Source organism: Falco biarmicus, chromosome 1 (assembly GCF_023638135.1).
Source record: "Falco biarmicus isolate bFalBia1 chromosome 1, bFalBia1.pri, whole genome shotgun sequence".
In the NCBI taxonomy this organism is placed as follows: domain Eukaryota; kingdom Metazoa; phylum Chordata; class Aves; order Falconiformes; family Falconidae; genus Falco; species Falco biarmicus.
The window spans coordinates 13,467,669-13,605,597 of record NC_079288.1 but is presented as its reverse complement, the minus strand read 5'-3'; the positions used below and the strand labels follow the sequence as shown (position 1 = coordinate 13,605,597).

The following is a 137,929-nucleotide window of genomic DNA, read 5'->3' as shown; positions in this document are numbered from 1 at the left end:
GCCTGTGGGGACGTGATTGTGCCCGTCCCCCGCCATGCTGGAGGGAGGGAGGGGTCGGCCCGCGCTAGGCCCCAGCGCTGCGGCCCCTCCCCGGGCAGGACTGCTTCTGGCCCCACGGCCTGGCCTGGGCAGCGCTCGGCTCACAGGTTTTTCCCTGCGCTTGTGCCGATGCCTCCCCGGTAGCGCCTGTAGGACGGTATTTAACATAGCAGCTGGCGTAGCTCCGCCTGAGCGCTGCCATTAGTACGGTACCTGGGGCTCGTCTCTGAGCAGCCCGCACGCAGCGAGGTTTCGCGGGCTCAACTCGCGTCACCCATCGCACTTGAGCGAATGCCCGGGAGGCCATTGAAGCAGGTTGTGCCCACTAGGCGTGGTTGCTGCCCGAGGTGAGGAGCATGCTACCACAAAGTCAAGAACAGGCTTGGAATTATTGGGGACAGCCCTGCACGGGCCGGGTTTTTAGCTGCTCTCGAAGCTGAGCTAGTGATGATAAAGTTATCCCTGTCTGAAATTGATCTTTCCTCTGTGGAAGCATAACCCTGAGGCTCAGCATTAAAGACACAAAGGCAAAAGAATGGTCTATTATGTGAACTAACTCACTGTCCCCTTCCTCAGTTTCAGAGCGTGGCATGGTGTCAAGCAACAGTAAAAACACTCACCTGCCTGGGAAGGCAATTCCGTCGCTGGACTGACAGCAAACCTGCACCAGGTGCACAATAGTGAGAAACACCAGCATCTATCTTGTCAGTCTAGTTTTCTCCTCTTGCTGAGCTGATGGAAGTAAGACTCATTCTGCTGTGTTAGATGATATCCTTCTGTGTCCCTAGGGCTACTGGGGGGAGATTAAAAAACCCAATGGCTTGATTAATGTAATTAAGCCAATCAAGGCTGTAGCTTTGTTGCAGCTGCCACCTGAGTGTGCAGCCCTTTGCTGCCATGGAGCACAAGTTGAAAGGCAGCACAGAATGAATGGGAATGTGGCTGTTGTTGGTGCTCAGTAAAGCACCTGCTTGTCAGCATGGTTGAAGATGAGCAAGAGTAGAAGGGATTAGAAACAGGAGGGATTAGATGACAGGCCATTATGGAGACACTTCAACACAGTTCATCTCATAACTATATATGTCACAGAAATAGACCTAGTGAAAGAATAATTGTTCTGTTTGGCTACCTGGAGGTGCACTGGGACAGTTTCAAACCTGCATCAGGTTGCTGGGGGCGGGGTGTGTGTGCAGTTCACATAGACCAAAGGGTCATCCTAGAAAGGACACACTCTTTCCCAGAAGCGATGTGACTGTCCTGGGTCTGCTTGAATGTATTTCTCAAGATGAAACCATAGACAGTTTACATCCTGGATGAATGGATTATTGTTGTGTGCAAGAAGGGAGTTGGATTAAGATGTTTCTGTGTGATGATGGGGAATGTGTCTCCTTGAAACAGCTCAAAAGGGTCTAAACCATCAAAGTCTCAGAGCTGGTGAGGTTTTTTTCTAAGGAAAGATTTAAATAGCATCCACCTCTCAAAAGTTTCTTGTCTCTGAGTGAGACAACTCACTGTCAGACAAGCTGCTTTGTCTCCAAGGAACAGGTTTCTGCTGTGCTAAGTTTGTGAGACAAAAATTGCCTGCCCCTGAACAGGAAACTTCTTGCCTTTAATTCTTGCTTCTGACCCAGTGCTGTTTTTTTCAGAAGTGGTGAAGAAGAAATGAGTGGAGGACAAACATAATTTGAAGTACTGTTGCTAACTGTTAAATGCAACTCTTATTTAAGAGGAAATCATGCTGCAGAATCTTGGGGTTGTACTGTTGCTCAAAGACATCTTTGGCAAGAGGGCAGCTGCTAAGCTGGGCTTCAGGCTGGTAAGAGAATGCTTAAGTATTGCATGCTGCTCATTTTCAATTTATTAATTATTTGTCATATCTTTAGGCAGCATTACTCATCTGCTGAGCATGATAACTAATCTTCAGATGCTTACTAGGAAAAATACTAATCATCAGGAAGAATATTGGTCATGTTGGCATCTGGGTGTCTTTGCTGTATGTAATGTTGTAGAACTTGAGGGGTTTGTATAGCCAAGGGCAGGAGAGAAACTGAGCCTGTGATGCACTGTTATCCCTGTCTGACAACTCAGCTGTGAAGGAGAAACAACTGTCCTCTGAGGCTTACATATTTCCCCTTGGCGGGTCTCCTACCCCTTGCAAAGATTCAGATGACACAAGTGGCACCAGTAGTGTAAAAGCAGCGTCTCCCTGTTCCCCCTGCTCTTGTGTGTCTGTCCCATACACGCTGGCTTTTCAGCAGACAGCTCTCCGGAGGCTAGATATGGCCAAGGCTCGGTATAGGGAGTATAACCGCTGGCTGCTGTTGTCCTGTAGCACAGTGTAGATCTTTTTAAGTTGTGTATCTGAACAGTGAGGCACAGCGGCAGGTTGAAGGGCAGATAAGAAATGTGTTGCCTCATCTGATGTACAGTCATTGAATACACATGCTGTAACAGCACTTTGTCTCTAGGTAGCTGACAGCTGCATTCTGCTAAATGATTTCATGCTTTATTTAACAGAGTTTGCATTTGTTTGCAGAAGATCAATAACATTCACTGACAGGCTGAACCAGACGACTTGACAGCAGCAGACTTCCTAAGAAATCAGGGTTAGTAGGCAGAAGGGGAAGGGATGGTAGTGCACACCAGCCTGAGTCAGAGTTTGCTCTGTCAGTACAGCGGTGTTCAAATAGGACCAGTCACTGGGAAGAGTATGTGGGGCTTTTGGCTTCCAAGGAGTAAAGGGGGAAAAAGGTGAAGAGGCAGCCTGATGATTAGGAAAAGTAAAATCTGCTCAGTGCTTGGAGAATAGAGAGGGGCAGGAATTCTTTCAGAACAAGCTTTTTTAGGAAGAGTTACGGCATTGTTTTGTGGTGTCTCCCAACTCTAGAAGCAGCAGAAGGAAGATGGTTCTGGAGTGGGTCTCACAAATGGCCCCCGATAGGTCATTTGAAACAGTGTAAAATGGCCACCTGTGCATAAGTGCAGGCCCCTCCGCGCTGCTCTGTGGTTGCTGCAACTGCATGAAGGGTAAGTTCCCAGCAAAGCCAAAGAATATTTGGGTACCAGTGCCATGGGGTGGGGGGGGGGGCACATTTTTGCCTCCAGAGACCTGTACTCTCAATTAAGTAGTGCAAATCAAGAACGCTTTTCAGCTGCAGTTGCTTTGGTCTGACACTGTTGTTTTTTCCACTAGGACCTGATCTATAGCTGGTTGGAAGAAAAAGTGGTTCTCTGCTGTCCTCTGTTCAAGAATAAAATAAGTTCTTGTAAGCTAAGTTGGGCTTTGTTTGTTTTTTTTGTAAAGGTTACCTACTTGAACATAAATGGTTTTGAGCAGGTAGAAAGGATTTGGAGTTAAAATACTTTCTGAAATTTAGGCAGCTGTGAGCTTGGCCTTCGTAGGAAAACCTGCTTCTCCCTGATACCTGAAGACTTCAGTGTCTGCAGACGCTGAAAGTTGAAATGGTAAGTGTGACAGAAACTACGTGTGGGTAAGCTAGGACTGGTGACAGAAATGGTTCTTGCGGTTGCTTGGAAGCTCAGAAAGGGAGAAGCGAGAGGCAGTAGCACAGCCATCTGGTTCCTTGTCTGGTAAGCCCTTAGAATGGAGCAAGTTTAACCCCCGTGCTAGGCTACAGCCTTAGCTAGGAAACCTGCCCTTCTGAAATGGGAAAAGACATGTGCGTAATAGTTCCTGATGTGTGCAGCTACCTCTGCCCATGAGCTGGATGACAGCACTCTTAAAACATGTTCCTTTTGCGTCAAGGTGCTGCTGATGGCCGTGTTCAAAGTCACCTGCATGAGCTGTGCTGCAGCTTGGCTGGAGCTGGTTTTGGTACTGCCTTGGCCAGGCTTGTTCTTGTGAAAGAGGTTTTGCAGAGTGCTTTCCTATAAAAAACTTGGTACCATTGTAAGGTGGCTCTGATGCAAACAGTGGTTAATTTGAGACCTGGGAACAAAAGATGGACTCCAAACTAGAGATTACATCTGAAACTGGCTTGCAGACTAAGCTGCTGTAATGCTTATTTGAACTGGCTGAAAGCAGCCTGCTGTGAGCTTGAGGGGTTTTTTTGAGTTCCCTGGCTCACAGCCAGGATATCTCTTGCCATCTCTGCAGTAAGTTGTTCCTCCCCAGCCGAGGTACAGCAGGTAGCATCCCAAGTGGAAAAAGGGTGTGCTCAGAGCTGCCTCCAGAGATCCAGCACAGCCCTCTGCGAGGGGCACCAGGCCCCCCTGCCAGCCTGGGTCTCCACAGTTCAACCCCATGCCTGTATCTGCTGTGGGAGGTAGTGGCGCTCGCCCCCACCCAGTTCATCCAAACAGCAGAAATGGGCATAAAAGAACAGACTCATTCAACATTTATGTAATTACACGAAATGGGAGAAGTGTCTCCTGCTCCCTCTGCTGAGCCATATCAGCCCTCCAGCCTCCCCAGTGGGTCTTCCCTTGGCAGCACTGGCTTACATGGGATGGCTGAAGGGTTCAAGACCTTCACCTCCCTCAGATTTTTTTGGGGAGGAAAAAAGAAAAAGTGACAACCACACGAATTGACCCAACGAGCTAGCAGGTTCTCCAGCCAGCCCGCCATGGGGCTGCCTTCTCAAATCACTCAGAGGGCACCTCATGGTCCCTGTGCAAGAAAAACTCAACAAACCTGCTATGCATGTGGGCTGTAGATCAGCTCATCTCCGGGATGCTCAAGGGCCGCGTTCGCCATGTCCCAGCTGAGCTGCAGTAACCCTGCTCTTAAGCTGATGGCTTATAAGTCCTGCCCTTGGAGACACCATGGCCCAGGGATGGGGAAAATGACAGACACACCATGCATCTGTCACAGGAGAGCGCAACCAAGCCACTCTTCCCTGCTGATGATGAAAGCACACAGATCCTTCTGGAAAGCAGCACACATCACCCCGCAGCTGGCTGGAGTTCAGGTTTTCTGCAGTCTGGGAGGGAGGTGTTCTCCAAACGCGCTGCCTTCCTGTTAGCTGGATGACCTAGTCTCCAGTCCGAGGATACATCGTGCCTGTTGTGGTCCCACCATGGTGTTTGAGTCAGTGTGATGGCAAGGTGAAGGGCGTTTTCCAGCCAGAGGCTGCCACATGTAGACATCCTCGGCATCCTTTTCCAGCATCATCCTGCCCCTCCTGGGCTTCGCAGGGGCCACTGCTGGCCCACAGCCACATTCGTGTGGCTAGGACATCACAGCCACGTGCCGTGGTGCTTACTGGTGGCCCAAAGGCCATGTTCAATCACACTGAGCCATGAAACATTGCCAGACATCTCTGAGGAAACACAACATTTCTCTACCAGCTTCAGCTTGCCCCTTACCATCACAAGCACCACCAGCTGTGGTGTGGTGGCTCTGCTCCTTGGGCTGGCCAGCCAGCTGGGGAGAGCCCTCAGGAGAAGGTGGCCTTCAGGAAAGAGGAGAAGAGCCACAGGAGTCCTCGGACTTGGCCCCATGGACAGCTGCCTGGCCTCACCGCTGGTAGAGGGTCATGATCCCTGCTCGGTGCAGGCTCCTCCACAGCGCTGCCTCCAGCATCATGTCATGGTTGGCATAAAACACCAGCGGTTTCTTCTCCACCTCGTAGTAGTGATCTGAGAACTGCTCATAGTTGGTGGTGATGAACCCGTAAGCACTAACCTGCAGGGAGGGAGGTGGGACACAAAGGATGGAGTCAGGGCTGACCTCAGGTGGTCCATGCACCACCACCCCCTGCTCCAGGAACAGGTGGTAACACACATAGGAAAGCCACCAAGACATGCTGCTCCCCACCTTACAGCAGCTATTCACAAGCCCCCAGCAGCCAAAGGGGGAATCCCCTTGTCCCCAGGGGAAGGTGGCCCCATGGCCTCTTACCTGGTCACAGGTGTGGAGCGCAGTGAGGAGCATGAGCGCGCCGGTGCTGGGCATGTAGAGCGAGCCGTACTGCGTGTTCAGGAGCTCCGATCGCAGGAACCTGCCAGTGGACACAGCAGGGCCGAGGGGCTCATGGCTGGCACAACACTGCAGCCCCCAGCACCAGACCCAGCAGCACCCAGCACCTGTCCAGCCCCCACCATTTGCTTGGTGACACCAGTAAGGCAGGAGCACAGAGTAAAACACAGGGCTTGTGTGGATTCTCTGATGGCTGCTACTAAGGTTCAGCCCATTTGCTGCAGGTTACTAAAAGGTACCTCTCTGCTGTCTGAAATCACCCCAACCCAGGCACCTGCTGTCACAAAAAGTAGGAAAAGATGATCCCTTTGGGCCCTGCCTCTGCTCCTGTTAGACTAGGTCAAAATTTATTTTGTTTTGGGAAATGGGAGGCAAGGCGAGCACAGCGAGGTGTAGGAAGGGATGTGAGCTGTGCTAGTGAACGGGAATGGCAGGGGAGAGATGCCCCTGCCTCGTCTGCAGAGAGCAGGGCAGGGGTGCTTCCAGAGCCGGGGGAGGACTGGGACTGTGCTTTGATGCTGAGCAGTCACTGGTCCGTGCTGGAGAGAGCAGTGGTGAGAGGCAGGTGGTCTGAGCACAGACCAGAGCAAAGCTGGGCAATAGCCACGGTCCTCATCATCCTCACCTCGCTGTCAGGTACTGCAGGAAATCAGGATGCAGCAGCTTGAACTTCTCTGCAGATGCCTCTGGTCCAAAATACTTCTGTGGCCTGCAGTGGGGTGAGGAGATGAGCGGAATTCACATCACGGGAGTCCTGGGGCTACTTGGGGTTCATCCCAGCAGGGACAGATGTGGGGTGAGGGCAGGCAAGTCACGCTCCCTCCAGTGTGTCACCAAGGGTGCTGGGGGGATCTTGGGGGGCTACTCACTTGTCCCCCTTGTCTGAGCCCTCGGGGACTGGGCTGCCCTGGATGGCCGACTTCAGCATGACATAGTCACGGACATCCGAAGGGATGAAGATGTACCTCAGGTCCTGCAGCGGGGACACAGACGTGGCACTTGGGGGGGCTTTGGGGCACTGCCCATGTCAGTGGGGTGAGGACTGAGGGCTCCCGAGATGGGGAGAATGTTTGGGGGGGTGAGCCCAGCCTGAAGGGACAATTTGGGGTCACCTCCCCAACAAGCCCTCAGTCTCACCTTGGCCTGGGGTATCTGGGTGAAGCCATACTCCTCATAGGTGATGAGGGAGTTCTTCATGGTGTTCACCGTGAAGCCATAGAAGGAGATCTTGGTCCCGACGTCCTCCTCAAAGCCTTTGATCACAGCACCGTTCAGCCTACAGGAAAAATGCAGGATGAGTCCAGGGCTGGCCTCGCCCCAGCACCCATGGCCCCTTCCTGCCTGGCACCCATCCGCACCTGAAGACCAGGTCGTGCGCATCGATTGCCTTGCCCTGCCGCGAGCCGTTGAGGATGCCACCATTGCCCACCACGGCGCAGCGGACACAGCCCCTGGGGAAGGTGTCCCTGTTGAAGAGGTGCCTGTTGGCAGAGGTGTTGAGGAGCCGGAGGGTGCTGCCCACCACTGCAACAGAGCAGGATGGGGCTGGTCAGTGGGGTGTATGGCAGCCCACGTGAGCACGTGCGTGCTTAAGCATGCACACAGACGGGCTTGTGCAAGAGCACACCCAGGAGCAGCACACAAGAATGCTCACAGCATCCTCAGGCAGGAGAGGGATCTACAGGTGAGATGGGGGGACACCAGCCAGTCCCTCCTCTCCTTGGCTTGGTGTCACCCCCTTGCAGCCCCCTACAATCCTGAGCCCGCTCCAAACAGCAGCCACCTGAGGCCATGCAAGGCACGGGGACGCATTCGGACATCTCCAGCCGCAGCCATGCAGGTGCTGCTGCCCACACCAGCCACGTCTCCTCCTAACAAAGTCTCTGCAACTGCCACTGGTTCGCTCCCCCACCCCCCACCCCACCATCCCCAGCACTTCCCAGCCCAGGGACTGAAGCTGGAGGCTGCCAGGGAGAGCAGGGAGTGGGTTTGGGGTAGGAAGGGAAACAATCTCCATCCACAACAATGAAGCGGGTTGTCCGAGCTCCTCCGGCCCCAGTTAATAATCACACACACACTGGAGCTTTTATTCGAGGAAAATGTCACAAGATGCAGCAAGTGGCATTTGCAAAGCCATCCCCTCTGCTCCACACCCTGGGAGGCAGAGTGGGAAGTGATGAAGGTCTCTGGCTCCTCTGCAGGGCTTCTCTGCCTGCCCCATGTCTTCAATCCCTTCTGCCGGGCTACCCAGGCCCCTCGAGCTGCCCCACTCCCTCCCATTGCCCCCTTGCCCCATCTGCTGCCACCCTCATCCTATTTGGGTCTCTACCTGTGTGGGACAAGCCTTGCCAGCCGTAGGGGACGTGTCGTGTCTTCAGCCTGTCCCAGGTCTCTGGGGTGAAGTGCTGGTCCCACATCAGCACAGGGGTGTTAAAGCGGAAGATCTCCCCAAACTTGCGGTCTGCCTTTGCTCTGGCCATCACCGAGTGGAGGCACATGCTTGGCTGGGAGGAAGGAGGACCTTGGTTCAGTCTCCAGCCTGGGTCTACCTTCCCCCTGGTATCTCCATCCCTCAGCAGGCACCGAAGAGAGGACAAACCCAGGGACAGAAATGCTCCTTGTCCATCACATGTTCTGCTGGGTCACCCAGGCAGGGCACTGCCTCATGCCTCAGTTTCCTGCTGCAAAACACCCTTCGGTAGCCAGCTCGGGGGGGGGGGGGGGGGGGGAGGGGCAGACCAGGGCTTACAGAGTCACCTGAGAACATGAGTCCTGTGAAAGATTCAGCACCTTCTAGTGTGGGCACCCTGTTAAAGGGCTTTGCTGTACAAGAACAGTCCCAAGTGCCCAGGACTGGTCCCTCCCCTCCCAGAGTCTGGGTCCATCCGCAGGAGTTTCCAGCCCAGGCTGGTGGCCCAGGTGTCACAGGGCTGGAGGGAGCAGGTGATGCTGGCTCCAACCTCCAGACCGGGGAATTGCTCAGGGAGGTGCTGCAACCGCAGCAGGGAGGCCTGAGGGGACCCACGTGCATGGACGGAGGAGGCTGCTCCTACACACACACGAAAAAAAAACCCTTCCAGGTGCTACTGCTCCTTCTCAGCTTCCCCACAGACCTTCAACCAACAACACCCAGCCAGGAGGGGCAGCGGGGACACTGACTGTGCTGTGCTGATGATTACCTGCTCTCTGCTGGGCTTGGGCTCCTCCAGCTCAGCAGAAGGCTTGAAGAACTTCCCACTGGAAAGGGGGAAACATACAGCAGAGTTAAAAATCCATCCCTCAGGCACTGGAAAACCCCACAGAGGGCAAGGGGCTCCCAGCTCATGGCAGGACCACTGCACACACCTTCCCCTCTTACCGCTCTATGCCGCCTTCAAGAGCCCATCTGCGGCTGCTGGCTCGGTGCGATGTCCCTGGCGGAGCCAGCGCCCGCGGGTCCTGCTGCAGCAGGCTGCAGGAGAAGAAGCCGGTAGGGGCTCAGCCAGGGAGGTGACACCAAACTGCTGCACCCCAACACCCCCAGCCTGTGAGAGCCACGGGGCAGGTCCACATCAGCTCCACTCAGCTCCCGCCACCACTGCCTGCACCCACTCACCCACCCACCCTGCCTGTGCATGTTCTTGCACGTGGAGAGCCAAGGATTTGCAAAATACTGGGTTTGTGCAGAAAGCAGCTGCTGTCTCCCAGTGGGTCCCACCTCCAGGACCCCCACATGTCAAATACCACACCCAGCCCAGCCTGCAGCCTTGGGGGGACCCTGCTGAAACCTCCCTGGCTCTTCTCACCATCCCACCCTTCCTGAGCCCAAGAGGGTCGGAGCAGGGACAAGCTGGGCAGGCCAGCAGGACGCATGTGGTTGCTACACTGAGAAGCATTGCCACCTGGGATCTGGAGGCTCTGCGGGTGTATGGGACACACACCCACACCGCAGGACAGCTGGGGCATGCCCCAATCCTTCGTTTAGTGCTGGGGGACAAAAGACATCTCGGAGTGCCCTGAGCTGCATGGGGCCAGGCAGAGCAGACCCAGCCTCCCAGGGGGGAGCGTGTTGGGCTGGGGGCCAGGGGCAGGCAGGGTCACAGCCTGGCAAGCAGGAGGTGGGAGCCCACCGGAGGGGAACAGGCTCCCATTCATCCACACACAGAAGGGCCCTTCAGAACCCCCCCAGTGCTGCCTCCAGCCCAGCCAGCAGGTGCTCAGGCCAGAAGGGGGGTATTGTGGAGGAGACAAGGGCCCCTTGTTACGGGATCTCCGCTTCAGAGCCCAGGGACAGGTAGAGGCAGGTGGGCAGCAGAGCTCTGCTTCCCCCCCCCCGGCCCCGCTGGCGCGACGCAGCCCAGCCAGTGGGCGTTGGGTTTCTGACCCCACCATGTCCTCTGTCAACACCAGCAGCACCCACAGTCCTGCCTGGGAGTAAATCCAGACCCATTTCCCACCCAAACTCTGCTTTGTGCCACCCTAGGAATATGGCATGACATGGGGGGCAGCCCAGCACTTTGCACGGGGGGCTGGAGTATCTCCCCAGGTACAGAAGGGGAGTCAGTGCCAAGCAGCTTTAGCCCCAGCACCCTCTTGCACCATCCCAGCACTGCTGGCTCTGGGCAGGGAGTGCCAAGGGCAAAGGCATCCCCACTGTGCAGGAGGCTGAGCACCACCAGCAGAGCAGGGCAGCATTTTAAAATCAAGCCCATGTGCCTTGCCTCAGCGTCCCATAAACAGGCAGCTCCCCAGCAAGAGCCCCCACCATTCAAAACACACACACGCTTCAGCCCAGGGGCAAGGTCCCCAGCTTAGCCCTGCCCCATGGCCGCATCCTGCTCTCCAAACACATGCAAAGAGCTGTCCCGCTGCCTCCAGTATGGGAGTGCTGACACCAGGGCTGGCACCAGAGCCGGGAGAAGGGTCAGGCCCGGCGCTGCTCCCACCTCCCCTTGCAGTCACCATCCCTGAGGCTTCTCCCAGGAGCACCCAAGCTGGTGGGAGAGGAGGGAGGGCAAATGCCCGGGAGAGTCTACCAAGGTGGGACTGAGCCATCCCAGGGAGATGCTAGAGCTGCAGCTTTCTGCAGGGCCTTTCTGGTGTTACCACTGCGAGTATCTAAATAAACCCAGCCTGACCAAACTTGCCTCTGTTCCCTCGGCTCGTGGCTGGGAGCAGAGCTGCCCTGGCAGGGCCTGTGCACAGCAAGCCACCGGCTGGGGAAAGCCATCCAAAGGCTGTATGAGAGAGACCTCGTTGTTACGCTGAAGGCTGCTCTGCCAGGCACAAGCAGCACACCCCGATGAGAGCAAAACTCACCCATGCAACAGTCTTGCAGCAGCTACAAGGAAAGCCCCGCATGCTGAGTTAGCTAAGCTGCAGCCAACTGCCGTGGGATCCCCAGGGAACCCACCATCAGCAAGCCACCCTGCTTGCTTCCTCCATCTCATGATGCAGAAGACCCCCACCCCACATGCCCCACCAGCACGAGCTTATCAACACTACCAGCACCTGAACGATGGACTAGGGACCGAAGAAACCTCCCTGCTCCAAACCCAGTGCCAGAGCCAGCTCCTGCAAAGCCCTGAACTCCCTGTAGCAGCAAAACCCTTGCATGCAAAAGCCCCCAGTCTGGCCACACACCCTTTTTCTGGCCACAGAGGCACAGCCCACCACCAAACCCCAAAAGCCATCACCCTCACACACCATGCCCAGGCTCCTCGTGCTGCCCAGCAGCCCCACACGAACAGCCTCTCCCAGCCCCACCGCCTCCCCAGCCTTTCCCCATCAGGCTCACGAGCCCCAGCTGCACATCTCTGCCCACCCAGCCCCTCCAAGTTCTCCCACTCTTGTTTCTTGGTATAGACCTTCCCTTCCCCAGCTCATCCCCGTGCCTACAAGCCAAGGCAAGGACTGCACTGCATTCTGAACTGCCAGGGATGCTGCGGGAGCACCGGGGGCAGCACCAGGGGCTCACACCCAGGCTGGCTGGGGGGAGGTGGGTGCAGCCAGCCTGGCAGGTTGGCTCCTGCTGACATTCAGTGGGAGCTGGGAGCCACCATGGCCAGACATGGGGCATGGCACTTGTTCATCACTTCTTCCAGGGCTTGTGCTGATCTGGTAAGTCCAGTCCCTGCGTCAGCACCTCCTTGGCACTTGCATCCCAGCTGTGGGTGCTGGAGCCAGCTCCCCAGCCATATGGGATGCCAGGGAGGGTGTGGGCTGGCTGGGCAACCCTGCCAGATGGCAGCTCAGCTGTGTGCTGGGGAGCCAAACGCTTTGACGTCACCCGCCAGGATGTGGCAAAGCACCTCGTAATGCCTGGTTGACTCGGAAGATGACAACCCTACCTGGGACCGACTGATGCACAATGGGGTTCTGGGGAAGGAGTGGCCCGTGGCTGCCTGGGCACCAGCCACAGCAGCAAGGGCCAGCCAAGCCTGGGTGTGCTCTTTCACTGCCGTGGCATTCACAAATATGACGTTTCTGGTCTGTGACCACCCCCCTTTTCCGGAAGATAACACCACCGTCTATGAGTGCTGTGAGCATACACTCCAGCCTTATCTTCAGCAAACACTTCCAGGGCTCCACAAAGCCACTTGACGGAGCTGAAGCAACAACGGGAACCCACTCTCAGAAGGCTTTTGCTCCATCCCACTGCAAAGGGCCATGCTCCAGAAAGCATCTTGTCCCAGCACAGAGCCAGAACAGCATGGCAAGGCTGGGCACAGCTCAATGCTCATCCCGTCTGCCCTAACAATAAAGCCACAAGTGGTGCCAGCAGCTCACCGGTGGGGTTTCAGAGAGATGGCCAGGCAGGGAGTGAGATGGGGCTGTGCCCAGCCAAACCCCAGGGGCTTCCAGGGATTTGGCTCTCCGCAGCCCCCTGACCGCAGGGTGGTCAGCTCTGCAGAGACAGGACCATTTTGCCCATATGCATAGGGGCCTCACTGCTGTCGCCAGCTTTGTGCTGAACTGGAGGGGGAGACGTCATTGCCACAGGTATCTGGCCCTCAGGTGATTTGGTGCTGGCAGCCGCCAACATCAGTGGGGGGGGTGTGTCTGTGTGTGCAGTTTCCTCCTGACTCTCCTCATCCTTCTGTAAGTCTGCGTGGAGATGCTGCTCACACAAACCTCCTTTGCCTCTGTCACCTGCACCGATGCGTGAGCACCCCTGCCTCTCCCTCTCTGCCCTGACAACAAGAAGAGGGAAGCACGTACTCCGTGATCGTGCATCTGCCATGCAAAGCACCCACCGTCCCGGTTTCGCCTCCAGCCTCAGCCTCGCATCCCTTGGCAGAACAGCACTGATCCCTCTGGGTGTGCAGCTCAGGCTGGACAAGCAGCCATCACAGGGCAGCGTGTTTGTAAACACAGGGAGTCGAAGCGAACAGGACTTGCTCTGGTTTGGGTCTAGCCATAGCGGTTGGATTAAAGCTAAGAGGAAAAGTCCAGGAGAGCTTTGGAGCACAGGTCAGCTCCCTGTTACCTCGCCCTGGGCTCCTTTCCGGGGCTGGACGAGCTGACCCTCAGTCCCATCAGTGGTGGGGCAGGAGCCCAGGCTGGCCCTGCAGCAGGGGGACCTGGGGCTGGGGCATGTCCAGGCAGCATTAGGCAGTGGCTGAGCTACCTGCAGCCTGCCATGTGGTGGGGGGACCCGCTCCTGGCTCCCATCCCACCGGTCTCCCCTACACCCTGCTCCTGGGATGGGTCATGGACCCTGTGCCAGCATATGGCTGGTTTCCATTCTCAGCTCCAGCATAGTCCTTGGCCACGTCCTGCTGCCCTCATGTGCCTCAGTTTCCCCTCTCATGGACACCATGGTCTTTGCAGGGAGTTGCTCCATACTCAGCCGCAACCTACCCCAAGCACCGTGCGGGATGGGCTCACGCTGCTGCCACTGGCACCAAGGCTCACCCAGCGCGTCCAAGGATGGAAACAGCCAACCTGTGCCTGGGCTGCTTGGGGCACTTCTGCTCCGCAAGCCTGGCACGAGAGGGGATCTCTGACCTGGGCAGGACAAGAAGGGGCAAGGAGAGCCCCCAGCTTGGAAAGAGAGAGTGTCTGGACCCCAGGACAGCCCAGCCAGCTGCATCCCCAGCAACTCCCAGCACAAATCCGGCTGCGCTCAGCTCACCCTGTGCAGGACCAGCTCTGTTCCACACAGCATCCTCAATTCCTGGGTAGCACCCAGGCAACTGGGCTCTGTCACACTGCTGGCACCAAAGAGCACCCAGCGTGGAGGTGAGGGACACCCATGGCACTCTCATTACCTGTTGCTTGCAGGAGAGGAGGGTGGCTGGTCCTGCAGGCTGGGTGCTGTGCGGGCTTCCTTACACCCTTCCCACTTAGCCATGCTCCCCAGGGCTCCCTGGAGGACCTCAGCACCCCTGTCCGCTTGGCACTGGAGGGACTAAGGGAAGGGGCTTGGAAAGGCTGGAGGGTGCAGAGGCGGTAGATGTGACCGCAAAGGGGGAGATGCAAATTGCTGGAGTTTGGGAAATGCTGCAGCCCCTGGGAGTTTGCAAGCAGTGTAGGGGCAGCCCCGGGGGTCCGAGTGCGCTGCAGTGGGGGAGGGAGGGGGGTCAGTGCAGCTCCATGGGGGCCAAACCTCCCCCCAGGACAATCGGCTGGCTCCGATTCTAAATCAGCCCAGCGGGGACACACGGGACTCGCAGCGGGTCTAGCTGGCTGCTGAAGGGAGCTTGATCCTGCCAGGGGCTGAGCACCCTCAGCCATACCCAGACACAGCCATGGTTTCTTTTGCACTGTGATGGGCTGAACCCCCGCACGGACCCCCACAGCCCTCCAGGGTCGGGCTCTGCGCACCCCTGGGCTCGGCTGGCCGCCGCGGGCAAGACCCGGTGCCGAGGACACCTCGGGGCAGGGCAGAGCCTGCTGCAAGCACATCTCCCAAACCAGCCGACGACGGGGGGCACAGCTAGGATAACCTGCGCTACGGGATCCCCACCGGCCCCCCACTTCCCCCTCCCCATCCCAGTACCTCACGGTACCTCATGCTGGATTTGCACATCCCTGCCGCCCCCCTGCCCGTACCTCGCTATGATCCTCTGGCTGGTGGGCGACTCCACCGTAGCGCGGTAGTGACCGTAGAGGAGCAGGGAGGACGTTAACCCCGCCAGGAGCAGAAGGCAGAGCCGTTTCCAGTGCGGGGACCCCATCTCGGGCACTTCAGCCGCTGGAGCAGCAGAGGGACGGGGGGAGCCCCACGCCGCCCGCAGCGGCCACACCGGGCCCCGCCGCCGGCCAGAGGCCCCGCAAACTTCCCGACCCCTCTGCTCTCCTGGCCCGCTGGCTACGGCCACTGCTCCGTCCTGCCCCGGGTGCCCAGCTGCACCTTGGAGCAGGCTGGGATATTCCTTCGGAGCGGTGGGAGGGAGGGTGTGAGCCGGAGGGAGGAGGCACCAGGCTGACTGGTTCAGACTTGCTGAGAAAAAGAGCACTTTTGAGCTGCTTTTTCTCCGAGCTGAGGATTAAACATTTACTCAGACCAGCGGGGAAATGTGCTTTTTTATGCCTCCTTTTCATGCCACCCACCTACGGTTCACAAAGCACGGCGGTTCCCCCTTTCTGTAACTTTCTTGTTCGGCTAAAACACGTGCTTTTCACAACCGGCAGCTCGCAGAGCCCACGCCAACACCTGGTCACCCCCCCCCACCGCCACCCCCCCGGCTGCAGCCACCGCTGAGCATGGCCGGAGGCAGCTGCTGTTTATCATAAGTTTATCAGAAATTCCAGGCTCCAACGTAAAGCCGCACATCAGCCCCTGAGGTGCCCGATAGCAGCACCACGGCATGGACCCGCACCCAGCTGCCTCACTGCCGGGGAAGCAAACGGGGTGCAAAAGTGGGGCGACACTGGTTGGGTGCTGGCTCCGCGTCCTCGGCAGCTTCCTGGCTGAACGGATCGCGCCCCCGTAACGTGGCTTTGCAGCAAACAAAACCGCTCGGGGCTTTGTGCAGAGTTCGACAAATAGTTTGGGCTGGCGGAAAGGAAAAACGGGTTTGTGGGGTTTGGGGGAAAATCTGAACAAAGCATTTTGACATTTTCAGAAGGGAGGTGCTTCAGTTTCTTTTTAGACTATTTCGATATTACTTAAATTCATGGAAACAAAGAAAACAGCCCTGCAGACTGAAGCATATGCATACCAAAAAGTTTGTTACAGCGGGGGAAGGGACTCAGCAAGGAAAACCTTTTTAGTTGATCTGCAGCAGTTTGCGGGGGTTGGATTTTTAGGAAGCCGCCAGCCTCAGGGAAGAGCAGGATGGTGAGCCCTGCTCCATCCCTTAGCACCATGTTGCCCCAGGGTGTCAACCACCTCCAGCCCCTCCCCAAATACCCGCTGTGGACCCTGTCCCTGCTCCGAGTCCCACCCGCGCACCCCTCCGCTGTGAATATTCACAGCTGCACCTTCCCCAGCACTTCTTATCCTCCCCCCGCCCCCCGAGATCCAAGCGCCCCCCACTTCCATTCCTGCCTGCGCAGACACGTTTCCATAGATGCTGCTCATTCAAAGGAAGATAAATGCAAAAATAATTTTATATGAGTTTACATCAGTCTCCATTTCCTCTAGGAATTTTGGCTGTGTGGGGATGGCACCGTGCCGGCACCCACAAAGTGCCCAGGCTGCATCAGCGCCAAGGCCCTGCTGCAAACACAGAAGCAGCTCAGCCACCCTGGTGGCACCGGTGGCAGCGCTGGCCTTGTCCCACCGGGAGAGTGGACATTGGACCTGGGTCACCACAGGGGGATGCCAGCCAGGCTGATTTTAAGGAGAACTTACAGGGAAGCAGCCCTGCTGTTGCGCAGGGGCTGGGGTGTGGTAGGCGCTGGGCTGGGCACGGGGCAGCTCAGGGAAGGAGAGAGCAGGCAAGAAGCAGGACAGACCGTCACTGCTTGGACACACGGGATGAAATCAGGTCTAAAGCCCAGCTGGAGCTAAAACTACAAAAGGAAGGGCAGGAAGAGGGACTCAACAGGTACCCTAGTAGCCAAGGGCAGCTCAGAGAAATGTGGGTGTGCTGATGGAAGAATGTGATGCTTTTTGCCTCTCCCAGCCCCTGGAGGTATCAGCATCATCTAGAAGAGTCAGGGCCAGCACAGGGGGGGACAGGAGTCTGGGGTGCTGCTCACGGGTCCCCCAGCCTGTAGCCCATCCCCACCTGGCGTGACTCAGGAGTTGCCCTTGTTCGCCCTGACCCAAGGGACTTGCTCCTCAGCTCATGTGCTCTTTGGTCCTTTGTTAATCGTGGCTAATTATTACCAGCTGTTCTAGTAAGTCACAAGGGACATAGAAATGCTTGGCCCTGGAGGTGGACAAGGGATGGCCTGGAGTGGGTGGCCTGCGGAAAGTCAGGAGTTTGCTGCCATTCAGACGTAACTATGCAAACCCTGGTGGAGCAGCAGCTTCGGTGCATTCGCCCAGGGGGATGGAGGAGCTGGTTTCTTCACATTGCTCTCCTGTCTCTGTTTCCATGATCTATGGTTTTCTACATTTGGTTGGGTTTTGTTTGTTTGTTGTTTTTTTTTTCCAAAGGGGTGAAAATGAGATGCACAGCTCTTCATCTGCTCTACTTGTTTTGTACTACAATGCATTTTGGCCCATGCCCCAAAACTAAGTGGTGCTTAAATTAGAAGTTAAGTAAGTGTGAAAACCTTTTAGGATGATAGTTGCCAAATAAAGATTAGGAAAAGAACACAAAAGAAATTACAATGTAAACCAGCAAGCATCATTTTTAGCCTCGGCTTTTTATTCCAATGATTACTTCTTGGAAACAAAACCCAAACCATCCACACAGCTAGAGAGAGCGAGAGGAAAATAAGCACATTTTGCACTAGCTGGCTGTTGGCCACAGGTTGGTGGAGGAAAGTCTTGTGGTCTTTTGCCATGATAACTGTCCAGGTGGGAGAAAAAGATCTCCAAACATCTCCTGGACGATTTATATATCCCGATTTGTTCAGCATAGGTCAGAGGTGCGTTTAAGAAAGCGCCAAAAATCTGCTAATAGAACATGTCCCTGAAATTCAAAGCCTGGACCTAGGAAAGCATTGCTGTGTCAGCCTCGCCGGAGAATGTGGGGCCATATGGCTGCTTGCGGAGGGAGGCAAGGCCATCGCATAATGACAAATTCATCAGCAGATGTCGGGAGACTGACGCACAGCCCCTTCACGACCAGGTGGGGAGAGCAGCAAGAGTGGGCCTCAGCCAAACCTCCTCTCACCAGGTTCCCTGCAGAAACGGGGTCAGCACCACCTCCCTGATAGTCTTAGCTTGGAATTTTAGGTATTGCTGCAACCAAAGCGAGGAGGTGAGCAGGGAAGTGACCACACAGAGGATGCTTGGATGTGGGGACACCAGCACCCATTGACAGCAGTGCAGTCCACAGTGGACATCCCACAGCTCATCCACTCAGCTGTGGGATGGGATGCTCAGGGCTGTCCTCAGCGTCACCCCATGGCAACTGCAGCTCCGAGCGATGCGCTCTGCCCTCCTGCCTTGAGCACAGCCCCACGCTACGGGCAGGGAAAGGGGCTCAGGGATGCAGCTGTGCAGTGAAACCAAGCAGATGTGCCCCATCTTTATGCCAATCTGGCAGGATGCCACCAGGGAAACACACCCTCCTGCTGCTCCTCCCAAGAGCAGTAAGGTTGCAGGGACAAGCACCACTAGCCGAGGTGGCAGGTTGGGACCTCACATGTGGTGGCAGTACATGACTTACGTTGGCTCGTTGCCCCTGGCACTGCTGGGGCCCAGCCCGGCTCTTATCACAGAGACGTCTGCACATGGCAGAGCTGTTGTCACAGCTGTTGTCACCCCTGGACCATTGGCCAGGGCTGAGATAAGCCAAACACACAGTCCAAAGGGCATCCCCTCTCCGCCAGGCAGGAGGCAAACCTGTCAGGCGCCGGGCTATGCCCTGGAGGGGTGCAGAGCTGGGAAACACCTTTGAGAAACTAGGGCGACAGCACAGACTGCTGCCTTCCCCTTTTCTTGCTGGCTCTGGACCAGGCAGAGCCACGTGGACTGATCCTGCGCTGTTCTTAGGAAGATAAACAATCCCTGAGCTCTGCTGAAACATGGGAGCCTCAAAGCCATGCAGCACAGCAGTCAGGCCAGGCTGTCCCCAAAGCACACAGCTGGGGAGATGGGACACCTTCTCAGAGTGCGGGTGGGCACCTCATCCACCTGTGCAGCCCCACCTGACACTACATGGCTGCCGGGGGAGGGAGCCTTGGGATCTCCTCAGGACTCAGTCTTTCCAGTATCTGCCGCCCTGAGGGCCCAGTCAGGCCAAGCTGGGAAAGACCTGCAGCACCCAGGGTCCTGCTGCTCAGCCTGGCAGAGGAACCCAGACTACCACAGGCCACTGGCCTGGGAAGCAGGAGCTGCTGCACCCCCAGGAGCTGTTTGCCTGCAGGGCCCTGCCCCAGCACCTGCAGATGAGGGCTCACTCACTGCAGGAGGGGTGCTTTAAGTCATCTAGTGCTTTTTGCACAACAAAGCCACGGGCTGCTCTTTTATCTTGTTCTCCCACCCCTATTATCAATAGTTTTTCTGGTCTGACTGGATTTCCCTGATGCCACATCCCCAGCAAAGGGAGAAGGGGAGAAGGTCCACACAGCAGAGGTGAGGAGGGTGAACACTCCACCCTGGCACACCAAGGACCTGCCCCAAACCTCCCTGCAATTGGGGAACATAAATTGCATCTGGTAAGTCATCAGCACAGGGGTTTTTGTGCTGACCTGGAGCAGGCACATACCTCTGCCACATTCCCACAGTGCCTAGTCAGCCACAGCTGCTTGAGAGCAACACGTCCAGAGGGAGCACCTGCCCCACGCTGGCAAGCCAGGCACTGGTGGCCAGCTCTGGCTGCTCCGTGCCTTGGTTTCTGGCCTGAGAAGGAGAGACAGGAGTGACAATCTGGATGTGCCACATGGCACAAGGCTGCCTTGAAGCCACGTGTGGCACATGCAGCGGCTCCCTCCAGCACCTGGCTGGGTTTGGTCTTGGCTGCCAGCGCTAGCAGGCACCCCAAGTCCTAGGACACAGTGCAGAGCCCATCTCATCCTCGATTCTGGTCAGCCCAACCCCGCTCTTTGGAGCCTGGCTCAGTGGGTTGGGCTGACCAGGAGTGGGGACGAGATGGGCTCTGCACAGCCCGCTCATCCCCAAGATGCATCCCTGTCCCCCAGCCCAGCAAGTCCCCATCTGCTTCCTCCTGTTTCAGACCCAGTCCCAGTCAACTACGTGCTGGCGGACATGGAGCAAGACACGGTCCCTGCTTCTGCCAGACAGACAAAGCAGTCACAGCACAAAAAGGAAAGAGGTAGAAACCAAACAAAAGATTCAAAGCCCTGCCAGGAAGGCAATACAGCAAGAGCTTCTGGGTGTTACGTGGATCTGTTTCCCACAACTTGGTGGGCAGTATTTAGAGGCTGTTAACTCCTGGGGAACCTAGGAGGAGTTAGACATGGCTGTAACAATGGCTCATGGTACTCACCAGCAGCTTCCCAGAAAAGCAGGGCTGCCACAACAGCAGCTTCCAGACATGCCAAAGCACAGTTGTGTATTTCTTCCCCAAATCAGATGTCTCTGTTTAAAACTGGCAGACCCTCGAGCTCCTGGCTGCCAGTGGGGAAAGATGCTGCTAGTGGTTGGCACTGGGTATTGTGCCATGCAGGAGTCACGGTGTCTGAGGCAACACGTAGGGTGTGACCTGATCTCATTGTCGGTCCTTCCGTTTGTGCTGCCTTCAGCACCATGCACATTGCACTGAGGTCACTCACACCTTTGCACACACTTGCAGCTGCAAGCGTGGCACTCACGGGTACCAAACCTCTTCTGTGCATGTCCCTACATACCCCCCCACCAAGGAGTTCCCGGGCCAGAAATCCTATGGGCAGGCAGGCCTTATAAAGCAGACACCGGGGGACAACAGTCTGATGCGGTGTGGGCAGCTGCAGTGTCACGCACAGCACTCCGACACCGCCAGTGCCAAACCTGCATGCGCCAGACGCTGCATGATGCTGACAGGTCCCTGAACAGGAGCTGCCACCTGGTGGCACGGGGACAATCCTGCTGGCCTGCCAGCTGCCAGGACCTGGATGGGGACATTGGGGTGGCCCTGCACCATGGCACTGGCTGTGTTCAGCTGTGCTGAGGAGGCTAGGGGTACTTTGGCACAGGCTGGTATTGCTGCTTTCACCCAGGGACACGTCCCCAGCTGGGGGAGTGCCCAAGCCCTGAATCCTGGCTCTCGCCAAGTGTTCCAGCTGTAGCTGCTCTCCACAGGTTTTGCTCCATTAGTTTGTGCCAGGCTAGAAGGTGGCTGGGAAACGCTGCCTCCGAATCCCCTTGACTTCCCGTGGCCACTCTAGACCTGATGCTGCAAGGTCAGGCAGCTCTGGAAAGACGCAGCTGGGTTTGTGCTGCAGGGGACATGTCTCCATGTGTGCCGCACCTCAGCCAGCGCATGGTGGGATGGGATGCCTTGGTGCAGTGGGCACAGCAGCAAAGTGAGGAGGTGAAGAGCACCACCAGATCAGAACTGCTTTTCTGGGACCAGAGAGGATGTGGGTTTGAGCTTGCTGGGAAACTCCAGACCACAGCAAAGGCCCTTTTCCAGCCAAGGTTATCCCTGAAAACATCAAACTGTTCCAGCTATATTGACAGGAAAGCCTGGAGGGAACAGGTTCTGCCAAAGGGAAAGCCCCCTAGGAAGTTGCCTTCCCTTGACTCTGGGAAGCCTCAGCAGCACAGAGGTGCTGGAGCAAAGCATGGGCTGGGGGCTGCCAGCCCATTCCCAAAGCCTCCTTGCCCACCACGATTCCCTTGCTCAACAGGACTCGGCCCCGTCTCACTTTCCAGAAGGAAACAAAAGAGCAGGAGGGGGAAGGGAAGGGCCTAAGAAAAACTTCTTCCAACTTCTTGGAAAGAGAAAATCCCTATTCAGGCAGGAAGAATACCCGTGCGGAGCTGGTCACTAAGCAACCTGCAGCAATTTGGTATGGCCACAAGGAACAAAGCTGCCTCACTGCCCACCGAGAGCCCAGCCGAGCAAGCGACTGGCTGGGAGAGCCTGCAGGGCCTGGGGACGGGGGACACCAGCCATAGACCACCGCTGTGAGGGGCTGAGACACCCAGCAGGGTCCAGAGCTCCTGGGTGCAGAAGTTTGTCCTCTGTCAGCTCTGGATGGTGACCAGCCTTTGTCAGGCTCCCACTTCACGGGGAGGCCATTTGCTGCTCAGGAAGGACTTCTGGTCTGCTCCAAAGCCTGTGGCTCCCCATGGGTCTGGTGCTCATGTGGGGCTACATACATCACCCCCAACAGAGGCATGGTGCATTTTGGATAATTCCCTGCTCCCACAGACACTGCATGGCTTGTATGGGCAAAGCAGCCAAATGCAGGCTACACCTTCCCCCAGATAAGCTGGATTCTTCATTTAGATTGTCAGTGTGGGGGGTTGTCCTTTGCAAACAAGCTTAGTGAGACATGAGAAACTGCTTGCCTCTCTGCACAAGGAAGAAAGGGACAAAGGAAATCAGGCCTGACAAACCCTGCTGACAATCTGCACTGAAATGCCTCCCTTGGAGCCTAAGGGTTCCTGGAGATTCTGTTGTCCTCAACAGAAATGCTGCACAAAAGGAGAACTGCTCACAGTCAGAGCAGGTCCACTGGGACCAGTCAGTGTGCAGCTGGGCCCCCAGTCTAGAGCCTGATGAGCTGCCTGGACACCCAAAGTGGCTTTTCACTTGCATGTTGTCATGGGGGACACATCCAGCCCTTCATGCATTTATCTCCAGCTTCCGATACACTTGGACAGCAGTTGCTGGGACAAGGACAAACTTTGCTGTTTACCCACTTCCTCAGGGAGGTGTTTGGCCAGGTGTGATCCCTGCCCTCTGACGGCAAGGTGAACAAGTGGGGGATGCTCAGGTAAGTCCACACAAGCAGAGCACTTGCAGATGGAGAGATTCTCATTAACACTCAGTCCTGCCCTTTACTCACTTCATTGTCTGCTATCTCAGCCTTTAAGCAACCACTTTGGACACATATTAAATAACCACAACTCGCAGGGCTGCAATGAAAGATCAGCTTGGCCAAAGTATGGCCATTTATTTTGCTTGCAAACCCCCTTTCAGAAGGCAAATAAGCTGCAGGCATGCTGGCTGCAACTGAGTTCCTCTCAGTGCAATGGGGTCAGGCACTCCAGCCAGCAGCAAGGACGACAAGCATCCAGCCCTGCACTTGGAGAGCTCCGACCTCCCCAGGCAAGAGGGAAAACACGGTGTTTCTGGCACAGCTAGGAGCCAAGCATGGCAAAGCCCAGCTAAGCAAGGACCTGGCACACCAGAACTGTGACACAAAATCCACATCTCCTGCCGTCAGGGGAGCCCCAGAGCAAGAGGTACCAAGTCTGGCATGCCTGCTGCGCCACAGAGAGCATTTACCTGCTCTTGAGCTGATTGTGGTGCTCCTTTGGAGGTGTCATGACGAGGCCACACTGGGAAGCAGAAATGAGACTCATTCTCTCTCAGATTAGCCACCTGGAAGTGTCCCGTCCATCCTCTTTATCTGCAGGGAGCAGAGGAAGAGCAGCACCTCCAGGAATTAAGTCAAACTGAGACAAGATCTGTGTGTCCACCTCCATCCAGTGCCTGCTGAGAAAGCTTGCTTAGACAATAGACCCAACTCCAAAATGGGCACCACTAACGGAGAGGATCCATCCGAAGTAGCCCCAGCCTGAAAAGCATGTCCTTGCAGAGAGAGAAAATCTGCATGAAGATGCAGGACACTGGACCATATGTTACCCAGATCCATCCTGGATTCTTCTCTCCCAATACCAGTGCCTACAACCATCAGCAACAGTCTTGCAGCATAACCAGATGGAAAATTTTTTTTGGTGTGCTGCATTTTCTTGCTGTTCCTCTGCTCTGCAGCATTTGCACATTTGTAAAAACATTGTAAGAAAATAAAGGTGCTGAAGAAGGGAAATATCTTTGTGAGAATGAAACGTGCCTGGAAGTCCAGAGTTAACCTTGGCTTTGGTGGTCCTCTTCTGTTCCCAGGGAGGTCTTGTTGAGATTTCCCAGGCAATGACCCCTGCCACACAGTCTCTGGATCTCAGGATCTCTGGTAAAGCTTCATTATATTCTCGTCATGAAGCCTTTTCCACACCTGCTTCTCCAGGCCGAAGTCATGGTTAGTGTAGAAAATCAGACGTTTCCAGTTCTTGTCATAGTAGTGATCTGAGTACTTCTCGTGACCCTCCGTGATGTAGCCATAGGCACTCACCTGGGAGACACAGATGGCTCACTGGGGAGAGGTACCAAGGACAGAAGGAGCCAAGTGAAATACAGGACACATTTTCCAAACTGTGTGGGAGGGAGCACAGGACAGGGGTGCCAGTCAGTGTGCCTCCGGGTGACCCTGCATGGGGGTCCAGAAGAACTAGATTATGAACACCGGCTCCAGAGAGCCTGCTGGCCTCCCATGGCCTCCCTGGGAAGTAAGATGGCTCTCAGGCCATAGCAAGCTTCACAACCTCTACGTGAACTAGAGGGCTGTTTCTCTTGTCTTCAGTCTACTTCTCCACAGCTGACAAGAACCTATACACTCTCAAGGCAGATGACAGGCAGAGTTGCAGCCACCCCTGCTCTTATTCTATCCCTGCTTCCAGACAGTGCTGTGTGCAAGAATCATTGTGCCCTTACCCGGTCACAGAGATGGAGGGCAGTCAGCAGCAGGAAGGCCCCTGTTGTGGGTCTGTACAGCCGCCAGTAGGGCTTTTCTAGACTTTTAGATTTTAAAAACCTGCAGCAAGAGAGAAGCAAGCACAGAAAGCTGGGTGTGGTGGCTCAGGTTGGGCACACCTTGTCCTCCTGTAGCCTGCACGGCATCTTCCCTCCCTGCAACAGTTTGTGGTCATACAAGGCATTTCAGACAAGCCACAGTGTGCTCACACGCGTGGGTACCGCTGTGTCCTCAGTAAAGCACAAGGCCAGCCCAGAATCACCTGCATCACCTGCACTGCAAGCTAAGCCCAGCTTTGCCCCAGCTTTATGGAAGTGGTAGGTCTTGAGGCAGTGGTGATAAAGAGGGGGTAGGTTAAAGGATCTAGTACATTAAAGCCCACTCAAATCTGTCCTTTGCCTTGCAGCGCAGAAGTAGCTTTGAAGCTCCCTGGTATATTCTGCTCCCCATCCGCATTTAGGAGTGAAACAAGACATAGGAAAGGTGCAGAGGAAGGTCACGACACCCGCTAGGAGTTGCAGCATTTTATGCCAGCAGTTGTTAGCAAGGCAGGAGTCCACACCAGGAAAAAATAGCATTCGAGTCCTCCTGGCCTTGGAAAGGACCCAAGTCAGAGGGGAGACAGCAGAACAAGCAGGAAGATACAAGCCATCTGGTACTGCATTTGCCTTCTCTCAGAGAAGGCGCAACTCGGAGATCAAAGGGTAAACACAGCCAAAGCCAGACACAACAGGAGCTCTTCTTCCTATGCCTCTTGGTCATGTCTGGCCCACAATTGGCAGATTTTACAATGACACTCACTGGCCAGCAAGCTTGTGAGAAGGATTAGAGAGGTGAAAAAAAGCAGCCAGGCCAGGCAAATGGGATACTGAAGAGGTGCCTATTACTGTGTTTGAGGGCACAAACAACTTCCCAAGTCAAGAAGGGATCTCAGGACAGAAGGGCTGTTACAGAGCCTGCCTCAAAGGTGCTAAGCAATAGGGAACATGAAAGGTTGCTCCTGAACTAGAATAGCTATTCTGGCACTTTAGCAGCACTCTTCCCAGCTCTAAAGTTGCCGTTTGCCCAGGACCTCTTCTGGATGCAGAAAGCCAAACTCTCTGACAGCTGTTCCTTCTCCAGCTCACAGATGCTGGACATCTACACTAACATCCCACTGCAGCACCACGGAGAATTTTAACTGGATGCACACTGATGAAGCTTACCCCCCAAATCTGGTGGTGTGGCTAAATTGTAGCTACAAGGGAGTGAGCTGTGAAGAGAGCGCCCAGAGACAGAGATGGTGCTGGCCAGAAAGCCCGTTAGAGCACATAAGTGCCAGCTCACCTGTTTTTCATGTATCTGAGGAAATCAGGGTGAACCACCAGGTATCTGTCCATCGTGAAATCTTCACTGAATCTCTCCCGGGGCCTCTGCCTAAGGACAAGAATGTGGAGGCTCAGGACAAGCTCCTATATTTCATCACAGCTGGAAAGCATCAGCCCTGATGCACTGGGTGATAAGAGGAGAACCATAAACACTGATAAGTTGTTCTGCAACACTTCCCAGATTATGACAAAGCCTCCATAACCTGCGTGCATTGCAGAGGAAGAGATCAGGAAGGAGAGGCAACAGGAGACAGGAAAAACAAAAGCACGTATGTGTATAGACAAGAATTGGTGAAATCAGGCCTTCATCCATGCGTAGGCCACCGTGTACAGACACCAGACCAGACAACAGCACGTGTTCACCCCAGAGGACCACAACGCTTTCTCCAAGCTCTGTCTGCATATCACTAAAATCAGCTATTTCTGGGAAGGTGGTATACTGGTTACAGCAGTGCTCAGAGCTGTGGAGGCAGTAAGCTATTTCTCCAGACAAATCTGCTGAGGAGGGATGCTTTAACCTAGCTTTACCCTGGCCTGCACCTCGGCAGGGCTGAGCACTGTGGAGAGAAAAAGGACAAAATACAGAGCTCCACACTGAAGGATGTAAAGGTGGGGCTAGTTTTGTTTACCCATAGTGGCTCAAGAATCCTTTCCTGATGTTCTTGTTCAGCAGAAGAGCCTTCAGCCACTCATAGTCTCTAGCTCCCTCCAGGAAGTGAATGTATCTGACATGCTACGGAAACAAGTGAGCATTAGTGAACAGCACAAGAGAGGTGCATCCTTTAAAAATGGAAAGCAAGTAGGCATTAGGCTCAGTGAGTTTCTCACACACACATCTTCGGTCTGCAGCATTTAACTATCCCACAGAAGCAGAATGGACATAACACCTGATGTGCAGCTACTTCTACACACCGAAAGGCCAGGGTAGGAGTGACACAGCTTACCACTGCAAATACTCACCCCGAGCCAAGCCAATGCAGGTTCCCTCACTAAGGGTAATGCTGAAGTGTTAGCTCAGCCCATTTGCTCCTCATGCACGGCAAGGTCAGAACTGAAGGCCACAGACTAACAGCATCCTGTCAAAGCTGTGCATGCATACAGCATGGACCTGACTTACTTTTCCCTGTGGGATGTTGCTGAACCCTCTGTGTCCCAAGATCTCAAGAGAGGACACCAGGGAGTAGGCTGTGAATCCATAAAAGGAGGTTTTTGTTCCCACATCTTTTTCGTAACCTTTGATTACAGCCCCGCTCACCCTGGCCAAGGAAATCAAAGAGAGGAGCAGAGTTAGAAGGTCACCCTTGAAAACCCTTGCATCCGTGTTCCCAACAGGAAAATACAATGGTAGTGTGGAGGAAGGGAGGATTAGGCCCATTTTGAGCTACATCTCTTGGTCCACAGGAGAGCCCCTGCTTTGGAGATGGCTCTTTACTGCTTATTTGTGAGAATCCAGGCTCTTCCTGTGTGCTTTGGAACTTTTTTCATCTCCTCCTGCCACCACTCATTTTGGCACTTGGGAGTCAGTGTAATACTAAAAGAGGTGAAGTTATCTAGCTGTAATCATCTGCTAGCCAGAATAAGCTATCTGTGTATCTTCTAAGAAGGAAGCCTGCCTTACCGGAAGATGTAGTCATGGGAGTCAATCTCCTGGCCCATCCCAGAGTTATTCAGTATTCCTCCATTTCCCACGACAGCACAGCTGATGCATGTTGGCATGCTGGTGTTGCTGTTGGCCAGGAGCAGCTGCTGGTGGGGATTCGGGGGCAGCAGGGACATGACTTCCTCCACCACTATGAAGCAAACACGGTGGAGAGTTAGCATCAAGAGCCTTTGGGATGGACACAGTGAAACCACCACAGTTTCCACCATGCAATCCACCTAGCCTGATGCCTTTGACAGGGAGATGCTGCAACCCCCCAGCTACTTGGCATAAGGCTCCTGTTGGGAGTTTGATGATCCCATCCTGACATGCCCTGAGGGACTCACGTGAGTAATTCAGCTCCATAAAGCCATAGGGAGGTGCAAAATGTTCCAGGCGGTCCCATTCACTGTCACTGAAGTATCTCTTGTCTGTGAAGAGCACAATGTTGGGCAGGAAAAGATCTCGCAGCCAGTCAGACTTGGCAGCTTTGGCCTTTACTGATTCAGAGCAGATCTTGAAAAACAAAAAGAAAACAATAAGGACTGATTAGCAGGGAGCTGATAAACCTGACTCCTGAAAGAGTACCAGTGCTTGTCTGCCTGTGTGTGAGATTATTGGAAAGAAGCATAGAAACTCCAGTGGCACATCAACCATTACCCTCAGTGTCCCTGTAACCATGAACATGAGGCATAATTTCAGCACTACATCAGTAATGAGCTGGTGAAAAGTCACCTACAAGGAAGCCAGAGTGAACCCAGGTCTCCGAGACTTTCCTCTTCAGAACAACAGGCCTGTGATGCTCAGGTTTTACTGGCTTTAAGCCTCACTAACTGATGCAAACTACTATCTGTAATAGGTCTAACCTAAACATACCAGGTAAGGCTAGCAGTCTCTGTTGGCAACACACCTCACAAGGTCCTGGCCTCAGAGTGCACATGAGCAAACACATTGAGGTATATGTGAGATCAGATCATCTTTATCACTCCCTTGAAAGATGAAAAAAAGCATGCAAACAACCTGTTCAGTGTCATAAATGAATCAGAGAAGTGTGCAGCTGAGAAGGGAATCCAAGCCAGCTTATCCTAACAAGAGGGGTCTCATTGTAGCTGACAAGAGTTAGGCTGTGTGTACAGATGGAGAGCAAGCAACTATGCTACACTGGTTTTTCCACCCGGTCAGTCTGGGCTCTACTTTCTTAGACATCTTCCCCAAATATCTACTGTAATACCCACTGAAAGACAAAACAGGAGACCAAGGGGACCCGCATGCCCAGCTCAAGTGGACCCCACATTGCCAAAGCCTCACTGGGTGCTCCACGGCTGAGCTGGGCTCTTTGCTATGGGTGAGGATGACAATCCAGTCACAGCCTCAGGAGACAGCCCTCATTCTGCCTGTCACAACAGGAGTTCAGTAAGAAAAACATTGTGGAGGGTTTCATGTTGGCATCATTCCACTTGTAGCACATTTCAGGGCCAAAGACAGGGACATTCCCTTCCTGTTCAAGCTGTGCTTTGTACTGTCCAGGGCCTGGTACTTTTTGTGCCTCCACAGCTAGACTGGATCGATACCAGAGGAACTAGAGAAAAGTCTGATTATGCAGGAAATGAAGGAGGTGGGAATGCTTCTAGTCACTCCCTCTCTCTGCAGAATTAGAGATCAGGTGTGGGAGTGAGACTCAACATGTGATGTCTGGATCAGCATCTTCACTGAAGACCCTTCTGTGTGCATTTTCACCCCTTTTACATACTGGGGAAGGGTCTTCCCCACTGTCTCAGATGTTATGCACACCCAGATGCTCTGCAGCCTCAGTTACAGTGGAGGATGTTCTCAGCTTCCTGCTGTGAACTGCTGTCTCATATTTCTCTGCCAGCTCCTGCTCTGCACTTCTGAGATGGCTACACATGCTCTGCAGCTCATCAGGTGAGAAGATGGGAGCATGTGACAGTAAATGAGCAGGATCACGGTGACCTAACCCCACTGCTAGAGGCAGTAACATTAGGCAGGTGGGGTGAGGTACTGTCTCAGGTGGCATACACGCTCTTGGCTATATAATTCACCTGCTTCCATCATATATTGGGTGCCTTGAGACCATGTGGAGCCCAGGAAGAAGGATGCACATCCTGCTCAAACCACAGACTGGATCATCTGCCAGGCCTTTCTGCTGTGACTCAGTAAGGCTGGGCCAGTGCATGAACTCAAGCGTTTAACAGCCAAGTTCCATATTTAATAGTCACAGATCTTTGGATAACAGAAGTATCTTTGGGGCCAGTTGCTCCTCTCGAGCGGCTCGATGCATACTAAAGAGCACATCACATCAGCAAAAGAATGCTGCCAAAAGGGGCAATGGGGAATAACATCAAAATACTAGAAGGGAGAGAGAACTTAAAAATAAAGCATCAAACAATAAAACTCATCTTAAGATTATTTTTTTTATCAGCCCAGCTCACCTACCTCTGCTTGCTGCATGTCTCCCAGGGCATCCTGGGAACCCTGGGGTTGGGGAATGGGATTAAATTTTTCAAGAGTAGCTCCTGCTCCAGTGGGAGATGTCTGAGCAGAACAACATGGTGCTTGCAGCCCTGACAGTCCACTGCAGCAATATCTACATTCCCCCCAATGCCACCAAAATGACACATGGCAGCAGTGGAAGACTGTGGCTCTGGGACTTTAAATGGGCAAACAGCTCATCTAAGACCACTGAGCCAGAGCAGGGGCACCCATCCTCTGCTCATCTGCCCATACCCTCTCTCCTCCCTAAACATGAGTAGCGTGTAAATGCCACTTAGACACATGTACAAAGACTCTCCTCACTCTAAAGAGGCTTACACACCTGCCCAAGCCTTCCAGCAATAGGAGTGCCAGGGAAAACTGCTCTGGCTAAGTTTTACAGAGTTACCAGCATAAGATGGGGGACAGAGACAGTACTGGGCACCACAATCAGCCCCATCTGCTTGTTGAGAACTTTACTACAGTTTACAACTTTCCTAAAGACCCTGTTCCTGGACCCAAGTAATTATGAGATACTCAAAGTTCACTTTAAATTAGTTCCAAACCCTCATAGCTACAAAATAAAGGTCAAAAATATGGTCAGAATGAGAGTTCAGTGCAAAACAGAAAAGAAAAAGCCAGGCGTTCAATTCCATGGCTGTTAAGACAACCTGACGGCAGGCACCAGATTTAGCATTTTGGAAGATCGCATCAGTAACATAACCTATTCAGGCTGAGGTGATCACCAAAACTAACCTACAGAACAACACTCCCAACAAACAGGATCTGTAAGAAAACTTTGAAGCTGTAGCTGTGCAAGTGCTACTGCCTTGACAGGTACAACTGTATCATTTGAGATTCCCATCTTCACCTCTACCAAAATACGTCACCTGCACTGACCAAGCCTACGGTTGTTTCTATTTAACAAAGAGGAACAAAGCAAGACTGTTGAATGCCACATCCGTTTATGAATTATTTGCTCTGCTGTGATGAAGGCTCAATGTATTGCAGGAAAATCCTAGACAGCAACCCAACATGCTGGGACCATCTGTGTCATGGAGCTCTGAATGGGTAAAGAATCAGCTTGCTCACTACAGGTGTCTACACACAGAGTGGAAAATGTGACTTGGCAGCACCTGGGAAAGACTCTCCTCTTGTTGATAATAAACCACAAGAACATAAAAAGAGTTACTTTTTAACCACCATTTCTCCAATGGGGAACACATACACATAGTTGAATTTTTGCCAATATTGACAGAAACCCTAAAAATGGGAAGAGTCCCCACCCTACTGTCTCCAAAGCAGGCAGGTACATGCTTATCAATCCTCATCAAACCCTTCTTCTTTGACCTTATTTTGACTTTAATAGAAGCAACTAACAAAGCCTCCGTTCCCATGCACTGAGACTCTCCTTACCATCATGGTCAGCATCATTCTTCACAGCCTAGCACAGCACAAGTGTCACTGCTGCCCCATTGCTGCCAAAGCTTTTGGTTTACTTTGGTACATGTGTGCTGGGGCACACAGAGGAATTCCTATTCCTGTTCCTCACCATGACCCTGCTTGTTTTCTTTAGCTGGGCTGTATAAAACTGAGATCAAGGCAAATCTGGGGTTGCAAACCTGAGTCTTCATAGGAATGTAAATGTTCAGTTTCCCAAGAGATCAGGTTAGAAATGAGATGCCTGTATGACCATTTAGTATCAGACATCTAATGCCTGCTCATACACATCACAAAGACTAGATGTGACCCACCTTACCTTAGGGTGCCATGTCACAGGGAACATACATGTCATATTGTGTGCTTAAGTCCCCTATGCAATATATCAAGGCACTTATGAGTGGGACCACCTGGTAGCACATGTAGAAAGACAGATATTTTCCCCAGCTTCTTATGCACCTGAACTCCAGAAAGGGCTTCTAGGGCTGACTTTCAAAGTAACCCATGGAAATATGTGCAGTTGCAGTAAGTTCCCATACTGGAGCATGGTGGAGGACTGGACAGGCTAATTGAGTCGTTACATATAGGTCTCCCTCTCTGGGTCCCAGCAGCATCTGCATATACCAGTGAGTTGACCTACCAGCTTGAAGATCATCCTTGACTGCAAAGAGCACACATGCCCAGGAGACAGCAGACAAGGAGGTCAACAAGGAGGCATCAATCTTGGTGAACACACAGGGCCATCTCACCTACCGATGGTGGAGATGAATTGTCCAGCAGGTACCTGTCCTCGAAATCCCACTGTGGCTCAGACTTGAAGTCAGCAGCCCTCAGTTTCTTCTTTTTTGTCACTGCTGCAGCCGGAAGAACAGGTCTTAAAATTTTCACTGATGCAGGAGGCTCTTCTGGCTTTATTTCGTCTTTTGATGCGTTCTTTTCATGAGCTCCCTTCACCCCAGAGGATGGTTTCACTGTTGCCTTCTCCTTCGCTCCCTCCACCATGGGACGTGGTTTCACTGTTGTCTTTTCCTTGGCTTCTTGCACCCCTGGGGCTGGTCTCACTGTTGTTTTCTCCTGGTTTCCCTGCACTTTAGGGGCCGTTTTCACTGTTGCATTCTTAATTCCCTCCAGTCCAGGAACTGGTTTCACAGTCATGTTCTCCTTGGCTTCCTCCACCCTGGTGATTGGTTTCACCATTTTCTTCTGGTCCTCCTTTCCTTCCCATTTTGATGACCTCTCAACCATATCTAGCTCGAGCCTGGAAATGTCTCTCCCCAAAGTCATCTTTAAAAATCTCCTTGAGTTCCCAGTGTCAGAAAAGTTTAAATCCTGTTGCTCTTGAGTGTCCACTTGTAGCATATCTGGGGCATCTTGGAAAATGGTGAGTTGCCTGAATGCAATTAAAGGAAAAGAAGACATATCACACACACTTCCCACATCTTCCAGCCCATTTCTAGTGCTCTTGATTCTGAGCACTGCTCTGTGCTTCAGAGCAACCACTGAACATGACAACCATACCCAGAGGGCATGCCTTGGCAGCTGCTGCTGAGTTTCTGTAGGATGCTGTATGCAGGGGTCCTCAAACTACGGCCCACGGGCTGGATACGGTCCCCCAGGGTCCTCAATCTGGCCCCCGGTATTTACAGACCTCCCCTGCCCCCCCCCCCCCCCCCCCGGGGGTTGGGGGGGAAACCAAGCAACTGCAGATGACTGCCTGCCACTTCATCCACGCACCGGCCCCCTGTTTAAAAAGTTTGAGGACCCCTGCTGTATGAATTCATTCTCAGCTTTGCCCCTGAAGTGTTATTCAGCTTCCCACACCATTCTGGCCTGTATACCACTTCTCTCCCCACTAAGCAAATCCCAGAGGCTACACAACGTTCTCAGCACTTGGCTCCTGAAACATCCACACTAGCAGTAACTACAAACCAGTACAGAACAGCTTTGCCCTGTGCTGGGCAGGATGTCTGGCAATGTCCCCAGAGCACCGCAGGACAGTTTTGGAGATCCTGAGCTAAGGACATGGTACACACCATGAAGGCAGCCATCTGGTTCTCTTCTTTGCCAGCAGAGCCACGTGCTTCAGCAACAAAGCATAAAGATCTCCCAGAATTCAGTAAGGGAAGTGTAATAAGAAGTGAAAGACTCCTTTACCATACGCCACTTCTTAAACATTTGGGGCCGGAAGGCACTTCTTCCTCTCCTCCTCCCACTCAGCCAGCTAATGCAATGGCCTCACCCAGCACTCATAAGGTACACACATCTTAAGACCAGCACTTTGAAGCTATTAAAATACAGTGTGAAGCTTAAAAACGTAAAGACCTCTGCATTTTCAGCAACTGCCTCTAATACTGCAGCTGCCCTGTTGCCTGATTCAGAGGCACAGGCAGGTACAAGGATATCGTAGGAGGATACAGCTGCCAACAGCAGAAGAGCCACCTGCAGCAAGACTGGGCTGAAACCCAGCAAAAAAATCAAGGCAGAAGCAGAGGATTTTTGTCCCAAACATTAATTCTTATCTGCACATGCCTGGAGGGTGGAACAGGAAAAAGGAAGGTGAAAAATTTCTGCAGCTGAGCTTTTATGTACAGCAAAGCTTTTCAGGATAAACCAGCACAGTTGTGGCAGTTTGATTTCACACTCATGTTCACCCTCTGCATGACACATTTGTTTTGGAGAGCTGTGGATTGCTTCCGAGGTGATAAATGAGAAGAAAAAGCACCTTTGCAGATAGCAGGCTGTAGATAACAGTTCAATTGCTGCTGAAGTTTCAGAGTGGTATGGCATTCATTAAAGTGCTCAGGAAATTATCAGCTAAGGAGGTTTTTAAAAATCATTTTGTACCAGATAAATATTTGAACGCTTCCAACGCTATTTCTAAGAAAAAAAGGTTGTAGTAAATGGCCTATCAGCTCTTCCTCTACTTCATTAACAGTTTCAACTAACTATGCAGCAGTTGCTCTCTACCATAGTGCTTCATGTATAAACTTGTGCTACTGTTTACTGCCTAATAAGAGGATACTTACTTATATATAAAAAAGTGTATTTTATATATACACTTTAAGTAAAAAGAAATTTGGTAAGGTAGCTCAGGCAGATCTTAAATCCCTGGATGATCTTCTGTTGTATTTTTAAGATGACATTTAAAATTTTGAAATTAAACAGCAGAGAAAAATGAAACAGGACAGTATGACAAACCACCCCCTACCCCAGACTTTCCGTATGTGCTGTCTTGTAGGGCACAGAGTCCACCCCAGCTTTAATTTCAAATACTGTCCCAAATATACAGAGACCAAAATGTAAAACTGAGGGCCCTTCACACCCAAAACCTTACTCCCTGCAGTCAGACCAACATGGCCAGGCACTCATGCCTACAGAGGACTCTGCTCTCCTGACCAGCACTTTAAATGCAGACAAATGGTCAAAGCAGCTCATCAAATTTCAGGCTCTAGAGTCCATCTGGCAAACAACTGCAGAAGCTCAATGACATTTACTGTCATTTTCCTCTCCATTTACAGACCCCTAGGACAAATAGAGGATAAAGCCATGAAAACGCTGCTTTGTGTATTTTATGTTACATATTAAGGTACATAAATAGAACTGACACACAGATAACCACATACAGCGTGTGCCTAGTTGTGTTTTACTTAAGTTGCAAAAACATGGACATTTCCATTACCTGAAACTACAGCAGAATGAAATGCCTTCAAGCAGCTGGGCATGGAGACCCAGTTCTTGTCCCAGCTCTGGTACTGATGGGCTTTGTGATCAAGGACAACTCACTTCATTTCTCTGCACCTCCTCCTCTCCTTCTCCCCTGCCTCCCTTGTGCAGATTCCGACCTCTCCAAACTGATCACTGTGCCTGTGGTCTCAAGTCGCTGGAGCTGAGCTAAACTCATGCCACCTCCAGAAGAGATGTAGGTGTTCCCAGCCTCTCCCCTCCTGCCTGCCCCCACAGCGTCAGCCCTGACAGGACAGAAAACTAATCCCACCAAGATCAGCCAGACAAGCTCACCAGGGCAGGTGGGGCTATATGAGGACTGGTGGGGAGGCTGAGGAGCAGTGCTTCCTATGCATAAGGTGCCATGCTTGTAGTAGGAAAGGCTCAGATACCTGCTGTGCTCATGCCAGGAACAGTGCTTCCTGCCAACAATGCTGGAGACATTTTACTGCATGGCAATTCCCTCCACACCCACTGTTGTAGTATTTACTTGACCATTTACATAAAAAATAATATATATATATGCATCATGTCTGCACGACATTGGTCTCCCAGTCTGCAGCATATCTGTGTTAGGAATCAAATGCTGAACTCACTATAAATTCAAAGCTATCCCACCAAATTCAATGCCCAGCAATGCAAACTGGACTAGGGCTGAATGAGGTCCTTCTGGAAGTCACCAGAAACAGCAAATACTATGTAGTGTCAAAGTACAAAAACAGCATCAAGAAAGCAAAAGCTGCTTTCTCAAACGGCTACACATGGAAACACTGGAAACTAGCAATCCAGCAGGTGCAAGTTTTTGACTGTGGAACTTCCAACACTGTGCTCCAATTGTACACGACATGGTCTGCTAAAGCAAAGTGGTAATCTAACTCAGATCAGAATTGCAAGTTTCAGGGTAAAAAGACACAAAGACAGAGAAAGAAAGCAAGCAAAAGCACCTGACAGTGCATATCACAAAGAAGCTGGTCTCCTACCTGAAAGTCCTCATCTTCAACAAGCCAAACAAGGAGCTGAAATTAGTAATGAAGACACAAAAGTGTATTAAAACAATGAGCCAAATGAGGGCTCTGGGAATTTTAGGAAGCCTTCTCCTGAAAAAACACATGGTGAGATGCCTGAGAGCTACAAAGGCTCAGCTACTGCTGCCCAGAGGTGCTCATCAGCAGTGCTTTTCCAAAGGTGTGTTTGAATGAGTGGGTTGGTCTTCTCTCTGGATTTCCGTACAAGAAAACAAACACCCTCTCTCCCAACATTCCCAGACTTTCTACACACAGGTCCAATTTCTGAAACAAAACAGCAGCTTTACATTGTTTCCATCTACCCCACTAAGCTTATTGCAACACAGAGTGGGAAAAGAAAACCTTTTACTGCAAACAATGGAAGTTTGCTACGTTTTCCTTAATGGGGTTAGCCCAGCCTAATCTGCTGGAAACATCATTGGGAACATTCATATGAATTAAGGAAGTAGCCATAGTTACAGCCAAAGAAATTAGCTTTTGTACTACCATCTGTCCAAGGGCCCAGGCAAGATTCTAGGCATAATCATAAACATATCTTTATTTTCTTCTTCATGCATTAGTTGCTTGTAGCTCCAATCTAGAAGCATCCCTGCCCCCAGAAACCAATGGCTACATACACATCCATTTTACCTTGTGATTGCTTTGAAGTAAGTCAAATAAAGAGTCCTTGCAAGTCCGCCATAGAACAGAGGAGTTTGTGTTTAAGGGCAGATGAGTGCTTGGGTAAAGCATCAGAGGACAGGGCTTAGAGTCAGACAGCCCCATCCCTCTCTAATAAAGCTGACCTGCCTTTAGGGCAACTGGAAAAACTTCAGTCCAGCATTTCACTTGTGTGAAAGGTGTCAACTCCATCACAATCTAACTGCATTATTTCTGACAAACTTGTTACACAGGCCTGCCTGCAGCTCAGGTTCCCAGGCTGAATCAAGTTTGCCACTTCAGCTCTGAGCTGCTTGTAGACAAAGCAGCAATACACATTCTTCAGCTGCTCCTCTTTTTGAGCTTTCAGTCAAGCTGCCTCCAGTACCAACACTAGGACTAGTCTTTTGACTTTTGAACGATCCCAGCATTTCAAAGGGATCACTGAGTGGGCGGGAAAGGATAGCTATGTCAGTTGACAACTAAAACAGGACCTGTATGGATTTGAGTCTGTGGCTAGCTGTAGAATTTAAAAGAACTAAATCACCCTGGAGACCCCCACAGTACCACTCCTTAAAATCCAGTTGGTTTCAATGGAGCATCTAATATATCTGAATTTTTATTCCACATGACACCAAGATAAATTTCATGTTTCTCATATCTGTGAACTATGCCATCATGGACAGACAGACAATCGCCTTCTGCATTACTGCCCTTAGTGGGACTCTGGTCATTTAGATTTTGTACAGTACAACCAGGCTTTGCCCATCAACAGTATCAGTTAAAACAAAGCTTCACTAATGCCACACGCAAATGAAATGCTCCAAGAGTAATGAATCCCTGCCACAACCCTAGGAGTTTGCACTACACTTGATTTGAGCTATAAGCATATTCAGACCTGGGATATGTTGCTTCTTATTGATAGGTAGCACCTGACAATCAATCTCCCCATCCCAAGTTCCACAATACATATCTCATACTCTTCATGAAAATCAGTGGTCTGTCTGGAGATTGATCTTTGGTAGTCCAGAATACATCTCCCCACCAGCAAAGGGAAGATTAGCAGAGATCAAGACCACAGCCAGAGAAACGATTACTTGTGCCAGAGATGCCGTTTTACATGCTACAGCAAAGGGCTATTTTAATTCATGGGGACCTGTTAAATATTAACCCTGACAGTTCAAGGTGAGATGGCTATATCGCTTCTTACAAGATAGACTGCTGTTGCACAGCTCTTCTTAAAAATTAAGCTCAGATATAAAAAAGCTTTTGTTGAAAATCTCAGAAGCTAGCACTCACACTGTTACTGAATACACAGAGAACTGAAAATGTTTGCTTTAAGTTACAGGAAAGCCAGTCAACAGGTTTCATACTTACCTTGTACCCCTCCATGCATCACAGCAAAAAGCTGCAAGGATTCCCTTGCTCAGTAGTAGCTGCATTTCTTTATTGTCCATACTTCCTGACAAGTTATTCTCTCTAGATTTAAGTGCAAGACATTGGTTATCAGAGGACCTAGGAGAGAAAAATGAAACAATAACACAGGTTTGAAAAGCCCTTGAAGAAACACAAGGGAGGTTGTTAGTCCAGGGTACAACCCTGCCGCCATCTACAGCAAAACATTTCACTATTGCTCAAACTGAGCATGGGATCAAAGGAAATCCACGGAACAATTACAGGCACTGAGAAAGGGATCAGCCAAGATTTTGCCATATTCCTAGGTGTCCATCACTAGCTCCAGGCAATTATAGAGAGGTGGGCTACAGGTCTGAGTGTGCAGCAGGCAAGTAGCAACTCTGTGCCCGCAAGATCTCCAACAGGACATTCTTACAGGAACAAGTACCGGAGGCCTGAAGCTCTGATATGCAGCATGCAACGTAACGGCTTCACTTTAGCCTTCCTCTTTCAAGCCCTACGCACCTTCAGGCATAATGCTTGGAAGAAGCCGCCTGTGTGCAACTACAAGACTTTTTTTGTTAATAGGGTCCCAAAGGGAAATTCTGGAGGCAGCAAACATTTTCCTTCAACCTCCCCCATGCAACATTACTGTGAAGTCAAGACCCACAAGGGATAGCAAGATTCCTACAACCAGAAAAAGACAGCTTTCTTTGCTTTTAAAGAACTGGGCTGGCAATTGTGGAGAGCATGTCTGTAGTACTCCGTGTTCAGGAAAGACTGCGCTTGGGGGAATATCCAAATCCGCAGCAAGCGCACTGGCCAAAAGCAGGCTTGCTATGCAAAACACAGAGCTTTTCACCTTCTTGGTATAGAGAAAAGAAAATCTGTACTGGCTTTCACTTGGCTTGGAATTTCATCCTCCTCCTTGCCCACTGCTGAAATTAGTCTGTCAGAGCTCAGGCTGCCAGGCTGGTTAGCTCAAACATGAGGTCACACTGGGAAATGCGGATGTATTGCAGCTCCTCAGGGATGGCCAGGTGAAAACTGGAACAAGTTGCCCAGAGAAGATGAACACTGCCAGGAATGGGGAATCCTCAAGGCCTGGCTGAATGTGACTTGGAACACCCTGGGCTAGTGGAAGGTGTCCCTGCCCATGGTAGGGGGGGTTGGAACTAGATGATCTTTAAGGTCCCCTACAACCCAAACCATTCTATAAAAAGTGAGGCCAAGAGCAGAGCTTCTCCCTTACAAAGCTCTGTAACCCTGGGGATACACAGGGGTCCCAGCCCACAGACAGGAAGATAATAAATAAAGACTGCACCTAACACAGGGGCTGGAAACCTCTCAAGGGTCACAGGCCAGATGCCAGCCTCCTCTTTCAAACAAGGTTTTTAATGTTCTCTGGTAGTCCTACTGGCAATCCCAGGAGATGCTGCTTCTCTCATGGTGTAGAGATTCTGAGCTCAACACCATTACTCCATGTTCAGTGTGTCCAGCTACCAATATCAATGCCCACACCAGAAGTTCTGTTCTTTAGTTTGTGAAAACAAAGATTTTTATTATTTTTTTTTGCTAATTCCACCTGGGATCATCATGTGAAGATGGTTATCTGTCAGCCCTTTTCCATCTCCAATACTCCATTTAATTCCACACCTACTTAACTACATCCTGGATAGATAAAAAGGGCAGATTTCCCTTTCTGGTTTTTTTCTTCCATTTGTTTTTTTATTTTTAATGAACAAACTTTATCTCCATTAGATCTTAAGCTGTGTGTGTTGTGGGTGTTGGCTAGAGTCTGAACTACGCCAGCAATTTATCTGCGTGCATGTTCTCCAGAGGGCTGTGTATTAAATCTTGTTTACTTGCTTGTGCACTGTATGCTTTCCATTTTCCCATGGCTCTGGGCTAGGGAACAGGGGATCACAAGATGTGCTTTAAAAACAGAGCTCTTCTACAAATTGATTAAGCTTCAACATAGGAGAAACTTGTCTTTCAGTGATGTCCACAACATGCCAAAATGAGTACTTGACTGGAAGCCTGTGGAATAAGAAACTGCTAAAACAGCTTGGGAGTTGTTTGGACTGGTTCACAGTATTACTTGATGCTATAAGAACTGAGTGAGTTATAACTGGGAGAGAAAAAGAATGACATTTCTTGCAGTCATGCCTGTGAGTTAGCAAAGGCTTGGCTTGAAATATGTTAAGATTCTTGTTTTCCCCTCCCAGTTCAGTAGTCATCTTCAGAAGCACATGCTTTCAGGCTGGGAATTCAGAGAGGAAAGAAATTACAAGAGCATGCTCTGCACAGCCATTCATCTTGTTTTCACCAAACAAAACTAATAGCCCAAAAACTCCCAAGCTTGTCTTAATTCCCCACTCCCTAGCCATTTTTCAGCTAGTCCATTCCCTTTTGCACCAAACCTTCTCACAAAAACACGGAACAAACACCCAGAGACAACAGGATTTATCGAGGCAAAGCCCCCACCTCTTCTACTTGCCAGAATACCTGCAGATTTGCTACAGAGCAAAGGCTCAGAGAACTGTGCCAGGAGGTGGGGAACAGCTTAGTGAGCCAACTGATCCGTGCTCTCCATAGGCTGAAATGCCCCAGGAGAGAGAGAGTGTGAGACTTTCATGGTGGAATGCTAAAAAGCACCTTTCTGTCCACACAGCAGAGTTGCAGAGAATGCAAAACTTTGAGGGGTTTTTTAGTGCTGTTTTGTCTGCTTGGTATCCAGCCTCACCCAGTTAATGCCCCAGTAAAGAAACTGCTTTGAATTTATGTTGTGACAGCAGGTAATATGGGTCCAAGCTGGAATATTTCCCTCTCCCACACAGTAATGGAACCATAGGCAGGCTCTTCTAGCCAGCTCCCATGCACCAGGGAAAGTCCGTGCCTAGAGAAATCACTGGGGGATAGGGTGTAAGTGCTCTGAATTTGGTCATATTATAGCCTCTGGTCACTGGAACGTGTTTTAGTTCTTTCTGCAAGCACAGTAACTACTCAGCTACTGAGCATGTTCCTTATGGCCACAGCTATAGGTACTAACCACTCTGTATTGAGTGAAGCAGACTGTCTGACATCACACCACTTTTCTGCTTCTTGAGCTCTTGCCATTCACCCCATCCTGCTTAAGCTACAACACTGAAATGGCTCTGGTGCCTGCATTCCTTTCTCAGATACACAAAGCTGAGAAGACTGATGAGCCACTTCATTTGAGAGAATTAAAAAAAAAACCAACCCAAAACCAGAAAAATACACTCCCAGTATCAATGCCTGGAAACATCAGCTGGAAAGAACCAGGGATCCTTTATTCAAATGCCTCCCTCAACAAGCTTTTTGTCTGTGCCATCCCAGCAGGAAGCCTAACATATTGCCCGAGAGCTGACAGAGATACAAACTGACACCACTTCAAGGCTGATATGGATTGTGGGATTTTTTTCCCCTTTAAAATCTGTTTGATGGAAAGGAAGAAATTATTCTGCTCCTTGACTAGGAATCTCTCGGAGAGCTGTTCACCCAAGAAGCAAGGCAGTACTGCAGACAGGCGAGGAGGTAATTTATTAAACTCAGGGCTAACTGACCTCCCATCAGAAAAGCAGCCTCCCCAGTTCCTGTCCCTGACAGCTGCCAGGAGTAGGAGCATTCTGGGACTCTCCACTGCTCCAGAGAAACACAAGAATCACAAAGCTCAAATCACTCTCTGTACCCTTGGCAAAAAATGCAGGTATATTATCTCCACACTTCACATCTGGCTGCAAAAATCAGGCCCTGCACAGATATGAATTGCAGAACCACATCTGTGCAGGGGTCTACTAATTTTAGAGCCAAAAGTGAAATATTTCTTGCTACAGGTCTTTCCTACACTCTTCCACCGACTTAACATCAGAAACCATCCCTCTTGACATCTGGTAGGACAAATGTGCCATTTGGCATCATTCTGGATGAAAAGTGCTATAGGAATGCAAAATACAAGTCTGCTTCTTGAGTGGTATAAATCAGTGTCCCTGACTTACACTTGAAAAAAATGGGGCCTCGCAGTGCCTTTGTCTCTGTTCCTGACAGATACATCAGAGAAGTGCAGTCACATTTTTAGCTGCCATAGTAGCACAGCCACAGGGTCCTGTGAGAAGCAAGATGGGCATACTGCTGGGAATCACATGCTTCTCTTTCCTTCTGTCTTTTGTCTATTGTCTTCTATTTAACAGACATTTATTGTCTTCTGCTGCTGCTTTGTTTAGATACCTCGAGGGTCCAGTGCTATTTATCTCCACCCTCCTCCTATTAACTTGACAGAAGCTTTTGCCAGCCATGGAGAGAAGGTAATTCTTTGCCACAACTGCACTACATCTATCAACCTCATACTGAGAGAAGCCCAGGCACAGTAATTGCTGGGCAGGAGAGCACCACACTGTGCTACTGTAGTGGAAATGTGAGATCTTTGTGCTCAGGAAGGGCATGCCATTCTCTCCTGGTACCCTAGGAGCTGCTTAGCATCTGTTCAATTGGGATTTGTCTCACAGGCGTTAGATCTCTGGGAAGGACACTCCTGTTGCACAGTCTCAGCCAGGGCCAAGAGGATCAGGCAGTCTGTTTCTAGTAATGCTGCTCAATGACATTATTCATCTCCTCCCATACGCTGCACCTCCTAAAGATGGGTGTCACTAGTGAAAAGCGTGGCACAGAGGATTCAGGCAGGACATACAGTGACTGTGCTTGTTCCTAGCTCTGCAGCTTGCATCTCAAGCCTCGTGTCCCCAGTTTTTAGTTATCAAATGGGAATGACCAGGCCTACAACAGGAACGTTCTAAGCTGTGTTGTTAACAGGACGATATCAAATTCAGGTGGTGTCCTGCCCTTACAACTCTCTCTGTAGTGAGCATTTTGCACTCACTGAGACACTACCCATTCATCTAGAGTAAGTTACACTAGAGAGGCACAGCAACAAAGGCTGGAAGAAACATCCTGGAAGGTCATCCCATGCTGCTCCAGGGTTAAGTGATATCTAAACCAGCCCTGTGACTCAGAGCAGATGTCAGTTGGGGCTTGTTTATCTTTTGGCACTTGAGGTTTCCCTCCCTCTCCCTAAGCAATCTACTACTGCGTCACACTCCATTGACCATCATCTAGGGCACCCTCTTTGTTCCACCCCACCCTTTCAGCTTGGCCAATGTTTGAGTTCATATTTACACCTTGATATTGTAACCATAAGTAAACACAAGCCCAGTTAACCACAATAATTAGTATCTGAAGAGTAAATGCACAAAACAGTAAAGAGCAAGAGGACACCGAAAACTCTGTAGAAAAATAAGGACTGTGGAAAATGACTCTTCTGGTTGTTTAACTACATGTATGATTCTGTGAAACCATATGGTAAAATGCTCTGAGAATCCAAGGGCAAATAACAGGCCCTGGGGTTTATAAACTTTATGTAATTTATGCTAAAACACTTGCAAATTACCTTACTGTGTTTCCTGCAGTTGACATTGAAAGGCAGTCATTGCTGAGAGGAGTATGATGAGTGATGCTACAGCACCACACACTTTTCCAGACAGAAGGTCTCTGAAATGAACAGAAAGGAGTATTAATGATGTACAGAATTAGACACTATAGCTCAAAAGTTATAAAGTAGGTATGTTTATTGCGCGCAGATGCACGGGAGATCGCTCCTCCACAAGCGTGCATGCCCAAAGTGACGAACCATCTCACATTTATACAATAAAACAAATGAATATTCAATTAACGCCTATACATATTCGTTACCTAAACCCGCTTACTCTCGCTTCGTATGTTAATTAGCTTATCAGTCCTTTGCCTGGAATGTGGTGGTCTTGCAGGTTTGTAGGTGATTCATGTCCTTGTGACCATCAGATCTTCTCCAGCAAGAAGCCTTAGCACTCCCTCCCTCTAGATAACATTGGAATGTCTCTCATCCTTTTCTCATCCTTTTTATAAATAGCCCCTTTGTTAGAGGAAGAAGGGTAGTGTCTCCTCAAAGCTGTGTGAGTATGTGACCATACACCACACCCATGACCAGTCACCATACCCACATTCCTTGAGCAGACATATACAATCACAATCGATGTCCATTGTCCCCATTTCACACTATTTCTCCATATCATTAAAAGGCAGTTAATCGCATGAGAATTTAACAAGGATGGTGCCAACAGTCCTGTTTTCACCCAGACCTACATGGATTATCTGTCTTCAGCTTTATCGAGACACCGGTGTCTCCACCACAATGTCCTCAGAACTCTGATGGCTGAAGCCACAATGCTCTGGCAGCTCACGAGTCTAAGGTGGGCTATCTGTTTTGCCACTGCCAAAGTATTTCACTATTGTTCAAGAGGCCAATCTATTAAAGCATTTGGATATATCATCAAATGCCCCACAAACACATTAAAATAACTACACTGTTTCATGGAAGTTCAGGTTCTCCCTTAAAATACAATTTGAGAATTAGCTTTCTCTCACCCATAACTCCCATCTGCAAAATGCAGATTGTCTCTTTCAAGATAAATAGGTGGCATCTTACTCATGGAACTTCACATGGTTTGCTATCTAATCTATCGGGGGTGGGGTGGGTGGGTGGGGGGTGGGGGGTTGGGGTGGGGAATATCCCATCTTGTCATGTGGTTAGTTTTTGGGTTCTCTGTTATCCTGCAAAAGAATTTCTTGCCTAGGGATTGCAGCTGAATTGCAAGTTTTTCGAGAAGGTCAGTTCCTTCAGTTGTCTACTGTTTTCTGTAGAATGCTGTATTCAGACAGGCTCTCACTTCTCTTAATATTAGTATTTGACAAGTTCTGGCCTTACAACTTTAAGTAAATCAGAAGACTGCAGTTCCATTAATGCATAAATACATAGTGCACGCTTCACCAAAAACGCCATTCACTGTACATACCTCAGGCACAAGTTTATCTGCTACAAACTTTCAAGTGCACCAGCAGTCTGGAAGGTCAACAGAAATGGTATTTTAAGGCCGCCTGATCTTGTGCCGGGGACTCTGGGTTAGATATGCTCAGTCACAGATACCTGTTCTACCTGCCCACTCTGCCATCTGCACCTGAAATGCCAAAATCAAGACAGGCTTGGTGGCCACCAGCATTACCGGGGTTTTCCTGCAGGCCAAATCTGAGTCACAATCATGCCTACAAACCCTTGGTCACCAGTTTTATTAACCTGGTTTGACTCAGAGCAGAGTCCAGGTGATGAAATTTTGTTCCAACACTGCAATTGGCAAGTAGAATTGATGCATGAAGAAGAGATGAGCAGAACTGGCAAACAACAGACAATCCTTACACCATCTCTTCCTATATGCACCAAAACACAACTTCAAATAACACACCTGTCAATACCTTCAGCTAAGTGACTCAAGAAGCACATTCTCAGTACACCAGCCACCTCTTTCTCCAAAACTAGCTGTACACATGGCTATTTTATCATATTTTGTGCTCACAAAGAAGGGAAAAGAATTGAGTTCCTGACCTTTGGTGGGTTTGTTTAGAAAGAAACAAGGTTTGTACGAGGGGGTGTCGGATCACACCACATGCTGATGATCTCCTGGGTTGAGGGGACAGAACCCTGCCATTACCATCACCACATATGCTCTCCCACCTCAGAACACCACGGTGGATCAGTCTTGCACTCCCAGATCCTAATCCCAAGTGTCTGCATGGTGTGCCACACCCCACCCACCCCCCTTCCCTGTATTAGAACAGTCACTTCTCAGCTGAGTCAGTCACCACAACTGCAGAGGGCAGGATAAAGCCCACCATGTTTTGATACAGTTAGCAAAAGGGTGTCTGCCCTATCTCTTGTTGCAGAAAGGTGAATAGGGACATTAATACCATTGTCACAGGCTTGTCAGTATAAACAAACGTCATGCACAACAAAGATTGATCCCGGATACAGAATAGCCATGTACAAACAAGCATAACCCACCTTTTACTAAGGAACCAATTGCCACAAAAGGCTATTGAGGTGGAGCTGGCAAAAAGGATGATGGGAGCCAGAGAGAGCGGGTGATGATCCCACAGCTCCATGGGATCCTACCCAGACAGGCAGCATCACTTGGCTGCAAAGACAGACTTTTGCCATGAAGGAGCTTTCGGAGGGGCCTCCCAAAAACAGTATTTCTGCTGGAAACCAGTATAAAGGTACTGGATGCAGGTCCATCATCTTCTCTGCTTGTGCACCTAGTTTTGCAGTGATAAAGTTGCCACCCCCAACCAGTACCAGCAGCAGTGGAGCAGCTCCACTAGCAGCCTTGCATGGATTAAGGGGCTTCTTGTAAACCTGCAGCACCTCTACTGAGATGACTGCTGAGCTGCAGGTGAGGTAGAAGTGCAAGAGGGGAGGGACCATCCCAAATTTTGTTTGCACAAGTTCTCAGCCCTCAGAATAGGAAACCACCTGCTAACACCAGTTAGCAGGATCTTCACAGCTGTACTGAGTCCTGGGCAGAACATTTCAGTGGTGAAAGCTTCCCAGAAGGCACAGGTCCACAAGCCACTGGTGCAGGGTTTTATTTTTATGACTTTGTATCACACAGGAATTTCTCTGTTCTGCAATACATTATATTCCCAGATTTTCTCCCCTCATTCTGCTCTCTGTTCTCATCTGTGAGAACATATGATAAAGGAAAGCTTGGGACCAGAGTCCCTCACAGGTCTCAGAGGCAGCACAAAGGACTGCTGGATCTTTCAGTTGCCTGAACGGTGTGTTAAATCAAATAGCCAAACAGAAAATTTCCCACCTCAACTGTGCTGACAGCAGTTTTTAAAAAACAAAGGAGGCGTGTAAGATAGGGTGCAACTTCCTCAGGACGTTTTAGAGAACCATCTCATCAACCCACTCACAGTGCAGTTATAGGGTTGCTGAAATTGTCATGGTCTACACACAAAACAAGAAGAAAGAATCGAGACTCATCACTCTTGGGTTTTCATGGGCAGCTTGAGAATAACTGGATGATAAAATCCCTCACTAAAAACAAGTTTTCAGAATGCCTCTGCTCCTATCTCAAGGTTGCTAGGTTCATACACAGCAGTACTCCCCTTCTTCACTAAGGTCATACAGTTCTATGCTACCCCAAGGACAGCAGATAAACGGAAATCCTTTATTGCAGGACAAAGAAACACAGCCCACTGAGGAGAAAGAAATGGCAATACCCAAACTACAATTTTCAAGCAGCACTCCCTGAAATAGAAGCCTTTTTGCTCATGCCAAAAGTCAAACTTCACCACTACGAAGTTGATTTAAGTGCATGGGTGTGAAAATCTCATCAGCGTAGTCTGTACAGAGGAAGGCTGAATTTTCTACTTTCTCCATCCAGCTTCCTTTGGTCTGCCTATTGCCAATATGCAGGTAACACCCTGTGTAACTCATCCAATAGCTTCACATCACAGTGGAAAAACAGAAAGAACAAAAACCATGGAAGAGGAACAGACAACATCTACCTGGCAGATCGAAACTGAAGTGTATACACACACAGAGGAGATCTTTTAACAAAAAGCCAAAACAAACAAAGTTCAGGAATCAACAGGTGTGAGCCTCTCTCCCAGCCATTCTGATCACACACAAACCACATCTTAGAAGTATCTAGAAACTGTAACTCCTCCATTTCGCAAGACATAACTCTAACTTTTAGTACAAACATCAGATACTGGACATGCCTAGGCAGCCAGTCATTCTATCTCCTTGCAAATCTGTTTCCCCAGGCAGTTCTGGTTTATCCACCAAGTCATATTTTCAGTAAGTTCCTCTTCCCTCCAAAGGCCACAGTCATCTCAATTAGCTGCTGGGCTGTAATGTTTCTCCTCCAAAATTAAACTGCTGGATTTTCAGATGGTCCTTGCTGACATGAAAGTACACACTCCGCACAAACAAGTAGCAGCTAAAGGGAATTCAGGGTGACAGGAGGGATTAGAAAGATCCTGTGCTTCAATGGGGAACCACTACCCTGAGTCCAAACAGCTTACAATAAGATGAGACATTAAGGCATGAATCTGACACAGGACTTGCATCATATACGAATCATCAGCATCCTCAAAGATGCTATCTCTTCTGACCTCGCTTTTGTAGCAGCCAGTCTCTAGACCCTGGTTAGTCACACTCACACACACACCCCACCAAATCTGCTCTTGATTAGCTCAGACATGACTGCTGCAGGAACCTGGGTACCGATGAAAGCCTTGCCACTGACACAGAACACAATGCGCTGAACCAGTGCCACCAACACAGGGGTTTTCTACCTGTAGCCCACAGACTTGCAGTGATAATCAGAAACCTATTTACTGCCAGCAGACTGCATTTTCTCTGCAAAGTTCTCCTCTGCTACCAGAATTTGGGGTATCTGGAAACAAAAAAGTTGACATTCAGTCCTCTGATGCTGGAAGGCACTAAACATTCAAAGTATCACCTTTCAGAAGAGTTACTGAACCAATGTGGCCATCTTCACTTACTACAAACTAATACTTTCACCACTTCTCACCCTCCAATTTCCTTAAAATCAGCATCTTGAGTTAGTTTCTGCTTCTATCAATTATCAGTAGCAGAATTCCAACAACTGAGTAATAGGCAGAGCTTGCAAAACAATTTCTCATAACAACCAGGCTACTATTCTTTGTTTCCTTTCCAATAAAGGCTGTAACAGTGTTGACAAGGAAGACAAATTACAGAGGCAGTGATCCACAAAGTCCTCTCCTTCATAAGAATTACCATTTTAAGAAAGAGTTATAAAACAATACAATAAAAAGTTACAGGAACATTAAACCAATGTCACATAAATTGCAAATACCTATTTCAGATCTTATCTAATGTTATGGCAAGCAAACAACATTTAAACTCAAGTCCTGGCCTCTGGAAAGGTGGCTTAGTAGTCAGAGGAACAGGTCTTCTCTTCCCCCACGATGAAGTATAACCACAGGATCTGAAAACAAGCTTTTCCTCCAGTGACTCCCAGCTAGCTTACTGCACTTGAGTGAGCCAACAAATACTCATCCTACATACAGGTGTACACATACAGGTGTACACATACAGGTGTACACATACAGGTGTACACATACAGGTGTACACATACAGGTGTACACATACAGGTGTACACATACAGGTGTACACATACAGGTGTACACATACAGGTGTACACATACAGGTGTACACATACAGGTGTAACAAAGCCTAATTGGGGTGGGTGAGGGCGGGCTGGTGGATTGAAGGAAGTTTTAAATAAGATTTTTCAGAAAAGTTCTGGTCAGGAGTAATTGCTCAGAAAACAGTTTTCCTATCTGCAGTTACTAGTTAAGTTTAGCAAGTTACAGGAACGCTGGATAACAGGCAGATCACAACATGGATTCACAAGAGATTTGCTATGGAGAAAAGGACTGTGTATATCCTCCTTAATTCTCTCTGAAAGAAAAACTGCTTGAAGTCTTCAGTCCGAGTTAGGCAGAACGCGGCTGCTGTTTGAATACAACAGCTCCATCCAGCGGATAAGCAGCACTTGCTTCTCCTCTCCCACCACCTCAGCTACATTTACCTATAGAACACGCAGTATATAAACCTTCTTCCAGCTGTGAGCATTTTAGACCACATTAGAAAGCGTGAGCCATTTCAGGAGAGTGGTAAAAAACATCTCCAAAAAGAACTACACTTTCTACTGCCAGGAAGCTCTGGCAGCAGCAGATTACATAGCACCATCTCTCTCTAGGTGTTACCTTTCCTTGCACCAGAGCTGCAATCTCTTAACCCCTGTAGAGGAGAAAAGATTGACCCTGATGTAACAACTGACCATACCTCACCCTTGGATTTTACCACTGGGAACAGCTTCACAGCCAGACACGCTGCAGTGAGTCCACACGTGACCCCCTAGAGAAGGCAGGCAACCTCCTCTGCACGTTTGGCCCTGCTCACACTCCAATTTTGCAGATGCATCCAGACTGCTTGTGACTCCCCAGGACGATGACAGTTGGCTGTTTCATCTCTTTCCACAGCGGCATCCCTAACAATTTGTCTTAACACTTGCAAACAGTCAGACCCCCCCCCAGGAGGTTTGACACTACGCCCTCTCACAGGAAACAGGATCAATTATCCCCTTTCTTTGAGACAAATGAAGATGAGACAAACTATGTAATGCCTCCTCCTTGTTAGTTTATTGTTCCCAATGCAATTAGCAGTTAACAAATGTAATAAATCTATCCAAAGTTTTAAAAAAAATGAAAATCACAAAGACTTCCATGTTTTGCTCTGTTCCCATCCTAGCAGAAAGCCAGATTCAAATCCATGGTACTAGCACTTGGTCCCCATCCCCTGAGATTATCTTTAGGAATTCTTACTAACTAGTGCCACTTCCATAACTCAGTCTGAACACTTACTCATAGATCTGAGTCTCTGCTGCTTCACTTGACACTTACAGAAGACTCACAAGAAAGATCACATTACTAGAACACGTCAAAATGCCTACAAAATCTTACCTTTGTGAGAAAAGCTTTAGTCACATTATGGAGAAAGAATAAAACAAAATACCATTGACTTACCACAAAGAGAAGGTAGCAGACACCACTATGTTTTCCACCACCTGAGGTTGGGTTGGTCAGACAATTTCCAGAGAAATGCAGGTAGAAAAGGCTGCAATATCAAGGATTTTGTAGATATATGTCTCTCTGACCCTTTTAATACAGCTCTTACATTATATCAAAATGTGATTCACCAACAAAAGCATGGGTGGTCATAAAGGTAAAGCTGCCTTCTTAAAACAGGAGAAGCTCATGCCACACATTCACTGCTTGATTACTACACAAATTCCCTGTAGTCACCAAGTTTCAGAACCAGTTATTTCACTCCCCAGAGGAAATTAAATTCTCTAAAATTGACTGTTATCTACAACATGATTTTTGAACTTTTTTCCCCACCATTCTTATGTGAATAAACTCAAGTCTATTATAAATTCAGAGACTGTGGATTTAATTCCCTGTCAAATGCATGTAGCCTGGATACAGTGATTAGGAGACATGAGGGACTGGGGCAGGCAGGGGTGGAAAGGAGTGAAGGTTTTTCAGTGTTATGATAACCCCCAAAGCTTGTCCGAAAACTCCTGCTTGTTCTCCTCTGGCGGATATCAATGAGAACTTTTGCCTTTGATTCATACCCCTGAGGAACTTACACAAAATATTTAACATAGTTTGAAAAAAAAATCCCGTAACATCCCTGAACAACAGAGAAAGCTAGAATACAACCTTGTAGGTGCAAAAAGCAGGTTTATGGTGGGTTTAGGGCCACACTCTTTCCCATCTGTAACTATTCCCATTTCCTTCAAAGGAAAGGACGGTGGAAACAGGTTTATCAGATACACTTGACAAGCTCACCGGCACAATTCCCCATACCGTTGGCACAGCCATCTGTTTACACTGCTAATGCACTGGGCCAAGCCCAATTTACTGACTTTAGCCAGCTACAGAATGTAAAGCAGATGCTGTTGTATTGTGGAACATAAGGTTTACCAATTCCAGAAGCAACCTATGCAAAAAAAACCCATTTAAACGACCTGTATAAGACAGTCTCTAAACCTGAAATCCCTATCAAAGCTACCTACAGAGCCACAGCAGAATGATTCTGCTCACTTCCTCCTGCCTCCTCCTTCTCTACCTACTAGATGTCCTTAACTAAATAATTTCAGATTTTTTTTAAACCTGCATCTGTGGTTTAGAAAGACTGCCCAAGTTTGCATGTGAAGTGGAAAACACATCTAGTAACACTGAGGATGCAAAACAAAATGCTCTCATTTTCTCATCTACCCATGATTCGATTGGGACAACATTATCTATTCCTTATGTGCAGGATCAAGGGTTGTTAACAGTAGATGACACTAAAGCACGTTTAGTGGGATGTCAGGAACACACACGAATAAGAGCATCAGAAAATACGTGGCTACAAAACATCATAGCAAAGATCCAGGATGAACCATTCGTGACAAGTACGCCAGAGAGGGCGGCAACACACCCTGCACTGGGCGCTCTGCAGGGGCGGACAATCCATTTCAGCACAGGCAGAGCCCCAGACCATCACCGAGCACAGATTTATTAAACAGTTTAAACCGTCAGCACCTCATCCCACTGAACCCCGACGGAAACGACTGCCCTGACGCCTTCAACGGCCGCCGGGTCAGGCGAAACACCCGGCGAAAACCGCCAGCGCACACCGGGCCAGCCCGGGCGGCAAGGCCGCAGCTCGGGGGCCGGCGGAGGGGCGGCAGGTGAGGCCGAGCCCCCCCGCCACCCCCACGCGGCAGCCCACCTCGCAGGCCCCCTCCGAGCGGCCCGCAGCGCCGCCACACCCCCGCAGGGCCAGCGTATCACCAGAGGCTGCCGCGGGCCGCCGAGACAGACGCCCGCAACCAGCCCGGCCCGCCGCCATTTCAGGGTGAGGGGCGCGGCGCGGCCCCGCCTCGGGCAGGCGGCGGAGTGACGTCACTCGCAGCGCCCGGCGCCCACGTGGAGCGCATGCGCGTTGCCTCACACCGGCGGTTCGGCCTCGTCCCACCCTGCCCCTCCCCTCCCGCCCGGGGCACGCAGGCCAGCGAGGGAGGAGCCAGGCCCGTTCCGCGCGGCGCGGCGCGTGTGCGGTCGCGGGTGGCCCGGGGCTGGTTGCCGTAGCAGCGGGACCCCTCGCCGGGCCCTGCCCAGGCTCCGCCGAGGCCGCGGGCCTTGCGGCCACAGAGACCCGCCACGCTGGGCCCTGGCCCCCGTCGCCCTTCCGAAGCGTCCGCGACGGGGCAGGAGCTGCCGCCGGCCGCGGGGGCAGTGCCAGGGCGGGGGGCAGTGCCGAGGCTGGGGCTCGCAGGACGCCGGGCCTCCATGTGCTGAAGGGCCGTGAGAGGCCCCTCGGTGGCAGCGCTGATTCGGGATCCTCCCACCCGTGTCGGGGGCCTAGAGCTTGTCAGAAGGGAGAAGGGTCTCCCCAGGGGCCCTGACAGCGAGCCCCCGCTGCCCGCAGGTGTTCATACAGCCACCTCTCCACCCTACGGCCACCTCAGTGCCCTATGACCCTGTGTGAGGCTGAGGAAACGCTGTCAGTGTCATTTAAAGGACAATACCCGGAAGGGGAGATCCTGCCATAGCAACTGGTGAAATTTCCTGTATAAATATTGATGAGCCCAGAGGGAGAAGTAAATGAGAAGCCGGCCGGCCAAGTCGGGACGTAGCCTGCCAGTGCAGGCCCAGCAGCAGCCTGTGGACTCCAAACGCTGCCTCCCCCCAGCTGCCCCGACTCCAGGGTGCCTTTATTTCAGCCTTCCAACTGCACACAGAGAAAACATCACTTAAAACCCATGGGGTTTACATCTAGGCATCCCGTTGTTTCATGTCTTTGGCAGAGGCTTTTTTACTTTGCTTCACTTCTTTCTTAAATCGACCTAGGAAATGTCAGATCTTTTACCACTGTCCTGTTATGAACAGTATTGTAACACTTTGGTGACAGTGCTTGTAGTTGGTCTGGACAGAACAGGTTTAATGCCAGCTGCTCTGCCTTATTCAGCATATCATTGCTGGCATGATGTGAAGCTGAGGAGTTTGAGGAATTTTTCCAGAAATGTTCCTATTCAGAGAAGGCCCAAATGTAAAAGAAGAAATATAAAAATATTTTGGAAATAATCTGTAAAGTCTACAAGAGAAAGACTAAAAATCAACTAAACCTTAACTCTCCATTGCTTGCTTTCAAGAAGAGCTTTGGAAAAGATCCTGCTTTCAATTTTGAACTAGAGAGAAGTCTCATATACAGATTTTCTACATTTTCCCCCTTGCACAGCTTGACAAAGGAAACTGTGGCCTAGATACACAGCAAGCTAGGATGATGTTTCCCATCATGAGACTCCTTTTCACCCTTAATTCCTTCACATTGAGTAAGAAGAGGTGATTTTCAGACATTAGATTAAGTCATGACTGGTAGCAAACCCAGCTTGATCTCATGATAAATATGCCTTCATCTAAGTGAAAACGATTAGAAGATAAAATGATTCTTAGAAGTCAAATAGTATGGTGTTATAGAAGATACTGTAGTGGGAAACAGTGACCAGATAATGAGATATTTGGTTTCCCAGACTCAAAAGGATTACACAAAATAAAGCAAACCTAACCTTTTAAGAGATCATTCCCTAAAACTGGCTCAGAAAATGTTGCCTTCCTTTGTCAGCAGTTATTAAAACTGAGAAAATCCTCCCTGATAATGAAGCATTTCATAGGAGAGATAAGCACACCAGAAGACATTCAGTTAAAATTAGGAATGCTTATTGATTTACTCTATCCAAACCCAGGGCTGGTTAAGACTGTTCAAAAGACTTGATAAATTCAAGAGATTTCCTAAGTATGTAGTTTCCCACATAATTTTTAAATTAGGGTAACAGGATCTGAGTTTGACACAATCATCCTTATAGAAAAGGATGCCACCTTTCTGCACTACTTTCACCAGTGTCAAGAGGCGAAGAGATGTTTGTGTTTCCAGGCTGAAGTTAGCTGCTGGTTTTTTTCAGGTATGAAGATGAGCTCAACGAGGTCAGCCGGAACTGACTTGGCTCTGTTTCAAGAAGCCAGCATGAAGGAGGATGAAGCATTCCTTCCAAGGAGTTGAGAAAGACAACTCACCTCTGATCAGAGCACTAATGCCTTGCCTTTGGCTATTTGTTTTCCGACTGTAGGATTGGAAGCCTCTCTGCCAAGAGAGGTTGTGCAGTCTCCATCTTTGGAGGTTTTCAAGGCCCAACAGGATAAAGCGCTGAGTAACCTGGCTTGATCTCATAGCTGATACTGCCTTGAGCAGGAGGTTGGACTACAGTCCTCCTTAGATCCCTTCCAATCTGAGTTATTCCATGATTCTATTATTTTCATTCATTTTACATCTATTTTCTTTGGCTTTCTTCAGATATCAAACTGGTAAACACTAGGTTTGAAAGTTCATTTTTATAAAGCATGGCCAGAAAGAAGTTGTGAGTTTAACTGCTTTGCGTGACTGAGATATATGACCCAGCCAGAAAGAGGTAAAAATCTCTGTATGAGATGAAAATATCATCATTATTCAAGGAAATACAATAAAAAGGGTGAGAAATTACAGGTCTTTTGAAATACATATCACAGGCCTATATGCATTTGCAAAACAAACTGGAACAGCAAAATATCTACTGGAATACATTTATAGCGCTACAGCCTCCAGTGTCCTGCATAGTAAGGGCCAAGATCAGGTTTGGGCATAGTCTCCACTGGCTGCAAGGTTATATATCATACAGTCTAAGCTGCTCCTTCATGTCTCCTTCAGACATCTCTCCAAATGTGTCACTTTTTTCCTTCATGAGCCTGAAGATGGCAGCCAGCTGCTCTCTCTGAACCCTGTCAAGAAGAAAAGGAGAAGTAGGAATAGCCAGTCCCCGAAGGCACTTTGAGCAAAAAAACTATGGTCAAGTCAAACACAAAGCCAAACGCAGGTCATTTTATAAGCCTTACTGGCTACAGGAAATCTGCCCATGTGAGATAAGAAAGAGGTAGCCTCTGGTTCTCCTTCCTCCACCTTCCCATCTATCCAATCATCCTGCACATCTCTCTGTAGTTCTTTAAATATGGACATAAAACAGGCTGCTTTAACTCTAGCTTCGGAGATCCTTAGGGCTTAACTATGCTCAGAGTTTCAAGATGACATGTAGAATTTCATAAGACCAACATGTCCCAGTTTAGCAGACTCCATAATGAAACTGGATTAAGCTTCATCAACACAGTGTCCTTTCATTCTGTAATGACAGCACGTAGATACAGAGTAATTCGGAAAGAGCTGTTAAATTTTAAATGCATACCCTATCTTAAAACTAGAGACCAAACTGCGTTCTAGTGGGGACATGACTTTAATCAGCCACTGGAAGATAAGATCACAGAGAGAATTTTGCTTTGATTTGAGAATTTGCCTGCCAGTGTCAAATAGAGAGATGGACTCATGTAGCCAGTCCAGCAGTGAAGTGATCCCCGTGCGGGCAGAGGCTGACCAGCAGACCACCTAGCTCAGCTTTCCTTCCCTGGAAAGTCCCATAGTAGATGATTAACACCCTTCTCCCCATAACAGATGATATCCTGATTTTTCCCTAAGCTGAAGCAGTTAACCATTGTTGTATGTCCTGCAGCATGAAGATTGGTATCTGTCACAGGGCTTTATTTGAGGAAGGTTTGTAGGAGGGCTTATATTGGTCATACATCTACTGATCATCATTCAGAGATACAGAAGGGTGGGCAACACAGGGGTGTCATTTGTGCACAACTAGCTCATGAACTGATGCAAGCATCTACAGAATCCTCTTTTAGGGCAAAACCAACGTGCACCTTGGCTCCAGTCAGGGTTGGCTGCGGGCTGGTACGTTCTCATCGCCAGACTCCTGCCTGATTGGGATCAGACTGCAGTATTGCCTAGCACATCTCATACCTGACTCTCCTGTGTGAGATTAAAAGAACTAATGAGGTTGTGGTGCTTTATGGCTTTAACAAGGGAGAAGGAGTTTCTATTACTTCAAGGCTTATTTGCCCCCTACGTGACTGCGGGGCCAGAATTCAGCGACAGCTCAGCAGCTCAGAGCACAGACCTGCTGCAATCCCAGCTCTCCTGCTTGCTTAGCATCTTTAGACCTCCCATGGGCTAGAAAGACAGACTCTGGCTTTTACTTCCATATGGTCACCCTGTCAGGAGTCCTCTTCTCTGTCACAGCCAGCTTTCCACATAGGACTTTAATACACTGTCATTAATCCATTTAAACGCGTGCCACTAGTTAACATGGGGTAGTCTTCCTGCAAGTCCTGTGTGGACAAGGTGTTAGCTGTTCCAGTAACAGGAGGGGCAGAAATACCTATTGACAGACAAAACCGGGACACAATCTTGTCTTGAAAGAAGAAGACAGCATCAACACATCAGAAGCAACACCACCACGAATAAGATCAATGGAACGAGACAGCCAGGAACAAGCAGAGGGGCCCTTGCGTGCTGAGCTCCTGCTGAGTGGAGCTCTGCATTTTTTCCTTTCCTGGGCTAAGCCCCAGCAGAAGCAGGACCAGCAGGCTGTCCTTCTAGCACCATTGGAGCAGGCAGGGCAGGAAAAAAGCAGGTGCTGGCAAAAGAAAGCTTATTTGTCTGTTCTTTTCTATTGCAATTAAAATGTAATTGTCCTAAGGCCAAACATATCCTGGTAACGATGTGGGATCTTTTGGTTATGAAAGCTCTGCCCATAGGCTGTCAAGCGCCTGGATTTGTCTGTCTCTTCTGTAATTTTTTGTGCCCTCATGAATAACATCCATCTGCCCTTTCCAGACAAGAGGAAGGGAAGCACAGTCGTTAATGATCAATATTTTATTTTAGATCACTGCTGGGCACCAGAGGGCACATTTCCAGTCTGGTGTGGAGAAATTCAATACACAGCTTTGCCTCATGTGTCTGAAATGCATGCCAGCTGGGAGTGCTCCACACAGGTCTTGCATCCCTCACTCATCATTTCACAGACATTAACACCCGTGAAACCTCCCCAAAGGTCTGTTTCCTTGTCTCCAAATCTCCAAAATCAAGATCACAGACAATATTCACTCTATTTTTTTAAGCACAACATCAATGCACTTTGGCTCTTCCCTCACGTTTAAATATCATGACTGCGTATTTGAAAAACAGAAATTAAAAAAAGCTATTACTGCTGTTACTTCTCTGTACTACATAATTACAACAGGAAAGCAAAACAAAGATAAAGAGAGAAAAGAGCCTGGGAAGGAAGAGTAAGGCATCAAAAACATGAAACTGATTTTAAAAAGGAGTTTCTATCAAAGGCGGCCTTGCAAGACAACTTTGTACTGCTCCACATTGCTTTTTTATTATTATTTCAGATCAAGCCTATCCCATTCTCAATAAAATCATTCTTTCTTCCCATAAGTGGCATCCTCAGAACTACTTGGATTCAGGAGGTCAAACAGGATTTTACTTACTGCTGACAAAATAGGTTAATTAAGGATTTTCAAATTGCCTTGATAGGCAATTGAATTTGCATACTTAACTCCCTTAGGCTTTTTTTAGGCATTTCACTCCAAGACGTTTACAATTAGCTGGAGGTTTGGGCAGTGAGCTGTAGGTATTTTAAAGGAGATCTCAGTTTCAGGAACTGCTAGGCACCCGTGTTCACAGCAGCTAAAATCCTGGGCAGAGCTCTGCATTAGGAACATTGGTAATTACTCTGCAGCCAAACAAGACCAGGATCCTGCTGTGACACCCTGTTGCTCCAGCAGAACTAAGGGAAAATCCCTGACTTTCACCATGGGTCTGACACTATTGTTAAGGAAGCCACTGGAATCTTTTATGGGGTAAAAGGCGTAGGAGGACAGAATGTACCTCTAACCTAAAATCCAAATTTTTCAACACAAATCTCTTGAGAAAGAAGTTACAAGCTGCTGGAGGCAGGGAGAACAAGCACAAACCAAATAAACTATTCAAAGGTTTATTGGACCAAACAAAGGCAATTTTTACAGATTCAAGCCACTAGAATTACAGTCCTTTGTGTAAGAGCCACCATCAGATACAAAACAAACAAACAAAACAAACAAAAGTAAAAAATACCCAGACAGCCATTTGAGTTGAAGAAATAGTTTGACTTGCTGCCACTAGCAAAAATCTGGACTCGGCTCTAGACTTTGCTCAATGTACATATTGCCATGTAACTTCAACACAATGTATATAAGGCATTCTTTGCATAGTTGGGTGCTTGGGACACAGAGTCAGCCAGCCAGCACCAAGGGGAGACAGCGGCTGTACCAGCGGGATGTTGAAGCAGAGGGTCCAGATGTGCCTAAATTCATATGCAAACCAGTGAACACGCTTGCAGTTGTCGGCTGTGAAGGGGCAGCCCAGCCTCTTCTAAAGCTGAAGCCTCCTGCTGTTCTTTAAATGAGCCCTTTTATTAAGAGTTTGCCAACCCCAGGTGCTGGAAATGACAACTGTGTACAACGTTTCAAGTATTGTCTGCATAGGAATTCAAAAGAAAGAAAAAAAAAAAAAAAAAAAAAAAGCAGCCTGTTGGGTTTCCGATATGTTTGCAGCGTTAGCCAAGAGGCCGTTGTCCGGCAATGAAACGGGAACTTAAGGACCCATCCCCACCCAGCCTGGTACTCATACAACACTGCTAGAAGACTCAGATCCTCTTGTCACGCTTGCAAACCAGCTGGGTTTGATTTGAAACCTGCTATGTCTGAAGCAGGTATACACACCCAGCCGAATTCATCTATACGTGACAAAGCTGAGGAGCAATGCTGAGCTCTGGCTCCAGTGGACAAGCCATGGGGCTAGCAAGAGAAGAGGGCACTGGAACAGCAAGCAGTCAGAGGGTGAGGAGGAGGATGTCTCTTCTAGGACCCCCACTAAATCATCCTGAGCCAGAGGGAACCCCTGATGCTATAGCTACCTCCTTGGGTGTCACCTCTTGGGAACCAGCGTAGGGAAAAGCGAGAATCCAGATATTAACAGCAGCCAAAGTGTGGCCTCCTAAACCTCCACCACAAACAGAACAGCTAAACTATCAATCCTTGTCACTTCTCGAGTCTTCTGTCTACCTACAGAATCAGCTTTCTGCTAAAATAACTACAGAAGCAAGATTTGAGTCAGTCCAGCTACCATCTGCCATCCCTCACTTGGACCCCACTTTGTCCCTCCACCCCTCAGAATAAAGCAGCATCATACAACATTTTAAATCATAGACAGTTTCCACCCCCCAGCAATAAAGAGGGAGTTTGGCCCTAGGAAGAAACAACTTAGTCTAGTATAAGGTCCAGGCTGGTCTGGAGAAGAGCTATGGTTCACCCACCCCAATAAAGGAACAACAGAATTCATGACAAGTAATACATGGTAATGAACACAACTAACAGACTCACTGCATATTTAGTGTCAAATGCGGGTTCTGTTTAGGGGAGGGGGAGAAAGGTTCATCCCAGCCCCTCCAAACACAACTCAAGTCACTGCTTGGGCCCAGCCCCGGTCCCCCGGAGCCACACAACAGGATCTCCTTAAACCAACAGGATCTCCTTAAACTTGACACCACAGGAGTTTTTGAAGAGCTCAACTTCAGACCAAGAGGGGATCCCAAATTTTGAGGGTTTATGGATTTCTCTTATGGGTGTGTTTGGTTGGTTTTGGTATTTCTCTCAAGCCTTTAAAAGATGCCAAGGGATGCCTTTAGGAGGAGGCTAGGGACAACTTCATATAGTCTTCAGTTCTGCAAAGAGAAACAGGGAGAGAAGAGAAATTTCAGTCATTTTCACCCCTCAGGCTGGTTCATTATTATTCACATAAATGAGCAGGGGGAAAACTCGGTGTGTACGTGGGAGAAGGCAAGGCAACTTCCCACCTCAGGGCAGAACAAGCTGCTGTTTGCAAACCTCATGCCTCTAAGAAGGAGACACTTTGCTTCATCAACTGCAGCAGGATAGTCAAAACCCAATCAGAAATGTAAATTCTCTCATCTGGCACCAATCTAAGTTACAGCCCTTTTGACCTACTGATGAGAGCTGGAGAAGCCCAGCTAATTGGAAGCCTTCATTAGCTCTAGGGGTTATTGCCTCACTGTCCTGTGCAGAGCCTCCCTGAGCTGCTGGCACCCTCGTCCAGCCCAGATTCCTCTTCCCTGCAGCCAGATGAGCTGGGAACTAGCACTGGTTTCACAGGGCAGTGTGCCTGAACAGGTTGACCTTTCTCAATTTTCCTACAGATGTGTCTGTTCAAGGGAAGGAGGCAAAAAGCCCCAGACTCTGCAGGTCACAAGGCTTCCTCTTCATGGGAAGCTCTCCTAATGTCCCAGGGAAGGAGGGTGAGATAATTAGAGATGTTTTATGTGTGGGGACATCCAGGCACTCCCTGAGGTCTTGCAGCACGTTGTTAGCAGAGCCAGGGCTAAAAAACGTGATCCCTCATTCTCAGCTTGAGCCTTTCAGACACTCTGCCCTTACTGCCCCAGCATCTCCCATGGCCCAACCATCCACAACGGGAAACACCTTACAGTAGGCTGGGCAGCTGCCCACAGAGAGAGACCTGCACTGAGGGAGAAGGAAGCCTCAATACACGTTACCTGGGTAGTTGCAAACACACGCAGACACACCACAGCCTAATTCCTCCTGAATTCAATAGGATTCACTGTCTGTAATGCCTGAACCCCATTTGAAAGGTCCTTACTCCTGCCAGCCGCAGCATGAAGGCAAGTTACAGCCTCAATTCTTCCTCACTCTTCTGCAAAAACTTGCCTCCTCCAGCAGCCTTGCAAGTGCTGCTGGCAGCTTGGATCCCCCATGGGAGATGCAGAGTGAAGCATCACGTGGGACCAGGGTTATTTGAGCAATGCTGCAGAGGCTCAGTGGCCAGCCCATTAGGACAAAGAAAGGAAGTTCTCCGGAGTAGATAATCGCTCTGTGGGATTCACAGTGCTGAGGATCAGATCATCCCGCTCAAGTCACGCAAGCATAATCAGATTTCACGTGTGAGGGCATAAGGTTGTTGCCACAGGGGCCCAGAAGGAGAGGTCCCCTGCAGCATGCCACAGTTGGAGCGGGGAGGGATGGAGGACGTCGGGGAGGGGGGCTGAGGCTCAGTGGCAGCCTACAGCCCCTCACAGGGATACTCACCTCCAGGACATGGCCAGGCCAACAGCTGGGGTAAGATGATTTTAAACCAAGTATGAACTTAATGGAGGAAGTCCATCAGAGCCATAAATTCCCCATCTGCAAGACAGGGTTCCCCCTTTCTGCTGCTGGAGCAAGCTGTGAGGGGAATTAGACTAAAGAACATGAGGCAGTCCCTCACTGGGGACATCAGGGCCATATAACTGCCTAGGCTGAGAAGCTCTGGCATTGCTGCCATGGAGCCTGAAAAACTTAATTAGCTTGGGATGGAGGCTGAGAGCTTTGAGCCACTGCTTATCCTTGATTCTTCCCTCCTTTCCGTTCACCTTGAACAATGAAATCCACCTGATCAGCATGCTTTTCCCCAGCAGCACAGCAATCAAGCCAGGTTAGGGTCTTCTTTTGCTGGAAGCCCATATCCTTTCTTCAGATATAGATTACCCAAATATCTCTGCTCTGGCCCAAGCTGAGGGCCAAGTCCACAAATCATACGATTTTTCAGCTGGACATGGTTCTGTGCAAGGAACAGCTGGAGAATAAGGAGCTTAGACAAGAGCAGGTCCTGGATTATGAGAGACGCTCAGGTGCTGAAGGTCTCAAAAGACCATGCTTCTCCTGAAGCATGGAAACTGAGTGTCCTTCTGGTGGCTTCAGAAGCATTCCCCTTGCTCCCTCTCAGCCATGGCATTGGCACAAGGCTTCTTGCCTTTGACAGCAGACAGCGTCCCAGCACTGACAAACAGGGTGGGCTGGTGGCATTCCTGTGTGCATATATCCCTAGTGTGCAAAATCTGCAGTGGGTCAGGAAATCCTGTAGCCCATCGATAGACTGTAGCTTTCCAAAGGAGTCCTGACCTGCTCTAAGGAGATCCCAGAGCATCCTGCTGTAACCACTTCTGGTAATTGCTTGTGCCCTTTCCAGGAAGAGTGTCACTCAGGAAGCTGATTTTCAGAAGCATGGAGCATTCCAGCTCCTTCCCCTGGCAGAAGGAGAAGGTGCTCAGCTTGTCGGGACCATCAGTCCTCTGGTCTGAAATCCTGGCAAGGAGGGCAGATGGCAAACTGTCTCCAGACTCTTCTTATTCTAGTCAGGCTAGGATTGACCCTTGAGGATCAAAAGCAGTGAAGAAAGGCCCTAGACAGACCTGGCAATGGGTGGTCAAGCCCTCCCCAAGCAGATCCCTCCCATCTCACTGCTGGGGATGGTCCCATCACTACTGCTTCCCATTTCTTTACCACAAGGACAGCTACCATCTCATTTCTGGTAGCAACTGTAGCCTGGTCTTGTCCAGGACTGGGGTATTGCAAGAAGAATATGAGGAATGACACACTAAATCTAAGCTTTCCCAGTGGTCCCAAAAGTGTGGGCCAGTTGCTTCAGCCAACAGGTAAAACACAGAGAGAGGAGACATAAATGCAGAACAGGGAGAGACAGTCAGTGCTTAGGAAAGACAAGAGCAGGAGAGTGAGAGGTACCAAAGGGAGCTTCTATCAACATAAAGCCAAAATTCCTCCAATGGGACAGAAAAGTTGAAAGGGGCACTCGACCTTGGGAATCACCCCTGCTCCTCAGGAACACCAGGAAAGAAGTTGAGGTTACCAGTGCCTGCATAACTGGGGAACGCAAGTCCCATTGTCTTTAGGACAGGGGCCAGCAAGAAGTCAGTGGGGTTGGGGACTGCATCACCCCCCTGAGCAGACCTTGCCTACCGCTGTTTCAAGGCAGAAGCCTCCCATGTCTCCCAGCCACAGCAGCAACAGCTGAAAAGGCCAGAGCACAGCCAGGAAAGTGGCGCAAGCTCCTGGCCAGCTCAGCCAAAAGGCCACAATTGCCTCCTTCAGTTGTGTGCCCATCTCATTGCAACACCCCTGACCCCCCCAGCCAACATCACAGCAGCGGGGAAAGCCGTGGACAGGCCAGCCGGTGCTTTCCTCCATCACTCGGTGTTTGTGCCCCAGTGAACTGTCTACCACTTGCACCCAGCCTGGTGTAATGCCCCCATTCCCTGCAGCCCTTGGGGAATGAAATTAAACTCCCTGGCCGCAGGGGAGCCTCAGGAGAGGCAGGGCCAGGCTCCCAGAGAATTAGCAGATAAAGAACAGCAAGCTGCCCATGCTGCACAGGATTAAGCAGAAGCAGATGAAGACAAGTTGTGAGCATTGGGTGAGGGAAACACGGAGAAGCAGCCACAAACTAGGACAATTCAGGACCTGAGCCGAAAGAAAAAACCCAGAAGCTCAAGCAGAATTGCTGTTTGGTCTGAAATCTCATGCCAAGGCAGGGTCAGAGACTCATACCCTGCAAAGACTATGCAGGAACTTGCAAAACTTTCCTCTCTGGAACAGGAGAGGAGGAGATGGGGAAGGGGCCTCCTGGCCTCCCCTTCCCTCGGTTTCTGAGGGAGGTATCCAGAGTTGCTCAATTGTTAAAGCTGCTGGCGACTCATGACTCAATCGGATGCTCTATAAATAGGGACAGAGCTCAAGCCTACTGTCATCTCATAGATCAGAGGAGATTTTCCTTGGGGACATGGTGGAGGCAGGGAACAGCACTGGGCCACCAGGAGACTCCCTCCTCATACAAGCAGAGCCTGGCATCTAGGGAGGGAGCATCAGAGCAGGGGAAGCTCAGCAGGGACCTCCCAAACACACAGTGCCCCTTTCCTACAAGAGGAAGGTGGGAAGGAAACGTGCCTCATGCACTGGGTGTTTTGCAGCTGAAAGCAGCCTTGCCCATGTTGGGTGTCATCCCCATGGCTGGTGGCCACAGTGAAGCAGTGGCCAGCCTGACCTGAAGAGTCCCATGGCTTTGCAATCCTTTGCTGCCACTCCTCCTCCCTCTGCCCAGGATGACTATCGTGCTGCAGAAGATGAAAAGCAAACAAATAATAAAACCTCAAAGAAAACCCAAACTTACCAGCTTCCCTCATCCAAAAGAAGCACCATGCTGGACAGGACAGCAAAGCTGCTGGCTTGGGGGTGAAGGTTAGCAAAAGAGAAGGGAGGAGAAAGAAGGCCAGATCCCATGCTATACAGAGCGGGGAGCAAGCAAGCAAGCCAGGGCTATGTGATGGCAATGCAGGGGGTGGACAGGGACACATGCCAATGGAGAGCTCTCCTGAAACGCAACCTCCCCCAGCCCAGTCCACCCACTTATTTTTGGAGGGCCAGTAGTGGAGATGTTTGGAATAGGTCAGGGTCTGTCAACACGGTCATTAAACCCCTGCAGCTGCTTCCTGCCCTTGTGTGCTCCAGAGTTGTCATCACAAGCATTGTTTCATTCAAAACCAATCTTCGGCACGGCTGTCCCTCAAAAGCCACAGCTGCATCCCCACTTTGATCCAAGATGTCTGGCAGAGCAGGGAAAGGTCTCTCCTCTCTGCCATTCCCTGGAGCCAGGGTCCATCCAGGGCACCCTGCCTTGCTGAAACTCCAGGGCTCAAGCCCAGTTTTTATTCAGTGCCTCATAACCAAGAGGTACTCTGAACCCAGCTGGGGAGGAGACAGGTTTCCATTGCTAAATTCCCACCAAGAAAAGGACTGAGCATGAGATTTACAGCCACTCAATTCCCCTTGCATTAATTCCAACTTGCAGTGTCCCCTCAACCCATCCCTGGCCAGCCATGAGAGGAGAGGAGAGGACTGAGAGGCAGGAGGACAGTTTGCTCCTAGAATGGGTCACCTGGCTGCAGGAACTGAGCCCATTAGCCAGGGAGACCAGGAAGCCATCTCCACCTTCTCCTCAGTTTTACAGAGACTGAGTCCATGTAAGTGCATCTGCAAACAGTGGAGCGTGTCCGAGCAGGTTGGTGCCATTCACTCGGACCTTGCTCAAGGGGTGCCCTAGCTGAGGCTCATGGGGCAGATTCTGGCTCTCCAGCCCAACCTAAATCCCAGAAAGAAGAGAGAGGACAAAGAGGAGAGACCTTTGCACAGACTGTCAGATGGGTTCTGCTTTCCTTTCTCCAGCCAAAACACCTAGCAAAGAGTGGCAAGAACAGAGCACAAACAGCTCAACCCCTTGGCATCACTGATGCCAACCAAGACTGCCCTGCCTCAAGGAAAAGAGAGAACTGAAAGCAGAGACCCAGGGGAGTAATTTCTCCTGACTGTTTTCTCTTTTACTATGAGTGGAGCCTTCTCGCAGCTGTCGATGCTTAAGAGAGTCCTGATCATTCTCCTTTCTAACTGCAAAAAACCCCTCACTTAACCTCTTTCAACTTCAAGGGAGGTTTGACAAGCAGCTGATAGAGACCACTTCAATCCATCCATGTGAGCCAGGCTCCGGAGGCACACTGGGGAGCCCTTCCTCTTCCTCCCTCATCTGCACGACGTGCCCAGCCATGACAGCAACACCTAACAGTCAGCCTTTGTCAGCTGCATCTCATTCCTACACAACTCAGCCCTGTCTGAACAGGGGTGAGCTGCACTGCTACCAGTCACATATCTCAGCCTGAGCTACTGCTTTGCACCATGGCAGCTGCAGTTGGCAATAGATGGTCAAAAGCCTCTGGTGCAGAATAGAAGGGTTTGGGAAATAAGCTGTGCTGGCTTGACTAAGAGCTGCATCCTTCCCCTGCACTCTTCCCCTTCCTGCCCAGACTGTTTTTCTCCCCCAGGGAAGCAAATGCTACGTGCTTCTGTACTAGAAGTACTGGTGACTCCCAAGCATGATCGAGCACAGCCACCACCTGTGCAGACATATTTGCCAACTAGATTTACTGTCCTCCTCCCTCATTGAGCAGTCCCTCTATTTTTTAAGGCTGAAGTAACCAGAAGGAGGAAGTTGCATCGCTCAGTAAAGGTCACATTCCTTCTCCTTTTAGTTCTGATTTAGCACCAGTTCGAAGCCACAAGACTCAAGTGAATACTAGGCAAGAACCACAACTTCTGGAGTGATGCAGCTTAGAGCAGAAGTGGGTTTTTGGCTAAATATCCCAGTCTACCGCATGCCTGTCCTCACCTGTCTGAAGTCCTGCAGCTCTGCCTGGAAAAGGCAAGTAATTCTTTCAATGGCACCTCCAAAATTAGGGGTCCCTAAATTAAGACTTGTGGACACCGATCAACACAACAAGTAGCCTCAAGGGGGTCTGGGGGACCCACTTGCATTTTTGGGATGTTGCTTACAAGCTCCTTCACGTGGGAACCTGTTGGTCCATGGGAAAGCTGGAGGAGTGACAAGTCTAAAAGCAAAGACTAAGCCTGTCTCAGCTTTGGCAACACACCTTACGACTAACTACCCACTCACTCAGCAGCCCTAATTATTCCAAATCAGCAAACAGAAGTGGTTGTGGGACATCCAGTTTCAGACATCTAAGACAGAAGAGATAAGCATCTGAATATGAAAGGCCCCATTCCCGCCCCCCTCCCTTCCCCTAGTGCTCATGGAAAACAAGATGCAGGCAGAGGGGAGAGGACTCATTAACCTGTTATGAGGAGGGAAGGGGGAGGGAGGTGAGACAGGTGGTCAACTGCAGCTCAGAAACAAACCCTCCCCCAGAAAATGAGACACAAAAGCAAAAATAAACAAAAAACACATTAGCAGATGTTATCAGTGGTACCACTACTTCTAAGAAGCAGCGTCCTTACCAAATAGATTTGCAAGAATGTTTGTGGTCGAGGACCTAATGTACTGGCTACAGAGATGTGAGATCAGAGGTCAGCTCAATCCTGCAACATAAAGGTGGCAAACCTGGGTCACAGCAGATCAGCAGCATGGTCGGGGTGCACAGAGTTAGGGAAAGGGACGGGACTGCCGAGGGAGAAGGATGAAGGACTGGGCTGAGCCACTGCGCTCAGCTCACCTGGGAGCTTACCTGGCAGCAGCCCTGCCCCCTTACACCATCTGCGAGGCCTGAAATGAAAAGCTGCTGATGCCGCAGTGAAGATTTGGGGGGAGGGAGAAAGTAAGCCAGCAACAAAGCAAGAGAAAAAAAAATTCACAAAGCTGCCTTAAAGAAATGAACAACACAAATATGGAAGAGAAGAAAATAAAGGAGCAGTAGAAAAAACACATCTGCCAATGGTCCTCAGTGTGGAAGGCTGCTTGGTCCCTTGGAGGGACCCAATGCCTGGGCACTATCCATCAGTTCTAGGTGCACTGTCCTGCCCTGGGATTGCTCCAGACAGACGTGAGAAGTGATGTCTGGGAGGTCCTTCATGCCTGGGAAAGGTCCATCATCCCCTGGAGCCTGTTCTACAGTCCTGAGTACAAAACCCCCATCCCACTGCTGTCCATAGCCAATGCCCCCTCAGTGTCCCCAGGGTGACAGCAGGAGCATTTGTTGCCACAGAGGAACCAGCCCAAGGCCCTACAGGACTCCTGGCCTTGAAAACCTGAGCAACGATTGCTCAGCTGGTTTGGATGGAGCTGCTGGTCTTGCTGCAGGTAGACTTCTTGCATTGGAACTTAGCAGGGTCCTGAAAAGCAAATCCCATTGAGCCCCATGGCCTCCTCCCACATCCACTCGGTTCAATCCACCACCACCCACCCCAGGTGAAAAATACAGTGACACTAACAGACCTGCTTAGCACTTTACAGGCTGGGGGCTTCAGGCACAATAAAGATATAACAAAAGGAAGCAAGCAAGCAATGTTTTTCCTGATGCCACCAATGCAGATTCAACCGTGTACCAGAAGAAACTGGAGTTCATTTCTGTTCCTGACCCCAGAACACACAGCCCTTGCAGGTATTTGCTCCTGGCAGTGCTAGAAGGTAGGTAAAGCCCAAGATTTGAGGACAACTGGGAGCCCAGAAACTAGGGGAGAAAGGAAAGACATCTCTTGTTGCTGACATGGAAAGGATAGCTGCAGGCTCAGCTAGTGAAGGCAGCCTGCACAAAGCCCCGTGCACCACCTGAGTCTTTCCCAGGACCAGAGTGAGCGTGTGTCAGTGCCTTGGGCAGGTCTCTGGATTTACGCTGCCTACCGCAATGCCCTGCTCATGCCACAGAGACAAACCCTGGCCAGCCCAGCAACTGGCAATGCAGAGATGTTGCCCAAGGGCCTTGAGGCAGGAGCACGCCTCGCCCAGGGGTGAGGTGTGATCCCTCCTCCATCCTTGCATTCCTTGCTGCACTCAAGTTTCCATTTGGTCTGTATCAGGCCCTTACACCATATCAGTTGTGGTGGTACTTAGACCACGACGCCACAGGCGAATGGTGACAAATTCCCACAAATCATTCTAGGAGGTGCACACCACTGGGTGCAGAATTGGGTCCTGCAGCTCCTGGGACAGCAATGGAGAGAACAACATCTCCCAGGCTTGTTGAGCCACCACTGGGAAATGAGTTCCCTGCAGCCTGACCAAGAGGGAAGGGGTACGAGCTGCACACATCTGCTAGGGAGCAGCCTGCCACAGAGCCTGCCTGCAGGGCAAAGCCCTTGGCTGTGGGGTTTGACATCTCTGGTTCAGCATGCTGGTGAGCTAAGGGCTCCCTCTGCACGTGGGCAGAGGCTTCATGCTGACAGCACAGACTGGCTTTGGACAGGGCTTTGCAGCTCGAGGTGCAAGGCTGGCATTGATTTCCGTTGCATAGGCTGTGAAATCCTCAGCTAGAAAGCTTGGTTTCAGCAACAGGACAGGCTCTTCCTTTCTTCATGCAGGGCTCAGGAGGACACTAGCAAAAAGCGCGAGATGAACAATTCTCCAGCTCTCCCAGGCCCAATACGTGGCAAATCCCCACTACTTACAGCTGAGGAGCCAGCCCTGGGTACAGACATTTCCAGTCTCAGCCCTATCACAGTGAACTCTAAAGCTCCACACTCACTCACTTTGCTCCAGCATTTCTCAGCTATGCCTGTGTCCTCAGTTTGGAGGCCATCCACAGGGTAAAGGGAGGGGAAGTAGCTAGAGATCAGCTCCTCAACAGATGTAAATCAACATGGTACTAATAGGATCAGGGGAACTACACCAACTTGCATCAGCTGGAAGATTTGGTCTAAGCATCCAGAGAAGGAGCCACACACAGTGTTTCCATCTCCTAAATCAGTGTGACTTTATTTGTTCTCGTACCTTCCTTGGTGGGAGAGGTCTGGACCACTGTGCAATGAGACGTTGAGCCTGAGGCTACCAAGGCAGTATGGGGAGAGAGAGGTCTGAACACACCAGGCTTGCTTCAAGAGGATGATAACCAGATGGCCTTGGGCAAGAAGAAAAAGGAAACTCACCTTTGTTCTTCCTCAAGTTCTTCTTTGGTCATCATTGACTTGTACTGGTTTCCCCTCAGCTTTCCAGGACTGTATTTAAAAGAGAATGTCTCATCTGCAGCTGGAAAGGGGGAGAGAAAAAGAAAATCAAGAGATCATGTGAGCCAGAGACCTCCCGCGAGCAACAACCAACAGCAGTGGGCTTGTTCCCTTGAGATGCTTGCTGACCCCTGCTCCTGCACACATACCCCAAACACTACAGCCACCCCAAAACCACTCTTCCTCAGACAGCTCCAGTCTCCAGAAAGCCTGGGCAGCGCTGGGGAAACTGTGTGGATTGCAGTGGAGAGCCGAGGTGTTGCTGGCCAGAGGATGGCAGGAGTCCTGGCTGCAGCTAGCACTGGCAACAGCACGGACTGTTGTGAGCAAGCAGCCCTGCCTGGAAGCAGATACAAGTAAATCCTACAGCACGGGAACCATATGCTATTGCTCTCCCTGGATTCAAAGCCTTGCAGGCCCATCTTGGCTTATCAAGACATGGTAATCCTTCCCCGATTAGCTTACAGCATTTCCCACTTCTCTCCAGACTTGCATTCCTCCTTCCTCCCTCTCCTCATCCAGGGGCCCTTTCCCAAGCTTGGGGCTCCCAGACAGTGCCACAGGCACAGCCGTCCCAGGCCACGCAGCCCAGCAGCTCTCCTTCAGCCCTTGGCAAAGCCTGTGAAAAAAGGAGGTGCCACACTGCAAATCCCAGGGCAGCCCCAGGAGCACCAGCATAGCTGGGTCCAAGTCCCTCTGTCACCAGCTGACAAACCTGAAGAGGAAACCAAGGTCTCCTTCTCCAAGCCTGGATGGTCTCCTACCCACATTGCCAGCCTCAGTCCTGTGCTAATTACAGCACCGAAGCTCACAGACTCTGAGCCAAAGCCAATCCTTCTCCAATCGGATTTTGTTCAAGCACTATTTGCTTTTAAAAACCTCTCCTCTGCTTTATCTTACTACAGAGGGGAGAAAACAACAGAGTGGAGGTCAATCCAAAGGGCAGGCCAGGAAGAGCAGCTGCTTCGGCTAGTTGCCTTTATTGGTTATCTGTGGGCTGTTTATCTGCAAGCTGTTATCTCCCAAGGACTGCAGGACTCAGCGGCTGGTTCACATCAAGCCATCTAGCATTGCTGTTTCCACATCCACCCAGAAACATCTGCAGATACTTCCAAAGAGTCCGCAAAAGGAAGATGTTATGGTATTATCTGCATGGCCCTGAAAAATCGCACATCATCCACAAACCAAATATCCAGGGTGATACTTCCCAGAACCAGCAAGACCCCAAAAGTGGTGAAACTCTCCCGATTTTCTCACCTGATGTGGCAGGTGAGCAAGCCCCAACTTGCGCATCACCCATGGACCCATCCCCTGTCCTCAGCCACCTAAGAAGACCCTTCCAATCCTTGCCACTGCTGCTGCAGGCACCACATGCATGACAGTCTCTCCTCCACCTGCCCAAATGAAAAAAAACACCCCACAGCCCCTTTCCTCCCTTCCTCACACTGAGAAGGATTCAGCATCAAGCAGCTTCCCTGTATTTTCTGGTCAATACTGCCATTAAGGATTTTCTGCCCACATCCAAGGTCAGCTGCTTCATTTAGTGATTTCTCCCAACCCCAAGCTCACACGTGCATTCAGCTGCTGCCAGAGCTCTCGCAGACCTTGGGGACCCCCACGCAAAAGGCAAGGCAGAGCCACATTTTGTAGATGGGGATGCCTGAGATCTCAAAAAACAAGGCTATGTGGGCAGGTACAGGACCGAGCATGCCGGCAACAGCAAGGTCACTGCCACTAGCATAGAGTCTGCCTGGAGCAACAGCAGCGGGCTGGGAATTTCACAGAAACCTCCTCCCTGCAGATACCCACATTTCCTCCCTTCTCTATATCTCTGTCCCTCATCTTGGGGAGCTTCCCTGGGAAGTGCTGGTGGATTACTGTGCAGTTACTGATCAAGAGTGTTCCTCTAATCCCCAAACGCCATCAGAGCTCCCGGGGGAACTACAAGGCAAACCCTTTCCCTAGCATCTTCATAAGTGTCTGAACACAAGCGCCCCGATGCTCCGGTCCTGCAGCCCCAAACATTCAGCTTGGCCACATCCCACTTCCCTCGGTGGGAAAACCCTCCAAACAGGCAGACAAACAAGTCTGGAAGCAAGCAGTAATGCTGTGGCTTATCAGCCTTTTGGGTGGCCATTAAAGTGAACAGAAAGAAAATTCAGCTGGCTGCTGCTTTGGGAGACATTAACAGAGAAAGAAAAAAAAAAAAAAAAAAAAGCAAGGTGTAACATCCTGTTTCTTACCCTGATGCAGAGCAGGAGCCGTTTTGTTACCTTTGTATAGCTCGCCTGATTTCAATAACAGTTAAGATCATTTCCCTGATGTGACTTTCTGCCAAGTAAATTGAGATTTGGGACTTTGCCTGTCCCCAAAAGGGCAGTTGAATCGCCACCCCTCCAGGAAAGAGTAAGGGAAGGGGGAGGCAAGGAAGCTACCCATCTCCCTGCCCACATGTTGTGGTTGAAAAGGAGCCAGTCTGCAGCTTTGGAAACCACTGGCTGTTTTCTGAGCTCAGGAACTTTCTTTGCAGACCAAAAAAACACTTCAGGAAACACACAGAAAAGGGGAGGCTGGCTTTTCACAGGGACAGCAAAAACACTACAGAAATATGGTGACCTGCTTACTCAGAGCCTCCATGAGTTCATATTAAAGAAAACACTTGTCTTTCATCTCTCTGCCCTCGCGTCGCCAGTGCCGTGACCTGGAGCTGGCAGGGAGAATGCAGCCCCAAGAGCGCACCTCTCCCTGAACATGCTCACTCTGGCACATACCGCGTCTGCTCCCTGCCAGCTTTGCTGCCCAAAGCACACAGAAGGCTGTTCCGGTGGGTTTGGCCACCACAGCAGCATCCCAGGCTGGTGACAGACCACCTGCATGATGTCCAAGGGGAGCCTCTGCTCGCGGGCTTGCCAGGCAGCAGCTCAGCAGCTCGAGTTGGGCCAGGACCAAGCGACACACAGGAGACAGTGAAGGGAGGAACGAGGTTGCTTCTCAGCAAAGCCAGGGCACTGCCGTTATTCCCAGCTGCAAACTGCTTGCCTCCTCAGGCTGAGCCATTGCTTTACCCAGTCCCATTATAAAGCACTTCAGAAATGGTGCAAATATTTCAGGAGAGGGGTTGATGGCTGTCTGCAGGAGATGCTTTAGGGAGAATGCTGGGATAGCCACAACTCACGGCCAGGGACCATCATCTCCTTTTGATCCCAAGCCACAGCCGCTTTGGGGTGATGCGCAGCTGTGCTGGAGCAGCCCTGAAACAGAGATGAACTGAAGGAGGCAGACCCTGGCAGAGCTTCTATGTGGCAGGATACATCCATCATTCCTGCAGTCCCGCATGGTAACATACCTGATCACCAGTGCTGCAAGGAAGCCTAACAGGGTGGAATAAGTGTGTTTTGAGAACCCCACCTCCAAAGGCACTTCCCCCACCTTGTGGGCACAGCACCAGGATTAAAATTTGATTCTCCATGGCATTAGGCATAATCCTCCTGAGCTGGGGGATTGCCACACAGCGCCTTAAAAAGGGCAAGCAGAAAGTGGGGCAGGGAAGGGGGAACACCTCAAGCTCTCCTGCTGCCTCTGGCTACCCTGGGCAGGGGCTCCTGGGGATGTCCCAGCATCTCTGGGGCTGCTCAGGAGAGCAGAGTCCCCTTCAGACACACACTCTTGCTTGGCACCATCTTTCATTTTCTTACGAGTGCAGCAGTTGTCACACCAATTAGTCAATTAATCATTTTCCAATCAACTAATTGGTTAATCAGTTAAACACAGCTCTGACTAAAGCCCTGGAGATCGTTCTGGATGTGAGCAAGGAGCTTTTTGGGCAGCTTTATCACAAAGCTACCCCATGGCAAACAGCTCAAGGGCATGTGGGGAAGGAAACAGGGGCTGCTGTCGGGGTAGGAATTTTCTCTGCATTTCCTGGAGGAAGGAGACCGTCCCCAGGCACTTGGGGTTTCAGCCCTCAGACCCATCCATACCCTCCCCGCAGGGTACTGGCTTGCTTGGCACTCACCGTCCTCATCCTCTGGCTCTCTCACCACCAGCTTCTCGTTTTCTAAGTCCAGATCTTCCTCCTGGAGGAGTTAAAAACAGAGCAGCCGTGAGAAGAAGGTGCTGTACTAAATAACCTGTGCCCAGTCAGAGCATCAGAGCCCACAGGGCAGGGAGCAGAGCCCAGAGCCCCTGCGGTGAGGGCTGGGTACCCCCCTTCCCTGCCTCCTTCATGGAATAGGCCAAAAGGATGTGTGCTAATGAGCAGGTTCGTTAGCCTGCTTTCCTCTCAAGAGTCAGCGGGAGGGATTTGGCCTTGCTTACTGCAGTCCCACCCAAAGGCTGCGAACTACAAGTGCCTCCCCACAGTCCAGGGGATATTATGGGTTTTAAGAAGAACCTGGTGTCCCCAGGCGTAGCCTTGTGCCTGAGCACCCTCCTGGACTGGCACCCCGCTCCCCTGCACCCCCAGCTCTGTCAGGGAGCTGCAGGACTTCTGCATGCCCCCAGGTCGGGCTTGGGCAGACCATCCCAGCTCTAGGAAAAGGGGGGTCCCCAGCAAAAGCCACCTTGCAGCCATGGGCCAAGCAGCTGCTCCAAAGCACAGGAGCACTCACCATCTGGGGGGGTCGAAGCCAGCACTGGGGCATTTGTGCTGAGACCCCCCCAGCACCCCTCCCAGCCTCGCCCGGCAGTGACCCCCAGAGACACCGCTGCCTCCTGCCCATGGGCCCCCAGCCCCTCACCCCCCTAAGACGTGCCTGCCCACATGCACTGCAGCGGTACAGCTGATCTCTGGAGTACAGACAGAAACAGCAACAGCATGTTTTTAGTTTTAAATGCAAAGCAATTCTGGAAGTTTTGGGGGTTGCCTTCTACAAGTCACAACAAGCTTTATCAAGCCCAGGTTCCTTTCCCTTGCAGAAAGTCAAGCAAACTGCAAGCAGGGAGGGAGATGGGCACTCCAGCTCTGGAGATAAGACAGAGGACACACAGCAATGCCCCCATGTATGTGCTTCCTCCTGCAAAGCACAGCACTCCGGCTGCAAACCCCTACAAGCTGAGCCTGGAGGTCAACAGCACCCTGGAGCATGTGTCCTCCTGCATCCTCCCCAGCGCCGTGCATCCCATTTGAGGTAATAAGGCTGGCATGCAAAGGGCAAAGCACATGGGAGAAAGGGGAAGGAGCACGGAGGGAGCCTGGTGAGCCACCACGCTTTTGAGGGGGACACAGAAAAGGGAGGGTGAAAGAGAAGTGAAAAAAATGAAGGTGATCTGAGAAGGACCTTGCACAGAGCTGAGCGCTGGCTTTGCAGTGCAGTGCACTCCGGCTTTAGATAAACTGCTGGGGTGCGGTATGCAACCACAACCCAGAACTAGGTTAGTTTGTCATCGGTGAGGAATGCACATTATTCACAGCCGTTTGGCTTCTTCTTGCCACCCTGCTCTCCAGAAGGACATGCCCCTGCAGCCACCGCTATTTTGGACCTTGCCTCCAAACATGGGCACTTCCCGGCAGAAGCACAGGCTTCCCCAGGGGACAGCTGGGAGCAGGGAAGCACCCCAAGGAGTGGCTTTGGGGAGAGTGTGGGAAGGGGATGCTCAGCCCTGGCGACTTGGCTATGAGCCCAGGGCAGAGGTTCCCTGTCACATCCATCTCTCCCAGTGAGCCTGGATGCCCCCAGGGAGACCTGATCCTCCAGAAGCCAGCACAAGAAGGGATATTTTAGCCCAATCCCTGCCCAGCCATTAGGAACTGCACGTTTCTGAGCATTTAACAGTGCAAGCAAGTAGGAAATTCGGGTGCCAAACCTTCAAGGAAGGAAAATATCTCTGCTCCAACCCAGAGGAAGAAACATTCAATGGGAGCAGAAAGGGAGCAGCCGGGGATGCCAGGCTAGTAGGCGCCAGCAACTTGCCATGGCCGTGCGGGGAACCCCCGACTCGTGACAGCCAGTAGCTCACTGCAGCGAAACATTTTCCTGCTTGGATGGCCGAGGCGCAGATGCCAGCACCTCCCTTCCTCCCACACTGCAGCCCCAGCCACAACATCCCCGCCTGTCTGCCTCGCTGGGGCTGCTCGCACCCTCGCACCCACAGCCATGCTGCCCCACTGCCGGAGCCCCCCCAGGCTGCCCCCTCGCTGAACCCCTAGGATCCAGGCATCCCTCCCTGCACACCAGAGAAGCACATTTGCACCTGGAGCACTGCTGCTCTCTGCTTTAAATGGACCAAGCCATTAAAAGCCTGGCCAACCCCTGCCCAGGAGAGCGCAGCAGGCAAGCTTTGCCCCCCACCATGGCCCCTGCTACCCTGGGATGATGTCCCACCCGTGCAGGGACGCCAGCACACTGTTCGCTGTGCCACCGTCCCCAGGCTAGCTCTCTGTCCCACGCACCTCTGCCTTGCTGGAAAGCACTGCATGGCTGCATCCATCCTCTGCTTGTCCTGTGTGCCCGAGGTTGGACCCAGGTGAGGCACCCAAAGGTGTTATCTGGAAAGAGGCAAAAGTTTTGAGCACAAATGCCCCCAAGCCCTCCCTGTGCCCCAGCAGCATCAGTACACATGGACAAATCTCCAGATGCGGCCAGCAGCCTGCCTTGTCCCGGTGCCCAAGAGCCTCCCATCCATGTGCCAAGCCATGGCATGACTGCTGGAGTGAGGAACGCCAGAAACCTTCGATGCCCAGCCCTGGAGCCAGGGTTTGGAACTGGTGCACTGCCCGCTGTGGCAGCCCCAGCCTGCAGGATCAGCACCCTTGCAAGGAGCCGTTGGCTCGGCTGCCCTCGCGGGGCTGGAAGCAGCTGCCCAGGATGCTGATGCAGCAGATCAGGGCTAGCAGGAGGGAGGAGGAGAGCAGGCACAGTATGCTCCGTTCATTAATGCTTGCAGGGCCTGCTCTGCCAGCTGCCTTCTCCATCACAGGGTAATACTGAACACTCTCCCCGTGGTGCCGGGAGGGCAGCTGTGGAGGAGGAAACGTGGGCAGGGAGCAGGAACATCATGTCCATTGGCCTTGCAGCAGAATACCAGCGCCAGGCTGGAAGCAGCCTCTGGACTGGCTTGAAAATCTGTCAGAAGGGACAAAACCCCCACCTGAGCCTGGCTGTGCCCACAGCCCCTGCCAGCCGAGTTGGAGGGGAAAGCCCTCCCTGCCTGGAGCATCCCAGCACCTCCAGGGAGCCTGCCCCAAATTTCAGGGCTCCTCAGCCGGGGGGTGCTGCTGTGTTGGCTCCTTTGCAGCCAAGGGGCAAGAGCAGCCAAACTGGGGGCTGTGCCCCCAACCATGTGATGCTCTGCAAGAGGAGGGCAGCATCCTGCAGCCAAAAAACGGAGGAGGAAGGTGTTAGGGCAATGCTGGGAGACTCGACAACCAAAGAGGACACTACAGCACCCGCACCCCAGGCACTGCTCTTCTATAAGAAGCACAGCCCAGAGGCAATGCAGGGAGACTGTTTCAAGCTGTGGGGAGCAAGGGAAGCGTTGCCCAGGGCCAGGTGGCAGCAGGAGCTGCTGGAGAAGCAGGGACCTGACTGCTCCAGCCACCAGCCTGTGAGCCAGCATCTCTCCACAGTTGCATGCCGACAAAGAAAGCCTCCTTGCAGGAAAAAAAATAAAAAGGCAACAAGGAGCACTGCAGGGAGACCATGCACATCATTATCCAGGAGCATCTGGAGGACACTTGACAAGGGACGCCCAGGCCAGCTTCTGTAGCAAACAAAGATTGCGTTGCTGCTGACATCGGCAAGGGGACACATTCAGCAGCAGCTGCCTAGCTCTGAGGCTGTGCAAGGCCAGGAACGTGCCCTGCATTCCCTGCCTGCTCCTGCTTGCAGGCGGGATGGACCCAGCCCACTCCACAGCACATCCCATGCCTGCTTCTCTCTGAATCATACCCCTGTGCAGCTTGCCAGGGGCTCTGGAAAGCCCAGCGCCCGCCACCGCAGGTTTAAAATCCAGCAAGTCATTTACCTTAAATAACAATGCAGCAATACATCTATCTTGGCTTTTGAGCTGAAACATTTGTTGGACCATTGGAAACATGCTTTTGCCCTTTAGTTTCCATGGCCAACAAGCAAGACACCTGTGTGTGAAGGTGACTCTGGCAGCAGAGGCTTTGGACCAAAGCAGAAGCGAGGGCAAGACTTCCAGGGACATTTTGGGCACAGGCAGCACTGACCATGGACAGTCTCCCAGGGGAAAATGGCTCAGCTGCAGGAGCTTGGCATCATGACCCCAAAATACACCCTCATGGCTCTGCCACCACATGAGCCTTCTCTCAGCTCTATGGGAGAAGGAGGCCAGGCTCCCCATCACAGCATCATCTGGTTTTCAGCTCATTTCCAGCTGTTTCCTTTCCGCTTCTTCCATCCACGGCACAAACCCCTCTGAGCCATGGGTTTCCCTTCTTGGAAAGGACACGAGAAGGCCATGGGGCTGGTGTGTCCCTCCCCCTTTCCTTAGTTGAAGGGACAACCCTGGCACCTATGGGCAGGATGGGGACAAATGAGTGCTCCACTCCAGCTCTGGGAAAAGGGCAGATCCCAGGCTGCAAAGCAGGGGAGAAAATTGTCTTAAACTCCTGAGCCCTGTGTGTTGCCATTTATGGCTGCACTTTCTGCTCCAAGCCTGATGCAAGACATTGCAAGAGGGAAAGAAAGCAGACAGGAGACAGCCAGCCAGAAAGAGAAAAGCCAGGAGGAAAAGGGGAAGGAAGAAGCCTTTAAAAAAAGAATAAATAATGTTGGGCAGAATTTAGCAAAGCAGCTGCTATGTCGGCAGCTCCCTTTCACCCCACCACTGGGGCTCTCCCATCTTCCTGCCAGCCAGAGAAGCAGCTACTACAGAATAAGAGCAGTTTTCCTGGCCCAGGGGATGGTCCTGCCAGCCCTGGGGTGCCTGGTGAGGACGTGGCACTTCGCAGGTCTGGCTCCCTGCAAAGTGTGGAGAGTATCTGCTCCCACCAGTGCCCCTCACCACGGCGGGCAAAGACGAGCCTCGGAGCAGCCAGAGCCCTGCCAAAGCTCCGGGCCCACCCAGCCCTCGGCAAGGGGCCAAGCAGTGTCAGATCTGATGAGAAAAACACCGGCACATTGCATGGTAGGGTGAGGAGTCCCAGCTCAGCAGCACCCATCCCTGCAGGGACCATCACACCCCGGCACAGCATCCCTAGCGCTGCACCCAGCCAGCCCATCCATTGCTCTTCCCTTTTGTCTCCCACCTCTGGCAAGCAAACACCACAGGCGCCGACACTGGGACATCCCCTTGCTGCCACAGACAAGCCAGATGGCATCCTTGGGCAGGGAGCGAGGGCAGGCAGCACAAAGCCCCAAAACAACCGTGCCCCATGCTGCATCCCAGCATCACAAAGGGATGTGCCTGGGATACAGGGGAGGGCACGACGTGTGCACAGGCTCCTTGCGGGGGTGTGTGACACATGTCCTGCCTCACTTCCCAGTTTGCGGCCTCTGCAAGAGACAATGCATTTGTTATCGGCACAGACTGCCCTGGGCGACAGCCGGGACACATCCCAGCAGTTAGGAGTCTAGCCAGCGAGCCCTGCATCCCACCAGCACGGGCCACGCTGCTGCCAAGGCTGCAACAAGGGGTAGCACATCACCACATCCCCCCCCCAGCAACACTGTGGGATGACGGAGCTCCTGCACAGACCTGTGGCAGCGCAGAGGCAGCCTGCGCCGCTGCCAGTTAAAACCAGACTAATTAGACACCCTCTCCCCTCCAGCACTGGGTAGAGGTACTAGAGGGGGAAATGCCGACTTCTTAAATTTAAGAAGGTACCTGCTGGGAGCCGGGTGGTTTGTATTTCTGCTGCCTGGCATGTCTAGAGGCACAGGGAGCCCCCAAGAAGGCACAGATCTGGGGGGGGGGGGGGGGGGGCAGAGGGGGCATGGAGGAAAGGTGCTGGGAGCTTTGTAGAAGAGGCAGGTGACATCCCCTTCGTGCCTTTGCTATCCAAGTGACAGCACCGCACACTGCCCTGGTCAGGCAGGGTTTGCCTGACTCCCTGGCCAGGACGAGCTGGGCACCTCCAAGTGCAAGGCTCCCCCTTGCTGGATCACCTCCAGAGCTGTCCCCTCTGTCACCCACTTGCCCCTGCTCTGTTTGAAGCCACCGGGGCTGCAGTTAACCCTTGGCAAACCAGCCAGGCTGCCATGCCCGGCAGAGAGCCTGGCACTGCCCGCTCTGCACATCCAGAGCATTGTGGCCAGGATGGCACCCCGGCAGAGGGACTGACCACCACTGAAAACCCTGCCCTGTCCTTGCCACCTGCCACTTCCAGAACAGAAATACTCATTACAGAATTGAAGCTTTCTGACTGTTTTCGCAAGAGCGAGACTCATCAGCTCCAGCGATGCCGAGTTTCCACCCAACAGGTTTTCATTAGGGAACGGCTTTGACAGCACTGCCTCATCTGTTAACAAGCTGGGGATGGGGATGAGAACAGACAGCGACACACTAATTAACTTTTTTCAGTGATGAGAGCCAGCAAAGACAAGGGGAACCACTACCAGCAGTTAATGGGAACAAGGACTTCTGGGCTTCTTTCCCTACTCTGCCACGGCTTCATTTTATAGCCATGGGGACAATGCCGTAACAGTCCGTTCCTCCCAGAGAGGGGCAGGGAAGCCTCGACCCACACTGATTTTACCAGCCAGTTTCACATCACAGGCTGCCCTTGTGGGAGGTGGGAGCAGGAGGGAGGCTGAGTCACGCAGCTGCCCCAGCAGATACTGGGTTGCACAGGCCGGGAAGAAGGGAAAGAAGGAGGCAGCGAGGTGCATGGCTCCAGCCAGCCATTAAACACGCCAAGACTGCTCTCCCCGAGCGGGTTCATCTATCAGCATTTTGGTCGAGTGGTTAATGGCTGCAGTGATTCCGAACCAGCCTGGCACGGTATGTGCTGAGCAAACAGGAGGGGGAACAAAAAAAGGATAGCAAGCTCTCCAACTCCCGAGCATAGCCCTCTGCTTGCTGATGCGCTGAGAAGCCCTGAGCCTGCAGCAGCCCGGACACCCCGCAGCTGAGCGGAGGGCGGCCTCTGGGAGCCTCGTCTGCTGAGTCACATCAGGGGACCGCAGGCTGCAGCCGAGCCAAGGCGGGTTTGATAGGGCACATATCCACCAGCAGCCAGCCGCCTGCAACGCACTCGCTGCTCTGCCCACGGGCAGTCCCGTCCCTGCCTGTAACATCTGCTGGGGTTTGGCCTAAGCTATGCTGGAGGAGAAAAATGAAGCAACTCTGAGGATGTTTGCAGACAGCAAAACCAGGGAACCTAGGGGAGACTCTGCGGAGCTGCGGATGGTCTCCCCAACTCTGCCTGCAGGATCAACCCCTGGATCAGCAGCCCGGGCACTGCTCCCAGCTCACATGTGTGCGGTGCCTGCTGGAAACGCACGTACATGCTCCGCCGTGCCACCCAGCACCATGGGACTGCCAGCCTGTGCTGAGCAGTCCTGGCAGCTGTGGGATCACGCGCAGGCCAGCACTCCCAAACACTTACTCAGCAGTGAGGAGCACCCTTCCCCCTTCCCACTGCTCTCCACCACCATCCAGATTGCAGCCACTGCCCGGTCCCTGTCCTTCCCAAAGAGATGCTGCCCAGGTCCAGGGTGACTTGTCCTGCCTTGCTCCTACAGTGAGGTAACCATTTCCCAGGGAGAAAAACTGGCCAGGACCCTACTCAGTTCCAGTCCTGCCTTTGCTCTGCTGTAAGAGGGGCTGAGGGCAGTGCAGCAGAGACCCCAGCCCCACAGAGCCCAGCCAGGCTTCTGGAGGACACAAGACCCCCTGTGTCTTGAGTAAGGGCTCACCTCCAGGCATGCAAAACCCTGTTACTGCACCTGTGCCAGAGCAGGGATAAAGAAGTGGGGCCCCTCTCCAAAGGCAACAAGCATTGCAGCAGCGTTCGTTCAAAGAAATCGGGACTGAAGAGCAGCCAGAGGGGAGGAAAAGCATTCCTGAGACTCAAGCTAGAAAGACAGCAAAGAAACCTGTGAGCTGTGGCACCACTGGATACGGCCACCTGTCCCAACAGGGTGCTGCACCTCATCAGAGAATGCTGGGTGCACCCCAGCCCCTACAGCAGCTCGGGCTGGGTGGCCAGCCTCAGCGCCGAGCTAGCCCAGCCGAGACCCAGCCAGCTAATGGCAGCCCAGGGGCTCTCCAGCTTGACAGCGATCCTGGTACTCAAAGGCACCAACAGATCATGCAGCAGAGGGACAGATGTGGCTTCCAGGAAACTGGGAGGAGGCTGCTCAAGAGCCAGAGAGTGCTGGGAAGGGGAGAGGGAGAGCTCTGAGGCTCAGAAACAACAAGGAGAGGCAAGGAGGAGCACAGGGAGGCAGACTCAAGCCCCAGCCCAGAGAGAGGGTCGGGGCTCAGCCCTGGGCATTGCAGAGCATCACGGTACAGAGGGGGCGTGAAACGCCCTAGGACTTGTCCAAGGCCATCCAGTGAGTCAGTGGTGATGCTTCCCAAGACAAGGGCTGTCTGCGCACTGCCCAGCAGCCTGGATACAGTTGCTGAGGATTACAAATGCTGCTAATAATAGCCAGCAGGCACCTGGGCCCCAGGCCTTGAGCTCCCCAACCGAAACACGAAACACGCTGCCTGCACACACACAGACGACACATCGCTCCCCGATTCCTGAGCCACCCCATTACTCACTTCTCCCCACTGGGACAGGGGGCCGCCCCAGGAGAAAGCCACCGCTGCAGGGAGTTCAGACACTTTGGGTTGTCACCGAGTCCCATCTGAGCTGGACAAGAGCTGAGCAAGCTCTTTCCACGGATGCTGGGTCACCTTTTTATTTTTAAGCAAGATCCGGTGCCGAAGGAGGATTTACCCGGGTGTTTATAGGCATCACTGCCCCCCCAGTTCAGCCAGGGGTCAGACCTCGGGGCCAGCACCCTGCTGGCTGGGGAGGGAGGGGGCAGGCTGCCCCTTCCCCCGGGCAGGCCAGGACAGCTGGCGGGGGACAGGGTAAGGGCCCCGCGATGGCGAGGGGACCGCTTGGCGCAAGGGGATGTGGATGGGAAACAAACACACGCGCACCCCCAGTGCCCGGCTTCGCTCTCGGGAGAGGGAAGAGCCCCCCCGGGGCAGATGTGCGGATGGGGGAGGCTCACACCCACATACGCTTCTTCTCCCCCAGATCTCCGCTACCTCAAGATTTTTAGGAGTATACCCTAGGGAGCGGTGGTGGACAGGAGCCAGACACCCCCCCTCCCCCCCCCCCCCCCCGGGGACAAGGGGCTTGTCCGCACCGGAGGCCACAGCCCGGCTGCCGGCACCTCTCTTCTTGCAGCGGAGACCCCCGGCCGCTGCTCCCCCTCCCGCGGGACGGAGGCAGCCGGGTGCGGGGGGGGGGGGGGGGGGGGGGGCGGGGGGGGGGGCGGACAGAGCCCGGCTGCGGGGACCCAGCGCCCCCGGGGCCGGGAGAGGCTCCGCAGGGAGCCGCCTTACCTCGCTCTCCGCATCCTCCCGCTGCCCGGGATCCCGGGGCTCGGCGGGCGGCGGCCGGGGGATGCTCTCGGCCGCCGCGGGGCTGGGCTCGGCCGCGGGGCTGGGCTCGGCCGCGGGGCCCGGCTCCGCCGCCGCCTCCCGCTGCTCGGCAGCCGCCTCCTTGCCCGCCTCGCCCGCCCCGACCTCCTCCACCGGCACCCGGCTCCCCTCGGCCTCCGGCCCCGCGGCCGGTTCCGCTCCCGCCGCCTCTTCGCCGCCGGGGTCGCCCTCCCGGGTCGGCTCGGCCGCTGCCGGCTCCTGGGGCCGCTCCCCCTCGGCGCCCCGCAGCCTCACGAAGACGGAGGCGAGGACGAGGGCCAGGACGGTGAAGAGCAGCGGCACGGCCAGGTACAAGTCCACGGCCACATCCATCCTGCCCTGCTCCCGAGCCCGCCCCGACTGCGCGGCCGCGGAGGTGCGCGGTCAGCCCGCTCGGCCTGCGGCGGGGCTGGGCCGGCGCTCAGCCGGCTTTACCCGGCGTCACCGCCGGGGCCCTGCCCACCGCCGGGCCCCCCCGCTCCGGCTCGGCACCCACCTCCTGCACGGAGCCGGCGGCCAGCGCCGGCCCCCCCCGCACCCCCAGGTGGGGCTGGGCGAGAGGGGGGGCGGCGGGGGGGGGCTGGCGCTGCCCCCAGCCCGGCTCTGCCCGATGCAAGCGGCTGGCTTGGGACAGCAGGATCTTTCATTAGACACTGCCCTGCATCCAAAAAGTCATTCCCAGAGCGTTCCACACAGTCGCTGGCATCATTCCCAGCTGTTTGGCTTGGGAAAGTCTCTGTCTCCTGGGATGCTCGCTGTGGGCAGACAAACACCCACAGCTTGGTGGGCGGCAGCTGGCCTCCTGGAGCGCTTAATGGGCCACTGCACCTTGCTAGCCCTCGGCCGGGTGGTGCAGGAGCTGGCAGGGCAGGGGAAGGCTGTCCTGGCTGTCCTGGCTCTCCTTGGCCAGGAGCATCTGCCAGTGCATCTACGGCAAGCTTCAGGGCATCCCTCCACCTTGCCCGGGAGCTGTGGGTGAGACCAACGGTGGCACGTCTGTGCCATGAGCTGCTGTTGCACCCACCAGGTAAACTGGGTGCTGAGAGAAGCTGGGCTGCGAGAGCCTCCCCCCAGGCACCGTGCTGCTGGGGTCTCTGAAAAACAGGAGGCTCAGAAAACAGGAGGTGCCCAAAGGCCATCGCAAGCTGGCAAAGGAGACTGGCCGAGGGTCTTCCAAGAGTCCTTCCAGACTCCGCCACCAAGGATTTCTGATTTCCTGCCTCTTGAGACTGCTGGGAGGATTAGCCAACCTTTTACAAAGCAGGCTGAAATTAGAAGGCCTAAGCTATTCCTGCCAGGGTAAAACCAGCGCGGAGCTTTTGCCCAGCTGCGCATGAGGAGAGCAGACGTGGGAATCCGCCCCCAGAATTTCCTCCAGAGAAAAGGCTTTGGAGATATTTCCAGGAGCAGAGTTTTTTATTGACTGGCTAAAAACAAAACACGAACAAAGACGGGATTAAATCCCCAGGATGGGAGGAAGGAAGCGAGGCCATGATCCTCACTGCCATTTGTCTTTATTGGTAATCCTATCAGGCAGGCAATCGTTAGCGTATGGCTAATTGTATTCTTAGTAACAACCAACCATGGTACTTATCTTCCCTGCCCCTGCATACTTTGCATTTCCTGGGCCACGATCATCAGAGCTGCTCTAGAGCTCAGCCAAAACATCTAGAGATTGCCAGCATCACAGCACTGTTTGGTTTGGCATCTTTTTTTGATGTATATTTGGTCCCTTCTCCCTCCCTGTCCAAATCCACTCTTTGGTTTGGTGAAGCTACCAGCTTCCAAAGGTTTGACTCACTAGATGGAAGTAGTGGAAAAGCTTGAGGGATGTGACAGTCAGGTAGATATAAAGGGATATGAATAGGTCTGGAGTATAGTGAGACCAGAATTCTCGCTCAAGCTTCTGGAAGTCCCTTCCAGGGGCCGAAGGAGCAAAGAGCCTCAGCCGAAGGATTTATAGCAGAGCCTGTCTGACAGGACAGGCTGACTGCTGATTAGAGCCTGGCACAGCCTCGGGTATGTGATACATCACCGTGTGTTTGGAGAGGCGATTTGGGAATCAGTAGTTAATCAGGTTTGGGTTTATTTCTTCTAGTTTTCTAAATAACCTTGGAGCTGAGCAGACCCACCTGCAGCAGCCATGAAGGCATCGTCCCCAGTCCAATGCATCACCTGCTTTCGGAGACTTCCCCTGAGCCCTGGAAATCGCTCACAGCTGGAGACAGAACCAGGGTGGGGACACTCACGGGACTGGGTCTTTGCTCCTGTGTTCATGCTGATTGTCTGTTTTGGGGACAAAGAGGGATTTGTGGCAAGACTGCCAGAAACTGGCCACTGTGGCGTGCCAGTAGGGTGACTTGGGGTGTTTTGGCCTTGCACACATTTGCAGCTGTCACACTTCCCTTGATTACTGCTGACATCCGGGACATCTCCTGCTCTTTTTCCCTGGCACCATATGTTTTGCATGGCTCTTGGCTGGAAGTCTGCTAGAGGGTGTTTGCCCGCACAGGAATGCAGTGGCACGTGGCTTGCATTAACCCAGCACAGAGATGGAGCGCTTCAGCGCATACCTCCCAAGAAGGATTTCTCAGTGCCTTAAAATGAGAGGCACCGGCTCTCACGGCTTCTTTTGTAGTCGAGGTGACTGGCGGGGGAACCAAGCAGGAGCTGCAGCCAGAGACGACCGTTGGCGGCTTCTGGCTCTGGATCTGCAGCGATTCTCTATCAGGCTGCTGGAACCTGCCGCACTTGTAGGCGAGTTGAGAACTGCAGGGCTCAGACATCTCTGAAAAACACCACCCCTGGTCCTGAGAGCAACAGCAGCGTCACGGACGCACCTGCGAGAGCCGCTGCTCCAGCCAAGATCGCTTCATACAGCAGAGAGGTGGCAGAATCAGCAGCAGGGCTCAGCCCCCCACATCCAAACCCGGGGTGACAGCTAGGCCCTCCTGCAGGATGCGATCTGAGGGTGACGACCCCCCAGGGAGAAGCCAGGCCCAGCAGGTCCCGTGTGACAGTGGTTCGTCCCCTCGTGGCTCTCCAGGGACACCCGGATGGAGTAAGCTTGCCCCGACGCAGCGAGGCTCGCACTGCGGGGGGCAGGGGGCATCTGCCGTGGCTCCCCCACCAACCTGCGAGGTGAGATTGATGCCGCCAGCTCCTGCCGGGGCGGGCGGGGATGGAGCCGCACGCCAGCTCCAGGCCGGGGAGCTCTGCCCTGGCCCTGCCCGCCGGCTGCAGGGGGCTGCCGCAGGCGGGGTGGGGGAGGGCAGCCCCCCATCCCCCGTACGGCGCCCCAGCAGGGGCCAGGACCAGCCCCGGGCCGCGGCGCCAGCCCCGGGCCGGGAAGCGGCGTGGGGACGCGGCGTGGGGACGCTGCCCTCTCCCGGGGGACGAGCCGCTCTGCACCGGCCGGGGAAGGGGCTGCCTGGGCGGCCGCTCGCCGACAGCCCCGGCCCCGCACACCAGCTGCTTTTCGGGGGCTGCCAGCCCCAGGCCGCAGCGGGGGGATAAGGGGCTGGGTGACAGCTGAAGAGCTTCACCAACAAAGGGGAATTCCGGGCAGCCGCGGTGACAACTGCTCCGGGAGGCAGCCCCGCCATGGAAAATGCTGGGCTGCAAATTTGCCTGCAAGAGGGATTGGGCTGGGTTGGGTCCCTGCGGTCGGCGCTGCTCCTGGCATCCCGGGCGTAGCGTGCCCAACACGCGGGAGAGCCTTCCGCGGGGACGCTGAGGGGCCGATTCACCACGCCGCATGTTACTCTCTCCCACAGCACCTGAACTGTGCAGGCAGTGGCTGCTCCCAGGTTCTCTGCTGACACAGTCGCATCCCTCCCACCCAAAGCGGGAGTCAGCTGAAGCAAGCTGAGCTTCCATGCCCCTGTCCCCAGCCGTAACCCAAGCACGGGTCAGCTGTGAAGCGAGCTGAACAGACACACGCTGGTTTCCAGCAGGGAAAGCAGCAACTGCTGGTCTGCACAGACCTTAGCGACTTCAGGCAGCGCCTGTTCCGTACACGCTTCTCTGTTCCCAGGCCCTCCAAGAACCCAATTCCCCTCACGTAAAGCTCCAGCACAGACTGGTCTTTGTAACTGCTCCAAACTCAAATTATTTCTGCAACCCCCAGTCACGCTCCCAGTCACCAGTACTGCTTTTTTCTTGCCAAGGACGGTAACATCCTCTCCGTGTTGATGACAGAAAATGAGGAGCTATCCCAGGAAATGTCCCCGTACTTGCCCTGTTCTTCAGCCAACACAGGCTTGGAAGTCACCAAACGATCTGCTGTTCCTGTGTTTTGTCGCACCTGGTGATGTGCCAGCTCTGGTGCTGCAGTGATGCTCAGAGAGCTGGTTCAAGTCACAAGTGGCAGCAAACAAAACATTGCAAGAAGAGTTCAGCTCACCCAGAGGTCTGAGCCAGCACAAGGGCGAAGGGTGGCTGTACCTTGCTCCCTCGGAGAGGCCCTGCCAAAGGAGTGACCCTACCAAGCAGCTCTCCTGCGAGTGCCTGTTTCTATACCTTCTCCCTAAGCTCCCGTTACCAGCCCCTCTGCTCGCTACGTCTCTGGTCTCACCCCTACAGCTCTTCCTCCATCACATTAAAACTCATTTTCCAACCTAATCCCTGAGCCAGGGCAGGCTCCAAGTTGTTGTTGATCTTCAAAGTTCTGAAGCAGCTGGATGATTGACCTTGCCCTTGAAGGCAAGCTGATAGTCTTAACAGTGAACCAAAAGCTCATGGACACTGGCGGCCAGTCCCGCTGAAGAAAGGCACAGCCTTGTGTCCACACCAGGCAGCGCTGCATTAGAAAAGCAATTCTGAAATGCTCCTCCCGCCCCCCCGTACGCCCTCCCGGCTAGCACAGCTGGGACATGGCTGGACCAGCTGCTGCTCTGCCAGCCACCCTCCTCCTCCTCTTGCTGGCAGGCAGCGCAGACGGTGGCAGCCCCCCAGTTTCAGGCCTTTCTGTTGAACAAGAGGACACACAATGGTTACAGACATCACCTACAGCTGGGAGCTGCCAGCTCTCAAACCACAAGGGACATGGAGCCGTTATTTCCTTTTGAACACATTCCCAATCAGCTCTACCTGCCTCAGTTTGTACTTCTCCAGACCCAGAGGAAGCGCAGTCCTGCACAGGAGTCTTTTATATGCCTTGGGGAAAAGAGATGCTACAAGCTTGTTAGTTCAATCCCAAACCAGTCTTACAGCATGTAGCTACTTAGTGCCGCACCTAATGCTCAAGTAGGAATGCAGCCCTGCTCTCTTGTCACTTGCTTTCCAAGTGCCACAACAGAAATGGCAGTTACTTGCTTTCGCATCAAACTGGAGGGAAGGAGCAAGAACATCAGCAAGGGTGCAGCACAGCCAACTCGACCTCCACAATCCCACTCAAGTAACCTCATCCATTGGCTCCCCAGTAGCAATTAAAAAAAAAAAAAAAATCAGTATGCTGTCCTTGTTGAATTGAGGTATTAGGTTGCAACTGTCACAAAAAGAAAGATAGGTAGATAAGTCAGAGGAATACAAATAAGTCAAGTCCAGATTGCAAGGCCACAGCAGCACCGAAGGAGGTACCAGCGGTACCTGCAAATTAGGAAGAAAAACTGGATTATCTTGAAGCTGGGAGCATGCAAAATCGCCTCTCTTGGGAATTAAAAGCAGAAGATATATGTTATAAAAGTATTTAAACAATGGCTCCACATAGCTTTCAGCCACCACAATTCATACCATTTTCTGGATTTGGGTCTTCTTAAATGCCAAGCACCGACGTGCCCAGAGCACCCACAGAGAACAGGGGCTCGTTTGCTAATTGTGACTGCTTGGCTGCATCCAGCTAGACAGCACCTAGCAGAAGGCATGAACAGGGCACGGGGGCAGATCTTCTGGACAGCCATTGGAAAGGAGGGAAAAAATCCCTTTAATTTTTATAGGTGACACCAGAAGAGTGTTTACATCAGTTTGGGAAGGACAGAGGTTTATGCAGAAACGAGCAAACTTACTGTTGCCATAAAACCATTTACTCTGAGGTGTTTCTTTTACAAAATATTAATATAAGTATTTCAAAAGCTTCCAGGCTGCTGTTCCATACTCAGCTTATTTACCTACAGTTACCGGTTTCAACAAAGCTCACTAACAAAATACACAAGTTTTCCCACTTTCTCAATCCTCATTCCACCACACAGCCAAACTCCTTAAGAGGCAGCTCCAGACACCCCAGAGCACCCTCGGAGGTGATGCTCTCTCTGAGCTCCCAGGTATGGGAGGACGGTTGCTCAGCTCCCTGCTCGGAGTCCAGCCCTTCCACAGCAATCCTCTGCACTGGGCGCCTTATCTAGAAGCTAAGTTGAAAGCAGCAGGCAACCCCTGGAAGATGAAAACCCCTCTCACCAGTACGAGGTGGCAAGAGAAATACAACACAACGCTTCTTGTAATACAGCACGGAGAGGACAGGGAAGGGGCAAAAAGCAATCTGGTAACAAAAGCTACTGACACAAACCTTTTCCCAAAGCCACTACAGCCCCAGCAGCTTCCAATACACACCCCACCATACAGACATACTAATCACAGCGTGTGAGAAAGAGCTAGAGAAAGTCCCCAAAGCACCCCCATAGCTATTACCTAAACCCCATTTAGCACACTGCAGTACTTGGTGAAGCAGAGGCATACACCTCCAGTTTTAGTTTGGTTCTTTCCCCAGGTCATGATATGAAAAAAAAAAAAAAAAAAAAGTGGCTAGCCAACAGGATAATGCAAAATAATTGATTTTATTTAAAATAAAAAGCAAAACCACAATCATCTGAACAAGACAATTAGGAGTATCCCAGCTCTGCTGGATGGGGTGATAAAAGCAGCTAACGGCAGTGGCAGGGCTTGGAGCCGACAGTGTGACTGTCAAATCCATCAGTTAAGCTCTTTCCTTCCCCCCTTTGCAAGGGGGGATGCCAAAACCCTCCCATTACAATTAGCCCACACAGGCATTTCATATTCAGTCAACACTCTTGCTTCCTGCCCCACAATGGCTGGGGATTCAGGGAGAAAATGGGTCTAGGTTAATTATGAAAGAGGTTGCTGTCCTTCTCCTAAGCATTTGGAGAAGCTTCATGTAACTGAGAAGACAAACTGGAGCCAACATAGCCGAGCTGGAAAGGGGAGGAAGGTATGCCAGCGCTTCCTCGGCATCACCTGCTCCCCCAGCACTTGTGCAGAGAACAGGTGCAGAGACTGGCACTGTTGTTCACATCTACAGTTCTGACGGCGTATTTATTTGTTTACTCCTGAACTGTCACAGCAGACAAGCCTGTATTGGTTACTAGACTCAAAAGCATGGCCAGAGCTCACAAATCTACCTTTCACCAGAGCAGGCAGGACAATTGACACAGATATGCACAGTACAATCGGGAAGCTCATGGTCCAAGCCCAGCACGCAGCTCTAAGCCTGTCCCTGGGGAAAAGGGCAGCCCACAAAACACCAGCAGGCTGACAAAGTGTTTGCGGGGCCCGAGGCAAGGCAGTGCTGCTGCTTTGGGGCTCAAGGAAATGAGGGGCCCACCGGCTCTGGGTGCTGGACCACAGCGGCCTGCTACATCCAGGGGCTCTACAGTACACAAAAGCGGTGGGGATGGGACAAGAGACACGGATGCCCCAAGAAGCACAAGCCTGAGAAGTGAGAGCACAAAACCCACTCCCCCCCCCCATTCAGCCTCCCACAAACGTGCAGCTAGGCACAAGGCAGGCACAGTTTTTAACTTCCTCATTCCCCCAGCCTGGAACGAGGGCCTGGGAAGCACCAGCTCTCCCCCTTCTGTCAAGGCCAGTGAAGCTGACCCCCTGATAAGGGATAATTTAATCTAGTCCTGTTCTTAAGCATCCTGATCTAGCAGGAGACCCCGTTTAGAGCAGACCATGAAATGCCAATAGTTAAACTCTGGTGAAAACAAAATGCCTTGTTTTGCTACAATTTATGTACCACACAGCAATTCTGGAAGGGCCACCACAGACCACCATGTGGCCAAGGGTGCTGAACAACATCCCCAATGTTTTCTGCTACAAAAAGCTAACACCAGGTTAGGAAGTCTCAGTTTGCTTAGGATGTCTGGAACACTTTTTGTGGGAGGATGACTTCAAAGCATCTCACACAGTAATTACATTTCAGCCTCACAACACCCCTATATGAGGTAGGTATTTTCCTCATCTACCAAAACAAAGACAGAAGCTCACCAATTCGGCTGAGGCAAGAGCCCAAAAGTGGAAGAACCAGAGATCCCAGGAGTCACGATTCCCAGGTAGCTAAACAAATACACCTTTGTTTTAGATCAGAAAGTGCCTTGTGAAGAAGTCAGTACAGCATTGCTGGTATCATGATGCCTGCAGTCCATTTCAAACACACCACTTTTCTGCAAGGGATGTCAAACAAGCAGGCTTCAACCTGAAAGTGTTTTATTTCACACCATGGAAGAGCTCATAGGCACGGAAGAATACTCTGCTCTGGATCTTCCCACTGTGCTTCTGGTGGTAGAGGTGCAGCTTTCCCAGTACAGCAATCATGCTTTCACACACATCTAAGATTTTAAGACTGCAAAACCGAACCACGCACGCTAAATGCAACTGCAAGCTACAGCATAAGCCATCTTACTGGCATGCTGTCAAGCCACCGAAGAGGGTAGCGGACAGTTCTTTGAGGGAACCTCTCATCATGACAGAGCTGAGACCTCTAAGCCTTCACACCTCTCCAAGCCCCCATGTTCTTCCAAAAGGCAGCAGCTGCAGCCTGCTCTGTTTGAGAAGACATACAGATTGTGCAGGCTCCCAGGCTGTTCAACTGGCCAGGAAAAAAGGCAACCTTGGCCAGAAATGCCAGGAGTTTGAGAAGTTGTTTTTGTTTTGTTTAGTTTTTTATTGTTAGTTGTTTTTGGGGTTTTTTTTTTTTTTTTTTAGAAAAAAGAAGTAATCCTGCAGAAGAATCTATAGCAGTCTACAGAGCAAGCGTGCTCATTTATGCCTGGCTATCACAGGGAATCCAGGAGTCTGGACAGCTAAATAATGTACCAAAAAACCTTCCCTCTCTCCATTCTTCCACCACCACGCTGCTCCTACACAAAGTGACTGGCACAGAAGATTCAGAAACAGAAATCCTGACAAACATATTTAGGATTCCCTTGTACAACAGGATATGGCCTGGTCTCCAAGAAGAGAGTGTTTAAATAGGAAGAGACAAGGTTAAAAAATAAAGGTCAGAAAACCCAGACAAACAAATGTTCTGGGGTCCATCAAACACAACATGTATAAGAAAGTCACAGTTAAGGCTGCAATCTGCTTTTTAATTCTGCTACCTGTGCCTGGGCATTATTGCATGTTGACTGCACACACACCACTTCTGTTTTCAAGGTTTCTCTCCCAAAGAAAGAAGTGAGATGGAATACCTATCTCCTAGGTCTCAGGAGAGCACCCAAGGAAGCACCCCAACACAGCTAGCTTCTGGCTGTGCTGTTCAGCTAGAGAAGGATCACTTCCTTGCAGCACGCCTTCAGCCAGCCAGACCTCTTTCGCTGACACTACCAGCACAAGCCCCTGCTAAAAAAACCCAGCAGCTCCAACAGATCCCTTGGGGATGAGAGCTTTACCCAGCATAACACAAATGCATCTACACAGACTTAAGCAACACAGCGCATTTTTAAAAAGCGTAAAACAACAATATGTCCCCCTCCCGGTCCTTTAAAATTGGCACTGCAAGTTCTGGAAACATCTGAACTCACAGCTTCGAAGAAAAGCCATTTAGGTATGTGAACCACACTGGCCTGAATGAGCCCACAGCCCTGTAACTGCTTGGTATTTAAAGCCCAGCAACTGTTGTATCAGAGCCAGACATTGTCAGTTGTTGCCTCGTGCTAAACATCATGCCTGCACCTAAAGGATCGTAATTACTGGCAAATGCTGGCTTTTCCCCCCACAGTTTTTGCTGTGCAAGAAACCCAGGATTCTCCCGCTCCATCAAGTTTCCGATCACAAGGTGCTAGTGCATCTTTGTTACCAGTCATCATAACAAACACAGAGCAAAAGTAAATGGACTGTTGCTGGTTAAGGTGTTGCACCTTAGATGTATGCATGTAGATTAAGACCATGAAAGATGCTTCAGGTCGGCGGTCACCTCCACTGAAGTTGCTTCAGTGTCTGGAGCATTCATACAACTTTCCCTTCCTGAAGTTCTGGTGCAAGATCCGCTGGACGTTCAGACAGGCCAAAAGGGCTGGTGTTCCTTTCCTCAAGTGTACAGGACAACATGTAAACATATGACAGTGTCAAAGCAAGGCAGGTTTTTACATTTACCTGCTGGTTTTTAAAAAGAGTTCTTTAAAAACTGACCGTCGTCTTCCTTGCCAGTTATGTGAACCATTAAATACTTGGCATGTCCTTACCCAGAGCTGGGTTATTAGTGCACTCACTTGGGGCGCAGAGGGGACAAAGCATTGCACAATAATGTAGAGTCGGGGCATTCCCCTAGAAGTTATTAAGGAGCCAACCTTTGACAGCACATAATGAAGATGGAGGTCTGGATCAAGGAAGAGTGACAAAAAGTTAAGGACTGTGAGAAACAGAAGCAGAAGGGGGCAGAACAGAGCTGGCTGGCTGCTAATGGAGCTTCGATCGGCAGCTGCCTCTAGGCGAGTGATGTCATCTCTCAGGGGTAGCTGCGGCCTCCACAGGATTCCCTAATCCTGTCAAAAAAAGTACAACTGTCTGTCAACAACTATAGCACTCGTCTCATATCGGGACACAAGATCACAGCATACAGGTTAACCGCATGCTTATACCTCCTACAGAATTGTACAAGCTAGGTAACATTTTACATTTGGAACTGTTTCTATCCATTTATCCATCACAGAAAGCCACCCATCCTCACAGAGTGAAACAACCAAGGTACAGGAGGAAGAACAGTGAAACCTGGAAAGCAAGTGATCTAAGCAATGTGCTAATTTTTAATATTTAAGGTATAAATTTCAAAGTTTGAAGTGCAAACAAAATACATGGGATTTTCAGAAGAACATTTGCATGTGTGCTCTGCATTTTACAGCTTTTTAAAAAAACCCAACCAACCAACCAACAAAACAAACAGGGTCTGCAATAAGGTTTGTTACGATCTGCTGCTCATTGCCTGCCTGAAGTCACACTGGCTGCTGAAATAGAATTTGAGAATGTTGTAACAAACAAATTGTTAAAGCCTCCAGAGCAAAATAAGAGTCAGTATCGTTCTCTCCCACTTTTTTAATGATGCTCTGTACTTGTAATTCAATTGTACTCAGCTATGAGCAACTCCTGAAAACAAGAGAGCAAGATAAATGGTAACACATACAGGAGCTAACAGGCCTTCAGGCAGTGCCCTACACCAGGAAGTCAGGCCTGTTACTGGGAATCTGGACTTCCCCAAGTAGTTCCTTAGCAGACCACACAGTAAGCCACCACAGCACTTGCATCTGTGCCAGACCTGGAGCATCCAACAGCGCAGTAACTAGACAGCAGCTGAATGCAGGCAGGCAGCTAATACAGCAGCATCGGTTAACCAAACTGCAAGAAGCTTGCTTAAGATTTTTGGCAAGTCTCTGCTATATGAGGAAAATGCTTCATTTACCAAATAATTTCTAAGTCCTGCCATGCAGTATACTCCCAGACTCCCAGTGTTTCACTGCTTTTAACCTCGCAAGGCCAGAGAACTGGCTCCCTCGGCAACTTCACCCTAAGTAGTATCTAATGCTGGTTCTGAAACGTTAATATTCCCTCCCTCCAGACTGACTAGCAACTTGCTTTTTTTTTTTTTTTCTTCCTAAAAATACCCAAACACCCAAAACCAAAGGTGAACAGAAGTTTGGGATGAATTATGCCCGTAACAAATAAACAGTGGGCCAAACTGAAATAATCCAGGCAACAGTGAGAGAAACCCTACAACTACTTGAAGGTTTTCCATTTGGACAACAAAGCATTGAAACCTGAGTCTTGCCTGATCATTCCTCATCTTTAACTGTTTACTGTTCACTTGTGCTCTCTGAAGAGCGCAGTTAAAATATCCCACCTCTCCCATTAACAGAACTAAAACAAAATACTTCCCTCTATTAAAAGAGACAACTAGGAAAAGTAATAAAACTGTTTATTTAATAAATAAAAAACTTAATTAAAAAAATAATCAAGAATCTTAGTTTCCAGTGTGGAGCAATTAAAATAATTCATGGAGGGAAGATATCACCACTGGCCAACTGCTTTACGCTTTGTAAGGAATCTCTCACTCGCCATCCCTCTGTCCTGATGTATCACCCTATCTGAAGTCAGCCAGCTCTGCCTTGTATTGCCTTTTGCTTGTTTAAAAACAACAGTTGCCATTAGGTCACCTGGAGGAGCTTCGCTCTTTGCTCACACAGTCATCCTGGGAAGTTGTATCACCGTTACCCATCATGCTGCATGTTCTCCTTTTTTTCCTCCGGTGCATCATCCCCTCCGTCTCAGAGCCAGAGTCACACTGAAACATGAAGAGATGAAACCAGAATTCAGAGAAACTTAAGTAAACTGTTTGTGCTGTGTAATTCACCATAAGAGCTACCTCAGCAACCCTGAATAATCAACATTCAAAGCATGTGCTATTTTAGATAAGACACATGAAATCAATTTTAAATTAAGTGTTTAAAAATCAGGAACAGGTACATTCTTCGATTTCATTACTAAGTTGGCTCGGGGCAAGACAATGAGTGTGTTCCTTCTGGCTCCTAGAAGGACTTAATTTTCCGAGAGCAGAATCCATGCCTTCTGAAGGACTTGGGTGCCTAGAAAAGTCCACTGTCATAACTGACAGTCTGTTTTGGATCTTGTTCCCCCTCCCCATTTTTAAAAACATTAATTTTGCAGCCATTTTACACAAGCATGGCTTAGCTGAGTGACAGATTTATTACAATACATATAAAGATCAGACAAACTGAATTCATTTAAAAATACAAAGAGGGGCTTCACCAAACAGAACCAAAGGTTCCTCCGCCATGTGGATCTGTTTAGTTGCTTTCTATCAATTTTTTCCTTAAGACAAGAATATTAAGATGAGGACCATGATCAGGTATGGAAAAAAACGATCCAAATGCAGGATATGGATGACCTACTGTAGTAAAAAGCATTACCTCTGAATCAGAGTCTGAGGAGCTGGAACTTGAGGAACTCGAAGAATCACTGGAACTATCGGAAGCAATACCAGTAGATTCTTGCAGGTCAACTGAATCAGCCAAGGCTGCCAGGTCAGGATGTTCCTGCTTTAGGATCCTAAATACAGTTGAAATTTCAGAGTCAGCCTTTGAACAGTAACATTACACATAATTGAACAGGGTATTTTTGTTTTAAATAGAGAATATGAAAAGCAAGCTACTAAATCTCTCACCTGTACCACTTCCGTGACAATTTGGGTCTCCCTCTTACTGTCTTGTGCCACACCACAGGGAAGTTGGTACAGCTGGCAAAGTTTTGCGTGATGGCAATGGTTGTGTCAAGATTGAGAACTACATGCCACCAGCCACCTATAAACATACAACACCAATGACCGTTTCTGTCTACACAGCAGAAAGCAAGTTCAAGAACAGTTGTGAACACTTTTCCCATAGCACAGGTGGAAATTGGACCTTTTTGTCCAAAGCCGGTGAGGATGCCACCATGTCATCTTTCCTCAGTCTTATTTTGGCATTCGCTCCAATGCTTTACAGGTTCTTGTTACAAAAGGCTGCTGCTCAATGCTCTGACCAAATTATCCAGCTCACAAACAGTACCGAGATCTGACTTGACAGCAGCACACTGGCTACTGACAGCTCATTTAACAGCAAGAGCCATTGTAACCCAGACTGCACAGAGACCCTTTCTGTTAAGCTGGAGAGCCCTTTCCATGCTGATTTAGTAAGGTTCTTATGACTACAGACCAACCTTTCATTTAAAAATAGATATAAAATCGTTTCCCCACACAGTATAAAAATAGACAGTGGTGTTCTTACTACCCACTTATAACCTCATAAAAAGACTAAGGAAACGGTATAATGAAACCCAACAGCTAAGAATCTTAACAGAAGGTAACTGAGGAGTCACTAGTAAGTGCCAAGACAATCACAAGGCACTCTTCAAACATGATGTCAGCTGTATGTATGTATGAGATCAGCCATATGGACAGAAGCTATGGGCCATGCTGCACAAAAACGATGCAACATTTAGAAGTTACAATTTGCCACTGAACTCACCTGCTTTATCCACCAGCCATCTCACCTCCCAGTTACAATGGACGCACAGTGCGTAGCCACCCAAAGAGAATGGCATCTTCATCAGATCTTTCTTTAGCTTTTGCTTTCAAATGCAAGATGAAGCATAACCACAGAGAGGTGGGTGGAAGGTGTTGGTGCTTTTAAGTAGTTCTTTTCCCACAACTAAGACAAATTCATATGCAGTCAGACTACCCAGGCAACAAAATTCAGTCATGAATTTGCTTCAGCATATATGAACTCAAAACGTTTTTGTCTAAGAGTAACTAGTGCTCAAACACTTATTATTTTATGCCTTGACAGTTTCCTATTATGCAATTTAGTTCAGGATCACATTCCTGCAATGCTGCAACTCAGGTCCCATTTGTTTTGTCATCCATACAACCTGCAATCCTATGCTACAGGCCATTCAGAAAATAACTGAATAGTCTCGAAACGCACATCACAATATATATATTCCTTTTGAAACAGGTCAGAATACTTTCTTTTGTAAGAGACGGACCAGATAACAAAGCTGAAATATTCTCTTCATCTCTACCACACACAAATGTTAAAAAAATGCTCCTCCCTCCCAGATTTCCGTACTGGAGAGATCCGTACATACCCGGCACGAAGACCGTCTCGCCTGGTTTCTGTAAAATTTCCAGGGGTTTGAATTCAGGGGGCCAGGTGGGGAGCTGTGTCCTAGGGTAGATAACACTGAACCAAGTGATAGCCTCATCCTGCTGGTTCCCTCCCTCTTCTCGCGTCACTTTGATCAGCTCTCTGGGAGTGCTGGTAGGGAACAGGCACCAGCGCTTATGTCCCTGGACTAAGGCATTCCACGCACTAGTTCCCAAGGGATCGATGTGAATTCCTGTTCCAGAACGAGGTGGGCCCATCACAAACCATCTGCATGGGGGGCGGGGGGAATAAAATAATCTTTTAGTCAGAGCAAGCAAGTAGCTACCTTCTCTTTTCTTCCTATTAGACAGAAAATTACAGCTGTTAATTTTACATACAGTTAATTTTACATACAGTTAGAAATCAAGGTAGTTACAGTTCATTCATTTACCTTCTTGAGATTGTTAGGCTCACACTATAGCAAAAAGATGCAACATGTGCTTAACCTAAAAAACAACATGAACTGGGACAGGAATGACTCTGGGACAAGCAAACAAAGATAGCTTTTTATATTTCACAGCTGTATTTTGTTTTAAACAGTTTGTCAATAAAATATATAGTGATTTTAAAGTTTATGAATGATTGAAACACAACAGCCTGCATTAAGATTCTTACTATGCAGGAGGATTCTCCTAATCCTATGGTTTTCTAAAATTTGCTACTCAAGGAGATCCAGAACCACAGAACAATGAGAAACAAACAAACGCCAATACAAGTAAGGAATTGAGCAAAGTTATGCAACTGTGGCCTCTCTCTGTGCCTTCTGTTCACTTAAAACAGGCTTTTCATTTTAACATTTAACTAGATGGAGCTTATTCTCCAGTGACCATTCAGGATTTGGTGTGTATATTCTCACTCCCTGTTTGCAAGGTTTACTTCTCCCAGTGGAGAACTTTATCTACTATACATGCTTAACAACAGGCTTTAACTGCATGGCTGACAGGCAGGGGATACCGAGCAAGGAGTTCAAAGGTTCAGGAAACATTGCAAGCTCTCCATCACCCCTTTCCAATGCAGGTGCAAATTAAGCTGTTTTCAAGTATCATTTGCTAGCACCAATTGTAGGACTAAGTCTGGTTACCAAGCTGTGCTCTTCCTGCTTCGCAAAGGAGCTATATAAACGTAAATAAGCAGGTGTCTGTCACTTCCATTGTCAATTCAGTCTTTAGATTCGTATTAGCCTTAGAAAGCTAATTAAACCACAAACAGAACAGCCAAAGCTTTCACTAAGAAGTCAGAAGAAATTACACACATAAAGATCTGTCTGGTACACAGATGGATGCACTGTTCAATACCATTTTTTCTAACTATAACCTGAATTACACATGCAGAAGATTTAAAAACCCTTATTTAGCAAGGCTATCATTTACCAGCATCTTCCTCCAGGTGCTTAATTTACAATGAACATAACCTAGTTTGCCACAAGACATCAAATTTACCATTAAAAACCTCACAACCTGTAACTTCAGTTTAAAATACACCCCCCCAATAGTTGTTTCAGTAAATAGCTTCAAAAAATTACCGCCTTTATTTAAAAAGGAACAAATCAAATAAAGATGCTCTAAACAGCTTGTGTTCTTATTTTAAGATCTACATGCTGTCACAGACCTTTCAATCCAGAGGTCAATCTGTACAGTTCATATCCTGATCATGTGATTAGAAAGCACCACTTCCTGATGGATTTTCCATTATGCTCTCAAACTACTGGATAGTCTTCATCAGTTTCTGTATCTAGATGAAATCCCTAACTCTTGGAGGCATCAGTGTGCTCTCTTGCATCACTCATCTCTCAAACTACAAGAACTTCGAATAGCAAGATCACAAGTAAGGAGCTCAGCATGTGCCTGTAGGTGGGGAGGGTGTGGGGTAGACAGCAATATAAGTGAGTCACAACCAGATTATCTGGTTTATCTATAAAGATAAATGATTCCCAGTTGTCTAAGTGTATTCAGTTTCTACTAGAGGCTACACCTGGTGTGCTTTTGCATTTTATCACAATATTGTACATTCTTCCTAGAAGTGAATTATAAAAAGGGTCTGTTACAACACTGTAACAGTGTTAACACCACCTACTTCAGTGGTCTTTTAACAGATTAGTTTCCTGCTTCACTCCTGCTAAAGCACAACTGGACTACAGACATGTGAGAGAGCACAGAGAAGAGCACCATTATTCATCACTTGTTCTATTTCATTTTAACTTCCCCCCATCACAGCCTCATGCCACTTGAAGGGCAAGGCATTCTCTGACAATTATAATGTCACTGTAAAGATTTTAATTACTTTGGAGGGCTCACGTTATGTGCGTACTGCTATTAAATGTTACATTAACACAGGTAGAAAATCGTTTTGTCTCTAACAGTGCAAATACAAAGTTGTTGCATATGGACTCAGGGGTGAAGTGTCATCTCAACCCTTTTCCAATCAGACGCAAAAAAGGAGTTCAAAAGACTACACAGAGGTGAAATATCATTTTCTCTCAAAATCATCTGAAGGGGAGCTAATAACTAGTCTCCACACTTCATACTAATCTAGCTTAAGATCTTCACCTTAAAAGAACTGACATAATTAAACAAAATTCCAGACTGTACATAAGCCACTGGTGTACAACCCAGGAGCTAGTCCTCAGGTACTTAAGATTTGAAAGCCAGAAGGCATACAGAGCAAGAAATTAATCTTCATAACTTTCAGTAAATAAGTTATTTTTAAATCTAAGAAATACGGTAAACTGACTTAACAAAACGCAAAAAATAAAAATAACCCCAACCACCAAACCATAAACCCACAGCAATGCTGGTGACAAAATCAGAAATTGTGATACACAAATCTGCCCTTCCCCCTCTCGGGGTTATGGATGTACACTCATTTTGAAAGAGCGGATGTAAAACTAGCGCTTTGCTTTATATAAGACAATCGTACCTATTTAGGAATAGCTAATGAGATGGAAAATACCTAGTCTTATCTTGGTGTCACTGTACTGTACCTGTAAGGTGGCCTTCGTTTCTCCCCTGCATACTGGAAGAGATCATCAGTGAAGAATTTGGGTACTTTGTAGTCCTCCAGGAGTTTCCGGCGCTTGGGATGCTCTCCATAACTGCTGTCAAAGATGTAGAGTGGGCTGTCATCACGTGTGGTTTCCATATACTCTATGTAGTATTTCATCTTCATCTTCACAGAATAACCGTCATTGTCCTCCCCACATTTGAACTTCTGGTTCCTATACTTGCGCTTCAGCCGTTCCAGAGTCCACTTCTCCTGGGCAGACCAGCCAGCCTGAGCATTCAGCAGGACTACAGGCTTGTAAGGTTTTTCATAACGCTCAACAAATTCATCCACTGTTAACTGGAGTGCATCTGCCCTCTCCACGTTATCCTGTGAAACCAAGCGCGGAATACAGAACAGATATTAGGACAGACTAACGTCCTAGAACAGTGCTTTCTAAGTTTGTGTGGAGAAGCTTTGCACTCGTACTTTGCAATACCCCACGAGGGTATTAAGCAGCCTACATATTATTTTAAGCTCCCTGAGGCTGCAGTTCTATTTCGCATGCCCCGCTCCTTGTGCACACCATCAACATCAGCAGCTGGGCACTCCCCACCGAGTTAATTCTCCAGCCGGCGAGGCCACCCGCCCTGCCCTTTCGGCTACACACCCCCTACTGCATCTCACCCCCCTCGCCAACCCCGGGGAAGGTGCCTGGGAATTACGTGGGCACTCCGGCACTGAGGGTGCCCATCCCACCCCGGCGGGGCCCTGCACTGGAGGAGGAAAAACCGCGGATGCTGCCTGGCCTCCCCCTCCCCGCCCTAATCCTCTCCTTCGGGGTCTCCACCCCAGCAACCCCAGGGAGCCCTGCCAGCCCTGCGGCAATCCCGGCCACAAGAAAGCGGCCTTTTCCCCCTTCCCCTCAGGAACGCCCTAGTCAGCACCCCGATTCCCCTCAGGCCTCCCCCTTCCCCTCTGAAACCCCTCAGTCACCACCTCCATTCCCTTCAAGCCTCCTCCTTCCCCTCAGGCACCCTCCGATTCCCCTCAAGACTCCTCCCGCCTCCTTCCCCTCAGGTCCCCGTCAGTCACCACCCCCATTCCCCTCAGGACCCCCTCAGTCGCCCCTCTCCCCTCCACTTCCCCTCAGGCCTCTCCCTTTCCCTCAGGACCCACTCAGGCACACCCCCCCCCCCACATTCCCCTCAGGTCCGCCCCACTCCCCTCAGCCCCTCACCCGTCCCCCACTCCCCTCAGGCGCGGCGGGGCTGCGCCCGGGGCGCACCTTGCAGGCGGCAGGGCTGAGGGGGAAGGTCTCGCAGTAGTTGTGGCGGGTCCAATCCAGCGAGTCCTTCAGCTCGGGCCGGGCGCTGCGCTTCGCCTCACGGATCCGCTTCTTGCTCTTATGATTCATGGCGGCGGTGTCGGCGGCAGCGTTGGGGACCGTCACCATCCGCCACCGCTGCCCCCGGCGCTCCGCAGACCTCGCCCCGCGCCCGGCCCGGCCCCGGCGCACCCGCCGCACCTTCGAGAAATTTCACCCCCTTGCCGCCGCTGTCGCCGCGGCTCCGCCCCCGCCGCCCTCCTATTGGCTCGCTGCTCCGCCGTCTTCTGCCACGCCTCGCCCAACCTCCGGCGCTGATTGGTCGAGGCGAGGAAGAGGGGCGGCTGCGCCGCCATGTTGGGAGGAAGGGTGCTGAGGGTGAGAGGGAGGGAGCTCTAGTGCTGGTCGCCCTCGGCCGCGCTGCCCCGCGCTCGCTCGCTGCTGGAGTAGCCCCGGGAACTCCCCGCCGCTTCTCCCCTTCCCCCAGCGGGCCCGCGCTCCGCGCCCGCCGCTGCCCTGAAGACGGCGAACCGACCGCGTGCCAGCCAGTTTCCGTGCGGGGCTGACGCGGTGCCCCTCACGGCACCGAACCGCCCGTACTGCCCCGCCAGGGCACCAGCGCGGGCGGGAAGGGCCCGGTTTAACTACGGCACTGGGCGGAGGCGGCTGGGAGCGGCGGGCCAGGCCGCGCGGTGAGCCTCTGGGCCGCCGCCATCAGCCCCCGCAGCGGCGCGCCGCGTGACGCCACGGCCGGCGAGGGCGCCGATTGGCCCGCGCGGCCTGGTTCTGCACGTGGCCGCCAGCGATTGGGCGGCGGCGCGGCCATGGGGGAGGCGCGGCGGCAGCGGCGGGGCAGCGTGCGGTGCTACCGCTTCGCGGAGGGGCCGGAGGTGCTGGCGCTGCGCATCCCCCAGGTACCGCCTCCCCCGGGCACCCCATCCTGCGGGGCACCCGATCCCCCGCGGCACCGCCTTTCCTGGGCACCCCATCCCCCGGGCACCCCATCCCTGGGGCACCGGGCCGGCGGTGCACCCGTCTCAGTGGCAGAGCAGGACCCACCTTCCCAGCGCGGCGCCCGGTGTGTTTCAGGTGCTGGACTCGCAGTACGGGATGTACGTGTGGCCCTGCGCCGTGGTGCTGGCCCAGTACCTCTGGGCCCACAGGAGGAGCCTGCCCGGCAAGCGAGTGCTGGAGGTACCCCGCGGCATGCCCTGTCTCTAGCCGCAGGGGACGCATCCCCGCTTCGGTCCCCTTCACCGGGCTGTGGTTTCAGGTCGGTGCAGGCGTGAGCCTCCCCGGTGTGGTGGCTGCCAAGTGTGGGGCCGACGTGATCCTGTCCGACAACGAGGAGCTACCCTGCTGCCTGCAGAGTTGCCGGCGCAGCTGCCTGATGAACGACTTGTCCCACGTACCTGTCATAGGGCTCACGTGGGGGCGGCTGTCACCCCAGCTGCTCTCGCTTGCTCCTGTAGACATTATCTTAGGATCAGATGTCTTCTTTGACCCAAAAGGTATGTTAATACTCTCAGCTATCTTCAATTTGTGACAAACTAGGACTTCACATCCAAGCAGTACAGGGAACACTGTCAAGATACCAGGTGACAGCCTTTGTGGCAGTACTGTGCTATCGAACTTGCAATTCTTGGGGTAACAGCTATAAACACCACCAGAGGGTACATATAGAAAATGGAGTAACTAGCTAACCACTGAAGGCCATGCTTCTCACATCTCTCATAAGCGGTCAAGTCTTGTATTGATTTTTAATGTTTCATATCACCAGGCATATTTAACTATACCTGGCACCTAGAGACTAACCAAGACTGCTTCATTTCCCCCAAACTACAGATTTTGAAGATATTTTAACTACAGTTTACTTCTTGCTGGGAAAGAATCCACAAGCTCAATTCTGGACTACTTATCAAGTCCGGAGGTAAACTTTTGCATATTTAAGACCTGAATCTTAAGTCCTGTCTCCCCATCTTGGCTCTTAAAGATCATTAACTTCTTGGGAGGCACCACTGCATTCCAGAAACATTCATTGCAAATTGCGATAAGTAGAGTAAATCCTAGGGGGAAGCAGACAGAAGCAACCAGACCAGAAAATAATCCAAGAACCACCAGTTTACTGTTGGCTAGAAAACTGTTACAAACTCAGTCTTGTGAACTGTTGCATTTAAGTTTGGTGACAATCTCCTGTAATTACTGCAGAAGTTACAAACTTGTGTTCACACACTGATATTTCCTCCCCCAGTGCTGACTGGTCTATCGAAGCCTTGCTCTGCAAATGGAAACTGAAGAACACCCACGTTCCCTTACATTCATTCAGTGCAGACAAAGAGCACTTGGCAAGCTCTTCTCTACCAGGAAGACATACAATTGAAATGATGATCATCTCACTGGCACAATCAGATGGTACTTAAGTTTATTCCACTTGTTGGTTCCAATACAAGATGATACTTAACTGTTTACTGTTGCATGGATCTGCAGAAAACAATCCTGTTTACAGCAAACCTCATGCATAATTTTTTGGGAAGCAGATCCCCTTAGCAATAATTCTTAAAACATGCATTGTAAAAATAAAGCTGTTTGATTGTTCAGCTATGGCTTTTGAGAAATTTGTGCTCCTCCCCAAAGACCATGTAGTAAGTAGTTCAAAGACTCAATTCCATTATGTAAGCCACTACACAACATAGCTTAACAACCTGACAATCCACAAGATCCAACTTAAAATACACAACTTCAGCTATGAAGAAAAGTTAACTGCACTCTTTCAAGATAAAAAAATATCCCCATAAAAATCTGTTTCCCAGGACTGAGGCTCTTTCCCAAAGATTCATATACAAAAGCCAGCCCCTTCGTTTTTGAAGGAATCTGCATAGACTGCCACTGACCATGCAGTCCTGGAACATACAAACTGTTTTCTCAATTTATAGAAAAGTACTTTTAATCCTCAATCAAGCCAGATTGCAAGTATTCAGATGTTTCCATTCCCATTTAACATACATGCATAAAGTTAACAAAGCAATACAGTAACCCTTGACACATGATGGTTGAAGTATACATTTCATTTGGTATCCAAATCAAGGAAAAAAAATCACTGTAAGATTAGCTACCATCAAGCAGCAGGCCTGTTGAATCAGGGCAAGCACACAGCAAACAATTCATACTACTCAGTGTATATCTTCCATAACAACATCCAGCGGACCTGTCTGAATCTGTTTAGTCTGGTGTGCAATACTCTCCATACAAGATTTGTGTTAGTCGCAACACAAGTTTGCCCATAGAAATTTAAAGCAACCCCAGTGGATAAAATTCATAAGCAGTAGAATGCATTCAGTTACTATACAGAAGTTAAACATTGACAGTAAAATTGCAGAAATCTTTTCAAGCCAAAAATAAGCTGACTCAGACATTAAGTTGAGAAAAGTTAACACAGAAAAATGTTTAATTTTAACTACAGAGACAGTGGGTATAGTACAGAATGTCTTAAGCAAAAGATACACCAATCAGTACTTACAAAGGAATGAACCATTTCTTTTCTTAACATTACATTTCTCTATGTAAGTTCATATATGTAGGTTGGTAAGTTTTACCATTCTGGAAAAAATAAGGTGTGTATATCATCAGCTAGATGTGCTCACTGTATGCTCCATTATTTTTACGCAAGGCCCGGGTGACTGGAAGTGCAGTTGTCAGGCATTTTAATTAACTGGACAGCCATTTGTTTCTGCACGACAAGGCATCGTTACACAGGAGCAATCAGGAGAAAACAGGAAACAGCCAAGCACTCTGCACTGCAACACGCCACCTTAACAGCTAACCAGCATTACTCAACTGCTACACAACTGCGCCTAGTGCACAAAAATACATAAGAGAAGAGATTAGAATTGAGTCTGATAAAACAATCCTTTCAAATATCAACTGTCACCTGAAAAGATTTCTACCAATTTGAATTTGAAGGTACTATTTGAATTCAAAGTAAAAAAAGCATTTACAGTTAAGTTTCAAATTGAAGTTTTGCAAAATTTTATTTAAGGAATGAAAACAAAATTGAGGATACTTTGACAGAGTTAGCTACTCGGCATATAGTGGCTGCATGTTTCCTCAGTATGAAACTGGAAGCAGCAAGTTATCATCAGTTTTAATTTCAAATAAAAGTCAGCACTATATAAACAAAAATGAAGTTTTACCTCAAATATCCAAGCCAATAATGAAATCTGTAGTCGTTCACTTCACTAAATTACAAGAAATTTGAATAACAGCAACAAAATGGCACATAAAATGTAAAATCTGCCACTTGAGGCGCAACTTAAACAAGTAAAAAGTTAGACAAAATGTTACAAAATAACCTTTTCAACAGCTGGTTGCTCGCCAGGGGTCTCTCCAATGGACTGAAGACTCAAGCGATCTTTTCCCCCCAAAGGCGTCCTTTATGTAGACTCTCATTTAGCTGATGCATCTAGGTTTGAAGAAAAAAAAGTTCAGCCAGGTTTCTACCTTGTCTCTTTTGGGTGTGTGGATGACTTCAGGTATAATTCTAGTTGTGTTTCAACTGGCTTTGCCTACTTTAATTAAGTTTTAGGAATTTCCATTATGTTCCACCTCCCCCCATGTGTTGCTTTACTTCAGAGGCCAAATACAAGGTTCTGTTAAAATATTTAAAGAATAAACATCAGGCTGTAGATCAAACCACCATTAACTTCAGCCTGTTCAACAACAGATTATTAAAAGTTATATAAAAGTTTTAAAACTAATACTTCATAAAGAATTAACTAAACTCTAATTAGCATTCAAAACAGAAAATGTGACTAATTTTGCTACAATTATCTAACTCCAGACCTAGCTTAGGCCCTTTCCTTTTAAAAATAGGACCAAACAGTTTGAAGGGTTAAAGACACACTATCCTTTCCCCACCCGGTGTATCCTTAGATGCCTCTTCAAGGTGTCGACTTGAGGAAAAACTAGTTTCCATGGTTGTCTCGTTGCAAGGAATTTGCCACTTTTCTAGAACAATTACCTCCAGTCAGTACAACGGCCACTGAACCGATCTTCCATTATAAAAGGATAGTGTATCTTTAACATTTAAAGACAAACCTGCTCCAATACACGCCCACAGAAACTGGTCCCTGGAGGATCAGCCAAATCAGTTAAAATCTGCAATACTGGCCAATATTCTTTTATCAAACAGGAGACCGCAGCTTTAAAGGGGAAAATGCAGATGTTGGATAAATACAGTAAGAAATAGTCATTTTCATCATAGGTTGCGTCTCATACAATATTTTACTAAAACCAAGCCATTAATTTTTCAATAAAACATTTTCTCTGTAAAAAAAAAGAAATTTCTCCGTAGAAAGCCCTTCGGTATTAATTTCCCTAAACCAATAACCAAAAAACACTGCTCAAGAAAAAAAAAACAGCTAACAATGTGCCCCATTAGGATTCACTTGCTTCAGGCTATTAATACTCTAAGAACTACCCAACACCCCATCTAAGTGCTATAATAAAGTAACATGCAACATGTGCTGATCCCGAGGTACATTACCATGTTCCTAGGAGGATACAGCTCCTTCTTCTTCTGGAGACTTGGGAGGGCTCTTAGACCTGGATCTAGAGTTGGATTCCCTCTTTGAGGCAGGGGGAGGGCTTCTAGATCTGGACCGGGATCTAGACCTGGACCGGGATCTGGAGACAGATGAGGACTTTGACTTGGATCTCCTGGCAGACCTGGACTTCGAGGTGGAGCGAGACCGAGAGCGTGTGCGAGACCGGGATTTGGATCGACTGTAGCGGGACCGACTGCGGGATCTAGAGCGGCTCCTGCTTCTAGACCGGCTGCGACGGCGTCTTCTAGGGCTAAAACACACCGGGAAGAAGTAAAATAAAAAAGGACGTTAGAAGTTGAACACTTCAACGACTACTTTGGGACAGAGAAGGCGGAACGGGACCCACGTGGGCAAGAATATGAGTGTTAAGAGGGCGCCATTGTTCAGAGTGAGTGGCCGGGGGCTAAACGTACTACAGGGCGAAACCCTTCCGCTCCGAGGGAACTCCACGTGCCTTTGCTACTAACGGCCTACTCTCCCCTCCGACCCCACCACGAAACTCCCTCGGAAAAGGAAACAAAACCAAGCGGCCCCGCCGAGCGGGTGCGTGCCTAAGCCCTGTGTCCCCCGCTTTATTACTGAAGCTCCACTGCCCCTCGCAGCCTGCCCGACGCTTACCTGCGGCTGCGGCGGCCGTAGCCACTGCTCCCGTAGCGGCGCGGCGGCGGCCCCCGCCGGCTATGGTGCGAGTCGGGGGGGCGGCCGTAGCGGGCCATCTGCACGCGCAGCTCGCGGCCATCCAGCACGGCCCCGTCCATCGCGTCCATCGCGTCCTCGGCGTCGCGTTTGTCGTGGAAACGGACGAAGGCGAAACCGCGGCTCTCCTTGGTGTAGCGGTCCCGGGGGATGTAGACGTCGCCCACGCGGCCGTACTTCTCGAAGACCCTCCGGAGCGTGTCCGGGGACGTACGGTAGGTCAGGTTGTCCACCTTGAGGGACGTCATGCCCTCCACGTCCGGCGGAGGGCGCCCGTAGCTCATGGCGGGCAACAGCCCCCGAGGGGCGGCGGCGGCTGAGGAGAAGAAACCCGAGGGAAGGGGGGCGAGTCAGGAGACGGCGCGGCCCTGAGGGGTGGCGCCTCACACCGGAGGGGGGGCGCCGGAGCGGCGGCCCAGCAGAGTCCAGTAAGGAGGAGAGCTGCAGGGCATAGGGGAAGCGCCGCGGGGTCCTCAGCGGAGAGGGAGGAGCGGGCACCCACCTCTGGGATCCGGGCGGGAAGCGGCCTAAGGCCGGAGCGGAGACGAAGCGCCAGCAACAGCCGCCCCTGCCCGCTGCCGCGAGGAAATGAGCGGGGCGCCGCCCGCGCGCGCCTACTTAACGCCACAAAATGGCCGACGGCGACCCGGAAGTGAAAGTGCCGCGCGCCGCGCGCTCTGCCCCGCCCGCCTCGCGCCCCGCAGCCGCCGGCTTTTTTCTCCTCACCGGCCGGGGATCCCGGAAGCGGCTTGGGAGGGCGCGCAGAAAACCGTCCTCTCAATTAATAACGCAGCCGCCGTTAGCGGTGACCGTTGAGGAGGCTCCGCCGTGACCCGGAAGGACTCGGCGGAGGCGGGGAAATTTTGAACAATGTGTGCCGAAAACGGTAAAAAAACGGAAATAAGGCGAGGCCAACTCCTGGCAGGGGGAGAAGGGGCGGGAAAGCCCCGCCGCGTGAAAAAAAACCCAACAAATGTTAACGAAGGGAATCGCCTTTCGCGTGGGCAGGGAGGTGACGGTTTAAAATGGCGGCGGCCGAGGGGGCGAGAGCGCTGCGAGGAGGCGAGAGCGCTGCGAGGGGTGGTGGGCCGGGCCGGGCCCGTCGCTCGGGCGGCTGCCGTGCCTGCTGTGCGCTGCCCGCTCTCGCTGCCGCCGCTGCTGTGAGGGGCCTGGCGGGCGGGTGGGCCCTGCTGCCGCGGCTGCTGCCGGCGCTGCCCGGCGCAGCCGCCGGGGACGCGGCGGGACGCGCGCAGTGGTGGCGCAGGCTACGGTACCGGCCGCACCGCTGCCTGCGGGAGCCGCGGGCCGTGCTGGGGAACGTTCGGAACCGGATTTTCCGCAGGGCGCGCCCGGCCGGTTGGTGCCGCGGCAGCACGCGCGGCGGTGTGGGACCGGGGGGGATCAGCACAGCCCTCGTGTCGGGACGAGCGGCAGATTCCCGGAGTTTTGCCTAGGGAATTCAGTGAAAGCTGCTCGCCCAGCCCCCAAAGTTGTGGCCTTGTCGCTTCAGGTCCTGAATAAAGTGCCCAAAGTCCCAGTGGTGAACTACAGTACCTAGTTCTCATAAGCCACAAATGTTTCTAGCCATCTGTTTCCCAAGGCTATGTTAAAAAAAGAAAGAGTAGAAGTGAAGAGACAATTCTCAACTGATCATTTTAATGCAGGGACAGTATCAATATGAGAAGAAAATTCGCTATTAGAATTTAAATCCTTATTCTTACTGTAATTGTATTTAATATTTTTTTCACTGAAGAAGTCTAAAAATAAACAGTGACATCAATATAAACTCAGAAGCAAAGTTTGTTTCCTGCCACAAAAGACATGAGAAATCAAATAAACTAGTGCTAGTTCTTTTTTTTTTTAGTTTTTTTAATTTTATTTTTATTTAGTTTGTGTTTCTTTATGCTGTATGGTTTATTCTTTTCCCCCTCAGTATTTTGATTCAAAATTTTGTGATTTGTCTGCTGTAATGCTTTAAGGAGGAACGTGAAGTTTATCTTTACAATGAGTTCCCTAAAAGACTTGCCTGTGTCCCTTCCTCCCAAATGGCAGTTACTTCAATACAAGCTGCTGCTCTTGCCAAAAGAATTGGTCCAGCACATCAGCCCAGTTTGCCATGCAGCGAGATGAATGCTTGTGCTGGCACCGCAGGAAGAAGGTATGAGTGGGACACAGTGCCTAGGGGATCTTAAAAATCTCTTACTACAAATTCATAATATAAAAAAGGAAGAAGAAAGCTTTGCTTGTGTTAAAAAACACACCTTGATATTCTACTACATTTTTTAGAAAATACAGCTTGGGAATCAAAAGAATATTAAATATGTAACAACAGTTGCGATGCAGATTTTACTGAAGTCCTCTACTGTAGATAGTAAAATTTGGTGGTTTGTCATTTACTTCAATCAGTTCTGGATTTCCTTCCTTTCCTCTTTGGCGGCAGTTAAGTGGAGCTGGTTTAGCTGAATGCTCTAATCCTGACTTGGAGGCCCAACAGAACGGACAGAAGACAGTAACAGTAAAACCCAGCCATTCAGCTGATGTTTAGTTTTGCTGACGTTTTAACAGAGACCGTCACAAGTTATAGATCAGTTGTCTTAAATTTATTATTTAGAAGTACTGTGAAATAAAATATTAAGGGTAGGTAGTTGCTAAAAACTAATGTTGCTCCTTGAGACTAAGCAGTGAAAGATAATGAAGACCCTTTCCTGAGTCACTGAAACAATGAAAGGCAGAAGCACTGTGCAGAGCCTCAGTGGTGGCACCGAGATACGTAGTTTTTCTGTGGTGGGAATGATTTTCTCTTTGGAATGACTGTGTGTGTTTGAATTCAGCTAATTAAGCAGTTAACTTAGATGACTTTCTAAGACTTTTTTTTTTTTTTTATCTTGCCAGGTGTTATTTAGTGGATAGAGATTATAGTTCTTAAAAACTAGTACAGCTCTTTTTATTTTAAGGATTAGGAGATTTCTACCTTTTTAAGTAGAAAAAGGTGTACTTTCCTAAAACTTCATTTCCCATAGTGCACAAGGGCTTTCTAGGCTGGGTCAGCTGATTTAGATTGTGAAATGGTCCTTATTTCCTGTCCAACGTGCATGGAAATGACTTGTGTGTACAAATGTCTCATCTTTCCTTCGTCAGGTGATTTAAAGGCTGTGGACCAGAATTCTGATTTAGAACAATGGCAGGAAACTGAGCCGATGAACTAGCTTGATATTTGGAAAACTGCTTCGTTTGTGAAAGTGATGTCATGAAGTAACCTACTGCCGTCTGCTCTGTTAACTTCATGGGAAAAGGTAGAGAGAATCTTGGTCTGTACCTTTTGTACCAAACCTTTCTTTGTTGTTTTGAGTTTGTTTTTGAGTTACTGATTTTACTGCATGTTATTTATTTAAGAGAGTTACCAGATTTCTTGATTGGTTGATGGTTATGTCCTAGCAGCTAATCAGTAGCCCTAAGTAACTCATTCTTGAAGCTTGCTTTTTTTTTTGTTTTATTCTTTTTGCTTGTTTGTTTTTGACAGAGGTTAAGAGGAACTTTTTAGAAGAAAATAAGAATTTTTCCAAACTGAAGCTGAGGACTTGGCAAAAACCCATAAAATGTCTCCTGAATCAAAAAAACTTTCCAACATAATTATTTTGGGAGTCTCATTTATGTTTATATTCACTGCTTTCCAAACATGTGGAAATATTGCGGTAGGTGTGAATTTTAAAACATGCCGCATTTGTATCACAGTTATGAATCCTTTCTTGTCTTTTGTGTACTCTAATGTAAGAATTGCTTTATTTGGGATCTTTTTAATGTGCAAGACACCTTGACATTTTGTCTTCTTGATTTTGGTTTAGTGTTAACTAGATTAAGTTCATTAACTGGATAATTAAGCAGTTTATTTTGTTTAAGATAGCATAGCCACACCTGTAACTGTGCCTGATTGCTTAGAAAGTAGGAAATTAATCTTATAAAATGTTTGCACTCTAAAATAGTGTCTGTTTTGACACTTGCAATATTTAACAGTTGAATTACATTGGACCTTCCACATTTCTAATTATTCTGTATAGTCCCTTTCAAAACACTTGCCTATGTTGTTATTATTAACCATGAACCTAGTTTTTCCTAGAGTGTGTTTCTTAATCTAACATCATTTTCTGTTCTAACTAACTAGGCATTGAGGGGGAAGTCTGAGAAGCACTCAGACTTCCACAATTGCCAAAATTGCCAAGTCACCTTCCATCTGAATACGTAATTTACTGCTTTAGTATCATGTATCTATTTGAGTGCTGAAGCAAAACTGAGCATAACATAAACCAAATTTATTTTTAAAAGAAGACTACCCTCTTACTACTTAAATTCTTAGAATCCTGATACTGGCAGACTTAGCCCAGATCCTCTAACTTACTGGGTTGTTGACGTTGCTTTCAGTATTAGTTACACGCCTGAAGCACAGATTTCAACATACCTCTTGAGCCTACAGGTCTTGCAGCTTTTCTTTTCTTGCATGCAAGAATCCTTTCTGGGTTCAGACAGACAAATGTTCTTCACTGCATTATAGAAATAACTACTTAGGATAGTTTTTGTAAAAGTCATAGTGCAGTGTGATATTGTACATGAGTACATAAGTACAGCCCAGTGATCTTAGAGTTCTGCAATGATTCACAGCACCTCACTGAATTGAACCTAGTAATCATGCAATCATGTAATTTATTGTCATTAAAGTCATTAGAAGTGGCTTTCAATCAGATCTGCCCTCCAGTCCAACTAATTACGTGGTCTCATGATCACTGAAGCTGATTCAAGGGGGAAAAAAAGGAACAAGGGAATAACGGGAAGACAAAAAGGATGGAAACTCTTACCAGAAGCTCATAGTTAGGTCAAATTAAGAGTATTTTGAAACTTCTCCTTTCCCCCCTACATTTTAAATTAAGATGATCATACGTATCTACCTAAGAGAGGTTTTTAGTGAAGCAAAAGTTTTGTGAAATATTTTAAGGTCTCTGATGAAATCATGATATAATCCTAAAGTACTAATTACTGCTTCAAACACAGATGTTTCCCTGCCAAATGTCTCCTTCACTTTCATTGTGGAGGTGTTGTGAGTTGTAATAAACACTTTATTTTAAGTACTTTTTAGAGTCTATTAATGATTAGTTCTAACGTTTGATACTGACTTCAAACCGATGCAAGTGTTCTCAAACTACAAGATACATTCTAATGTATTACAATGTATGATTTTCTCCTCACAGCAAACTGTTATCACAAATTTAAACAACACGGATTTTCATGGCAGTGGCTACACAAGGTAATTTACACAGATCTTATTACTTTGCTCATTGCAGGGTGAAGCTAGTTCTAATTCCATCTGATAGAGATACACTCTCACGAGATTGTAGTGTTCTGCTGACTTCACAATTTAATAATGTACTTAAAAGCAGTTTGAAACATTGGCTTCTCACTTCTTTCTAGTTCTACTCTGAATTCTTTCTAGTTGAACTACATTATCTGTTTTGTATGTTTTCTTTGTAGGGAGAAAAACCACCATACATACATAGTCAGCACATCCTCAGCATTTTATCTTAGGAGATGGCAAATGTGGAAGTTTTAAAATAAATAAAACTGCTAACTAAGCTGTTGGTTGTTTGCCCTTGTACACTTCTGTGTGTATGCATAGGATGGGTGGTGTGGATCAACTTCCAGGAAATACTGCAACATAAGTGTGAAAGGAGCAGTCAGAAAGATGAGAAGCAAAGCCACAAAAAGCCATTCTGTTTATTGCACTGGTGTAGCTGAACTCGCCAGGCATGATCAGGGACCTTTTGTATGCCAATTAATCTGTCATATAGGAAAACCTGGTTGCTGCTTTGAAAGGTTTACTGTCTTAATTTAAACTAAAAATACAACTGGCACAATACATACCTATAAAATTTCAGTGGTGTATTGGCAGAAAATGAATACCTCACTGATAGACAAATGAGGCTCTGGAACATTCTCTAGAAGTATGAGACACAAAATACAATTAACTATTGTTGTGGCACAGTTTGACAAATGCGTGTTATAATTTACAAGATGTGCTTGCCTGCAGTAGTTTGGGACTATTCAGCAATCCAAGAAACCCACTTGTACAGTCCTGTATTCCCATATGGAGTGCAGTAAGTCAAGGTAGCAGAAGAAAGGAAGGAAATGTTTGACCACGAAAGTTACGCAGTTACTTAAGTTATGTATGTACTTAATTATTTTGGAATCAACTGAACGTTCTTAAATCAGCTGCACTTACAACCGATATTTTATTTTAAGTACTTAATCATTTTTGTTGTTTATTTATGTAGCATGTCTATTATTTATGGAGTATTCTCTGCATCAAATCTTGTATCACCTTCAGTGGTTGCAATAGTAGAACCTCAGCTCTCCATGGTTGTTAGTGGCATATTTTATAGGTAAGTATTAATTCTGAATTTTTGTCTGCTTCCTTTGAAATCTCTCTTTTTCATACCTAAGGCTACCATGTCATGCATGAAATTGTACTAGCTAAGCAGGCATCTTGCAGAGATACTGTGTGTATCAGTAGATGTGTAACTGCAGAGTACTTCAGCCTACTGGAAACAGAGTGTATTTTTTCCACAACATTTCCAGACTTTGCTGACTGTGGAGTTCAGGTTGTGGTCTCAGATTAATGATTATATATATTAAAAAAACCCTACATACTTAGTGGAGTAAAAAGATTACCTTATTTCACATATGACCTATGACCTGAACTTTTTCCATGTTACTTAGGAGGGAGTAGCTGATTTAGAAGAAGCTAAGTGAGATATCCGATTGTTAAAGAGCATTGTCCACTTTAAGTCTATATTCAATAAACTGATGTGTTCTATTCTAGCCTGTACATTGCAGTTTTTATCCAACCTACTACATGGGCTTTCTACACTGCTTCTGTGTTTATTGGCATTGCAGCTGCTGGTAAGCATTGTTCTTACCTTGCTTATTATTCTTTGCTATATTTGAATATACCTCTAAAACATTTTTATTTCCTGAGCAATATATTCGGTATATTTCAGTACTCTGGACAGCACAGGGAAATTGCTTGACTGTAAATTCTGATGAAAACACCATTGGAAGGAACAGTGGAGTATTTTGGGCACTTTTACAGTCCAGGTAAGCTTTATCTGTTAATCTTTTCTTTGGTTGTGTACACATTCTACTTTTTACATTTTTTGAGAAGTGGGAGACTGCATCAAGAAATACTCCACTGGTACCTTGCAGTCAATGAAGTGGGAGGGAGAGCTGGAAGCAACGTTTTTATTGCTATTGTGCATTAAAGAACAAAAGTTACATACTGCAAGCCTCTGCTCTCAACATGCTAGAAAGATACATTTTTGTTAGGGGAGTGTTTGATATACAACAAAAATTTTGCTGATTGTTGAGGGCTGTGCTGATTTGTGTCAGGATTTTAAGTGCACTAATAAGCCCTAATGGTCCTGAACAACCTCACCTAGCACCTCCACCACACCCTTCCCATCTGTCCACGAGCTCAGGAGCCCCGTTTAAACCCAGCCGTGGAGCTTCAGTTCTTCTAGTGCTGCATTGGAGGAGTATGGGTCTCCAGCTCAGCCACAGCCGTACACGTGTCTAGCTATGGATCCTGGTGGTCTAAATCCCAGTCTACAAGTCCACAGACTGATTTCTTATCCTGGACTGAGTCTGGCCTGTGGGATGGCTTCCTGGCTTGATCTCAGACCTGCCTTGTCAACACAAACTTGTATGGTGGCCTGGACTCTTGGTTGACCCTGCCTACAATGTTTGGATCTGCCCTGCTTGAGTACTTCAGGGCTGGGCTTTAGCTGATGAGGCATCTCCTCTGCTGGATGTGTTATTCCCCCTTCACTCGTAGCCCCCCTTCCCTAAGGGAGCAGCCAGACCTTGCTGCTCACTGACAAACTGAAGTGAAGGTGATGGAGCTGGGCTTGGCAGTCAAAAGTAAGAAGAGCGCTCTTGTGCTTGCTGTTAATCATTCTCTGATATTAAGGTTTGAGTGCTGTATCAACCAAAGAAGTCAAGAAAATGCTTGGCATCGAGAAAGGTAGTGGATGTGGTTGTTGCCATTGAGTATTTTGTGCAGATACAGTTATGCCTCTCAGGAGAATGTAATGTAATTAGATTATAGGGGAAAATAATGAAATTATGCAAGAAGATGGAGCTGCTGACTTGGAGAGACTAAAAAGGTTGGGACTCTTTTCTTTGCAGAAAAATCAGGTGAGGAGGATTAATACTGGTGAGTTACCAAAACATGAAGCCCACAGGAGAGCTGAATTTAGAACTGTTGCTCACCAAATGCTGCTTTACTAGAACTTAGGTCACTTGGTGGGACTGGAAGAGGATTGGTTTGAAACAGATGAAGTGGTTTTTTATACATTAGGCGATACATTTTTGAAGCTTGCTGCCACTGGAGGGTATGGGGTTGGACAGTTTCTGCAAGATCAGGAAGGGATCAAACAAATTTGTTGGCAACAGGGTCCACAAATGGTGCCTGAAGAGAGATGCGTTTTACCATCCCCAATACTGCAGTTCTGGATATTGGGAGATGGGGAAGGGAATGAATTGAAGAAAGTGTTTAAGCTGGTGAGCTTGCACTAGATGGCATTGCTAATGCTGTTGTGGGGACAGAAACCTGGATTAGCAGAACATCAGTCTGAACCAGTGGCTACTTCTTGTGTTTCTTAAGTTTCAGGTTACAGATTAACATATCAGTATGTTATCGGAGTAGCAATTTCCACAAACCCAACTAATGTGTGTGTTCGTTTAGTGAATAAAATGAATGGCTTTGTATGAGGAAAGTTGACTTCAATGCTGTTTTGAATCACTATTCAGAATTACTGTATTTCAGGAAACTGTAGGCAGGAACACAGAATTTTCCTTCACCTGTTAACCAATTCAGCATTGCTGGAGCAATACTTCAGACGAGACACATGACTCGTCTAAGTATTACAAAATCATCTCCATAAATATGTTGGGTTTCTAACCTACACCATTCCAAAATTAGAGGTAACTTAGGTGCAGATTGCCTCATTTTTGGTACTACCTTGTGTCTTGATTGCTGAAAATGAATAGCCAGAATTATGGGGAAGAATCCTCTACTGTGTTTGAAGTTTTATACAGAGTAAGCAGTTTGCATGGGGAGTGACTAGTGTCTTTTATTTCTTTCACAATGGTACAGTACTTTTTTGTGCATAGATTAGTATTACTGTGGTGCTACAACATTAATCTTACTTCAAAAAGTGCTGTTCACTTTTGTTGTCTTTTTTTTTTTTTTTAACAGCTTGTTTTTTGGAAACCTCTATATATACTTTGCTTGGCAAGGAAAAACTTACATATCAGGTGGGTATTGCTTCTTTATATGTGAAGCCATTCTTTAAAATATGGTAGCATGAAAAAACATATGAAGTAATAAATGGGAAAGTGGCAAGAAACTTACACAATAACAGACAATTTTTTCTCAATTTATTGTTAGACAGACTATTTTTGGAGTATGTTTTTGACTCAGTGTTCCATGGTACTCACAGCCCCTGTATTATGTGTGGTGTTTTCCAGCATGCAATGCACTTTGAGTACCTTCCTTTAGGACATTGTCTATGAAATCCTTCAGTATGCTAGTTTAGAATAAGGTTTTCCTCAATAGTTATTCTGGGATTTTTCCCTGTGCAGACACGCTTATGCCAAAATACACATATTTTGGGGAAAAGATATTCTGGAATGGCTGTACCTTTAATATACCACTATCCCGTTCCAAAGTAAGTTTGTGTTGTAGACTGTCCTTCTAGATCAGAATGGAGATTAACTTATAAAATAAAGAAAAAGAAAACCATTTCTGTTCACTTCATGGCTGCACTAATCATTGCGCTGGCATAAAGTAGTGCAGGAAGACAGAGGCTGAGACGTGCAGCTGGACTGAGAGCAGGCTGCTGCTGCTGCTTGAACTGGCAGCATTGCTGGCACGCTGTGTAAAGAACTCAGTCTTCCATTCTTGGCATAGTTTATGAAGACTAATTTCCTGATGGGATTGTAATTAATACTGTAGTTTTTTCGTTTGACATCATGCTACACTGGTAAAGAGCAGGAATTAAAGAACAGTAGACTTTGCTAATATTCTTAAGAAGCTGCATAGTGGTTAAAACTCAGTGGTTTTAAGGCAGAGATTTCTGGCAACTTTAAGCAAGGAAAGGTAGGTGGGGAGAGTGAACTAAGAAAACTGCAATGGTGAAAATAGAACAAAATCAAAGATTTGATTATAAAAACCGAGCATTGCTGGAAAAAACAACGTTTTGTAAAAAAATAGGTTTGATCGTCCTGTTCTATAATGACTGTGAGAGTTTTTCTTATTGTAGTCTTAAAGTAAAATATCTACTAGCATGGTCAATTCTTTTAACATTTAAAAGATAAGGATACTTCTGCTTTAGTCAAGTAGGAATAAGATGTTGACTTTTAAATGGTAATTATCAGGCTTCAGAAATACTGCCCTGTTGAGGTGAATAGTCCACTTCATGCTTCTGTTAGATCTGTCTTTTCAGGTTCTCCACAAACACAGGCTTGGTAGCACAGCATAGGTTAATTTTTAAAGATCATCTTCCACATTACCTCACCTTTAATACAAGGGTTTAAATGTTATTGAAAGTATTGGAGACACTTAGAACCTGGTGGGCCTGAATTTCTGTGCATTTTAAATTTCATTGCTCTTGCTAACCACAGAATAGAGCAATTAACGGTGAGGGAGTTCTGCTGTTATATTTTCCTCCATCTTTAAATGTCTTCATAGAATCATAGAATGGTTTGAGTTGGAAGGGACCTTAAAGATCATCTAGTTCCAACCCTGCTGCCATGGGCAGGGACACTTTCCACTAGACCAGGTTGCTCAAAGCTCATCCAACCTGGCTTGAGACTGCACTTTATAAAAAATGTTGTTATCAGAAAATTTAGCAGTATTTAAAAATCAATTCCTGCTTCCTTTTACTACCTATACAAAAATAGTACAGGTATTTCAAGGTGAAGCACATATTCTGGTTTTGATCTGTAATCATTATACATGGGTTATTTTTAGAACAATTTTAGGTTTACCTTTAAGTTAAAATGGAAATAAATACAAGCATAGGCAATATCTTCAGAATCATGTGCTAGTTCAATCAGAACTCTTAGCTGTTTCTTGGCTTCCCCCCCACCCCCTGCTTAATATTTGTAAATGAGTGTGACTTCTGTGTTAGACTTGTCCATGCTAAACAAGTTGGTTGGTGCAGCAGAGCTGGTGCGCGTAGGGCAGTGGTTACCTTCCTCCAGGTGCACGTTGTGTGCTGCGTTGGTTACTGAAGTTTCAGTGGTTTTAAGGCCTTTGTATTTTACAAGCTTACCAGTTGATGATGTTACAGTGCTAGTATTTCTGGTGCTGGTAAAGGCTTTTCTTAGAAATCTGAAGGGGTTTGGGGTAGCTTGCTATGTCCGCTCTGAATTACGTAAGCCTTGAAAGATGTGTTTTCTTTTGCTAATAAGTTAGGCACTTTCTTTGTTAATTGGTTCCTCCTTGGTCATAGCCTTTGCATGGCAGAAAATGTGAGTGACAGTCTTTAATATGCTGATATTTTATTAGCATCATAAAACTGAGACAGGAATTTGCCAGCAGCTGGGTACCTTTTACTCCATGTGGAAGGTAAGTTAGAAAATTAGTATGCATTTTAAATACTGATATGTAGTATGTTTGTATTAGTTCTTTGAAGGTGGCTGAGTTGGTTTGAACTGCTTTTGCACATCTAGTTATGACTCTTGTTTGTTTTTCCACAGAGAGTGATCGCAGAACTGTCTTCATTGCTCTGACTGTTATCAGTCTTGTGGGCACAGTTCTGTTCTTTCTGATTAGGAAACAAGAAGACACAAAAGCCCCAGGGGAGGAAAATTCTACTAATGAAATCCTGGGGGACAGCTTGTAAGTGCTCCTGGCAATAACATGTTGTCACATACACTCATTTGTGCTCCTGTTCCTCAACTGAACATCGTGCATTTGCTTTCCTCTCTACTCTGGAAACATGGATGTTATGAACCACCTGTACAATTTATAGATTTAGTAGAAAAGTGTCTGTACTTTAACTAAAGTGCGAATTGATGTTCTTTATATGACACATTCTCAAGAGTGGAGTGTAGTAGTGCCCATTTTATCCACTTCAAGTAAGTGCCTTTGGAGAGATACCTTTTACCTCTGTTCTCCACTGATTATTATTAAACAGGTGTCCGCCTTTCATAGTCTGACTTGCCTTCATCAGACCAGTTTAAAGGCTGGAATAAGCAGAAATAACTTCCTTTCTATAGGTTATCTTTTACATACTGAAACATGTTTTTCATATCATCTCTAAATACATATATGCCACCCTGATATTTACATAACAATTCCTTAGGTACACAGATAGCCAGTGCAGTTTTGCCTGAGACATCAGTTTATATATTTTTGCTTTGTTTAAAGAACAATGAAAATATTAGAAAAATGTCAGTAAGTATGCCCATGAAAAAATATTTAAAGCTAAAAATGCTCAGAAGAAGGGTTCAGTTAAGCAGGTTAATTTTTGAATGGCATTCACTACTGCAGAAGGCAAATAAATTTTGTAGTTGATAGTTTAGACTCTCAGAAACTTTTAATAATACACTAGCATATTCTAGCGTATAGTGATGGGCTAGAAAATGTACAGAAAATTTGAGAAATTAAGCTGCCTTCCAGCACAGCAATACAGTGTGATTATTCTTTTTCCATTTTGACCAAGTAATTTATTTTTCTAGGTCTGCACAAAACAAAGTGACGAGAGCAGTGGCTGCCTTCAGTAAGTACTGTGTCACCTAAGAGTTGCTTCAAAAAATACTGACATAGCCTTTGCAGCTCTCCATGGTTCTGCTGAAAATGTGTTTATGTACAAATCACTTGGAACAAAAACTTCTGAACAAATAAGGTTTTAAAATGCATTTCAGTTATTCCACTTTAGGGGTGGCCTACTTAGAAAAATGACTGCCAGATGACAGTGGTTTTCAGACCAGAGATGAATGAGTTTTGAGCCTGAACAGGAATTCAGTTGTCTGTGTGAGAATTTGCAGTTTTAATCCTAGCCAAAATGGGGCTTTCAACTGGAAAAGCTTGGGAACCCCTGAACTAAAGTGTGGGAAAATTACTGTTGACATGTGATTGGTGTGAGCTGGCTATCTGCATTTCAGAAGTGCTCCTTTCAGGTGACACTGTAATACAAACAAAGCTTGACTGCAGGTAAAGTAAGTGAAGTAGACTTCAATTACATACTAGTGTAGACTAGGAGAGGTGTGGAAGGTTAGTTGTTTGATGTAGTTTCAAATCCAAGCTATTTTACATCAGCATCCTTATATAGATGAGCACAAAAAGAGCAGGTCACTGTTTGGAAAAGCTAGTGCATGAAAGTTGTTGTTTGTTTTTTTTTTTTTTTAAATTACAAAATTCACTCATACTGTTTTATTTTGTCACTAAATTATACCAGTTAACAACAACTTTGAACTGTGGCATCTGCAGTTTCCTTTGCAGTTTTGATGTGGTCTGCTTGTGACTGTTAAGTGTGTTTTGAGAACACAGGGATCTTCACTGAGAATTCATTTATCCTTCTAGGACACAACTGCAATGAACTGAGAGAGAATACAAAAATACAATGAGCAGAAAATTATCTGCTAATTGAAAACTGTGTATACCCTCTTTAATAGTGCCCACTTGCATTTCTTACAAAAAAGAATTTCAGATCACCGCATTTCATTTAAAGGGCAGGTCAGGGGGGGTTTGTTTAGCACTCTGTTTACTGTAATAAAGTCACAGTTTGCATCGTTTTAGCCTATTTTTGCCTTAAGCTGAGAGCAAAAGAAAGTGCAAGTTATCTTAGTAGTGTTGTCAGAAGTTATATTAATTTGCATTATTATGTCTTTACAGAGAAATCTATAAAGCTGAGCTTCACCAAAGAGATCATGCTTCTCAGTGTTACAACAGCCTACACAGGTATGAAGCAAGCAGACTGTAAAATCATGTAGCAGTGTCAGGACATTGAATTTTAACCCCAGAGCAGAATTTCAATCCCGTATCTCTGCAAACATTACTTGAATATTTTAATTAACTTTGATTATTCACTTATGACATTTCTGTGTGCTGGAAAGCATTTCTGTATGGAAGGAAGGGTGCACTTAAATTTGCAAGTACTGACAGATGTACTAATGGTTTAGTACACTTCTGGGTCCCAAATTGAGGGAGGCAAAACTTATATAGCTGGCTTTTATGTGATTTGGCATGACACTATCAATAGGTTTTAGATCATGTTTAATGCAATTTCATTGCATTTGAATTAAAATAATAAATATTTATTTATTAAAATATTTATTAAAATAAAACCAAAAAAGCTTTGTACATTACATTTGCAATGTCATCTTGATTAACGTGTGGGAGATTTCTAACAGTCCTCATTTTAGTGTTTGTTCTATTGGGAAAAAGTTTAGGAATGTTCCAACTTTTTCTCATTAGTATTTGCTGTGGCAGGAGCCTTTAATGGATTTAAAGGGGGTTTTTGGTCCTTAGTTCTGCTTATGATCAAATTAAGTTTTAGGAAGAACAGATGCATTTTCAGTACCTCAGCTCTGAGTCACCGTTATGAAAAATTCTTGTTAGCTCTTGTAGGTGAAAAGAAAAACTTAGATGTGAACAAACTATAGGGAGTGCCATATCATCTACCGAAGGGTACAGTCAGCTGCTGGTAGAGAAATCTCAATAGTAGCTATGCAGTCAGCTTGCACCAGCCACTAGTCTGAGTTACAACTTACCTCACAGTATCTCCAGTGTTGTGTTAACCCCGATTAACTAACTTGAATTCCTCGTAGATGTTTAGTGCAATGGGAATATGAAGCAAGAGAACAAGGGAAGGGAGTCAATCAGGTTTTGCCTGATTAATCTGAAATTTAGTTTTACAGGTAGTAGAAAAAACATGAGGCCAGCTTTGAAAAAATAGCTGCTGCCATCTGGTGGCTCTTGGTCAATATTGCCTCTTTATGTAGGAAAATACAAAATCCTCTAAGGCCAAGGAAAGATTTTATTTTCAAAATTGATGGTCAGATTATTAAGACTGCTCAAAGTTTATCCCTTTTTGAAGCTGTGCAGTTCATATACCATGTTAGGTAGCCTGCTACATGTACACCAGGATATGGTGTACTGTATTTTTGCAGTAGCAAAAGGTAAAGGAGGTAAATTAGAAACAGTTTTATTTTTGAACTGTTTTTCTTTGTTTAGGCATATCACTTTGCATAGTTTTAAATATACTTTCTGTTAAGGAGCTATTATTTTTATACTGATGGCTGCTTATAGTCATGCTAGTTGGACTCAGCTATGTCACCTTTCTTCACAGTAATGGCAATAGAAAGAAAGAATTGTTTTAAATAGCAGTCATTCTTTCTCAGTTTTAATTCATTATGTATGTATAGAAAAGTAGCAGTCCATTTTAGGAGTCTTGGTTCCTTATTGGTATTTGGGGATGCAGGGACTTTCTTAGGAATGCCATAACTTGTGGAGAAAAATATTACACTGCAGTGGTGTTTTATTTCTTCAATTACTGTAAGTATTATTTCACATGACAGTTTTCATTTGGATGAAATTCCAAAGTTCTTGAGAAGTAGAAGTATAAACAATATATAGGGGTTGTGGCAACAGCAGCAGTACTGAACCTAAGTGCACACTTAGTGACACTGTTTTTTCTAATACAGTTTTTGTAACGTGGCATAGCACAATATTATAATCACATAGTTTTAAATTCCCTGTTTGCTTCTGTTACACATAGAGCATTTAAATATATGTATTTGAAAGATACCTTAGGGGGAAACAGCCTTTAGACATGAAGATTTTTTTCATAACTTTCATAATGGTTCATCTATCAATTTTGTTTGGTTTCCTTCAAAGGTTTGGAATTAACATTCTTTTCTGGAGTATATGGAACATGTATTGGTGCTGTGAATAGGTTTGGCAGTGAAGAGAAAAGCCTTATTGGTCTCTCTGGTATTTTTATTGGTGTTGGAGAAATTTTGGGTGAGTCTAGATTTACTATCTTGTAGACGAAAAAAAAGATTAAGATGATACAGTTAATAAAAATTCTATTTCGGTTTAACTGAATAGTATCTTTCAAGCTTACAGGAATGATTATGTGAACAATAAAAGAAATACTGGAAATAAAATTGGCAATGTGGTTCCTTACTGCACTGTGAGTTACACTGCGTAAAGTGGATATGGACTAGTATGTGAAATACTGATGACTATGAATTCTAAGATTTTGCATTCTTTTTGGATTAGTGCAAAGAAATACATAGGACTTGGAATGAGAGAAACATTTAGGCTACAATATTAGGGAATTACCAGCATTTCGATATTCTCTTTTAAAATAGTATTATATTTACATTGTATTATTTCTTAAGTGGTACTGTAACTGTTTTAAATATTTTAATAAATTGGTACCCTAAAGATTTCTTTAAAAAAGTTAGTTTGTGTTAAGTGAGATCTGATATTTGGGTAAGATTAAATTGGGGTAATATTCATTAAGTAAATATCTTTGTTTGCTTAAACTCAAGTTTTACAGTGTTTAACAAAAAAGCATAGCCTTTGTTCACTAGCAACTTGGATCCATAGAGAGGTGCATGCTTTTGCAATTAAGAGCTAAGCACAAGGCCATCCACTTTCACTTAATGCTATTGCAGTACTGGAGGAAACAGTGGCTGCTGGCAAAATACTTGCAAAAAGGTTAAGTGTCTTCATTGGCAATCATCTGATAAATCTGCCCTCATTTATCAGACACTTCTCACAACCCAGAGTTTTGTGTCATCTGGCAAATGGGGCTGGCAGATCTGGCAAACTCCTTGGGGCTGTTTTCATATCTGTTGATTTTTCAGGTAACCAATATGGGGAAGTTTAAAGTATTTTTTTCAGTATTTTAAATTTGGTTCTGTTCTTTACGTCTTCAGTTCTAATTATCCAGTTTTTTCCACTGCTACAGGTGGAGGAATCTTTGGTTTACTGAGCAAGAATAATCGCTTCGGCAGGAACCCTGTTGTGATGCTAGGGATTGTTGTTCATTTCATAGCCTTTTATTTAATTTTTTTCAACATGCCAAATGATGCCCCTATTGCTCCTATGGAAGGAACAAATGATGTTGCTTATATGATTCCAAGGTATGTAAACTTCCTCCTTTGGCTGGTATAACTCAAGGTGTGTATAAACAGCTTGTTCCTCTAACAGACAATTCCTTGAAACCTCTTTTCTGCGTAGTGGCTAACTCCGTAGAAAAAGCTTTCAGGAATTCTGTTTTTATTAAAGGTAGATATTCTACCAGCGTGCACCCAATTTTGGAACTTAAATGGTATGAGAATAAAAAGCATGAGGGTGTTTGGTAGCAATTCTGTCACTTGAGAACTGACATTCCTGACATCTAGTACAATAGCAAGACCAACAGCTTTTGTACTAGATACTAGGAATTCAGTTTACTTTAAAACAGTGTTGGGCTCAGTTTTGCTACAGTGGGCAGCGCCAGCCTTGCGCTGGTTTCCAAAGTCTTTCAGTGCTCATTGTCAGAGTCCGCTTGGTGTAACTGGAGCCTTGCTATGCCTGTCTCTTAGACTGCTCAGTGTTAGAGGAAGAATATAGGGAGCTTTCTTACCTCATCACTGCAACTTTCTTTTGGGGTTGCATTTTTGCCAGTTTGTGTGAAAATGCAGCGTTGTCAGTTTGTACAGACACAGCTGCTACTTGCAATTCTCAGCATTTGTGCCTGCAGAGGTGAGTATTCTATATTTAACTGGAGTATTTTTCTGTAAGATGAATTAGTATTTCTCTAATATTCTTGCAGTTTTTATGAACTCACCGTGTGTGTGTCACAGCTTTTAATCACAGCCTTGGCAGTTCTGTGCTCCAAGCACCAACGTGAGTTCTTTTAGTGGTGCTAATTCAGTGTAGAATTGACTGCAGGTAACAGTAACAGAAGTCTTAGCATTCAAGCAATTAAAATCTGATGAAACTATTCTTTTTGCCAAGCCAGGTTATTTCCAGTTCTTTTTCCAGTGAAATTTAAAGGTTGATAAATTTCTTCCATTCTCAGTTTCCAAATAAGTCTGCCAAAAATAATTTATAGATGTGTAAGCTGCTGAATGAATGGCTTTTAAATTTGATTCACTTTCTCCTTCAGCAAAGAGGTGGCCATATTCTGCAGCTTTCTGTTGGGCCTGGGGGACAGCTGCTTTAACACCCAGCTCCTCAGCATTTTAGGATTCCTGTATTCAGAAGACAGTGCTCCTGCCTTTGCCATCTTTAAGTTTGTTCAGGTATTACATAACACGGCCTTTTGGAAGTATGACTGTTAGAATGTTATTGAAATACTGGGTTGAGTATTTTAATGAGCTGAGAAAAATGTTTTTGCAGAGAATTTCGTCTGGCTTTTGGTATAGTTTGTGATGCTGTAAAACTGGAAATAGTTTTCTAGACTGTTATCTTGAAGCCTTGGGCTGTGTTGTTTCTAGATGAAATGTTTTGAAATACCAGAGAACTGCACTTGTAATGTTACAAACACTTTTGGGTTTGGTGTTCGTTTTCTACAGTGAACACTCTTTAAATAACAAGTCAAAACTAAATCTGTTGTATATCATCAAGACATATGTTGAGATATAATGAAGTCTTCTACAGAAGCATACTGCTGAGAGTTGCAAATACTAACCTGGGTATCTCCACTGATAATCTTTTTGCATTGTGTTTTTTTTCTCAGTCTATCTGTGCTGCAGTTGCATATTTCTACAGCAACTACTTCCTTCTGCAGTGGCAACTCCTGATCATGGTGATTGTGGGCTTCTTTGGAACAATGACCTTCTTTACAGTGGAGTGGAAAGCAGCAGCAGCTCTTGTTGCCCGTGGCTCAGACTACAGCAGCATTTGATCTGGATACCATGCCTAGTCCAACGTAAGGAAAAACACAGGCACATTTATAGTGAAGTGATGTGAGAAGGTGAAAAGATCAGGTTGCTGTGGAGGTTAAGATGGAGGAAGCTACTACTAAATCACCATCAGTCTAATTGAATGTGAAACATGGGAGAAAAAAAATGCCAAATTTGAAAGGCTTTTTTTCATGCTTTAATCAACTGAGTGTGCTGTGCGTGTTCTTAAAAATCCAGTATTAGAAATGGAAGGAAATGTAGAGATCTGTATGAACAAGTCTGTTCTGAGATGTACCTTTCAGAATGTAATTGCCTAATTTCACTCTACCATGCACTACAGAATTACAGTTTTGCTTTTTACCTTTTCTATTACATTATTTTTCTTCTGTTCTAGTTCTACAGACAGTTGAATTCTAGTCTTGAATGAGTGATATTTTTATAAGGTACATTATATTGCAGAATGTGCCTGCACAACTGAAATCAATTTGCTATTGACTTGTTCATCAGTTAGATACGCAGAAGTATTTCTGTGGGAAGTGTTGCCTTCTTATTCTGTATCACCCAGATCCTTGCTTCCAAGTCATTTGTTTATTAATCTATTTCATGTGCTTAAATTTTATCGGATCTATGGGTGGGTTTGTTTGTTTGTTTTTAAGAAAGTGGATCAGATTGTAGTGTGACACGAAAGATTTTTACAAGTTACCCTTAGCCATCTTCAGGAAGTGATCCTGAAATCTGTGAAGTATTGTTAATGGAAAACAGTCTCTTGGTTCAGCATCTCAGAATCCAACTGTGTTGGGATAGCTGCTGAAACTTTCTCAGGGTAACGCTATGTGAAGGACCATAAAACATGACTTCCCTCCCAGACTCCCAAATAGTTCTTTTGAGTTTGATGACATTTTCATCATATTCTGTGATGGAAGCATTGTCTAAGACATCTAAGTACAAATAGACTCAGAATGTGAACTCTAAGAATAATCCTGCGGTGTTTCTTCTACTGCATAGTGTAAAAATACCTGAAATGCTTGACTTAAGCTGTTCCTTCAGTATGTTTTGGGAAAACTGTACTGTAATCTTATTCTGCCAAATATAAACCTGAGGTTACTAGCATAGTAACTATGTTTTAATGCAAAAACTGTTATAGATGATAGAATACAGGCAGTGAGTGCAACTCACCTTGATTTTATCTGTCTACATGACTCCGTAGTACTTGCAGTTGTATTTCTGTCTAGCAGGCAAACAAGATGCAACCGAGAGTAGGTATAGAACGCTGAGAAGGTGTTTCTAGACACTCCGTGTAGCTATTTTTAGTAAAGTACCATTCACCAACCTTTCTTTACGCACAGTCAGAATGTTAATGTCTATCTTTAAAGACAATTAAAAAAAAGTCACCTCAGTATGTGTTAGTAGCTCCTGCACATTGTAACTACACAGGTGTACCCAAGGTTAAACTTGGTGAAGGGACTAGGGTATCTTCTGTGACAGATGCTGTCACTTTGGCTCTCAAAGGACATGTAACACAACTCCCACGAAGCACAGCCCTCTTCATGCACAGGGAAACAGCAGAGAGGGATTATTTTAAAGGCATATAGAAAGAGATTTTGAAATTCACTGCAGGTTTTTGCTGTGAGATCAGTGAAGTGTTAATGGGAGGATGAGAGGGCACCTGAACATTTGGCAAGCAAAGAAATCCATGAGGACAGACAGGAGAGAAAGCCTTTATGTATTCCCAGGAGATTTAATGAATGATGTAAAAGAGAATCAGATATAACACACACTTGAGTGAGGGGCTACTGAAGCCATTCCAATTTGTCAGACAAACTGAAAAAGCATTCAGTATTCAATCAATATGTATGATTAATGTGACTAGCAGCTCTAATGCCTCTCTCTTATGCACTCCTGTTATCTTGTAAGTTGAAGCATACTATTTTTATATACTGAGCACCATAAAAAGTATAAACGATAGGATGCTGTTAGTGATTAGAATTCTTTTGTTGCTACACATTTGTATTTTCTACCAAGTACCAAAAGGGATAAAAAGCTTTTTTTAAGATGGGGAATTACTGACTTTTGTCTCTGAACTTTTCCTGGAACCTGTTTTCCCCTACATATCAACGAGAGAAGGAAGACTTGAAAGTTCACAAGGAATAATTTTTGTCTTACAGTCCCTCCCTCCCCTTATGGGGCAAAAAAAAAATTATTCTCAGGTCTTGTGGTGATGAGTAAGTTATAAATGCTTTTAAAGTAATGCCATTTAATTGTAGCTAGATTACGGCTCTCAAGAGGTTACTTCTTAAATTGACCCCTTTTTACTGATGAACTTCTGTGATGTTCATCTGCCATACAAGAGTTATATGAACTATTTTATTAGAAATTAAAGAAAATTGCTAAGTTTATGTAGTTTCAAAAGCATTTTGAGACTGACTTTCAGGGATACTAATGAACTAGGACTTGAGGATTTTCAGTACCTCTGTGAATCTTGATGCTTTTTTTTTTTTCTCCTTTTTTCTCTGTTCTGCTTGGTCTGACTCAGTATCAGATAATGTTAGAAGGCTGTTCAGAGCTATTTATGGGGTCATTAAAGTGAAGTATTACTGCTCTGTGACAAGTTTTACAAGAACTCATGAAATTCTCAAAACTGCATCATGAATAGCCATTTTTTTAACTATTAACTATGTAATTATTGATTTTGATACTTGATCTGAAGAGGCAGTTCTCAGTTAGTCAAGCTGATCATGATGTGATTGGTTTTCACCTGTTTATTTGTCTTTGATTTGTCAGGAGGTGGAAAAATCTACCCAGCTACAGACAATTGTTAGTTTGGTCAATTTTTTTTGTACAGCAATATTAAGAATAGTAATGCTGACATCCATTTATGATTCCATCTCTTGATCTTTTTATCAGCATTTACCAGCCTCCCATTCATTTTGCCTCCTTGGCCTTTGAACAATTTTGTGTTAATCTGAATTGGGAGATTGCTGTTAAATTAAGTGGGATTTGAGAAAAAGCTTTTGCTGTATTTGTGGTACTGTGGCTTTATTTTATATCAGGGGTTTTATCTTTGTAAGTGAAATTACACATTAAGTTGCTTGAGTTTATTGAAAAGAAGTCTTTCTTTCATTTGTGGGTGTTTTTTTTTAATCCTTTCAAGGTGTCTCTTACCCTAAAGTTTAATATCTTGACATATCACATCCCCATCTGGTTTTCAAACAAATGCTAAAGAGAAAGTAAAACCTGATATTCGTGACATTTGAGTGCCAAAGAAACTGCTACAAATTAGTATTTAATGCATATCATATAAGCATATCTATATTTTTGTCTTGCCATTTGGTTTGCCTTTTGATATATGAATGTATGGAAAAAGAAAACTTCTGCAACTGTTGACCTTGTTCATAATTAAGTCATGTGATTTTACTTCTGTTGTGTTAATTTCATTAGGTGCAATCTGTGTTAGAGATAAGGAAAATAACCATTTATAAAATGTTCTTTATAAATAATTCTAATCTATAAATTGCTGGAAATACAGTTAGACTCATAAAGGACACCAAAAAGTAAAAAAACCCACCCCAAAACAACATGAAACTAAACCAAAACCCACTAGGAAACCTCATAACATTTTCCAAGGTCTCTCCTGTGGTATAGTTACTAAAAACATGTAGTGTTCTACTGGTATAGTTCTGTCAATTTTTGTGACCACTTTATAGTGGAAAGAAATTATTTTTCTATAACGTTATACCAGCAAATCCCAGCAGGAAGTTAAGTGTGGAAAACCATAAATTCAGGACTGTGTGTCAGTGAACCAGACAAAGTTCCACTTGACTTTAATTGAATTCCACAAGTTTACTTCGGCTGGGGAATGTGATTCCCTGGACACCAGCCTTAGTGCCAGTGATTAACACTACGGAGGTGGCCTAGCAGCGTGCCTCTGAAGAGTAGGCGTGTATGCAGAGAGCCCCAAGGATTCTTTTAAGGCACTGATTAATTCTTTGCTGTCAGTATAATTAGGAACCACTATGTTCAACATCGTGCTACTAGACACAGTACTCAACTTTAACTGGAATTGTGCAAGTATGTTAGTTAGGACAGGGCTTTACAATCACAATCATTCATTTTTCTAGTGAAATGCGTTTTCAAAACCTTTATCCATATCACTGTTTTCCTTGCAAGTTTTGTAGCCCCACTTATGCTGATTGAATAGCAGTAGTAGTTAATACCGTATTTTCCTTGTTCCCTGCTGGGTCTTCTAACATGCTGGCAGAAATATTAATAAATGGGGGAATTTAGATAGAGATGAAGTTAAGAAGTTAGCTGCTTAGCAAGATACTTGCCATGCTGATACAACCACACTGGTTCAGAAGCAAGGTTGATTGAGACTGTTGTAGTTTTCATGGGTAAATTCAAAACTATGCTTTGATAAGCTTAATTTTAGAGGTTGTGCTAGTACCACAGAGAAGTAATGTGAGAGTGGAGGAAACATCCTTAGAGTGCAAGAGTGATCAAAGCTGGAACTGAGAAGAATTCTCAGTGGGCACATGAAGGGGGTGCTTTGTTCAGTGGAGTTTGGGCATTTAGCTGCTGCTGGCATTGGCTCTATTAGTTTCATACTTTCTCTCTTATCTTAGTTATTTCAGCTGTTGACGTGTCCTTCTCCAAGCTGGCACCTCTCTTTTGTTTACATTTTGACACTGTGCAGAAGTTTGAATGATTGAAACCTTTTTACCTTAATAAAAGGTGTCTTTGGGTTAGAACTGGTGATAATTGGGAACAGGCTCACACAGTGATTTATCCTAATGAAAATGCTGATTTCGAGTGTACTTACCCTTCGTGTATTTCTTTTCATGGACACAGCCACGTAAATAAAAGTGAATTACAGACAATGATTTTGTTAATATGCTGGTTGTCAGAATTTCTTGTGTCACTAAACACTTGTGCCGCGGGCTTTGGAAAAGGGAGATGCAGTCTTAGCTGACGGGTCTCGGAAGTGCTTTGTGGCACCTGTGAGGGCCTGCTTAGGAAAATGAAAATGCTTGGTTTAGTGCTACCAAGCTTTGAACCACTTCATTCTAGTCGTAGTGTAGACTAGTGAAATGTCTTGGGGAAAGCAGGGTGGCTGCTTCAGTCCCGGCCTCCCATTTTCTTCCCCTGTCCTGTTTGAGAGCCCATCTTAAGAAAACTGATGCCATTATTGATATGAGAACTTGTCTAATGTTGTGGGGGTTTTGTGGGTTCCTCTTCCCGGTATCCTTTCCGACGACTTCAGATATTGTTCTCCTAATTCAAGTGTTGTATGTCTGAAAGACTCCACAAAATTCATCAGGATTGTGGAGTATTTGGGTTCTCTTTATCTAAAATTAAATGCAGATGTGGAGGGCTGTTCTCCAGTCAGAAACTGCTCAGCTAAAAGGCAGGAGTCAGTCCTGGAGTTAGCAGGCACAGGGGGAGCAACTGGATACAGCTTTGCTGGCTGTTGTTTGGCTGGGTTGTATGTGAAAAAATACAATTGCAGAGATGGAAGATGCTGAGGGAAGGTAAGAAGTGCCTCAGGCAAGGAGGCCAGTACAGACAAATTTTGCTTGTTGCATTTTTCCTTCAAGATTCAGTCATTTGCGCATTCATCAAAATCCACTGTGGTTCCACTAGTGTGGTCTTTGGATGGCCTTGGTATTCTGATTTCTGAGAGAAGGAATCTGTATTCAATAGCTGACTGTAAAATTCTTTATGTGAACAAGTAGAAAAGAACCTTGCAGGTTAGCTTTTGCTGTGTGCAGCCCTTTGAATCTTTGGATAAAAGGACATTTAGGAGTTTGCACTTCAAAGCTAGATCATGAAGGGGTAAAAAAAAACCCGAGAAACTTTGTGCCTTAAATGAAAAAAAATCATTCATTCTGTCATATTAAAGGGAAATTGCTATTTGTTAAGGTCACTTAGTGAAATTAGCTTCAATTAAGCATCCTTACTAAATGCAGTGGTGACTGCTTATTGTCAGAGCCACTCATCTTGTGATAATGCCTGACCTGCAGAGTTTATGATTATTAATCTTTGTAAAAAAAAAAAAAAGCAAACAGAACAACTAGCCAATTACATAGATAATAACCTGTTTGAAAGAGCCTCACTACCATACATCATTTTTTTTTTAATGCTTGCAAAAGTATAACTGTAGTACAGAGCATTTGTTTTAACAGCTCCGGTGCTGAATGATCGTGTTAAGGAGGTGAAGTGTTTCCTCTGTGGCAGCAGGACAGCGGAGGATGCTCCGGGCTGCGTGCTGGGCCCCTTTGCCATGGAATGGAGTGGCTGGTGGTGAAAGGCAGCGTGAAGAATTGCAAGCTGCCAGAGTGCCTCTGCCCTGTTCAGGCAGCGTGACTGATGGAGGAAAGCACAGGTGGAGGATAGTGGTGAGTACTCATCCTTTTCCCTTGCTGAAATTTCTCTAAATGCTCATCTAAAATTTGCAGGCTGCATTTCTAAGCTACCTTCCTTCCTGTTATACATATTCCTATTAGCTATAAGGATACAAATGACATCTATCAGGTACTCCTGTGCTCAGCTTGACGTGGGGTAAAACCGACGAGTCCATTAGCTGCCACTTCCAAGCTTGACACGGGGTAAAACCAACACGTTCATCAGCTGCCACTTCCATTTAGGTGTTTTCTCTGTTAGGTGACCCACTGCAGCTGAAAGGAGTTGCTTTTCTTCCCCGCAGGGCCAGGATGACTTCTCCGCCTTCAGAGGCAGCAGGCAAACGGTGCTGGCAGGGGGCTGGTGCTCTCCCTGGGTGTGTTGGGGCACGCAGCAGGCAGACACCAGGCAGTGCTGAAGTCACCGGGGAAACTGGCACTGGTGCTGTGACTGGAGAGAATTACGAACTGGAGAGAACAGGGTGTGAGACTGTCTGGAAAACGAGTGTCACAGGGATCACATTCACAGGCCTCCCTTCCCTCATTGCAGAGTGAAACTGAGCAGCAATCACAGGCAGATCTCAATGACATTTATGAATAATTATAATAATTATGCTTCATAAAAACTGAATTCTGCAAATTCTCAGACGTGTCGGTAAGACATGGAGTGCTGCCCTTTCACAGTCAGTGGCAGAGGACAGTGCTCAGCACCCCTGCGGGTGTTTGTCAGGATCAGCCTGGCACGGCACTTGCCTACGCTTTGTGCTTTCATGCTAGCACCGCTGTGATTTGATATACACATAAAAAATGACTGTAGGGGAAGGAAAGGGCATTATGCACACTGGGTTTCATTTCGTGCAGAAGCAATTGGATTTAAAAGTTTGGTTGTTGGTGAAAATATTTATGATGTTCTGCAGCAAACAAATAAACCACTGGTCCCTGGGTGGTTTATCCCAAACTGGGATTGGGAGGGGAGGATGACTTGGAATGCTGCAACACTGGCAGCTTCATGGCTTTGTGTTCAAGACATGCTTCCTAGATAAGAGCCTTTGTACTGAGGGGAATCCAGGCATGTTGTGTAATGCTGTTAGTTGAGGAAAGCGCCTGCTGGACTCCAGTTGGAGGGCCAGCAGCTGTGGATAGCCCCAAGATGCCCACTGGGACTCCCCCTGCTGCGGGCCAGCTATGAATAGTTGCACGTGGCCATTCCCCTGGCTCCACAGCCTGCCTGGCCACTTTGCTCCAACCTCTTGCTCCCCTCCAGAGCTGTGTCTGAGCTCAGGTCCTTGCCGTCATCCTTGTTTGAGATATAAAGTAGGTTCGTGCCCATGCCTGGCCTTCTACTGTGTTGATCCTGACCAGGTCTTACTGGTGTGACTTGTTCAGCCCTGCCTTGTCTGCGGGTTGCTGGCTGGGGCTGCTGTTGCTGCTTCTTGTTTGGGTGCGGTGGGCCTGTGCCCTTGCTGGTGGTGGCCGTCTCCTGGCTTGCCTTGCAAAGCTGTCGCTTCTGCTGCTCTGGGGTGCTGAGCAGCTCAACCTGCCCTGATAACTGTGTGTGCTCGGGGAACCTGGTGGCTCTGCTGTGGATGGAGCCCGGGGCTGATGGGTGCATTCCTGGAGGTGTCGCAAGGCTATGGACAATCCGACCTTGCTTTTACCCACCACGAGCAATTTTTTCACCAGACAAGTAAAGTATGCTTGGCATTCATGATCAGGCTGGGAAAGGGTTCCTAGGGCTTAAGCTGGTTCTGCTTGGACAGTTTCACACACTCCAGTTGAAACTCTGGAAAAAAGAAAAAAAAATATGGGCCTCATTCTGCTTTCCAGCACCATTTCACCCACACTGTGAGTCTGGATTCACAGCAGGATCAAAGCAAAAGATTTCAGTTTGTGTGGGAGCCGAAGGCTGTTGCAGCTCCACATGGCCAGGCGAGGTCGGTAACAGGACAGGTAAAAGAAAAAGCAGAGGTGACTGCTTAGATACATAGAAGGAAAACAAGGGGATTATTTTTCACATTTAAGCAACCAGGAGTTATAAAATGGTGATGTGTGGGTAAATAGTGATAACAAGGGATCAGCAAAGCACAGGTTCTGCCTGTCCGTTAGAAGCCAGGCTGGGGCAGAGCACAGAAAGCCTGCTCTGTGTCCCTCTGCACAGGCTTTTTGATTTGCAGCATGCCATGGTGTGGCTTGACTTTACTCTCTGTGTGTGTCCATGTGTCACTTAGTTTTGACGGGAATGAAGGGTCATGTTACACCATTAAAAATTAAACTTCTTTTCAGATGGTGATGAAGTCATAAGGTGGCGGGTGCTTAGGCTGCAGAGAAAAGGAGCGGGAATACCCTGGTAAGTTCTAAGCAGCTGAAAGTGCAGTTTGATGATCAATATTTTCATGAGAGGCTATATTTAGCAGAAATTATAATGTTCCTGGGTCACTGACTGAAACTCTCAAATGACCTCAGTTTGTCTCTGGTGGAACTAAAGGCTTCGGATATCGATAATATTTAGATATGGAGACTGCTCAGTATTTTCTACTGCAAAGTACTGCTGTGAATACTCGATTTGTTTTTCCTCTATTAATAAATTCCTTGCCCCAGAAACTTCATGCAGGAGATAAATATTGCAAAACAGGAGAATTTTGAAACAGAAAAATCAAGTGGTATGTCCACGGCAACAGGTATCCTCAGGGGTGGAGCTGGGATTAGCAGCTGGTTGCTCCCAGCTAATCCAGTTTGCAGATGCCCAGGCACCACTGCCGCTCGGGGAGATGCCGGCAGCTGTAAACAGCTCTTCTAGCCCCCCCAGATCTAAAATACTGTCCAAAAATTTAACACAAGCTTTCCTGTCTGAGGGTGGGGAGGTGGGAGGATGATGGAGAGAGGCGGGCTGTGAGCGCTTGAGGAACTCCCTGCTGTGTGAAGCTGTTCGAGGACCTGCAGCAGCAGATCCTGGGGGAGACACGGGCTCGTCCACCCCTGGCTCATCCTGGTTTTGCTGGCCTGACTGCTGATGGAAAGAAAAGGGTGGGCATTCAGCCTGAGCAGAGGAAGCTGTGCGGCTTGGGGGAGCAGAGAGAAATGCACTGGATCTGCTCAGTGCTTGGCAGCGCTGTGGGAAAACCTCTGCGG

The 137,929-nt window shown here is 48.5% G+C and overlaps 7 protein-coding genes, 1 long non-coding RNA gene and 1 other non-coding gene across 37 annotated transcripts in view; 4 read left to right on the top strand and 5 right to left on the bottom strand.

The window, feature by feature from the left end:
* The window catches only part of LOC130159109 (uncharacterized), a 3,541-nt gene extending 227 nt beyond the window's left edge, over positions 1-3,314 (top strand). For 2 of the 6 annotated variants that reach the window (XR_008825618.1, XR_008825622.1), the window contains exons 2-5: positions 616-780; positions 1,686-1,855; positions 2,927-3,066; positions 3,233-3,314. This is a non-coding gene — a long non-coding RNA (uncharacterized LOC130159109). Of the gene's footprint in view, positions 1-615; positions 781-1,685; positions 1,856-2,556; positions 3,067-3,232 lie in introns of all 6 variants that reach the window. The other 4 variants (XR_008825626.1, XR_008825624.1, XR_008825625.1 and 1 more) reach the window with 4 other exon arrangements.
* Positions 476-550, top strand: LOC130143968 (small nucleolar RNA R38). The gene has a single exon (XR_008819953.1). It is a non-coding gene; the product is annotated as a small nucleolar RNA R38 (small nucleolar RNA).
* A 1,060-nt stretch (positions 3,315-4,374) lies between the features above and the next one.
* Positions 4,375-15,639, bottom strand: ST6GALNAC2 (ST6 N-acetylgalactosaminide alpha-2,6-sialyltransferase 2). Of its 3 annotated transcripts, none has more exons than XM_056360289.1 (10): positions 15,017-15,636; positions 9,339-9,431; positions 9,160-9,217; positions 8,310-8,484; positions 7,339-7,504; positions 7,118-7,256; positions 6,850-6,953; positions 6,606-6,689; positions 5,903-6,002; positions 4,375-5,686 (listed from the first exon to the last, which is right to left on the bottom strand). In XM_056360289.1, exons 1-10 carry the CDS (start codon positions 15,139-15,141, stop codon positions 5,519-5,521), a joined length of 1,212 nt encoding a protein of 403 aa, XP_056216264.1. In that variant the 5' UTR covers positions 15,142-15,636; the 3' UTR covers positions 4,375-5,518. The 3 variants fall into 3 exon arrangements, 2 of the variants coding, with proteins under 2 accessions (XP_056216264.1, XP_056216272.1); XR_008825607.1 differs by having other exon boundaries at positions 5,639-5,686; positions 5,903-6,257; positions 15,017-15,639; XM_056360297.1 differs by lacking the exon at positions 9,339-9,431 and having other exon boundaries at positions 15,017-15,637.
* A 7,427-nt stretch (positions 15,640-23,066) lies between these two features.
* ST6GALNAC1 (ST6 N-acetylgalactosaminide alpha-2,6-sialyltransferase 1) lies at positions 23,067-52,955 on the bottom strand. Of its 7 annotated transcripts, none has more exons than XM_056358819.1 (12): positions 50,989-52,954; positions 43,919-44,019; positions 38,437-38,574; positions 36,376-36,411; positions 32,426-33,062; positions 28,153-28,258; positions 27,722-27,893; positions 27,221-27,359; positions 26,733-26,836; positions 26,063-26,152; positions 24,697-24,796; positions 23,067-24,277 (listed from the first exon to the last, which is right to left on the bottom strand). In XM_056358819.1, exons 2-12 carry the CDS (start codon positions 43,942-43,944, stop codon positions 24,107-24,109), a joined length of 1,719 nt encoding a protein of 572 aa, XP_056214794.1. In that variant the 5' UTR covers positions 43,945-44,019; positions 50,989-52,954; the 3' UTR covers positions 23,067-24,106. The 7 variants fall into 7 exon arrangements, with proteins under 7 accessions (XP_056214794.1, XP_056214772.1, XP_056214786.1 ...); XM_056358797.1 differs by having other exon boundaries at positions 28,090-28,258; positions 50,989-52,953; XM_056358811.1 differs by lacking the exon at positions 36,376-36,411 and having other exon boundaries at positions 28,090-28,258; positions 50,989-52,953.
* A 2,538-nt stretch (positions 52,956-55,493) lies between these two features.
* MXRA7 (matrix remodeling associated 7) lies at positions 55,494-84,415 on the bottom strand. 4 transcript variants are annotated; one of them, XM_056350689.1, is made up of 6 exons: positions 83,830-84,386; positions 76,742-76,837; positions 74,366-74,426; positions 70,273-70,372; positions 67,693-67,773; positions 58,925-60,707 (listed from the first exon to the last, which is right to left on the bottom strand). In XM_056350689.1, exons 1-5 carry the CDS (start codon positions 84,238-84,240, stop codon positions 67,740-67,742), a joined length of 702 nt encoding a protein of 233 aa, XP_056206664.1. In that variant the 5' UTR covers positions 84,241-84,386; the 3' UTR covers positions 58,925-60,707; positions 67,693-67,739. The 4 variants fall into 4 exon arrangements, with proteins under 4 accessions (XP_056206648.1, XP_056206675.1, XP_056206664.1 ...); XM_056350673.1 differs by lacking the exons at positions 58,925-60,707; positions 67,693-67,773 and adding an exon at positions 55,494-55,824 and having other exon boundaries at positions 83,830-84,389; XM_056350679.1 differs by lacking the exon at positions 67,693-67,773 and having other exon boundaries at positions 83,830-84,380.
* A 6,243-nt stretch (positions 84,416-90,658) lies between these two features.
* Positions 90,659-103,399, bottom strand: JMJD6 (jumonji domain containing 6, arginine demethylase and lysine hydroxylase). Its single transcript, XM_056322430.1, has 7 exons — positions 103,105-103,399; positions 101,818-102,206; positions 98,779-99,065; positions 97,316-97,451; positions 97,062-97,200; positions 96,288-96,415; positions 90,659-94,625 (listed from the first exon to the last, which is right to left on the bottom strand). The coding sequence occupies exons 1-7, from the start codon at positions 103,270-103,272 to the stop codon at positions 94,589-94,591; spliced, it is 1,284 nt and encodes a 427-aa protein (XP_056178405.1). The 5' UTR covers positions 103,273-103,399; the 3' UTR covers positions 90,659-94,588.
* A 127-nt stretch (positions 103,400-103,526) lies between these two features.
* Positions 103,527-105,740, top strand: METTL23 (methyltransferase 23, arginine). Its single transcript, XM_056322442.1, has 5 exons — positions 103,527-104,057; positions 104,233-104,337; positions 104,417-104,654; positions 104,989-105,073; positions 105,395-105,740. Exons 1-5 carry the CDS (start codon positions 103,968-103,970, stop codon positions 105,561-105,563), a joined length of 687 nt encoding a protein of 228 aa, XP_056178417.1. The 5' UTR covers positions 103,527-103,967; the 3' UTR covers positions 105,564-105,740.
* SRSF2 (serine and arginine rich splicing factor 2) lies at positions 105,549-110,092 on the bottom strand. Of its 10 annotated transcripts, XR_008819080.1 has the most exons (6): positions 109,945-110,092; positions 109,365-109,758; positions 108,686-108,996; positions 108,238-108,341; positions 107,493-107,602; positions 106,561-106,994 (listed from the first exon to the last, which is right to left on the bottom strand). XR_008819080.1 is itself a non-coding variant. In XM_056322457.1 (4 exons), the coding sequence occupies exons 2-3, from the start codon at positions 109,724-109,726 to the stop codon at positions 108,693-108,695; spliced, it is 666 nt and encodes a 221-aa protein (XP_056178432.1). In that variant the 5' UTR covers positions 109,727-109,758; positions 109,945-110,091; the 3' UTR covers positions 105,549-107,602; positions 108,686-108,692. The 10 variants fall into 10 exon arrangements, 4 of the variants coding, with proteins under 4 accessions (XP_056178432.1, XP_056178454.1, XP_056178441.1 ...); XR_008819076.1 differs by lacking the exon at positions 108,238-108,341 and having other exon boundaries at positions 105,549-106,994; positions 109,945-110,091; XR_008819079.1 differs by having other exon boundaries at positions 108,238-108,996.
* A 99-nt stretch (positions 110,093-110,191) lies between these two features.
* MFSD11 (major facilitator superfamily domain containing 11) lies at positions 110,192-137,186 on the top strand. Of its 4 annotated transcripts, none has more exons than XM_056322407.1 (16): positions 110,192-110,328; positions 111,495-111,600; positions 112,581-112,735; positions 112,963-113,134; positions 114,680-114,735; positions 115,760-115,867; positions 116,308-116,387; positions 116,486-116,582; positions 118,744-118,802; positions 121,251-121,392; positions 122,235-122,275; positions 123,391-123,456; positions 125,395-125,520; positions 126,479-126,653; positions 127,664-127,799; positions 128,237-133,291. In XM_056322407.1, the coding sequence occupies exons 4-16, from the start codon at positions 113,039-113,041 to the stop codon at positions 128,402-128,404; spliced, it is 1,350 nt and encodes a 449-aa protein (XP_056178382.1). In that variant the 5' UTR covers positions 110,192-110,328; positions 111,495-111,600; positions 112,581-112,735; positions 112,963-113,038; the 3' UTR covers positions 128,405-133,291. The 4 variants fall into 4 exon arrangements, 3 of the variants coding, with proteins under 3 accessions (XP_056178382.1, XP_056178374.1, XP_056178388.1); XR_008819066.1 differs by lacking the exons at positions 110,192-110,328; positions 111,495-111,600 and adding exons at positions 134,585-134,797; positions 137,084-137,186 and having other exon boundaries at positions 112,505-112,735; positions 128,237-128,428; XM_056322399.1 differs by lacking the exon at positions 111,495-111,600 and having other exon boundaries at positions 110,193-110,328.
* The last annotated feature ends 743 nt before the right edge of the window (positions 137,187-137,929 follow it).

Excerpts from the sequence above, each read along its gene's own strand:
- JMJD6 (XM_056322430.1), bottom strand. The coding sequence starts at position 103,272 with ATGGTGACGGTCCCCAACGCTGCCGCCGACACCGCCGCCATGAATCAT. Across the intron at positions 102,207-103,104 it reads TCAGCCCTGCCGCCTGCAAG|GATAACGTGGAGAGGGCAGA; the intron begins GTGCGCCCCGGG and ends TTGGTTTCACAG. Across the intron at positions 97,452-98,778 it reads CGAGACGGTCTTCGTGCCGG|GTGGCTGGTGGCATGTAGTT; the intron begins GTATGTACGGAT and ends GTATGTTTATAG.
- SRSF2 (XM_056322466.1), bottom strand. The coding sequence starts at position 109,726 with ATGAGCTACGGGCGCCCTCCGCCGGACGTGGAGGGCATGACGTCCCTC. Across the intron at positions 108,997-109,364 it reads TACGGCCGCCGCAGCCGCAG|CCCTAGAAGACGCCGTCGCA; the intron begins GTAAGCGTCGGG and ends GGTGTGTTTTAG.
- METTL23 (XM_056322442.1), top strand. The coding sequence starts at position 103,968 with ATGGGGGAGGCGCGGCGGCAGCGGCGGGGCAGCGTGCGGTGCTACCGC. Across the intron at positions 104,338-104,416 it reads CCGGCAAGCGAGTGCTGGAG|GTCGGTGCAGGCGTGAGCCT; the intron begins GTACCCCGCGGC and ends CTGTGGTTTCAG. Across the intron at positions 105,074-105,394 it reads ACTACTTATCAAGTCCGGAG|TGCTGACTGGTCTATCGAAG; the intron begins GTAAACTTTTGC and ends TTCCTCCCCCAG.
- MXRA7 (XM_056350673.1), bottom strand. The coding sequence starts at position 84,240 with ATGGATGTGGCCGTGGACTTGTACCTGGCCGTGCCGCTGCTCTTCACC. Across the intron at positions 76,838-83,829 it reads GGGAGGATGCGGAGAGCGAG|ATAACACCTTTGGGTGCCTC; the intron begins GTAAGGCGGCTC and ends GCCTCTTTCCAG. Across the intron at positions 55,825-70,272 it reads GAACTTGAGGAAGAACAAAG|GGTTCAGAGAGAGCAGCTGG; the intron begins GTGAGTTTCCTT and ends TCTTCTTGACAG.
- ST6GALNAC2 (XM_056360289.1), bottom strand. The coding sequence starts at position 15,141 with ATGGGGTCCCCGCACTGGAAACGGCTCTGCCTTCTGCTCCTGGCGGGG. Across the intron at positions 8,485-9,159 it reads CCAAGCCCAGCAGAGAGCAG|CCAAGCATGTGCCTCCACTC; the intron begins GTAATCATCAGC and ends CCTTCCTCCCAG. Across the intron at positions 5,687-5,902 it reads CGCTCCACACCTGTGACCAG|GTTAGTGCTTACGGGTTCAT; the intron begins GTAAGAGGCCAT and ends CCCTCCCTGCAG.
- ST6GALNAC1 (XM_056358797.1), bottom strand. The coding sequence starts at position 43,944 with ATGTCAACTGCAGGAAACACAGTAAG. Across the intron at positions 38,575-43,918 it reads ACTGCAGGAAACACAGTAAG|GTCCTCTGATAACCAATGTC; the intron begins GTAATTTGCAAG and ends TTTCTCTCCTAG. Across the intron at positions 33,063-36,375 it reads TTGAAGATGAGGACTTTCAG|GCAACTCACCATTTTCCAAG; the intron begins GTAGGAGACCAG and ends AATTGCATTCAG.
- MFSD11 (XM_056322407.1), top strand. The coding sequence starts at position 113,039 with ATGTCTCCTGAATCAAAAAAACTTTCCAACATAATTATTTTGGGAGTC. Across the intron at positions 113,135-114,679 it reads AAACATGTGGAAATATTGCG|CAAACTGTTATCACAAATTT; the intron begins GTAGGTGTGAAT and ends TTCTCCTCACAG. Across the intron at positions 122,276-123,390 it reads GAGAGCAGTGGCTGCCTTCA|AGAAATCTATAAAGCTGAGC; the intron begins GTAAGTACTGTG and ends ATGTCTTTACAG.